A 144,179-nucleotide genomic window follows, 5' to 3' on the forward strand; every position below is an offset into this window, starting at 1 on the left:
GGGAGCAGGCACTGCTTCCAGAAGTTAGAAGGGCAGAAGTTTCCTTTGTTCTGTTTGTCTTACAGGAAAAAGACATGAGGAAATAGGTTTAAGGATTCTGGATAAAGAAAAGGGAATGACCTCTTTATTTCCACAGTAGCGCAGCCCATTCAGCAGTGACAGTTATTAAAGACAATTTTAAGCTTGTCTGTAGCTGAGGAAACAGTGACTGGTAGGGGTGGGGAATCTAGAGAGTTTAGTGCATGTTTGTCGGTTTGAAATAAGGGCAGCTTCAAGAACAAGTGACCAAGATCCCAAGCCAGTACTTTTGTGGTTTTACAATCACACTTTCAGAAATGTTTTCTCCTTCCTGTTGCTATGTGGAAGATTCACCAAAATAGCCCTGAAGATTGCCAACACACCGGGCAAAAGAAGAAAATATTTCTAATAGCATCTGTTTTGCAGTTTGTGTGACACACAACACCAGGAGACAAATAGGTTTGAAATGCTAGTGTGTTTTCTCTTGGTTTTAATTTGACAGTGACTCTTTCAGAACATGATAGTGACTCTTTAAGAACATAAGATTGCCTCCAGAGTTTATTTTGCAGTCCCCAGTAAGTAAGAGTTAGGCTTCCAGGCATGTCTACTTTGGGGTTTTTTCAGTTGTTTCTAAAATCATGGTCTAAAACCTCCTAAAATGCAGATGGAGATGTTGCATGTTTTTGGAAGGACTTGTTAATTGCGTCCCCTCAGTACTCCATACTTTGCTTTCCATATCTGTATTCAAAGAAATAATTTTCATAACTTTATTCTAATTAGAAAATATGAAGAACACTTTCCTTTTTTTTGGAATAACTATGACAGAAAAATAATGAGCTAAAGAGGGCATAAGTGGTGACTGATGAGCAACTGTTCATGCGGGTAGCATGCTACTTCAGATGGCTTTGGTCCATGCAGCTGGTGCTCTTCAGGCAATGCCCAGGCATAAGGCAGAAACCATTCCCAGTAGGGAGCACGGAGACTTGTTTCACAAGAGAAGGAGAGTGCTGCCACACAGACACAAGCTAGGCAGCATCACTGGCCCTTGGAGTCAGAGGACAGGCACTGAACCTGTTGAGGATGCTAATACAGACATAACCGAATGATTTATGAAGGAGGCAATTCTCCATTTTCAAGTGGAAGGCTGAGGAGCAGTGAGGTGAATCAGCTAGGGCAAGCAATAGGAGAGCTTGAGATACAACACAAATCTTCCTATAAGGTTTCAGGGCCATAAAATCACAATGTTGATGTTTCAGGTTTCTATAATCATGTAAGTAGTATGAAGCACTGCCACAAATCTCAGCTTCAGTGCTTAGCTGTCCTACCCTTTTCCTGTATAATGGTCCTGGTCCTTTGCATAATCTGTTAGGAGGGTCTCAGGCTGGTGGAACATGTAGGGTGCATGGAGTTGCTTGCCTGGTTTCTTTACAGAGTGAATTTAAGTAGCAAAATGTAGACTTCAGCTGCACCAGATATATCTGAGTAGCGTTCTTTTCATCAGGAAAATGCATGTTTCCTGTAGGATGTGAAATGTAAAGGGAGGAAGAAGCAGGATGATATCTGTGTTTTTTTCTCGTACAATAAGTCTGTAACCTCTGGCAGTAAGTGTTGTGTCACCTGGGTGTGTTTATGCCTAGGACATTACTGCTAAGCATTTGTCTGTGAGAAACCAGCATGAGTTTGAAGAAGAGAGGCACAAGGAACCTATTTCCTTCAGCACACTGCTTCAGCTTTCCAAACACTAAACTTAGGGATACAGCAGCAGTAAAACAACAAAATAAATTCCATCTTACCCTCTCCTCCCTCCCCAAACTCCCAGGGTTCTCCCTAAATATCTGTGGTCACCTATTTAGGTTACTTACAAAATTTCCACTTACCACAGTAATTTTGTAGGAATGAGTGTGTTCCTTCAGTGCTAGAGAATATGGCTTTGTGATAATAAGGGAAGAAATAGGGAATGGAAAAAAGATCAAAGGAAAGTAGAGGCTTTGCCTAGTACTGTCCTTTTACCAAATAGCCTGAGTAGGGAATGGGGGAAAGGCCAGGCAGTTCTTCATCCTGAGTTCTTGTGTCAGTGAAGACTGAAAGCAAGTTGTGACAGTTTCACAGGGTTAAGACCATGTTTTGGGTTGGTTGATGTTTGTTCAGGCAGGAAGGCTGCCTATGCACGTAACTCTAAGCACTTTTATTTTGTCTGACTCATAGGTTGTCACACCTGAAAAAAGGGAAGTCCAGCTAAGCTTGGAAACAGAACAAGGGAACCCACGTGTACCTAAAAACTGCCTTTGTTAAAAACAAAACAACAAATGTAAGTCCTCACTTCTCAAGCAGATTTTTCTCCTCTCTCCTCCTGTTACACTGTATGAATATACCTGAGGAGTTTAAGACATAGACTCACTGGAGTGCCTTGCTGACTTGGAGCTTCATCAGAGCAATACCCTTATACCCTGAAATAGCAGTCTGCAGAAGAGCAAGTGGGTTATGAAGTTGATGAGCCTTTAAAATCAGGTGACAAGCTCACCTGCTACATACTTTAAGACAGTTTTTTTTGCAACATAGGAAAGACATATGTTAAGGAAAAGGTTATACACATGCATATAATAGAGGAGGGGAGCTATTTCCAGCAGAAAGTTAGATGTGTGTGGGATCAGGATGTGCTGATCCAGACTTCTGCAGGTAACATGCTGAATTCATACAATCCTCTGGTTTATGAGTTTGAAATTTCCCAAGGTGCCTTTGGGATTTAGGCATCCAATCTCTAGTGGTACCAGGGTGCTTAAATGCAGTAATTGTAAGTACAAACTTACTGTGAAGACACGAAGAGCGAAGTGACTGAGTAATCATTTTTTCACTCAAAGTGATGGCAGTGTGTACTCCCAGCTCCCATGAAGCAGCTATAGGTGTGCACCATTTCAGTGAGAGTATCATCCTTGAACAACTCCAACCATTCCACTTTTGTAAATTGGCTTTAAAAGGTTCTAGATTTTCCTGATCAGTATGGAGGAGGAGAAGCCTCTTTTGAAATGCCTATTGATCCTACTTCCTACCTTATAGGAGGGGCATCATGGCCTGACCCGAAGAAGTCCACAGTGTTTCTGAAATGAGCTGTGACTGCTTTTGCATCACTCTTAAGTGTAAGGCTTTCTGTACTTGAGGTTGTAAGTGTTGAAAGTCTCTGACCTACACAGGTCTACAGCTACACAACTGTATTTACTTTTTTATTTCAGTCTTTGTCCAAAACTGTGGAGAACAGAAAAAAAGGTTACATTTCCCCAAACAATTCCACTAATTAAATAGGAGAACAGTATAAAAATCTTTATGTAAACTTAAATCTCATGGCACAAGAGGTTCCACTTAAACCTGAGAAGAAACTTCTTCTCAGTGAGGGTGACGGAACACTGGAACAGGCTGCCCAGGGAGGTTGTGGAATCTCCTTGTTTGGAGACATTCAAAACCCGCCTGGACACGTTCCTGGACCTTATCTAGGTGTTCCTGCTCTGGCAGGGGGATTGGACTAGATGATCTTTTGAGGTCCCTTCCAATCTCTAACATACTGTGATACTGTGACACCCCCTTGTTGTGCAGAAAGAGCTCATGTGCCCTTGTGAGGTTGGGAGCTATGCTGGTGGTGGCACATGCCTCTGGTAGGGTCTCCCATGCCCGACAGGTCTCAACTGAAGGGTCAGACAAAGTGTGTCCATGGGCAGGATCGGCTCACTAGCCTTTGGGAAACCATTCTAGGAGAAAGACAACTCTAACTTCAAATCCAGGCAGATGGAGCTAATTTAGCAAAATCTTACAGAAAATTCAAGTGGATTTTCATATAGCGTATTTGTAAAGCCAATAAATAGCTAAAAATGCACTTCACCCTTGGAATTTCAAATGAAAACCACTTCTAAAGGGAAACATCCCTGTTCCTCTTTTCCCTTAGTTCCTGGGGTACTTGCCACTGCTTGTATTGTGTGTGGTGAAATTAGTGTACTAGGCACTGAACTGAAAGAAGCAAAATGATAGAACTTGTCCTTCATCGCTTGCTTCTTGCCTTCCAGGCCTGAGTTGATGCCTTCTGTCCTTTACAGAAGTAAGACTCCTTAACATTACATGCACATGCCACCACCCCATTGGAACAGCCCACACTTCAGACAGTAGTACCCTCCCCCATCCCACTTTTAAAAGGCTGGTGAGCTAAACTTGTCAGACTCTTTCTGTGGGCTTCTGTGACATTTAAAGGGGAGAAGCAAGAAGAGAAGACATGAACATGGTAAAGGGATGAACTGCAGTGCACAACAATGTAGATAATAGGTAATGGCTAAGGGAATACAGAAAGGCTTAAAAATTTCTTTTAAAAAATTTTAAGATACTTTTGGCAAAACACTTTTGTGTTTATTATGGTGCTGTGCTTTGTGGCAGTGCTTTACACATTGATAAGCCAGACCTTTAAAAAGTCTTGGCCTCCACCCCACTCATTTGTTGCCAACTAAGCCAAACATTTCACTGGCTTTCCCTCCTTTCTGCCCCCCTCCTTGGGAAGTTCCTCTTCTCCCTCCCTTTTTTCCCCACACAAAGTGCTCATTAGCTGTCCACTACTTTCTAGCCCTTTTCCCTTCCATGCTACAGACTGTCTGATCACATCTGTCAGGTAACTTTAAGGTACTTTAGAAAATACCACATTAATATTCCTCCAGTTTTGAAGCCTCTCTTGTTACAGTTCCCTCAACTGTACATTGGTAGATCAAAGAAGCAGAAATCATTGCCAGCTTGAGATAAAAATGTCTCCACTCAGTGTAAGCACAGCTCTGTGATGAGCACAGACTGTCTTGTCTTTTGTCTACTCTTTTCCAGTGGCTGCTGTCCCTACTCCCCCATTTTCAATTTTCTACCTCAGCTTGTACCAAAAGTAGGATCCAGCTATCAAGGTGTAATGAAGTGCACTTAGAAGGGCTCAGAAGTTCATCTTTACAGCAGGACAACAATCATCAGCCTTTCAAAAAGTAGGATCAACAGAAGGGTGCCTCCTATTTTGCCTCCCTAAAGCAAACAGAGAATTGCACAAAGCTGTGAATTATACTCACATGGATGGCACAAATAATGGAATAGAAGTGTTTTCAGAGTAATAACAACAAACAAGATAGGTACCTTGGACACCTAACCCAAATCCTGTACAAGTCACTGATCAAATACTTTGTTTTTCTAGGAAAAAAATTATTAACTTGTTGATAGCTGCATTTTCCTAAAAAAGTGTTTTAGATCAAGTTTAAAAAAAAAACTATAAAGCAATATATTTAACAATCATCCTCTTATTTACAGACCTCAATACAGACTAAGAGCACCAAGACTCAACTCTTCAAAGTTCTGGTCAGGAAAGAAAGTGATCAAATGTTTACTGAACATGACTATAATCAACTGGATTAATCGCTAATATTATTTTCCTAGATAGAAATGTCTCTTCCAACTTGATTCCTCCCTAATGTTGATCTTCCCCTCCAGTAACCAACTTCTTGCTGTCTGCAGCACAACAGAAGACCAGTTCTCTTGTGAAAGAAGGAAATCAGCACAGCCACAAGCTCTGCCTCAGCTCAGAATAAAGCTGAAGCCTCAGAAGAAAGGCTGAGGTTGGGGAACACCATTGAGCAGTTCCAAGAAGCCAGTTTAATTTGACGGCAAGGAAGCATTACCATGAATTGAAGCAGAAGTCCTTGGTGCAGCTTTAACAATATAAACTCAGTACTTTCATCTTCCGTCGCAAGTCATTAGGAATATCAGTTCCTGTTTAGACAGCCTTACTGTGGATTGTACCTCAGTTGGAGGTACTGCTTTTCTAATTTACTGTCTTTGTGTATGCTTTAAGGCTGCTGCACCAAATTTCCTGGTGACACCTGCAGTTATGACCCCTGCAATGAGAATTCAGAAACTCTTCCAGTCTGTCTGGATGAAGAGCTATGGCAACCAAGTGTTTCCTTTGAAGTCCATGTGCACCCTTCTCCCCTGTAGCCTTTGTATCTGTGCTCTTCTGTTTGAAGTCAGCAGGTGAACAATACGCACTGCAGTCTCTTTTCTGAACTGAGGAACTGCAGTTGCCAGCACACTCTCCCCTTCCCTTGGAATTAACATGGAGTAACAGGAAGGGGTTACGGCCCTATGCTCTGGCCAGCTTCCACTTGGGATAATTACATCCTGCTTGTGTCTATCCCCTTTGCAGATTAAACGAGGCACAGGGCACAGTTCACTTCCCACCAGATCTTGCCATGTGGTTTGCTGGGTGGTTGAGATACAGTTCAGCAAGAAGATGGTGAACAGCCTTTGTGTACCTGAAATGTTCTGTAGTCATTCTGGATGAAACACAGGCTGTGGGCCTCTGACAGAAAACAGCATCTGAACAGACTGAATGTAGCCTCGAGCATTTAGGCTATGAAAAAAGAAAAACCGTTACGTATGCTACTGAAACCTGATTCCAGATGAAACATGCATCACACAGACTCAATATCACACCTTAAGATCAGAAGAAAAAACATCAAAATCTGAGACAGACCTCAGTATCTAGTGATTAATTTCTCTCCCCTTATAATGGGGGACACCTCACTCAAAGAGTTGGACTCCAGCTTAGCCTAGCAGAGAGGCCACTAAAGGATTTCATTGCACACCGCAGCTCTGGGCTTCCGACAGCAGAAGACTACCTATAGAGTTCTGACACCCCAGAGAATCTGAGCTGCCACAACAGCCTGTGAGAACCCTTCTGCTTTGCACTGCTAAGACAGGGAAGGCTGAATGGAGAACCCAGAGCACACCTCTCATGGAAGCAACATCAGAAGTTACCCCTATCTCCTCTCTGTCAATGTCAGATGTATCACCACACCAGACAAAGAGTACATTTATACACATATTTCATCAGTGATCTACATATTCTAACTCCAGCCCCAGAATTGTGTGTTGTGAGCTACCAGGTAGATCACGCATCGCACCTCTTACCAGCCTACTAAAAGAACTGCTACCACGATTAAATCAGCAGCAATACTTACATTATTTGTCTCCTAAAGCCTAGGAAATCAGAACACTGTAACCCAGCAAAACTAATCCAAGGGACTCCAGTATTTGCTTATTTTCTTTCATCAAAGCCATCATAAGAAACTTGAATTACTAAGGCAAACGATCTTTGAAGTCTCTGAGCTGATCATTCAGCCCTATGAGTCAATTCATGTCAGCTGTGCCCATCCACACCCCCTAAGGGGGCAGCTGCCCTTTGGAAGTCTTAAAGGGCCTCCACAGTCCCCTGCATGTAATACTCTCCAACACTTAGTAGCTGTTTGTTGGCTTGTTGATGGTAATGTTCTGTGAACTCTTATCAGATGTATTTATTGCCATGGTTGTTCATGTTCTGGGAAGGCACAGCCTGGCTTGAGTTCAAAGGAGGACCACAAGAATGGAAAATATGCCCTGAAGGTGCTTACTTCAGGAGCCTGACTAATGCACCTTACTGAAGAGGAGGTTGAAAAAGGCAACGTGATGAGTGGGTGTTGATGCTCACAGCTGCAAAAGGTGTTTTGGCATGGGGCTTTTCAGTTCCGCTAGTGAGATCCAGTTTCTTGCTCCTGATCTATCAAGCAAAGTATTTTTTCGGGCAGGGGAATGTAATTAATCACCAGGGCATGAGGCATGAATAAACTCACCGTTTTTTGAGATTTTAAAAGGAGAAATAGAAGGCAGTACTGCATCATCTGAGTAGAGTACAGCATGTGAAGGATGTGAGTAGCAAGATCTTGAGGACCTTTTTTAACTCAATAACATGTGGAAATCCTTTGTGTTTCTGCAGTCCTGCCTGTGAAGGTGGCAGTGGAAAGACGATCAAGGTCATGTTGTGATCTGAGAATACTAGAAAATGAAGTGCTGCATCTTGCTTTATTACTAGTGAATTTATTTGAATGCAGAGCAGCATAAGAAACAGCCATGCTCCCATTTAATTCAGAGAGATAATGCTGCATGTGCAAGAGCTTAAGGCAAAAACATCTAAATACATTTTGCCATTCTCATCTCTGTAGATCCTTTGTTCAGCTCTTATTAGTACTAAACTCACGTGAGGGAAAACAAAATGAAAGCACTTGTTGCTCTTTAAAAATCTCAGCTAGCTCTCATCTTCACAAGGTAGGTGGTAGGGAAGACAGCATGGTGGTGGTGATGATAGATACAAGGTTGTAACTGTGGATGTGGAAGTCAAGGAATTACAGAAAATGAATCGGAGGGGGAACTGATACTCTGGAGGACATGAAGACCAGATCCTCTTTACAGCCAAGGAGAATAAAAGCTTGATTTTTCTGGAAGATATATTGCTTTGTGAAAGATTTGTGTAGGCCAGGATAGAAGTTACAACTCAGGTGCTCTCCTTCCTCCTTTCTATGGCTCCTTTCAATGGTTCTTTTTTTGCTGAGCTATCAGGGTGCTTATTGTAGCTGTTTGGTGGGAATTCAGCCTGTGTGAGCAATGTAAGGAATAAATTTTCCATTATGTTCTATGTTTCTGTGTTCCTTATAAAAGCATAAGGTTTAATTAACAATATCCACACTACAAACTGCTTAAATATTATGTGGTGTTTGGTATTTTTTTGACACTCCTTATAGCATTCACAAATACACTTAACTACCTCACACCATCCAAACATTGTTCCTTCAGTGTTCCCTTTGAAGAAGAATGAAGATGAGACTTTCTGGCCAGCCCAGGTCAGTGTGTTTCATACACTCAAAAGGGTGCAGTGTAGCTAAAAAAGTGTGACAGCCCTAAAACCAGTGAGGAGAGGAAACAGAATAGGACTTTACCTGATCTCGCCTGGTGTCAGCCCTGTGTGAGAATGGTTGCCCCTGAGCAGGGAGCTGCCCTCCGCAGAGGGATGGATAGGGCCAGGCTGCTGGGCAGCTCTTCTTTGCCTCCTGTTTCCCACCAAAGAAGGAAGCACTGACTTTTCCTTTGGAGAAGGAGTGCCTTCCCTATGGACTTTCTGACAGACTCTGCCCTGTTCCTTGTCATCTCTGAGCTCTTCTCTGGGACGTCAGCTCCCAGCCTTCTTCATCCCTGCCAGTCCTGGTGTCAAACGAGTTTGCAGGGACATGGGACAGGGCAAGCTGTGGTCTCAGGGCAGGCTGGTAGGAGGGAGGGAAAAGCAGGAGATGGTGCTTGTTTTGTGTTTTGGGGTTTTATTTTCAATAAATAGAAGAGAAAGAATCAACGGTCTGCCAGTAATAGGTTTGTCTCTTCCAGCTGAACTCAGTTTAGCCTCTCAGTGAAGGGCATAATTAGGTGTCCCTTTCTGTAGTTGTTCTTTTATTGTATACAATTATAACTGTAATTTAAGTGCAAAAATAAAACAAAGATGCTAGGAGCTTTCCATTTGCAATATTTTTATTGGGAGCTGAAGCTACCCTAACTGAGGTAAGCAGAAAAGTTTTTGTGAAGGACACGCAACTTTGCCTAGACTATACTGGGGACGCAATGGCGAAATCAGGTTGAAAAAAAGTATGGTTTTACATATATATGCAGCAGTCACACAATCAGTCATATGGCAAGGGGGCATGTACTGCACTGGATCAAAGGGGAAGAGCCTAGCATGAGATTAAAGGGGGGATAATTGCAAGCAACCAGAAAGTTTTATAATAGAGGTGATAATAATATACAGCAGGGGAAGGAAGCTGCAAGGAATAGAAATGAGGATAAAATGCAAATACAAAGATCCTTTGATCCTTCTGCATTTCTGTCTATATAACAGAACTATTTTATCACCCACTTACCTAATTTCCCTTCCACTTTCATCTTGCTTTCCTCTGACAGCTTTCTAGTTCCCCTGTCCTGACACTGTATTGTGTCTGCCTCCCTCCACATGTCTTGGAGCAGTGCAGAATGCATCTTTATCAAGTGCCAATTCTAAATATGAAACATCTTCAATGAGAAACTGTACTTCTCATTTAGCTGCCGACTCTGGGAAGCAGCAGAGCTGGCAGAGGGAGGAGCTCTGAGAACCACCCCCATAGTGAGCCACGTGGTGTAAGTTCAGCCTAAAATGCCAGGACTGAGCATTTCTGGGATGAAATGTAAACCTTTAAAGGAAAGAGAACGCAAGGAAGCAGCAGTCTGGGAGTGGAATTTTGTAGATAGTTTTGGAAATTCCTTATTTTTACCAAAGCTGCAGAAGTAAAAAAAAATTTCCTTCCTTCCTTCCCTTACTCTGTATCCTGTTTGGTTTCACAGGTCAAGAGGTCTGTGACCAGAAGGAAGGAAACAGCCCTTTCTAAAGAGGACATTATGTGAGTCCCCTAACAGAAACCCCTGCACTACAGCACTTCAGAGGGCCTGGCCAATCCTAGCTAAAAGCTCAGGCTACACTTGCTTATGTGAGTCACCACTTTACTTACTTCATACCTCAGGCACGATGGGAAGTAACGGTGGTGATACTAGTATACATGAAAGCAAGAAAACTCCAAGGAATATAAAAGGGAAAAAATAGAGGCAGTTTCTGCTCTAAGATGGCTAGAAGGTGTGTTGACGGCCTAAAAAGGACTGAAAAGCATGTCTGGTGGTGATTTCTGGGGGTGGCTGCTCTCAGCTCACTCTGAGGGGGTGGGACTTCAAAGCCCAGGAGCTTCAGCTAGAAGGATGCCGGTGTTTGTGTTTGAGTAGCAGTTCCAGCTGTGTGGGAAGATGAAGGCATCCTCACTGTGCTTCCATTTCTGAGGGTGCACGAGGAAGGCCTGCTTTGTGAATAGTGCTTTTTCCCATGACGCTAAAAGGGCAAAGCTGCAGGAATGAAATTGTTCTCTCTTCTGAGGTAAGACTCCAAGTGTCCTTTATATTAAATGCTTGTACATGAATGTTAGTGAAAGCCTTGCTGCTCTCAGGGTAGGGGGGCTGCCCCATATCGGCTGGACAGTGATGACCAGGTCTAGTGGGACGGTGTAAGCGCAACAGTACAAAAGGGTGCCTCCTGCAGGCAGCTGGCCTTCAGAGTGCTGTAAGAAAATGGTTAATCCTGACCTTCAGGTCAGATTTGAAGGGAGTGTGTGTGTGGGGGGGCGCTCTTTGGGGTGAGCTGTTTTGTGTTCTCCGGGTTCCCAGCCTGGGTCTGATGGGTATACCAGTTTATAGGTATTTCTCCTACCTCGTCCTGCTGTTGACTTTTGCTACCGATTTTTAGCCACTGCAGATTCATTGCGTACCACAAGAGGTCAGCACTGGATAAGTTTGCGCCTCCAGCGACTGACTGGTCTGAATTTTTTTTTCAGATCCCGAGAACGTGCAGTTCTTGTTTCAGTGAAACTGTTGGGCACCGAGTTCCTTTCAGTAACACTTATAAGTAATGCAGTTTTATTTTGCACCCATTTTTTATCTTGTCTCCTAAAAAGGATGATTTTCTAGTTATTTTCCCTTTTGCTGCATGTTCTTATTTTGAAAATCAACTGTGTGAAAACAGTCTCGAAAGCACGTACACAGACACATTATTATACCTGTATTATATATATTTTATATATATATGGAAAATGCTGCTTGTAGTATTATGAAGGAAAGCTAAAAAGCCTGCAAAGCTAACAGTCTGGGCAGGGGGGGTAAGTCAGCTGCTTCTAGCCAAAAGGAAATGTTCACGTATTACTGAAAAATACTGAAGTTACTGTTTGGTGGGCTTAAGCCATGACAACCTGTGATCTGTAGAGCCAGGTTAAGACACTTGGAGCTATGCCATAAGGCTGGGTAAAAACAAGCTTCCTTGTTTAAGCCCGTCCTTGGTAACAGTGCATCCCTTTCTCCCCATCCATAAGTTTTGTTTTGTTTTTACAAGTTGGCAAAAAATTGTAAGAATCATAGAACCATAGGTTTGGCTTGGAAAGGACCTTAAGATCATCTACTTCCAACCCCCATGCCATGGGCAGGGACACCTCACACTGGACCATGTCCCCCAAGGCAATGAAATCTTGTTTCAGAGCAAGCTGCTGTGCTAAGGTGACCACGAAGACCACAAAGATGAGAAAAGGAGTAAGGAGAAATTTGCTTGTCATTTGCCTTTCTGGGCTTCAATCATGACACTTGCATTGAAACAACAGTGTTTGAAAACTCTGCTCCTTCCCACGAAATTGTAGAGAAATAAACCCTGCATCTGTTTGTGGTGGTATCATCTGTGCGTAAAGCAGGAAAATATAATTCAGGAAGGTACAAGTTCTTTCTCTCTCTTCTCCAAAGCTAAAATTAGAACACAAATCTTAGCAAAATGTTTGCTTTGTATTTTGTTAGCCAAAAAGAGAACTGTAGCACAGTCTTCAAACCAGCATGGCAATTTTTATAACCTAAATATTTGTCTTGGCACAATAAAGAGTGGGTGGGAGAGAAAAAAATTGGCAGTTTAAGCAAATAAACTAGAAAATAATGTGTTCAATTCAAGGCACCAATATAATGCTGTTGTTCTCTAAAGGGTATTTTCATTACTAAAAAGTTGCTTTTGGTGTCCCAGGTTTCCACTAAGACCTAACAGAAGAAGTAAGATTGTAACAAAATGATTTTTTAACCCCACACTTGGAGAGCAGCTTTCGAAGGTGGTGGCATAAACCAAGACAATGGCAGCATCTGAAGTAAAAAATGCACAAGACATTTCAACAAAATGTGTTTTCTTGCAGCTAAGGGTATTTGAAACCCAAATTTGAATTTAGTGAATTTTTTAGATAAAAGAAATGAGGTAGAGGAAGTTACTGATGCAGGCAGGGAGGGAATCACTCTGTCCCAACATTTTCTGATGGAAGGATGTGAAGGTGACAAATGTTTCTAAACCAAATGTGTCTAAGGTGGTCACTCTTAAAACTGTTTAGAACTGGCTCAGGAAGACAAAGCCTGGAGAGTGGAGTGTAGGGGTTGAATGTTGAGGTAAAATGAAGTCTCTTTTCTGGAATGTACAAAAGTAGAAAACATGTTTGCATGAAGGGAACTTTAATGGCCTGTCTGCTTGTCTTCAGAAAGATCAACTACAACAGAGATTACTGTCTCTGGAAGTGGCATTTCAGTAGTGGAATTTAATCCGAAATACCACAAAACACTTCCCTGCTAATTATATGAGTTTGGATTGCTTCCTTTTTAGATCTGGAGGAACTGGCCATAAGATTACCTAATCTAATGATGCAGGTCATCAGCCATTGGAATAATCTGCCCAGGGAAGTGGTGGGTTCCCCAGCACCGGACACTTTTAAGACTCGCTGGGTAGGGAGCTGGGACATCTAGTCTAGGCCATGCTTTGCCTAGAATGGTTTCACCAGATGATTCTTGAGGTCCCTTTTAACCTTGTACTCTATCATTCTATGAAGCCAGACAGCTCTGGGAACCTGCCTAGCAGGAGTGGAGCTATGAAGACAACAAACTCCTCTAAGAGAAGCTACGAGGAGCGTTGCCCACTCCAGCAGCACCTGGGGTCTGCTGCATCCAATGCATGTTCAGGAAGGGGCTGTTTGGACAAGCCTGGCTGTTGGTGACAATACATGTTGTGGGCAGGAGGGCAGGGTCTTTGCCTGAGCTGTTTTGCCTCTGGTTTAGAGAACAGATTAGTTTAGAGATCTTCCTTACCAGAGAAGGAGACAGAGTATGCATGTGTGTGGTGAGGAGGTGTTGCCTGAAGGGAGGAAAATGCAAACAGAAGAGTGATTAAACCACTCATTAAATTTAATAGCCTTGCTATTTATATTGGAGTTGGTTTTGCAGCAGTGGGTAGGAACACATTAACCAAAAGAAACTCTAAATATGACCTAACAAAGCTAGAGAGTTGAGAACTTGGATAGAAATGGTAGTAGTTTATACTTTTTATTCTTTTTTTTTAAGAAACTACTCCATCTTTCAGGAATGTCTCTCCCACTTGCAAGTTTAAAGCAGTAGCTTTATTAGCTACCCATACCATGAGAAAGGTATATGCAGTTCAAATGAAGCTTTGCTTATCAGGAGTGTTCCTTGTTGTGCACAGGAAGGCAGCTGTTCCTCCACTGCCAGGCAGGAGCAGGACAGGAAAAGTGTTGTTAGCTTGATGCATCAGAAGATGTAGTTCTATAGCATGAACCTGGGAGTGGGAAACCACAGTCAGTAGCTAAAGGCTGCACTTCACATTCACAGGGCCAAAACTTAAAATAAGGGCCAAGTTCCTGCCTTGTGTGTCTCAGCTCATGCTATGGTGTCTGTGCCTTAGGAAAAGAGCTCCGTGTTGTCTGTAATGAAGTCGATGCAAAGGCTAACACTGACTGGAGCTGGTCCTTGGTTGATGCACTGGCATTTGTGGTTATAGAAGAACTAAAGTTCACATAAACAAGTAAGAAAAGCTATACACAAGGGTTTTATTACAGGAATAATTTGACATACTCTGCAGTAGTCGGAAACAAGTGTATTTAATTAATGTTTTGTGGACATCATAACAGTCGGAGTATTTCAGCTGAACAGTCAGTATTTGGCTGAATTCAAGCCAGTGCAAATTATGACATAACCATAAACAGGAAGTTACAGGTCTACAATGAGGTTAGGCTAGATAGCAACAGCATATTTATTGTCACATCAAAGCATTACAAAGTATGAAAGCCCAGTATTTCAACTATCATCTCTAAAATGGTATTTGTACAAACCTGTCATAGATACCTAAATGTAAGGATTCAGCGCATCAGTAATGGATCATGACTTTATTTTGGGGAGTTAGTTATTTCAATAACCAAAACTATCTGGGGTAACAAGAAGAAATGTAAACACGTCATGGTACTTTGAAAGTCCCTTCTGAGAAAATACAATGTGTGCCACAGGAAAAGTGCATTCTAACTGGTGTGTCTGCTATGGCCAGTTTGACTCAAATTCACATAGCACCAGGTATTTATCCATTTCTGCAGTAAAAAGTTAGAAAATCTTTGTATTAACTCAGAAAAGAGAAAACAAAGTCAAAAGGTTTTCTTCTTTCTTTAGAGGAACAAGAATTAAATAAAAAAAACAACCCACCCAACATTTAAACAGTTATCTCTTATGTACAAAGGAACCAACAGCTAGCAAAGCGCATAGCCACTGAACAGTCTTTATCTTTTTTCTTCAGGTTCATGTATCTGAATATGTGAGTTTATTTACATGTGGACAGGTATCCACAGAAGTAATAATCAGAATACTTCTATTTGGCTAAAAGTTGTATAAAAAAAGACAAAATGCTTTTTTTCAAATACTTTCCAAATATATATATATATTAAAAGTATTCAGTATTTCCATCAGTGCCAGAGTTGGAAGCTCCTTCTTATTTTAGGAAGTTAACTTTGTGATAGGAAGGGACAGCAGAGGACTGGCAGTTGCAGTCCAAGCTTTGATTTGAGGGACTGCAGCTGGAGCTACACCGAGCACACTGGCTGTTGCAGAGAAATGCAAAGTGTCTTTCTGTTGCTGTTATTTGTTATATTGTTTCTGGTGCATCCTGGTACCAGAGATGTGTCAGCTCCAGAGAGCCTCCTGGACCAATCTGAGCATCCCTACAGCCACCTCTGCCCAACCCTCCTGGGCAGGGCCCCCACTGACAGAAGTGGTCATGTCTGTGGGAGATGCAGAAGCTGACAACCCCAAAGCTCTGCCCTCAAGCATTGTTTTCAAGTCACTGAGTTCTTGGATGGTGTGGTCAGGGTCCTGCAAGGAGTATATTTTTTTACTGAGCAACATACAAAAAGCACTGCATTCTTTGAAAAGGACAGTGTTAAAAAAAACAAACAAACCAACCCAAACCCCTCTGAAATAGTAGAAATATTCTTTACACAAATGAACATCTAGCATGGGCAGGTAGCTCAGTAAAGGGAAATATGTGATTTCCATACAAATTCCTGTAAAGAATATAACGTGGAAGCCTTAGCCTATCAAATACAGATACATAATGCAAAAATATTTTTCAATTAAACATGACCTAGAACAGTGCACATCTCTGGATAGATAAGCATAGTACTGCCTTCAGACTAGTATCAAATGTTTAAACAATTTGCATATAAACAGAATCTTTCTTTGTTGTTCTCTCCAGGCTTGCTTTACTCTAAAGCAAGGATATTCTTAATACTTCTACTTTTAATTTTCTTTCTTGCCATAGGATAAGCTGTAAGAAACACACTTCATTAACTGACCAGGCTGGGTTGATGTACAGTACAGCAACAACCCAAAGTTCAAGTAAGAATGTGCCATGCAATACCTTTTTCATTAATTTAATTGCACAGACTACAAGAACAAGATACCTATTTTCCATCTTTCCTATTCCCTTCCAACAGATGTTACACTAAAAACAAGGTCTGATCCTTTGTCTCTTACACATCCCAGCCCTGGAGTCCAGTCAATGATTAGGATGAAGGATTGGGTGTTTTGAGTATAGTATCATCTGGAGCAGCAGGTCTCAGCTGTGAGTCTACAACCCCTAAGGAGTCATCCACACATCCTAAGTGGTGTGCTGCAGAGCACTGTGGAGAAGTGGTGGCAAGAACAAACCTGGGCTGGTAGGGTGGCTGAAAAGGCTCTTTTGAGGGGGAGGATCATGGCTGCAAGCCCTGTTTGCAGTGGACACCTCCTTGGCATAGCTTGCTCTAGTGTTGCTGCAGACTCCTACTGACCCTGTGTGAGAGAGCAGCTCCTGGTCCCGCACTTCTGCCCAAGCACGCGAGATGCTGAGCAGAAGTGCAAGAGATGCTGGTGCTGAATAAGTACAGGTACCCCATCCCTCTGCTTGGATATGCTGGGCCTGGGATTCCAGACTGGTTCCCCAGAGCATGCCAGACCCCTGCTTGGCCACAAGCCCCCGGGCACTCTGCTCCTGATGAGCTGTAGCTCAGCACACCTCTGTCCTGCACCTCAGGCTTTTGGAGAGCAGAAGCAAGACAGGAGACAAACATTTGCTAAAAGAGATAGGCGCACCTTCAGCTCCTGAAGCTCGGTGATTGCTAACCTAGGGGAAGAGGTTGGAATTGAACTGATTCAAGGTACAGCATGCACCTGTATGAAAATGCATAGTTCGCATGTATACATTCATTTACAAAGATCAAAGGAAGGTTCTTTGCTATGCAGTTTTATCAGCATTTGCTTTCAACAAAAACGCAACCTGAAAAAGCTACAGGAGACCAGTTAAGCACACAGCCTAGAAGTTAATGGCAGCTGAATGGCATTTCCCAAATAAAGCATTAGCTTTTCTTCTTGCTTTTTTTTTGAGATAATTTTAAGTAGTTTTTCATTCAAAGACTGTTGTTTCTGTAATAATGTGTAATAGATTTGGGGATTTTGAGAGATTCCAATTTAACTGTGGTCATATTGAGGTATTGGCATACCCTGTTCTGAGGTTTATTATCAAGCACAAGCCCTGTAAGACAAACAAGCAAACCAACAGAAATCTGCTTTTAACTATGGTGTGTGAGCTACATTAAAGCACAATTCTAAAATGCTGAATTCTTGTTCAGAGGTGAGGAGTGATTTTTGGCATTTTTTGGCAATCGCTGTGCTAGAAAATCCTATGAGTTTGCTCACTTTTTCTTTCAGTTAACACTTTGGAACCTAGCTGCTTCCCTTGAGGAATGTCTATTGTCCTGAGCATCCCTGAATGTACAACAGTAACATACCAGGCAGGATGGGCTTAAAGACAAGGGGAAAACCTTGGTTTAAACAATCTACCTTAATCTTGTTTTCCATTTGTGTTTTTTTCTGAAGAAACCTGCTTTCTCACTTGCTATATTTACTAAAACACAGTGGTTTGCTCCTAAACGTAACTTCCACAAAGATCACGGTTTTTATTAATCAAGATGTTCTATAAATATTTAATTCAGCAATGAACTGACTTTGTTCATGATACTTCATGTTTCTTCATGTTCTTTTACGTAGGGAAAAAAGTGGTTAAAACACTAAAGATTCTTTCTTGCAATTGTTTTTCAACCATATCTATGAAAATTGCACAAAACCATTTTTGAAGCTAGAAAAATAATCAGATAATCAGGAATTGCACGGAGGAGTAAATTCATCAAAGCCTATTTTGCAATCTACGTGAAGAAACATTGCCTGTAGCTAGTGACATGGTCATTCACTGGGAAATGAAACAGCAGAAAAGATTCTTTCCATACAAGCAATGGAGATTAGAAGTGCAAGAGAACAAGATTTGCTCATTCTAAAACCCAGTAACCAAACTATTTATTACCTAACTGAATGAGCTTGGATGACACGGTCTAGTGTGATGCGTCCCTGCCCATGCCAGGGGGTTGGAACTAGATGATCATAAGGTCCTTTCCAACCCTAACTATTCTATGAGTCTATGAATAACTTGAATAACTCAAGGAAAAAAACGTTCCTTTTCTGTTCTTATAAGTAACTCTGTCCAAAGCTGGTTTAGTGCATTAATCAAACTCAGGAGCAAGTGCTTAGCAAATTAGTAATTCAGTAGCCTATCTTTAACATCTCAAGTGCAAGCACATTCTTCTCAGTATTTTCACTCAATTCTTTTCATAGACTTCTAGGCATTAACATTCACATTGCTAATTTCGCAAATGTTTTTAAGAAAAACATTCAGAATGTTTGGAGCATCATGACTTGTACTGGGAATCACTCCCTACACGGCTGAAGTCTGTTGGAAGTGCTTTTGGTTCAGCAGGCAGAACTGACTGGGATGCAGACATAAAGATTTTAACACCATTTTCATATAAAGGAACAGCAACAGGGAATTTTGGAGAGCCCAAGTCTCTATGTTCTTGATCTAGCACAAGAACATTTTCAGTAGCAATAGATTGCGGAGGCTTTTTGATGAGTTATGGCCATGGTTCTCTGAACTTTAGAGTTCTCCCCAGCTGCAGGTGCTACAGGGAGACAGTGAGAGTTTAACAAAAGGCTGCAGAATGGCATTTTTATTGTGGTTTGTTATCTTAAGAAAAAGAAAAGAAAAAGCACCTGCTTCTAAGAAACATTTTTTTTTGCTATGTGCAAGTCACCGGCAGCGGAAGTACCTCACCTAAATCTGCTGCGCTGACCCACAGATGCCCCCAGAGGGCAGAATCAAATCAGACTGTGACCATGTAGAAGTCGTCTTTTTTAAGCTTTCCTTCAAACATACATGAAAATAGGGAAACTAGGTGGGCAACAGATCTATTATTTGTGCTGCCTGATGGGTTGCCACCTTGGAGGAGGCCTGTCACTGCTCTTGCTCCTCAGCCAAACTCAAACTGAGTATTCAGAGACACTGTGCTTAGGGCAAAGCTTTTAAGCTTAGTTTTTCCACACTTAAGAAAACCTGAGCAGTGTTGTGCAGCACTCATCTCTGTGGTAGGTTGTAGAGGTGTCATTAACCTACAATTTCTCTTCAGCACAGGTATCCCAGTGCCCAATAATGCCAAGCATGAAGCTTGCATGCCACTGGCAGTGCACTTGCCATGTTCCAGAGTCTCCTGTTACTCCCTAAAAGGACACCACAGCTTTACAACATTCAGAAATACCCGGATCTTGCCCATTTTTGTAGGCAAAACAGCAGGATGATCTACTTGCAGCTCAGGGTGAGACAGTAATCATGCTACTGGAGCAGAGGTTAGCTTTTAGTTTTACGCAGAAATGTAAAAAGCAGGATGTCTGAAAGCCTCTTTAAAAGGATGTGGGAGGTGGCTGACAAAGCGCTTTTGAAGGGGTTTCACATCATGGTGTCGTGTGGTCTGTGCACACACACACACATCAGCCTGGGAGAAGGAAGCCCCGGAAGAAAGTGAGAATGTCACCATCTCTCTCTCTCTCTCTCTCTCTCTCTCTCTCTCTCTGGTCTTCCACTACAGTATGCTTTGTTTTTCAGTCACTGCAGACTTCCATCTTTCCAGGTATGATTTGGAATAAAGAGTTTGGACAAAGTAAAAGAGGTCTTTATTTTTCAGTATACTCCACAAGATTTGAAGGGATTTTGTGCTGCGGTAGAATAGCTGTTCTTTGTTTAAATACGTTCAACTGGCATCTAAAAATTCTTAAGCTAAACTACATCCAGTTGTATTTGGGCTGCAAGTTTAACACCAAAACCAGAGGGAAGGTAAGTAAGCTCTTCATTAGCTCATTTAGGAACAAGAAGATTTTCTTTAGGACACTGGCTCCCATAATTAGAGGGGATGAAGGCAGGAGAAAAACAAATGGAAGTACTATTGTCACCCTGGAAATGCATCTGTAATCACAAGAGTTTGGAGACCTACTGCTTATAGCAGGGAAATACATACTCCCATTCGACTTCAGGTAGCGTCTTGTATGAATTCAGCCCTTCCAGGGACAAGGAGCTTATCAGACTGCTCACTAGACAGCTCTGCATTAGCCTGGTAGAAAATATTATTTCTTCAGCAATTAGGTTAAACCAATTGCAACTTCTCTGTAACCTATTTTCATTTGAACCTGGCTTATTAAACAGTTTTATAATTCTTTAACCCAGATTAGACTAATTTTGTTAAGACCCGTATCAGTTAAACTAATGCACATAAGCAGATCCAATGTCTAGAACCTTGTCTTCTGCTTACTTACATTCCATTTTAAACCATACTATCCATTAACGTATTAAATTCGCCAAATAGTAAATAATTACGGAAGCTATAGTATTTCAACATAGCATTAAAAACATCTCTGACCTAAATAGTTTATTTGCTGTATTTTATGGAACTTGCATGTTTATAAAAACATCTTAGTTTCATGGTTAATTTCTAGTTAAAACTAGATTAACAAAAGCCGAACAAGTGAAAAAAATACATAAAGTGCAATGCAGAGCAAATAAAAGTACAGTAATTTTACACTGAGCGAAAGAGAAATGCTCTGGTTCCAAAAATAATAATTCAGAAAAAAAAAAATAATAATAAAAAAACTTACATTTACTTTATGTTATCTAAAACCATATTTGATAGGAAATGAAGAACAATGTATGTGGGCAGTTATTTCCCTTTTGTGGCTGAAGTGAGATGGAAGGGTGCATGGCTCTAAGTACTGCAATCTTAGTCTGTAGTGCTTAGTCTTACTTGCACTTTGCAAGCAGAGTGTATTAGAAATCCTATATTCATAAAAACTGGGAAACTGGGCTTTTGATTTCCTGCAGCTGCTTAACTGGTGCTAAATTCACCCCCTTCTGTGATGGAAATACTTTTTTTATATGAAATAGTATGACTAGCAGAGGAGAAGAAAACATACTTTACTTTCTTCACAGAGTTTAACAAAACATAGTGCAACTGATGCTGGCAGTTACCTTCCTTCAGTTAACTGATGAGCCTTTACCTTTTCCCAGCAGTCCCATCACCATTACACTGATCTTATAATAAAGAGAGTCTGGAAAACTGCGCTAGCAAAGCAGCTGAGGATCTTTCCTACTTGCCATCATGTCTCGGTAAGAAGTACACCCTGATTTTCTGTGGCCCAGAGATCTTGCACAGTGATCACATTCCCCAGTAAACCTTGCATGGCCTGAGACTACCCTGAATAACATCAGGTTGGCTCCAGGACACCCCTGGACCAGGGAGGAACATGGCCCAGTAAGATTGCTTTTCATGTCCCTTAACTCTTCCAGTATCTGCTTAGCAAAACCATGGTACAGTTAATGGTCTTAAGACTCACTGCATGTAGGATTATTGATCTAACTCTCTTCCCCGTCCCCCCCCCCCAAGACTCCATATCAAAATCAATGCTGTTTTCATGGTATTCTATTAGTGCTAAGCAACCATGTGTTAGTGGAGCTCTCCTGAGCTAGCTACTGGAGGAGTATGCGCAAGTCCAGGCTGTTAATGAGACTCCGGCCGAGACAGAGTGGGATAAAGGCAGTATTATCATGCCTGCCTCATGAACAGCAGAGGTACCAACTCAACAAGCCATATCCTGATGTAGCCTTTAGGCATTTTATATAGACCTACACTTTTAGGAGTGGTTCAAGCTAGCATATCCCAGGATATTTCTCTCTAGAAATGTCTCTGCCAGGGGTAGAACAGCTCTTTCAACAGTAGCACAACCTTATATCAACTTAATCTGCTGTGGAACTACAGTTGTTAGGTGAAATGTAGAGATAAAATCTAAAATAATATGGCCTAAACTCCACATCTAACAAAGATGATGTCTGGTTCCTTGCAAATGCAGGGGTTGCTGCTGCTGTGTTAGCAATGCCATTGGGAAGTCATGGGGCAATGCCCCCTTTACAAAAGTCTACTAATAAAACACTTTAGGAAGTGGAAGAGTTGGGAGAAAGCTGGAAATAGCTTCCTTTAGCTGAGGGTCAAACTCATTGGCCTGGTGTAGGGCTCTACAGGGTTCCAGTAAATCTTGGGGAAAAAGACAGCCAAGGTTATGAGGGTCTGAAGAGCCCAGATGGGAGCATGCTCCCACCAGCTGGTCAGGGAGCTGCAGCATGGCTCTGGAAGGAGGGAAACCACCACTTCTGGTTTCAGCTCTGGCAATACTGTAAGTTTTTCAGTGACCTTCTATAACATAAAAGTCCTCCAAAAGTTTTATTTTAAGCTCTGAAAGAGTATTCTTCAAAAGAGCATTCTGCACTGTGGGTCACGAATGAACGCAGATAACTACTTCCTTCAGGCTGGACACAACACATGCAGCACTTGCTCCAGCTGACAGCAAAAAGGACCATGGTGGTGACTCCCTTCACAACAGGTTTGATATACTGGATCCCATCCCAGCATATGGGTCTGCTATCAGTAGGGTGGATTACAGGCTGAATACCATGTGCTTAACAGCTCTTAAATCTGTCACAAAGTGACACATCCAAAATACTGCTACTTTGGTATTGCTAGAAAGTGGGCCAACATCTTCCAGTCACAACACCAATGTGCCTGGGTGCCTATCCATCCCTCTCACAAAGTCTTAACAGCAAAATCATCTTCTCAAGCACTCACACTCTCAATTACAGTAGAAATAGTCACATGGAGGAAAAGCCACGTGCTTTTGTTCTACACCCCTTAGCAGCATGGGCAGTCCAGTCAGTGCAACTGACTGCTTAAGACTAGTTTCCTCCTACTGGGATCTGATTCTGAGCAGTTCTGTTTCAGGTCTTACCTGACCGGCTCAAGCCTCTTTCAACTGATGTCTCCGACTTCGAGCCTGTCCTTTCAGCCTTTGCTATAAGTCAGTCAAACAGGGAAACAACCAAAGAACTTTTGTCTAACAGAAGAGATTATTTCTGCCTTTTAGTTAATTCTGGACTTTAAGACAGAACAATAAGAGCAATGGAAAAATGGCATGTTTGTCATTATTTAACAGCAAAAAAAAAGGCGTATGATAGCAAGACACACCATACTTCGCAACCTGTATTCTGCTGATCCCATGGTGCAGATGGAGAGAAAAAATGTAAGTGGAGCTTTTAGTCTGATTGTTGAAACCCTTTTCATAACTGAAACACAAACCTTTAATGTAATCTTTTCCTATATAACCTCCTTGATGTTACATACTTCTATGTAGGTATATAAGCTATATTAACTTGCATGAACTCTCCATATAAGATGGAGACAATCATGTTGTATGATCCCATTCAGACTGTATACTGTGATGAAGGAATCTCTCTATTTTAAAAGTTATTTTCAAAAGAATACAATTTTAAGCCAAGCAATCCCAAATCCTGTTTCATGGTGTATAAAATGGTTATAAAATTATACCAACATTATAATTTCAGAGAGGTAATAAGATCCCAGTGCTATAAAAGTCAGTTTTAAAAGAGTGCACATTTTGCAGTGCTGTACACACACGACTTGTTTCCATAATTTAGCCCTTTGTAAGTATTGCACCTTGTTAATAAGGCTACCATCTATTTCCTTTTAACACTACAAATTACACAGACAACATCATCTGTGGCTTAAAAGCACAGCATTCCTAAAGCTTTTAGGGAAACTTACTTCTGTATTTCCTTGTACACTCAGAGCTCCGATGACTCCAGTTGCCTGGAGGTGTGTTGATTGTACAGGGAATACAGATGGAACTACATACATTTATGTAATGTGACCTGCTTGTCATGCGCTGTTTTTTCTGACATGCTCAACATGCTCAAATTAGTTCCTTTGAACTTGATGGCAAATAGACACCATTTACAAACCTAGGCAATGCTTTCACATGCTCAAGTGTATGGTTAAACCTGTCTTCATTCTCACTTTCCCTCTGCAATGCAAGAAATAATAAAAAATTCTCTGAATTTGCCTGGTCTCTAAATACAAGATAAATTGCATAAAAGCAGAGAAAGATAGATTGTCTCACAAAGTGCATATTTCAAACAAAGCTATAAGAGTATGTGCTCTTGCCAAAAGCCTGGTTTCAGAAGAGCATAAAAATGTGTGCCCAACTTTAGAAACACAAGTAGTCTCATCAACAAAGAACTCATACACAGAGTTCAACCCCTACTTGAGTGCTCTGATCTATGTGAGCCTACATTTTACTGCTGGAGTACCAGTAGCTCTACGTCTGCACAGCCAAACCTGCTGGTTTATAGGTTAGGTGCTTCCCTTCCCTAAAAGATGTGCTGGCTTCGCTGCAAGAATTAATTACTACAGCTAAAATACTGATACTACAAATTCTGATGCCAGGTGCTATTTACCCTTTTAGGTCCTAATATTGAAGATCCTCATTTTCATTCACTTCAGTATAAATAATCTGGGAATTTAGGGAATGGAGTCCCTGGATACAGGAGAAAGAGTTCACAGGAAAAATTATTATGGACCCAAAGTAATTTCTTTGCATACAAATAAAGAAAAAAAATGAGAATTTGCATATGTATTCCTTCAAAGTACCAGTTATTCAATAAAATCCTGGGTTTCCTGAAGCTGATACCTTTGCAGATATGATAAAAACCTACCAAACCCATGGTGCCACATTTTTTTAAATTCCATGTAGGATGAGCACTTTGCAAAGTGGGTACTCAACACCTGCAGAATATCATGCTAAAGTAGTATTTTTTTGCTTGCTGAAGTAATTTGGTAAGAAGTATACAGTTATATAGATACAATTATAGACAAAGTATCCTTTGACCAAGCAGCTATATGAACAAGAAGCCTTCATATTTACAGTAGATTTCCTAAAAGATTTATACAAATGTATAGATTTATACTATAATTACATTATGGTTCAAGCTAATTTTCTGTATTTTTATATCATCAAACATGTTTTCTTTTCCCAATTTGGAACATCATACGCTGTAGCATTAAGACCTTGTTCAGTAATTACTGCTTCCTTCTAATTTCAGTAATTCAAGTAGGGACATATTGCTCTTTAATTCTGCCTAGGAAAAAATGAATTTCTTAGCCATCTTCCATTCAAATAAAGCCACACCCTGCCTTTACATCCTTCTTATGTTCCCTGAGGAAATCTGCATTGACTCTTTCTTTTCCTGTCTTCCAAAGGCAGTTTTTACAAGCATTTTAGTAACATCATTTATCTGAGCATTACACATCATACACTAACTGCTGAGATAAAGACTCCAAAGTAAAACCGGATTTCTTCAAGAGGACTGGCAAATGGCAAACACTTTGTGGTGTCATTGGAAAGAGACTGATTTTCAGGGTTGTTCTGGATTCTCCTCTCACATGCAGACAAGGCCTGCTCGTATCTAGCAGATGCAGAATGTATTTAAACCCTCAGCCTGATTAATTTTTCTTGTGGCTTACTTTCTAGCTATTTTGCTAAAGGTGCCATAAAACTCTCCTGAACTTATACTAGAACAAAATCTAAGCTAGAATGCTTTGCAACAGCCTACAGTTATCATTGAGAAAACCCCTGACGAATGCAGATTAAATCCCATACTCCATACAGGTCTCAGTTCCAGTGCTGCAACTGAGTGCTACCACCTTACACGAAGATTGAATAAAGTATAAATATAAAACCAAGATGACACTTTACAAATGTTTCCTTATCAAAATATTTCTATGAAAAGGAGCAGCACAACTTTCTCCAACAGATGACTGGTGTTTGAACCAACAGAAACAAGCTTCACTTGTAACCTTTGAAGTCTCTATACATAGCTAGCAAGATTCTGATTTCATGTCCTATTTCTGAGGTGGTGTTTCAACATACTTACAGGCAGTGGAAGAAGAAACTACTTTGTATTGCCACAGTTAGAGTGATTGTCCTGAATTCCTGGCAGGGTCATTCTCACTGGTCCCAGACCATAGCAAGACAGAGAAAACCATCCTGCCTCACTGGGTCAGAATGACTGAAAAATAACAAGTGAGTGACAAGAACATCTGGGATATTGCATGAAGCTGGAATTGTTCTTACATGCAGTTCTACAATAACTTCTGGCCAAAGCTTTGCCTCCTGTAGTGTTGCCCACCTGGTCATTACCTTACAAAAGTGAAGGGGAGAAGGAATGAACAAACTGATGGCGGGGATAGTGAACGGGTGCAAGGAATCTGGGATCATTTGACAGATGATGCTCATACCAGGCTAGTGATTTGGAAAAAGCAATTCAACAGACAGGCATTCTGCTCAGCTTATTCACACTGGCAGGGCATACAGGTTTGGTTTACACAACAACAGATACCCACCAGGTGACAAGTGGCATTGGTTAAAAGTCAGTGTAAACCTGTTAACTGGAACAGAAGAGCTCTTGCTCCCTTTGCATCATGTTATATTTGTGCAAGGCACTAGAGAATCAGGCACATTGTTTTGGGTGGAAACTGTTTTATGACTGCGATGATCGGAGTTTGTAACATCCAATACCTTCACACAGGAACGGTTGGAGCACAGTGACATTTTAAAAATTGCCATTAAAAGTTCTCACTTGTAAAATTATCTTTTTTTCTGTATCGTTTGGGGGATGGGGTAGAGGGGGAAGTGGGAAACAGCTTTGTTAAGCAAGACAACGTCTAAAGAAAAGTATTAGGGATCTATACAGCTTATCTCCACTGATACTGATGTTGGCGATTTCTCTTACCAGCATCAATACTAGTAAGTGGTTAAAGCCAACAAAATAGATCCTTCCATTTCTTGTATTTCAGGGGGAAGCTCTGGCTCTTGACATGAAAAAACCCACATCCAAATCCCTGCAAGCACACAGAGGCTGTGTGATGCATTCGGGTCACTTCTCTGGGAGTTCAGAGACAATCACCTACCTCCTGCAGAGAAACTGCAATAGGGGAAATGGCATGTACTGATGATGACATATGCAAACAGCATTCAGGCTAGCCCTTTCTTGGGAAAACAGAAAAATCTGACTCTTCCAGAGAGGCTGGTGCAGAAGTGTGGGATGAAAGGACATTAGAAGGACAGCGACGCAGCTCAGAGCAACACAGAAGCAACAGACTGAAAACCAGAATAGCTTATTCCAGATAATGCTGGTACTGGCAGCACAGGAAAGGCTTTGCTGACGTTTCTGTTCCCTGCTGGGTGTGAAGGGAGGGCGAAGGGGATCCTGGTAGGAGCCGCAGTGCTCGTGCGACATGAAGTAATCTGAGTTCAAGGCACGAAGCGACTGGTGAGAGCTTCATGTGGGTCCAGGTGGCCACGCTGCCTCTCTACCGCTATCCATGGTAACTGGAGAAGTGCCTGCTTTTGAATCAAAATGCCACAGCCATAAGATGCAAAACTGATTTAATATAAACTGCTGATTAAACGTTGTGTAAGAACACTGGTAACTGAGCTTTGTCCTGGCAGGATTTACCAAGTATCTTCTGTCCTCTGTTTCGTTAACACCAACTTTCTATCGCGCTTTGACGATTTGTGGCTTTTGTGCCTCTGTGTAACCCGTATCAAATCTGTACCAGAGGGCAGTCTGGTCTGGCAACAAAACCATTCTTCCATGCAGAAATCCATAAAGAATAATCTTATTACAATAATTTGTACAGTGCCCTCGGGAAGGTGCTCACGATGCCATGACATTACAGAAACAATATACAATCTGATACATTATTTTCCAATAAAATCCTCCAAAGCAAAAAGGGAAAATATAAAAGGAGGGGAACAACAAATATAGAGGCAAATACTGTCAGTCTAACGATAGTAAAATTAATTATGGAACACTTCATAATTAGTCTCAGAGTGCTTGTAAAAATTGAAGCGGGGGGAAGCTGGCAGAAGTATCTTGGAAAGATCCCGCATTTTCTAAGTTCTACCAAAGCAGAACCATCAGCAAGCTCAATGTTTGAAGATGAAATGACTATGAATTACTATGAGGTATTTTACTAAGGAAATTGAAAAAAATACAACATCCAAAGAAATACCATGACCCACATTTTACTAAGATTAAAGAAGATAATACAGTGGCTATGCATACCCACTGACCTTTAGTGTCTTGGGTTTCATATTTATAAAGAAAACAATCTTTCTCCTCCCTGCTGATCCCAGATTTATATATATATATATATATATATGTAACTACATAACATCTAGTTTCATATAGATATATATAGTCATACACACATATGTGTATATATTTCAAGGTCTTACTAGATTTCAGAGTCTTATTTTTCTTTCTTTAATGACTTAAGAGAACACATTGGGAAAAAAATCAAGTAATTGGGTGCATGCAAGTGTGTCTTGCCACTTGTGCATGTAAATCACACCATTTGTAAATAACTGCAGCAATAGCGTGCTCAAATGAGGCATTTGATTGCCCAATTAACTTGTTCAAAGAAAATCAGATGATAACCTTCAGTAGCTCCTATTATAGATTTTACTTCTCAGTACTACTTTACCGAATTCATAGTGTATATTCCAAATGACTGCATTGTTGTTCTGTGCTTTTACATAGGCATAAGCAGCAATGCACACTTCATAAAGCTATCAAGTCAACTCTGGACTAGATTTTAGAGAGCTGTTTAGGTACTTTGAGTCCCCTTAGAGACATCTTAGACAATGCTTCACAGACAGAGAAACTGAAGTACCCAAATCTATCCAAGCACTGCAAGTACAGAAACTCGTTAATTAGTGTATCAAGATTAGTTAAGAAATGGACTTTTACCATAGATACATCGATCCTTTGCTGCTGAACTTCTATTTCTGAGATGATGTTGTGGAAAGGGGGCATTTTCTTTTCTCTACCAACTTTTTTCATCAAATAAACCTTAGAAACTATAATAAGGTAAAAAAAAAAAAAAAGCTGAGCAAACCTTATCTTAACAACAATCTCTCAAATAAGAGAAAAAGAAGCAAAGAGCAGAACTGCTGGGCTGGATCATGTCCCTGAATAGGTATTACATATAATCTTAGTGGCTGCATTTACCAGTTCTTTATAGGCCTCCTGCAGCAACAGGCGCGCTGGTCCAACTCTTCATCCTCCCTCAGGAACAGGGGAGCGGCAAGACAAGGTACTGGACCCCCATTTTATTCTTACAGGTTTGAAGCAAGCATCCCTGGATTTCTTCTCTCAACTTCTTGTTGTGACAGTATCTGCTGGTGACTTTCCATTGCTGCTTTTCTTCCTCTAGAGTATCAAAATCCAATTTGGTACTTAAATAACTCTGTTCCACTCCACTGATCTGTGCCTGGTTTAAGAATCTTGCAGGAGCACTGCTTGTCCTTCTTGCGAATTCAGACTTTGCTTGGCTCCCATAAACAAGCAAATGAAAATCCCAACTCCTCCCCACATGCCCTTTCCAAAAATAGAATATAATCATGATCATTTGTATCAGGAAAATTATTTAGCAGTCTCCAGTCTTAGTACAGCTTTTGCTGAGAAAACTGTAGCTTATAGGACTCTGAAGTGTTTATTAGAAAGCTTTCAAAAAGAGATCTTTGTTTCAGGAAAAGAAAAAGTGTTCAGTTTAGCAAATACAGACGTTCATGGCACAGAGACTGAAATGGTTAAAAATGATCTTAGGGAGCAAGTAGCTCATAGAGTTAGCAAAAAATTAACTTTTTCCTTTCTTTTACAGAAAAACACTAATAGCTGCTCTGGTTTCCATACTTAGACAGATTTCTGCTGTATGCTCTTCGTTTTGCTTGCCTTGTGTTTTTTCTCTATTGCTCCACACAGGTTTTGATTAGTGCTTTTCCTTGGCTACAAGTGCTTCACTTTGAAATACAAAGCTCTTAAAAAAAAAAAACAACACCCCAAAAAACAAAACCCCCAACACCACATCACTGGAGGGAAAAGGGAAGTGACACAGTGCAGCTGAGCAATCTGGTTCTGCTGTTGTCCTCCCCCATCCCAAAATCCTCGGCACAATTTCAATCTTTAGTCGATGAACCTTTGGCAGGCCTTCTTCCATCGGCAGGCAGTACACCACATATCTCTGTTCTCCATCCCATAGACCTTCCGACACTTTTTCCCCTCCCCTCTAGGCTTCCTGTCAGAGAGAAAGGGAAGCTTGTTAATGACATGCTTTTGTAGCTTTGCTTTATCACTGTAAGATCAGGACAACAATCTCAAAGGAGTGCAGTAGGCAGAGAACCCCTCAGCTCTTCAAAGGAATTTGGGTTTACTTTGAGTCAGCTGGGAGCTGAGGAAGCAGACAGACATACAGCCGTGACTTCACAGCTCTGAGGGAGCAGTCCTTCTCCTCACCTGGCTTCTACAGCCTCTGAGCCTGCTCCTCTGCACCAGGGATGACCCCAGGAATGTACAGCCCTGACTTTAGCCAGAGATTAAACCCAGTCTGCATAAATGGTACTTTATCCAGGCTAAGTGCCCAGCTGTAACGGGCAGACACAGCTATCCTACAGTACATCCTGGCCATGTCAGGCAGAAGTCACCTCTGCTGTATGGCTGTGTTACCAGTCTTCTGCATAGTTCTGAGCAGCAAACCTTGACTACCAGGAGGTAGCAGCTATGCAGAAGAGGGGAAAAAGCTACGAGCTCCTAAGCTTGCCTGTTCTTCCTGCATTGTTTGCTCTGAGCTCACTGACTAAAAACCAACAAAGCGATCAAGAACTAGGTTTAACCCTTGCCCTCCTTAGCAGCACATTCACATGTGCTCCTTCTCTGTTGTCTCTAATGTCAGCAAGGCAGACAGTAGGCGCTTTTAGAGCTGTAATAAATTGTCATGTTTTCCATCTTAAAATTGCACTCAAAAGTTCACAGGTTTAGAAAATGATCAAAGTAACTGTTAAAATGGAACCTATTTTTACTCAGCACTTAGCAAGACAGCAAACCTGAGGAGTGATGCTACAGCAAGTACACCAGCAGTGCCACTGGTCCTGGTGTCTTCAAAAAGTAACTGCACAGACAGAATTGTTTTACACCCATATCACATGCGACATGGCACACATGGGAATTGCCTGGTGATTCCTCTCTTGCATACCTACACATTTTTTGAATACTGAACATTCGTTAATAGGTACAATCCATGAATTAGGAAGATCCTAAGTTTGGTTTGTAGCATATGCAATGGTCTGAGAGTGATGAAGAAAACAGAAAGCATTAAATCTTACTTTTATTTTGTTTTAGAGTACAGTCACCTCCAAAACTGTGAGAAATAGTTTCTTTACTGTAAGAAATTCAGTGTCACGGTTTGATTTTCTTAATATGACTTTTTGAATGCTTTTAAAGCAGACTCCACTCATCAGTTAGCTTTAATGGAAGTGAATGTAGCTTATGTCTAGGAAGACAAGGTATAAGAGGCTCCGCTTTGATCTGATTTACTATAAGATATGATTTCTTATAATTCAACTGAAGCCAAATACCAGACTGACTGAATGGTGATGAATACATGACAGCCTAGCCTTTCAGGAGAAAAAAGGAAAGCCACATAATGCAACCCAGGATGCTTCAGTTGGAGCAGTGAAGCTGGGCAGCATTTCTTTGCAGGGCAATTTAGATCTGCAACTGAACTCCAGACATGCTGGCATAAGGCCTGCAGTTGTGCTCCACAGTCTGCCTCTTTCATTTCGCAACAACTCATTTTTCCCCTGAACTTTACCTCTGATGGTAATGAAAAGCAAAACAGGTCCAGAACGCTTAACTCTGAAGTGTTCTAGTAATGAACTGCCCAACAACTGCAATCACAGTTGGTGGTGAGGTTTTCTGTTTCTTTGGCCATTGACATCTTATTTACTAAATGCCTTTCGGGTTCTGAGGCTGCTGGTCTGTCAGCAGGAGCTAATGGTGCCATACCTCAAGCCAAATGCTACTCTAGGCGGCGATGAAAGAACTGTGTGGGACTGTTTCTGCTCTCCACTCCCTGCAGGACGATTATGAGTTGGTGAGACCTGTCAATACAAACGAAGAAGCTCTTACGAAGAACGTAAACGTATGAATGCAGTATCAACACTTTTCCCAGGAAAGGCAATTCATGATGCATAGTGGCAAGGATACCCAGGAGAGGTCATTATATAACATACACACATAACTTCTTGTAGGCCTATTGAGAAAGATGTTCATTTAGCACTAGGTACATTATATTAGCTCCATTTTGTTTTCCTGTTCTACCAGTCATCCTAGCAGAGCAAACCAGAATATACATCAGCATCACTGCAGGTCTTGTCAATATGGAAAATAATATATTAATTCTTATTTAAGAACTCCAAACAGCTCTTACGAAAACTTGCTCCAATTTAAGCCGAGAAAATAAATGGAAGAATAAACTCCACCCTGTGCTGAGATCAATACCAATAACCCCTTGTGACATAAGGGGATTTCACGTGTTTCTCCTGTCTGTGAATTGTCGCTCTTTGTGCAGACAGCCTTGGGGAAGAGGATTTGCTGCAGGGCAGTTACAATGTGGCCCTCAAGGTTTTAATGGGAGCACAAGGCAGCCCTTCTGATCAAGCCTGCTAGCAACACGTACTGCATTATTTCCTTTACTGTGCACTGTGAACCTCCTCAGCAGGTATCTGTCCTCCTTTGTCAATGCTCCTGAGCAAAGGGCGTAGCTTGGTCCTCTGAGACTTTCCAAATAAGCCTCCTGCATGAGCCTGGGGGTTGGCAGCATTATTCGAGTAATCACATAGCATAAAACTTGACCTTAAATAATTCCCGAATTATTTACTGCCAGGGTCTTATTTTGCTCCTGGGTAAAGGCCACATCTAAAGCACCAGAAAAATTTATGAACACTCATTTTTTGTTGTGTACAGAACAAAAAGCTTCATTTGGGCATCTGGTGCGTGGAGTCACTGCCTCCTGCAGCCACAGCTGCAGATACTGTCAAGAGTTCCCTGCATTGCTGTGACTTCACTCCTGCCCTTTTGAAGTCTCACAGTAGCTGGAAGAATGAGAACTGACCTGACTTCAAGAGAGTTACTGAATGTGCTTTGATCCTTGATGTAAAGCCTATTTTATAGCTGCTCCACAGCAGCAAAAAGCTAGTACTCCTAACGGAGGGTGGACACTCTTTCAACTTTTACTCTTGGCTGGTAACTACAGAAATTTCTGCTGCAACTCCATGTGCAGCTCACACTGAACTAGTTTAGACCATTACTGATATATGAAATATATCTCCAAAACTTGAAAGAAATGTACTTTCTGCCTCTGCCTGCTTACCATCAGTCATGTTTTGTACATGCAGAGACCACACCAGCTCCTTCTGTCCTATCACTCCAAAATGTTGAGGGCAGCTTGTTGTCTACTGCTTTTTTCCTCTACCTTTTATCAACTTCTTCTCTTGTTTTACTGAAGAACGACTGAAATACTGAAGACAAAATGCAAAGCAATTACACTTTTCTAGTCTTCGCCATTTACCATACCGTGCGGTTTTCTAGTCATTACCAGCAACCAGAGACATTCAGTCAATTCTTCCAGGTTTTTTATATATCTACCACTACTAACCGATACTCAGTATATTCCTTGGTTATCACTGAAGAAAAAAGTAATCTGATGGCCTCCTATGTTATAACCAATTACCCTGAAAGCCTCCAAACACAGAACAGGATTGAGCAGTAATCGTAGCATGCACACTGTGCCTCCTCTCTCATGCTCCAGAGAGGGTTTCTGCACAATGGTTTGCACAGATTGGCATGCCAAGGCAGCTAAACTGCACTGAAGTTGAGCTGTAGTGCATTCTGATATACTCTGCAGCAGGTCTAAACATTACCAGGCAGTTGTACTCCTTTATAGGTGACAGCAGAGCAGATTAAGAGGAGGGTGTGAGAAGACAACCTTTGCCCTCGGAGGCTTTTCACATTTGAAGTGTTGTCTAACACAGAGAATTAATGTGGAATGAAAGTGTCTGTTTGAAGCAAGGACCTGGAGTTTCCAGTTACATCTCCTCGGGGAAACTGTGCTTACAGAGAAGACTTGTGATCTATAAACATCAGATTATCAAACTTAAAGATCTCTCCTGTTCTACCTTTTTGGGTCTTATGGGCATGTAAAACAGTATCACACAGCAGAGATCACACTGGCATTCAAGACAACTTCCATCCTACATGACATAAAAGTGGAACTATATGGTGGTTAACTCCTCCAGTACCAAGAGATACAGAATCCACTGCCGCTCATCCCACTCACATCATTTAATTCACCCTTCTTGTATATCTCCATGCTGTGCTGTATTTTTTCTTCTAGTTCAGTCTCAAGTGATACAGTAAACATGAACTTGTCCTTACTGCTTCAGAGAAGTACACCCAACAACAACTCAGCTGTGCCAACGTTCAACCTTCTCTTGCACCTTCAAAGTTATCTTGGGAAAATGGTAAGAAAAAGGGTGTTTTCCATTTGCCTTGGGAATCTAACTTATGCATGATTCAGAGCACAAAGCTTAAGGACTTTGGAGGCTCCCCTTATTCTCCTCCTTTATGACTACAAGACTTCTAGATAAATGCCTATGGCGAGAGTGGTTAGTGTCATTGAAATGAATGGGAAGACACCTACGGTAGGTGTGAAAAAACTCCAATCACAAAAGAAGACCATTTTGTCTCTCTTGTGGACTCAGCTTCTGACACAGAGGTCTAGAAAGAAGCCTGTTCAAAACCAGGAAGCAACAGCCTTCTCAGGAATCAAGGACAGAATGGCCCCATTCCTGTATCATCAGTAACATCAAGAAATGTGTAGACCTATGCACTTTTGCAAATCTGTAACTAATCCGTTACTCCTCAGTGGTTTGTCCAGGCCAAAAAAGTGTCCCAAAGGCATTGTAGGAAACTGCTTGAATAAATATTAAGGGTCAGGCAAAAAGTAACAGTTTAGACTTACTCTCTGAAGTTCCTTTGGGTGCTACAGACGTGCATCTAATCTCAGGGACAACATACGTACATAACTGCATGAGTTTATAGTATGCTGGCTCTTTCACATGGTCTAGGCTTAAATGAACCTCGTAAGAGAAGGAAGAAGTCCTCTGAACTATAGCTTTCCTAAAGTAGTAAGGGTGGGAATTGAGAGAGCCCTTTTTTTTATAAAGCAATATAAAATCTACTCTGAAACAAGAAAAACAAAACTTTCAGTTAATGTACAGTTATTTAACATCACCTTGCATTTGCACCTTCACATACTGCACGTGATTCTTCACTGCAGGCAAGTTTTAGTAATCATAAATAATCTCACTGATGACAGAAGAGTCAAGTGTGTGCCAACCTAGAAGGCTTTTTTCTTCTTCCCCTTTTTTTTGCTAAACAGCCTATAAATGTTGTTACACAAGAGATATAAAGGCAGTTCATAGGTTCCTTGAGTGGTTTATAATGCTGCCATCACCACTGCTTCCCCAGGCTTTTGTACTGGGATTATTCTGAAATTGTACTTAAATCATTGGCATCTCCATACAGTTCTCAGAGAGTGATTTGGCATTTCTTGAATTCTTTTGAAAACTCTCAACTCTACAGCCACAGACCAAAGTTGTTGCTTGAACAAGTAAACTGAACACGTAATTGTCTAATCCTGTCCTCTTAAGAGTCTGATTTACAATGTGGCTAATTGCGTTTTTAGATTCTCAACACTCCTGGTACCAATTTCTGCTACTCCACAGAAGGAGCCAGCTTCGTAATTGCTCTGTATCAACCCCACTGTTGTGAAATCAAATTCTCAAGGAACTTTATGGATAGCACGCTCTGTCAAGGCACCCTTGCTGAAATTGCTGCCAGCGTGATGTCTTTCAGTGTTAGTTGCTCCTTGATGGAATTGAATAAATATTCATTGGCAGAGTGCAATGTAATTGATTCAGCCACTGTCATTTTTTATCAGCCCTGCAGGGTGCCACAGCCTCTGCAGAAAATCTCCAAGGTTTGCCAAAAGCTGACAGTAAGAAGCTTTGGAGATTTACTTGGTGAAGAGAAGGGAGGGAAATAGCATCTCCTATCGTCATGCCTAATAGTCACTGTCAGGATTAAAAAAGCTATATGGTTCTCTAGATGAGCAATGTGCTTTATATATCACACTTTAGAAATTCAGAAATTCATGAAGTGTAATAGTAAATGAGATGTTACGATAGCAAAAAAGTTTTTGATTACAGAGTATCAATTTATACTGAAAAATGCTTTCCAATAAGAATTAGGATACATTACATTAATATTTATTTCTACTCATTATACAGAAGATCTTCCACTACTCATAGTGATTTACATTTACTTTCAGTATTCACATGCTAGGCACTAGAAGGCCCAATCCCTTTGAACTCTCCATAAAGGTTTCTAACTCCCCCTACAGTATACACACCTATATTGCATTATGTTTGGGACAAGCAAACGTATTTCTGCAGTCCCAGTTATGAAATGAGGCTTTGTACACCAACTTTTTTGAATTTAAAAAAGGGTCAGAGCTGACTTTACCTCTAATACATGCATCTAATACATCTGCATTAGGAAGCTGTCAAACTGCAATACATATTAATATAAAAATGCAGTATGAACTGAACCTATATTCTGTACAAAACAATAATTTTCTGCTATCAATAGGGTCTATATATATGTAGCTTCCTAGAATCAGACTTTGTATTTCTTCTTATTCTTTCAGTTGCCTTTCAAATAAGCTTCATTGTCAAGAGTTCCTTGAGGTAACAGCTCTACTGCTTGAATACAGTTGGCCTGTTAACATAACCATCACTTTGCTGACTTTACATCTAGTTTTGTAAGGAAACTTAGTGGCACAAAAAGGAACACATAGTGCCAGGCTCTGCCCCTACCACAATGTTCTTTTGTCAACATATTGTTAAAAGAATAGATACCATATATCCAATTCTCTGTTTGCAGACACCCAAATATATTTAATTGGTTTCTTTTTCGTATCTGCTATGTCAAGTTTACTTTTATCATGAGGCACTGTGAAACAAAACAAAGTTAAAAAACTTATTCTTTTTAATTTCTTTCTTTTTCTGTCATTCACTTACTGGAATGCCGGTGAAGGTAACTGGAGGCGACTGCCAAGAGATGCTAAAGCTACTGCCATTGGGAGTGAATTTTGCTGACCCTGGAATGTTCACTGGAGGAGTTGCCTGTGTGGAAAGAGAATATTATTCCAGTAAGAAGAACCGTTCCTCTCCCAAAGCATTTCAAGGGGTCTTTTGCTCCTTGAACCTGTAAATCTACAAGAGACTTTTCAAGGCAGAAAAAACCTGCATGGCAACAAGCATTTTACCCTTCTGAGGGAAAATCATGGACAAGCCAGTAAGGAAAGGACATAATTACATCTTAAAACTTTTTGTACAGAAACACGATAGCTCTCAGAAGAACCCACGCACAACCCTTTAAAGCCTGATCTGATGAAAACCCTTTCAAAATCAAACATCATATACAAATAACTTAAAATAATGCCCTGTAGCAGCAATAAACAAGGCAGGGTTTAAACTGATGGCAGCTGGTTTAAACGGAAGGCTGGATAGTGAGGCTTTCTGGACAACAGGGGTAATGATCGTTTAAGTGCTCGTTTATCAGATAAATGCTATTAAGAATCATCTCAATTAAAACAGTCTTTCCTATTAGAAACAGAGAGCTAAAAATCACCCTTGGGATTCAGAAAACAGCTCTTACACAACTAAGCTAAAGTAAATATTTGACGGATGCCTGGGCCCCTTGAACAATTATGTCCTTCCCATCTGGGGTGCTCAGACCGCTGAGCATCTTTCATCTTGGGCCTTCCCTCTGGTTTTCTCACTGGGCTGTGAGCCCTCAGGAATTCTTCCCTACCTATTTCTGAATCCCATTTAATCTACAGAGTCAGAAAATTAATACCTTTGCAGTTACCCTGGGTAGGGGCAGCAGTAGCATGAGCAGCCACCATAAACACTGCCTCCCTTTGACTCTTGAATTTCAAGCTGTCACCACAGAAAAGGCTCCTTGCTTTAAACTTCCAAAGAACCCACTATTAAAAATGAGTTTTACTTCTGCCTTCAGGTTGCCTGTGCTTGAAAATAATGCAATGCACTTAAGAAGTGTTTGTGTTTGGGGCTGCTGAAATTATCTCACCACTTCAGGGAAGAGTGCTTCCCTGAGCCACCACCAGGCAGCGAGGAGTGATGACAAACTACAGCCTCCTAGTGCCCATTAAAGATAATCTTCAGAGTAAACAAGTGCTGAGGCAGAGAAAACCAAGACCACTGGATGGTCTATGGCAGTGATGCTGCAGGCTGCTGAGCCAGCTGGCATCTCCAAAAGAATCCACACAGACACGTGGAACAAACATCAACTGAGCTCCATAATACATAAAAACCCTGCTGAAAGGCATCAAGAAAAATCTGGCAACTCCAAATGGTACCAGTAGCGCATCAGCACTGCATCACAACCTTGATCAAATGGGAAGGAGTGACTGACCACAGCGCTCCCACCAGAAAAAACTGGAGGGTGCTTGGTGGACAGCGAGGTGGCACTGCCTCTGCTCAGCATCCTATGGGATGTCAGCTCAAAGCTGTGATCAGCAAAGTGACTCCCTCACCTATCTGAATAAGACCTGCAAGGGAAACTCTAGATGCTGGAAGAGCCCAGCTGTAGTTCCTCTGTAGCAAAATTCAACATGTACGGGAACTAGTTTCATAATGACACGTCAAGAAGTTCAAAACTGTCATCATTTGTTTCCTAAAATGCCATGGTGCTCAAACCTTTTGATCTGTGCTTAAATATCTACCTCAGACATGATCAGATTTGGACAGTCAGTCACCATCTTCATTTGTTTCCCAGATGCACGTCCTTGGTCACCAAGCAGAGTCATGTTTTTCAAGCTAACAACTTTGAACAATCTCTTTTAAAAGGTAAGCAGCCATAACATTACAATGGACTGAAGAGTTTCTACATCATGATCTCTCTTTGCTTAGAGACCTCAGTTTGATTTCCTATCAAAATATATTCATAGATAATTTATATTTATTTGTGCCAGCACTGCTCTTATATCTGAAATAGCACATGCTCCTCCCCTTCCCTCTCATGTTTAACCTCCCACTTTCTTCCCAGGCAGCAATCCCCTCCTGTCCTCCCCGCTTCTGTTCCTGAACTGTCAGTCCCAGGGATGGAGAAGTGCTCTGTGTCCTCCCTGACCTCATCTTCACTCCGATCACCTTTCTTCTACCTCTTGTAATAGGAACCTATCAGCCTTCAGCTTGATTGACCAGCACTCTACTCAAGATCTCAGCTGAAGTTATCTCAGGGGTCTTGTACAACAATATTAAAATTCCCTGTCTCTCCCACGTATTTCTAACCCAAGAAAGCTGGCAACTTTTTTTTTTTCTCTGCCATAGCTCTATTGTTGTGGGCTCATGGTCATTCTGTGCTTGATTAATGAACATCAGTTTCCTCCTCACATCATTTTCTAACCACCACAGTTTATAGCAGAAAATCTCATTATCACAGAATCATAGAACAGCTTAGGTTGGAAGGGACCTTAAAAATCATCTAGTTCCAACACTCCAGCCATGGGCAGTGACACCTTCCACCAGAGCAGGTTGCTCAAAGCTTCATCCAACTTGGCCAACAACTTTCAGAGATGGGGCAGTTACAATTCCAGTGCCCCACCACCCTCACAGTAAAGAATTTCTTCCTTGTATCTGATCTAGACCTACACTCTTCCAGTTTAAAGCCATTCCCCCTTGTCCTATCACTATACACCATTGTAAAAAGTCCCCCTCCAGATTTTCTGTAGACCTCATTCAGGTACTGGAAGGCAGCTGTAAGGTCTCTCCAGAGCCTTTTCTTCTCCAAGCTGAACAAGCACAACTCTGTCAGTGGCCACAGCAGAGGTGCTAGAGCTCTCCGATCATCTTCATGGCCTCCTCTGGACCTTCTTTGACAGGTCCACATCCTTCTTCTACTGGGGGCCCCAGAGCTGAAAGCAGTACTCCAGGTGGGGTTTCATGTTCTGCCATTAAATTGCATCAAAACCCTAATGTTAAGATCACCCAGTCATGTAAGCATAATATATACATATCTTTGTACTGTTGATGTCTCAGAAGTTGATTTAATGAAAATGAGATCAGGCACCAAAACAGCTTTTTATTCAGCTCCACTAATAACATTCAATAGCTCCTTCAAAATAACTCACTGCTGTTCTCCCTGACTCCCCAGCTGTTTCCCCAACACTACATTTAATCTCTACCCTAAAAAATACTGCTTAGATGTTGTAAGATAAAATGCTCTCCTCAAATCCACAGGGATTTGTTCTTCTGTACTGCCTCATTGTTTACAAAGCTACCTTGTTCAAAGAAGATGTTACTGTTCTCGCATAATCTTTCTTTGGGGTTCCTCCATTGCAGTTCACCTCATTTGCTGTACTTTCCACATTTTCTTCATTAATCCTTCCTCCTCCATAGAAGTGGGTCAGAGAAGAGAGTCAGGACATGCCTGCTCGCTTTCCCTTTATACTTCTTACTAGAGATAGGACATTCTCATGTCGTACAGCAAACAGCAGTTAACAGATCTGGTTTGGATGCTTGTGACCCAGCTTCAGGTTCTGCATTTTTTTTTTCCCCTTTTTTAACAGGAATACTGGGATTCCTGTTAACATTATTCAGCCTCCTTTATTTGAGTTCATTGAGCTGTGAATTTTGCCTTTTCACTCCCAATGAAGTAATCGCCACTTTCATGCTCTCATTCCCATGAGATGTGACCTTCACCACTACATTCCCATTTGATATTTTCAGGTTTGATACGGATAATACAAGAAGTAAAAAAAAGTTTTGAAATTCTGCACATGGTTCACCCCAGCAAGCAAACTGCGGGAAATGTGGTGGTATGAAAGACGCTGTTATCACCTTCTCTTCTAGTCCATTAAGTCCTATTTGAACTACAATTTCCTTACACAAGTGCTTTACTCAAAGGGTGCTTATAAAAAAGAATCAAGTGAGCCTCCAAGTTGCAGGGGAGACTGTTGCTACTGCACATCCCAAATAAAGTAAGACTCTTCTCAGCAGCTTAGACTTGCAGGGCTTAAGGCAGACTTAAAGTCTTTCTCCTAGCTGGCTTGATCAGTCCCCAGGTTGATGTGATACCTCATGTAGCTCCCACCTGAGATGCCAAGCTTCTACCCATGCTTTCTGCCATGCAAGAGAGCCTGAAACAACCCTGAGTGTTCTGTGTGGTTCCCTCTCTGTGGTGCCTTTTTTAGTGAGTCTGCTTCAGACACACAACAAAAAGGTTTCAACTGTACAATGCTGTATATAAAGAATTAGTCCTTCTGATATATTTAACAGAGTCCAGTTCTCCAGTGCATACACAGGTCACAGACCCCACTACTTCAAAGCCTTTATTTGTCTTTTCTCATATGGTATCCAGATGAAAACATGTCAGGTTTTAGTGCACTTTTAAAATTAATGTTTTCTGTCTGAACTTGGAAGTTTTGGGAATAACAGGTTTTGAATCTGATTGGATTTTTGCCATTTGCAAAGCATTAGCTCTAAGAGTAGGAGGATACCATATATGCCTTTTCATTCATCCTGCCCTGCTTCACATATGAAAACTGACATTTCACACTGTACAAATAAAGGAAACTAATTTCCTGGCATCACTTGGGTACTTGCCAACAGTACAAGCAGAGCTGAAATGAAGACTCAGGGAGGGATTCAGCTGACTGAGACATTTTACAATGCAGGACACCACATCTGAGCACGTCACCTTGGGCTCTCCTTATCGTCAGTGAAGAATTAACTGAGGTACGCAATGACATACACAGAGCAGCTCTTCTCAGCCTTAAGTATGCATCTGAGTGTGGCTGGATAAATAGCACCCCCATACCCACTGGCTATGGTGGGAGCACAAACAACTAGCTCAGAAGCAGACATCTAAATTTAAATGAGACAAACCTCTTGAACTGCCCCAAAAACCTTTCAACCTTTCAAATTTTTGACCTAAAACTAGACTTGGCTTTTTAAATTCCAAACACTGTGATCTGACATTTCTTCATGCATTAATGGCATTAGTGTAATCAGCTGAGTTCGTTCTCACTGCCATTACCTGGTAAGCATGGTCCGTGTGTACGAGGTAGAGGTTGGTAGGAGCTGAGCGGCTCAGAGGTGTCATCAATTTAGTCTCGGTTTTGGCACAGGAAGTTTCGGGACGGATTGCATCTTGGGTGGGAAAGGCAGGAGGAGATGCTAAAGATGGAGAGACTGGGGAAAGACTGCTTAAGCCATCAGCTACTGAGTCTGTATTGAGCCTGATTTCTGTGTAGTAAAAATCCTCCTCTCCATCACTGTAGTCAGACTCTCCTACACGTCTGTATCAAGACAAAGAATGAAAGACTGATTAAATGAAAGCAAGAACCAAAGGGTAAATTTTAAGATCTAGATACATGAGCAAATATATTCATACTGGCAATAAATTACTATTCCCAGTTTCAACACTACCTACTTTATCAGCAATCTGACTGCAGGAAAGGGGAAGAGGAGGAGAAAATCATCTCGTCTGAAGGGAAAGAAGAATTAGATTTTTTCCCCTCTGTGTTCTTCATGACTAACTTTTTGACCTTGAAGCAGATGTTTAACTTCTAAGCTTCAGCTTGAGTATCAGCTTCTCATTCCTAACTATCGAAGTTAACAAGAATCTCAGTGTACTTTGACTTCAGAAAGACCAAGCAGTCACAGAAGGACAGGAAAAGATAAAAAACATGGACAAGATATATTTCACTAATGTTATAGCAAACAGTATGTAACCTTATCATAGGTTACTTAATTAAACCACATATAGTCATGGCTGTGGTTCACCATAACCTTCCTGGCATAACAGAAGAAGCTGCTAGCAGTCTCACCATGCAACTCCTTCAGACACAGGCAGAAAAGGGACATATATCGGTTTACTTGCCAGCGCAAGACTTTCTGGTCCTGCTCTCCAGAAGCAGAATTACTGACGGAGGAAATGCAAAAGGTTTAATTGCCCCTGCATCCCTGGCACTATCTGCTGTGTATTTGAGTGCAAGTGCTAGAAGCAATAGCTCCCAGTAGGCTACATGTAAATTTTGAAGTTCAAAACAAACCACTCTCCTAGCACATTAATAATCCACCGGCTATACAGAGGTAACTCACAGCTCATACATCTGTATTTTCTCCTGAATCTTCCATATGGGAAATCTGAGAGCCCTAAAAATCCTCCAAGCTGCATGTCCATATCATGGCTAAACACTGGGCCTCTCCTTTTCCAGGCATGCACCACAAAATCAGCGCCTAACCATTTGTTCAGCCTGCTTACTCCGATACCTCTGTCTGTGGTCCTCTCACCACCTTACCCAGCAGAACTTGTTGAGAGAGCACGTGTTCACCAATTTGAAAGCCTCAACCAGAAGTACCATACATCAAACTGCAGTCACATTCACCAAAACTCCTCTTTCAGGCAGTTACAAACTAAATTCCAGAGAAGTTCTGCTGTTTACTTCTCCATATTCTGTGCCCAAAAAAGGCTCTCCCCATAATACACAGGACAAAGCAACACCCATAACGCCATTTTGAGAGACATTTTGTGTTTTTAATTACTTCACTCTTCAGATCACATCAGCAATTACTATGCCCTTTGCAAGACTCTCCTGAGCTCTGCACCAGACTACTTCCTCATGGTCACTTTAAGTTGTAAGCACTGTGTAACAGACTACACAACAGAGATGCATTTACACATACCTAACAGCTGAAGACCATGAATCCCCACTGTAAATATAGATGAGACAGCTAGGTCACTCAGCAAACTGCACTGGAGATTTCAGTTGCAAACTAAAGCTCTGAAACAAGCTTGTGTCATATAAGAGTTGTCTGCTTTTGTGCCTAGTACAAGTAACACACACAGAGAATAGCAATTCAGTTTCTTTTCCTTGTGTTTCTTAGGTGGCTTGGTTGGAGGTTTTTTTCAGTATTTGACCCAGAACTAGCTCAAGCACCTGATCTGATGTGAAACAAGACTGGAAAGTATTAGTGCAAGACCCTGAAACTTGCTGTTTTTCACACCACATCAGCCTGGACATGACGTGCAGAGAGGTGCACTTGATACACAGTAAATGCCACTGAGTTGTGCGGCCATTATTAAGGCAGTGCAGTGACTTAGAGCTGTATGTGATCTAGCAAAGGCCACAAAAGTTCAGGAAAGAAAGTGCCTCGCTTTAGAATAAGCTCTTGCTCACCGTGATGCACTACTCCACAATTTCCTCAGGAACCTAGGGATCTGAGACAGAATAGCCAAGGGCAGTCTAGATCATCTCCCCAGCCAAGTGCGACTTCTCCCCTTCTGTATCAAATCTTTCTGAAGAGACTGCTTTCTTACCCAAGGTGAATGGTCCGTATGTGTTTCTGAATCCCTGCAGCTGTGCTCAGTACCTTCCCGCAGTTTTTCCACAGGCATTTGAACATCACCTTCATGGAGTTCTGAAAATTACGAGTAAAGCAACGTTAGTTGTATGGAATATAGAACAGAACCCAAACCCACCCCAAACGGATACACAGTTACAAAACACTGTGAAGGTTCAGAGTCCCTAATTCCAAATCTGTAATGATGTAAGAGTCTCTGTTCATCCTACTGAACTCAGCAGAATCCCAGTGAAAAGCTGCAGGAGCAGCTTGTGAGAAAACTTCAGCTCTCTCTACTCTTTGGCACAGCGTTTTGATTTGCAAGTTCCAGTTTCTGTCTTCCCACTAAAGGAGGCAGATGATATAAAAACTTCCAACACTTCCTTGGAGCCTTTCAAAGAACAGCTGATGAGGACGTCTCACTTCATGCAAAGCATCTTCTTAAATTAAGACCTTCCTAAAGCAAACTCTTATGAATATTTCTGCTTGTGAATTTTGCAAGACGTAAAAAATACTGTGCCAGGAAACTGTAGCTTCTGCTGTGACAATATTCACCCATGAGTTGGCAAAACCTGCTCTGATATCATTCAGAAGCTGCTGTGACCTTTACTTGGACAAGAGAATGAGAAGCCATCTGGCAGTGTTCAACATTTTAAACAGAATACATGTATAATGTAATTTTAATATTCTTCTCATATTATTTAATATAACTTCATTGGCCTAAACCGAGTTATCACTGATTCAGAGCACAGCCAACAAGGATGTAAGCAGCCCCATCTCCAATATTTTGAGGACTCTAGAGAAAACCAGTCTCAATTTAAAGCCCAGTATGTGGTAACAAACAACAGAGATGTTGCAGAACTGTACAGATTTTTTTTAAAGCTACTTCTACCACAAAATCAAACCTACTTTATGAATTTTAAGAAAATATATAATAATTTTTACTCCTCAAAAATAATTTTCTCTATTATTACAGAACACATTATTAAAGAAAAAAGAGGAAGAGCTTCAAAATATTGTATTACTGTCTTATACTTTTAGTTACATGTAAGATTAAATGAACATTTTCATATAATGCTCAATTGAGAAAAACAAGGAGAGAACAAGCACATCCTGAAGAGTTAAATACATGGCTTCACTGTGTCTTGAACAAAAGTTTTTCAGTTTGGATACTTTGGACCATTGGAACCGCACGGTAGTTTCAGCATTTGCTAGAAAGATGATGGTAAGAAAATAATTCTAACAAATCTCAGCTGATGGACTTTAAGCTGACTGTAGCAGCATGTTCTCATTGTTTCCTGGCAGTCTAACATCTCTTTGGAAGTACGGACGCTAAAGGCTTTAAGATTTGAGGCACCTGATCATACTGTTTGTATGAAAACCTTCTACTCTGGAGTAAGTTACACGTAAATCCCCTCTGTAATTTTTTAATCTAACAATACAAGTGTCATTCAAATAGATACAGGACTCTTTTTTTTTTTTCCTAAATATAATATATCCAGCAATCTTCATAAATACATTTCTTACTTTTATAATATGATACTAAATACTATCATCATCTCAAAACCTTACAATGAACCACCAGCCACAGGGACAAGATGAAGACTATGCTTATCATTTACATCTTGAGAATTCCCATATCACTTTGTGAACACCATGTGCATCTTTATGAACACAGAACAGCTTAACATCCATCTCCAGTTTGAAGGCAAAGCCTGTCTCCTAGCTGCACTGTGTTTCTGGTTTTACTGTCAGTGCTACGAGTCTGCAAAACCCCATGTATTTTAATGTAACCAAACGAAATCTCACTCAGTAGAAATACAGAACATAAACCATGCTTTCATTTCTGACTAGTCCAAAAATTGCCTAAACCGGCTTAAGGTTTTATTTAAGAAAACACTGGAACACAAATGCTTTGGTGAGGAACAACTACATTAGTGGAAACTTCCAAGCAAACGAATTTCTTCACGGGAAGTGCCTGCAAACACAACATTTTCCAAACATGAAATGGAAGAAACTTTAATGAGGAAAAGTGAGGTTATCAATTGCTCTATTTCCAGTTTTACTCCTGATGATTTTTGCAGCCCTGAAGAAGAAATAACCTGAACATTTTTATTTCAGCTTCTAAAGGTGCAAAGCTGTACTCAGATGAAGTACCATGCTGGGGCCAGAATAAAAAAACCTGCAGGAAACACAGTTCATTTATAAAACAAAGTTTGGCAGGTAATGTCATTATTTATCTAATTCAAACTTTTGCACACAGAGCAAAATCCCTGCCAACCAGAACAGATAGTGTAAAAGATCTGTGGTGGCGACATAAATAGAAATATTATAAGACAACTTAGAAAACAATAAAGATGGCAGCTGCAAACCCATCTGTCTCATCACAGCTGAGCAGTAAGTGATGCTAGCAAGCTGAACTTTTAACTGAGAAGTATGAGGCAAACCGGCACACTTCTGCATTCCTACTCCTCCTGTCTCAACACCCCCCAGAATCATCTCTTTAGTTTAACAATCAGCTCTAACTTATAATTAATTATAAGAAAATGTCCTCCAAAAGAGTTTTTTTTCCTCTTTAGCAAGGAATACAAACATTTCCCACCCCTCTTCCACAGACAAGGGCAGAACACTGTGGGTCAGCAAACAAGCAACTTCTGGAGCAGAAGGATGAATCCGAACAGGTTTAAACAATCACTAAAACTTCTTCCTGTTGGTGATGAAGCAATTAACTGCCTCAGACTGAGCCAAAAACAGTCACTAAGGAGAATAAATTCTCTGCTTTATCTCCTTACAAAAAGCCCTTTTGCATCTTGCTATGTAAAATCTGTCCTGTTGTGTTGGGAGGGAAGGAAACTTGGACTAGTGCCATCTTTTTGTTTTCTTTTTCTTTGAGAGAAGCTTGCTTGCTAGCAGAACAGTTCTTTTTGGGGTTAGTTTTGGCCTTTTTTTATGCTGTGGTTTATTTAGTCTGCTTTTGCACTCCTACCAAGGATAAACTTGACCAGTATCAAAAGCCGTCAGGTTTGACCTCTTTCCTTTTTCCACTCCATACATTTGTGCAGAGGAAGCTTCACAGTATTAAGGTATCTGACATGCTATCAGACAAACAGCACGTCCAGGGAACAAGAAATATTAAGGCCATATCCCGTTTTTGTGATAACATTAACATGTAAAGGCTGCCTGTTGCATCCTGCATACAAAGAATTTGCCAAAACAGGACAGAAATCCCTTGGATGGCCAGAGGCAATACCTGGAAATCACTCTAGTGTTTTCTGAACAGGAGGATCCATCTGTACAACCTCACCATCTGCCAGCAAGTATGTGGTATTGATGGCACCATGTGTGCAGAAGGTGACAAGGCTGAATAAGATGGAGTGACTAAATCAAGTATCTACACTAACTGGATGCCATGAGGGACACAAATACAGAGTTGTTAGGGTGACTGGTTCCCTTCTCACAGCAAAATAAGTCTGCCAACACCCTACCTGCCCATGGGTATGGAATTTAATATGAGGCTTACCTTTCTCTTCCTAGGAATGGGTTCATCAAAGAGAAGGTTGCTTGTTTCGGCTTCGTCAATACCATCATCTGTCTGGGAAGGTGTCCGAAAAGCTTTGAAGCTATCAGCTGACAGAGGTGGAGATGGGGTGGATGGGTTGGACTGGTCACTGGGAGCATTCCAGCTCCAGTATCCACTGCTGCTGGTACTAGAAGGCACAAATCCTCCTTCCTTCCAAGATCCATTTAGGGATTCTGTCAAGGACAACAACAGCCATCATTAGAACAGTATGTGTTAGGGCTAAGAAACTCTTAACTTACGCTTAGATGCCATATTGGTAATTAACTGTATATTCAATAAAGAAAAGCAAAAGTGTTGGAAGTAGAGAGGAGAACCACATCTGTTCTACTTCATATAAATTATATATTCCACACTTGATCTTTCATAAGAAGTGAAACAACAAAACTAAAACCAAGCAACATTCTCCCCAAAAGAAATGCTGGGTTTGGAAAAATAGCCTGTTCTGGAGCATAAACTGCACTAAGGAGTCAGATAATGCATGCACCATCAAGGAAAAACATTCAAATACATCCTCAACTTTCAACAGAAACTTAGGGCTCTGGTGGGGCATCAGAGCAAGCTCTAAGCCACTGCATGGACAACAGGAGATCCCCTGGGAAGGGGACATACAATCTGAGCCTGAGGGCACTAAGTAGATCTGCAAAAACATGATACAACACCCCAGTAGACACCAAAGAAAACCATAATTAACACTCTGTTATCTCATAATCGCCCATTGCACACACCTCTGTATAACTTGAATGTCTAAATGAGGTGGAAGGTATCCTTTCATGGATACCCCTTTGCCTTCATACAGGTGCATCATTAAGAAAGTGGTTTCAGAAGTAGGAGGCACAGATGCTGGATCACCTCCACACCTACTTGCTGGAGGAACCCCCTTCTCCACGCAGTCATTCCCCTGACATTAGGTGGCAAGCAGACTCTTCAACTAACATGCTACTCTACAACATGGTGGGTGACAGTAACATTTGCATGTCACTCCTCCCAATCTCTAAAGGGGTTTTGCCAGGAAAGGATTATGTAGATCATCAGCTCAGAAAGGCATGGCTTGAACATGTCCAGAAGTGCAACCACAGGTGGCTCTGCCTGAAGCTTTGGGTTCTTACAGGGCTCGGGCACATGTGGCAAGGATGGTTTAGGTGCAGCTTCTCCCCAACTCAGGCATTGGAAACTTTTCCCAATGACACCATATTGTGCAATACCTGACTTTGGAGTTGGCAGGCAAATATCATCTCTTTGTGAAACATTATTGAAGTGTGAGACAGGAGTCTTCAAGCCAGCACCTGCCTTGAAGAGTTCTGCAGAAGTCACTCCTTCATTCCTTCTCAGTTTCTTACAGACAAATTTAACTCATGACATCAGCAAGAAAGTAATTTCTACCACCTGCTACTAAACACTTAACCCAAAACCAATGATTTTTTTTTTCTTTCTCTTAATTCAGTTGATTTTGGATTAAACCCTTAATCATTAACATCAGCTGCTCACAAAACAGAACACAGTGCTCCATCACTTAAACACATGCATAAAAATGGCCCCATACTTACACAGAGCATAAATACGCTCTTCTCCTGCCCTCCCAAATTCCACTTTGGAAAAGGACATAAATATTTCTGGTACCTACTGAGTTAACACATGAAAATGTCATGCTTTGTTTCATGATTACAGCATTCATGTGACTGTAATGGAGGTGGGTTTTGTTTTTGTAAGTATTTGTACTCGAGTCTTGTGCCAAAGCCAAGCAGTACATCTGGTATCAACTTGTGACCTTAGCCTAGGTTAAAAGGTCCATTTCTTCAGAAAAGCAAAGGAAACAGCACTCCTTCAACTACTACCTTCTGACATATTTATGGTGATATTTCATACTCTCAGGGTTTACAGCTCCTCCTCAACTTACTGAGAAAGAGATGTAAATCAAGAATATGTTTAAAGTAGTACAACAAAAGACTGAATACGGCTGACAACAGGAAAAAACAAACACTGGTTCTTATTAATACTAACAAATCTGTCAATGTAAATAAATTTAAAATATAAAGAAATGTAACTTACTCTTATTTGGGGGCTCTTTTCACTTTGCTGGAGTTGCGTGAAAGAGAACCAGACCAAATATTACTCAGCTGCAGGGAAACAAGGGCCAAACTCTGATACAGTTTACATGGGTGATCATCCCCAGTAATTCCAGCACAGATCAGACTTTAATACTATACGCTAATGTTATCTCTTTATACTTTCAGGCAAAATTCCATTTGTTTAAACAAATAATTCCTTTAATTTCACTGCTACTTACTGCCCCTTTTTAGAAAAGGACGTAGACAGAATTAATCATTAGTGCATTTGTAGCTCATATTACTAAGATCAGAGCCTACCCTTGCAACACCACATGAGCTTTAAATTATCAAATCTTTACACTTTAAGTATTTTATTAAGTCTTCACTCAGGATATTTAGGGAGAATGTGCCCAGAAACAGCTTCAAAATCTTGCCTGCAACTACTGAAAACACATGTATTACTTTTTCAGGCTAGTCTTCCCAGATTCAGAGAAACAGACAAGCTGTGTGAAGACATATCAAAGAGCACTCAGACTGCATGAAGAAGTATCAAAGGCAGTTAACAGCTATCATTTACCTATTACCAATTCAAAAGGACTTGTTTGGAACATCTTTCCAACCAACAGCTGCTAGCTAATGTGCACTGCTGCTCCTGACAAGTGTCGTCTGCTCAAACTGTCTACAGTGGCAGATACTGCCTTGCCCCACAGCAGAGCAGCTCCCTCTGAACAAAGACGCAACATGGGACATGTGCATGCCTCTGTCACTCCAGATCCCTGCCTGGCACATCAGCACAGATCCACCTTTATCTATCTGTGGCTCTGGCTATGGGCAGAGCAGCTGGAGAACAGGTTTGTTTTACCCTTCCACTGGCCTTCCCACTGGGCTGGCAACCTCCAACCCTGAGGCAGGATGGTCACTGGGGATGTCACTGCTGGAAGCTTCCCAGGGCTCCTCCGAGCAGTGGCACTCCTTAAATACTTCTTGTTTTCAGCACTGGAAAGCACACAAACAGGAGCCGTGGGTGTTCATGGCTATAATTCAAGCTAAATGTTTTGTGGAAATGGAAAAACCACACAATTTGTTTAAAAATCTTTAAAACTGGGACATTTGGTATGAATACCTTGTAAGAACACTACTCACTGGATTGCCCCTGCTTCCATGAAGAACTGTAAACACTACTTCCCTATTAACTTGTATCTGTAAGTATTCCTTAAAGTCCTCTGATTATTTACAGTTGGAGGGCATATAGTGTCTACTTAAGAGTTACATGTGAGTAAGAAAAGCAAGAGTCACACAATACTGAGACACACTAACAAGGACATCCTAATTTAAACTATTCCTTAAAATATTCTATGATTCTATTCTATGATTATATATAACGCTTTTAAACATTTTTTGTAACTCCAGCCAGGCTTGCACAGATTTGTTATATTTGATTACCAACCACATTATTACCACTAACTTTTTAGATTTATTTTTGTGTATCTTCTGCTATACCATGAGTAGTCCTTTAAGAAATTATGGATGTGATCCATAATTGACCTTGTGCTCACCAACAGGGAAGGGCTCATTGGAAATGTGACGCTCCAGGGCACCCTTGGATGCAGTGATCACGAGATGGTCGAGATTGAGATCCTCAGGACAGTGAGAAGAGCGTGCAGCAAGCTCACTGCCCTAGGCTTCAAGAGAGCAGACTCTGGCCTCTTCAGGAACCTGCTTACTAAGGTTCCATGGGATATAGCCCTAGAGGGCAGGGGGGCCCAAGACTCTTGGCTGATATTCAAGGGTTACCTGCTACAGGCTCAGGAGTGTTGCGTCCTGATTACAAGGAAGTGCAGCAGGAGGGCCAGGAGACCGCCTTGGATGGATAAGGAGCTGCTGAGGAAAATTTGAAGGAAAAATAGGCTTATAAAAGGTGGAAGCAAGAACAGGTGGCCTGGGAAGAGTACAGGGATACTGTCTGGGAAGCTAGGGACCAGGTTAGGAAAGCTAAGGCCCAGTTAGAATTAAACTTGGCTAGGGATGTGAAAGATAACAGGAAGGGATTTTATAGGTACATTGTGAATAAAAGACAGACTAGGGACAACGTAGGCGCCCTCCGGAAGCTATCAGAAGAACTGGCTACCCCGGATTTGAAGAAGGCTGAGGGTCTTAATGACATCTTTGCTTCGGTTTTCACTGGCAAAGGCTCTGACCGCACCACCCAAGTCTTGGAAGGCAGATGCAGGGACTGTGAGAATGAAGACCTTGGCCCCACTGTAGGAGAGGATCTGGTTCAAGACCATATTAAAAACCTGAACGTGCACAAGTCCATGGGACCTGATGAAATCCATCCGTGGGTCCTGAAGGAGCTGGCAAATGAAGTTGCTAAGCCACTCTCCATCGTATTTGAAAAATCACTGCAGTCAGGTGAAGTTCCCAACCACTGGAAAAAGGGAAATATAACCCCCATTTTCAAGAAGGGGAAAATGGATGACCCAGGGAATTCCAGACCAGTTAGTCTCATCTCTGTGCCTGGCAAAATCTTGGAGCAGATTCTCCTGGAAGGCATGCTAAGGCACATGAAAATCAACAAGGTGCTTGGTGACAGCCAGCATGGCTTCACTAAGGGGAAATCCTGCTTGACCAATTTGGTGGCCTTCTATGATGGGGCTATGGAACTGATGGACAGGGGTAGAGCAGCTGATGTCATCTACCTGGACTTGTGCAAAGCGTTCGACACTGTCCCACACAAGATCCTTGTCTCTAAATTGGAGAGACATCAATTTGATGGATGGACCACTCGGTGGATGAAGAACTGGCTGGATGGCCGCACACAAAGAGTTGTGGTCAATGGCTCAATGTCCAGCTGGAGACCAGTAACGAGTGGTGTCCCCCAGGGATCAGTGTTGGGACTGGTCTTGTTTAACATCTTCATCGCTGACATGGACAGTGGGATTGAGTGCGCCCTCAGCAAGTTTGCCAATGACACCAAGCTGTGCGGTTTGGTTGATACGCTGGAGGGAAGGAATGCCATCCAGAAGGACCTTGACACGCTTGTGAGGTGGGCTGATGCCAACCTCATGAAGTTTAACCATGCCAAGTGGAAGGTCCTACACCTGGGTTGGAGTAATCCCAGGCACAGCTACAGGATGGGCAGAGAAGAGATTCAGAGCAGCCCTGTGGAGAAGGACTTGGGGGTGCTGGTCAATGAGAAACTGAACATGAGCCGGCAGTGTGCGCTTGCAGCCCAGAAAGCCAACCGTATCCTGGGCTGTATCAAAAGGAGTGTGACCAGCAGGTCGAAGGAGGTGATCCTGCCCCTCTACTCTGCTCTTGTGAGACCTCACTTGGAGTATTGTGTGCAGTTCTGGTGTCCTCAACATAAAAAGGACATGGAACTGTTGGAACAAGTCCAGAGGAGGGCCACAGGGATGATCAGGAGCACCTCCCATATGAAGATCGGCTGAGAAAGTTGGGGCTGTTCAGCCTGGAGAAGAGAAGGCTGCGTGGAGACCTCATAGCAGCCTTCCAGTATCTGAATGGGGGGCTATAAGGATGCTGGGGAGGGACTCTTCATTAGGGACTACAGTGATAGGACAAGGGGTAAGGGGTTAAAATTTAAACAGGGAAAGTTTAGATTGGATATAAGGAAGAAGTTCTTTACTGTGAGGGTGGTGAGGCACTGGAACAGGTTGCCCAAAGAAGCTGTGGATGACCCATCCCTGGTAGTATTCAAGGCCAGGCTGATGGGGCCTTGATCAACCTGGTCTAGTGGAAGGTGCTTCTGGCCACGGCAGGAGGTTGGAACTGGATGATCTTTAAGGTCCCTTCCAACCATGCTATGATTCTATGATTTTCTATGTGCAATTGCAAATAAACTGTTGGAAAAATTAGCACTTCAGATTGTTCAGGAGACTTTCTGCAGCACTCGTCTCTCACTTATGAAATGGGGCATCTACCATTTCATAAACTAGAGCGGCTCTATAGTTACAGAAAAGGCTTCTTCTTATTTCTTCTAATGCTGCACCGAAGACCTTGACTAGGTTGGAGCACAGCTCAGTATGGGCCTCAGCATACATGGGGATTGCCAGAAGACAGCCACTCACCCTCTGGCCTCCACCACAGCTAAAGCTGCTGGGAACAAGCCCCCACTACAGAGCCCTGGCACCCTCCCTGCAGCCCCTGCTCTGCCCAGCTCTGCAGGCTTACCGTTGGGTCGGACAGGAGGGCTGCGGACCAAGGGGCTGGTGGATAAACTGGTGAGTACCATGGCTGCTGTTACTTTATCCATGTCCAGTTCTTCAGATGATTTTCTGAAACACAGTGAATGGGGCGCAGGAAACACATTAGCAAATATTTAACTTTTTCTAAGTGGTGATTGTTTTTTCTTTTTAACACCAGCCCAAACCCTAAGCCAGAACAGTACAGTAGCAAAAGTAAGCCACCAAGCAGAGTTCTCAAAGGTTTTGTCTTCTGGCAACCTGAGCATAGCAAGTGGCTACTTTAAGCAAACTAGCTCAAGGTAAATAGGAAAAGCAGTGCTAAAGAGAATACATCTCCCTATAAGGTCAACTCTGCTCCCCCCCCCTTTTTTTTTTTACTTCGGAATTCCAGCTATTCACATCCTTAGAGCTAAGTGTGTAATTCAGGGTTGTTTTTCAATTACTGGATGAAGACATAAAGATGCAAAACCAGGTAAGATTACTAGTAGAATTAACAGCATACACTACACTGTGGTGAGGAAGAACTATGAACTGGAGCTAAGGGATGCAATTTTTATTTTGTTGCTTCTGCTTAACACTAATAACCTTCTCGTACTCTCTGAAAGGCTGATCCTAATTTTCCCTGGTCAGATTATAAACCAATTATTTAAAATAACTATCAAAGTGGCAGAAAACCCACACAGGGGAATTAAAATAAATAGAGACAGAGAGAAGGGTTTTTTTGCAGGTGTAATGGGCACCTCAGCTAGCAGGATGGTGGAAAGAGAGGAACCCATCGCTGCCCTAGCTTGGTCTTGCTGGGACCCAGCTCTAAGTCAGAGAAGAAGGCATAGGGAGTGTACAATTTCTGAAGAGGGAACATACCAAAATAAAACTACTAAATCCACTAGTTTCAGCAAACTTTTGCTCTCTACCCTTGTGGAACACTGGAATCAAAGTAGATAGCTTCTTACAAACGTTTGCTTTCAGACATATGACTGATTATCCAAGACCATCTTCTCTTTACTAGAGATCAAACTAAATTTGTTCTTACAAAAGAATGCTTTCCCTCCCTCTATTCTGCATTGAGGGGTTTCTAAAATTTCCTCTGTGGCTTTCCAGGAGTTCTATTTAACCTATCAGGTTCTGTCTATATAGCCCAATATGAGAAGTGTTCAGCTACCTGATGTCTTCTATCGGCTGTTGATCGATAAGTCACCAAGAGGATTAGGACGTGCTGGCTGTAGTCCCCTTTCCAGAATCCCATTTCACCCACCTGATGGAAAGCTCATTAACTGCAAACTTCAACAGTCAAAGCCTCTTGATATTTTAGCAAACAAACCTTGAATTTGTCCATGAAATGGTTCACAGCTGCTATCTGGCTGCTGCAAGGACCCATGCAGATACAATGAATATTCCATGCTGCACAACAGCTTAGCTCTCATGACTGTCTTCTGCAACACATCAGTGCCTGGAACTGAAACACTGATGATGGTTCCTGCTGCATTCTAATTATATCCATAGAAACCCTCCTTTCCTTCAGCCAAGTGTTTTGCAAAAAAGCACAGCAGCCATATGGTCATCATCAAGTACTGGAAAGGTCTTGGGTATCTGCTGTAATCAGCTAATACCTGAATGTGTCACCTATCAGGTCCTGTCACCTGCAGAGTATTTCTCTCAGAATGCTAAATTCCTCTGGGCTCAGAAGACCTTTCCTCAGGGATGACACAGAGATGCTGCATTTCTTAGAGATCAACGCTGCCAGATCATTTTCCAATTACCTAATATCCCGTATGAAAATCCACTGTGAGAAGGATTCAGCTGCTCTGTAGCGCACTCCTGCAAGACTACACCAACTGTTCCTTCTCCCTTATCCAGCTGTGGATGAGGCACTAATATCTGCTCTTCTGCAACGTATGGGGACAAAATGACCACAGGTTCCTGATGTGCTGGAGAAGCTGATTCCTAGGGTTTGCAATCATCTTTCCAAGAAAGCTCTTATGTGTGTGTGGCAACAGGACCAACACCCTCCTGGCCAGGGCTCTGTGGAGCTGCAAAATCACACTACAGCAGTTGTAAGCATTTGCGAAGTTAGTGTCAAGACGTCAGAGTACAGACCTAGAGCTAATTCCAAAGTTCCTCCAAGGAGTCTGTAATTTTACCTTCTTCTAGCTCTTCTGTACTGATGGTTTTTCCCCCTCTACCATGACTCAAGACTGCTGCTCTGAAAAACTAAACTTTGCTCCAAATAGTTTTGTCAATAATACCCCATAACTGCAGCACTGGCACCCGCTCCCAAAATGAAAGTCTTCACAGGCTGGCAAAGGACAGGAAGAATCATGACAATCCCTGCCATTTCTAGCCGTGCTAAAGCACACTCTTGCAGTTACTGGAACGCTTTTTTCTACTTGATCCAACTTAACAGATTTTTAATATGGAAAAGCCAAGTAAATAAAGCTTTGGGCTTTTCCTCTGCCCATTTTGAATCACAGTAACTTTTACTACTTGCTGCTCCTCAGCTGCATCCAGCAAATAATGAATGCTCTGCTCGTACTTCCCAGCCACAAGAATTTCAGCAGCTACAAGAGCTGGCTTAGGCAACTGCTCCCAAACACATTTTTACAGTTCGGCTCATAAATATGTGACATATGAAATATGTATGTTTACATACTTCATGTATCACTCAGCCAGCACCACTGCAGCACCAGCAGCGTTCAAGGCAGAGGCAAAGCATAAAACTAAAGACAGGAGCCACTTAAGCCATCTGCATTTAGTCAGCATCACATGAAAGTTGATGCCTTAAGACTGCTCCAGTCTTTTCCAGCCTTCTTTGCTGGAAAGCTGAACCTGTACACAGCTGTTCAACAGTACTTGCACTCAGAGGGGAGAACAACTTGTTTGTTACACATCCTGGAAGTGTTCACAAACCATGCAGATGGGCCCTTAGTGACATGGTTTAGTGGTGGACTTGGCAGTCCTGGGGTAACGGCTGGACTTTAAGTTAAAGGTCTTTTCCAACCTACTTGATTCTGACTATTCACAAACCATCTGATCCACCATTGCTAAGGGGACTTCCTGCAGACTGAAGTTGCTTATACTGTTACAAGGTGTAATGAAATCTAAATCACTTGTAAGATCATCTACTACATCAGCTATGAAGATTATTATCTCCTCTGTTCCATACCCCAGGCTCAAAATGCCATCTCCCAACTCCCAGACAGATATATTTGTGTCAGCCCAGTCTGCATGTGAGACCAAGCACGTCTGGATCCTTTATTTCCAAGTCTTTGTAAATCCAAACCCAAGCCAATAGCTGAATTGTAACAAAATAGCTGAGGCATAAGCAGCAGAAGTTAGCGAACCCTGGAGACAGATCACCTACCACCACTCCATGTCTCTCAACTTCATGTCTCCCTGCTTCCTCAGCAGGGAGAATGGTTTTGCTTGATCCCTGCAACACCCTAACCTAGCTAGCCTGGCATTTAAAATTGTCATTTGCTTTAACAGCCAAGCTCTAATTAAACTTGGTTACTACCTTCACTCTGCCCCAATCCCTTCCTTGGTTTGACTGATGAATTAACTGTTTTTTTTATAATCGTTTAAGAAACTAGCCCATCTTTCTCAGTCTGAGCTCTCTGTGAAGAAAAGCTGGGTTTAAGCTTCAAAAGATGAGCAGAAGAGGATCCAAGATGACTCTAAGGCCATGCACCTCCAAACCAACACAACGTCCAGTCTCCCACTGTCCTGTTTCCTCAGCCAGCACACTCACTCTAGAACCTGTGTTTCCTTATGGGACTGAATCCATGGTTAAAGCTCTTGATGCAATTCCTCCCTCCTAGCAACCTCCTGGTGAGTGGATGTCTTCCTGTCCTCCCTTTGGGAAAGAAGCACAGGTCCTCCTCTGGCCACCGTCACCTTCAGACTCCCTTCTAAGTATTATTCCCACCTGGACACACCCATACCACACTTCTGATTTTATTCTATTAGCCACGCCATCATCTATGGTTGTAACTTTTTTTTTAAACTGTTTCTCAAAAAATCCTTAGAAATACATAGTTTTCTTTCCTAGTTCTGAAGTCTTTAGTCTATTTTTTATTATTTGCCTGCCTTAGATCAGAAAGCCTGCAGGTCTTCTTACTGGAAAGACTTAGGTCAGTACTTTACTGAGGCATATTTTAAGGCATCTAGAGAATATTCTTAGAGCAGAAACACTCATAGTGGTAGCAGGTGCTTTTGATAAAACTGACCTTATTCAAAAGGACAACTAAGTCTATTTTAAGCAAATTAAAATGCAGACAAATGTATTTTCCCTGCCAGCAACTCAAAAGCTTTCAGTTTACCTGCTGACCAGAAGCCTCTAACTCAAAGCACTGAGGTTCATCCTATAGAAAGTGCTCTCCTATGCTCCCGAGCTGCCCTAACACAGCGTGAGTGTGGACAAGGCAGAACAGAGCTGCTCCAAGTGGTATTGAGGAAACCATTACTATTTACACATCTAAAGAGAGAACTGAGCTACAATGATACAATGCACTAATTAGAAGCTAGGGATTTCTGCCTTTGCTCATTGCAGTGAAACAGAAAATTAACATTTTCCACACTTTGTGGTATTTGCAGACTAATTCACATACAGAATAACTGACCTTTCTTTGTCGGTCTCTGCTGTCCTTGTTATACACAAGCAATTTTTTTGGATACCAACAGTTGCTAGAAATTAATTGTGATCAAAATCCTTATTACACAAATACAGGAAATTTTCTTCTAAAAACCACATATACCTGAACTAAAGAAGAACTAAACTTGAACTATAAAGGAAAAATGCATCAAAGGCCACCTCGAAGCTCTCCACCTCCTCCTGGCCAAGACAACAGATTTTGCAATTTGCTCATTCAAAGGACCTTTGGAAGTCTGGCTGGTGCATTAGAGCCCAAGGAGAGACCATAGAGTCATCAGTGATGCAGGTACTGACTTCAGATCTGGACCATAATGGTTTAAAGACAATAAAAAATCTCTGCAAATTAGTCGTATCAGCTGAGACTATGGGAGACATTCACAGAGTGGTTCTCAGCATCCTGGAGCAGAAAATACTTCTAACAGAACTGAAGAGAAAGGGATGTGTAATACAAGTGTGATTCTCTAAGTCTATTATTTTAATTTGCATCAGTCCACGCATTACTTTTCACTGCTCCACAAAAAGAGGACTCTGTAAAAACAGGTATTTCTCCAGCCATTATCACTAAAAGCACTAAAACTTGATGGATAATAATAAATTCATTTTCACAACCATTTTATAGATTTAGAAAACCAAGAAAACGTAGTACTTAGATTCTAAAGGCTGGCTGATGTGCTCTCCCATACAGGGCTGTAGCCTGTCTCTCCCTCTGCCATCCCTGCCTCCTCCTCAAACCCCTGGACAGATGGCTTCCTAAGCCAGCACCCTTTCCCAGTGCCCCTCTCCTCCCTATGGGTTACAATCTAGTGATGTCCCTGGCTGCTCTGTAGGCTGCTACAACCACACCAGACCTCTCCTTCAGGGAGTGTTGGCAGAGCTGCACCAGCAACAAGCTGAATGCCAAATGACTGTGATTTCTGTGGTCTGGTGTAAACACAACTCATGGACGTGCTCTGCTGCTGCTGTCCTCTCTGCAGCCCAATGGCTGCAATAGCTTCTTTGCCCTCCAAGACTCCCAGAAAAGTTTAAGGCAAAGCCTGCAAAACAGATGGAAAATGCCTTTTTCATAGCAGCTTTTTCATCACTGCTTCTTAAGCAACTCATCTGACTTCCTTAACAGCAATTGAAATTTCAAACCTACCCAAATGGGAACAGGACTGAACTCAAGGTCTTGCTCTGTGATGTAAAACCAGAGGATACAGGGTACAGTGTGTGGGGGATGAGCAGGACAAGGATGGGTAAGTAAAACACTGCTCTCATTACTGGCTGGCGATACAATCTATAGTTTTCAAATGCTCTGCATAATAGGAACAGTTAAGCGAGCCGAATTGAACACTGGAAGATAAGCTGCAGAACAATTTATTCTATATATTAAAAACGTTGATTCAATGAATAATTTTTACTTTTCAAACAGCTGTGACGTATCAGGAGAACTGATCTGGCAAAGAGCCCTCGAGGCAACCACAGAGGCTGAAGTAGGATATGACACAGAAATCGCCTGCTTCAAACACAGCAATCAAATAAATGGTAATCACTTGACAGATTATGAGTGCAAGGCAAAAATTAAATTCAGAAAGGAGTTACAGAACCTTGCAGAGAATGGTTATCCCTTATGGTCACCCACAAACCTTGAAGACTTTATGAGAGTATATTCTCTTCCATCTCCTCTACTTTAAAGGCCACTTGCTGATGCAGTAAATAATTCAGTCTCTTCAAACCAGGTCTCAATAGCACCCTGAAGCAACAGACATTCCAAACATTATCCAAAATATTACTGTTATCCCCTTCCTGCCTTTGCCTGATGGTATTGTTCTAGCCTGTTCACAGGCATATTCCCTCTCATAAATGGGATTGCTTTGATGGGGTACTGTCTGCAGGAGAAAATTTCACAATTCCAATGCCATCCTCAGAGAAAAGGGCTGGACCACTTGCTACACTGCCCAAAGAGGTCCTGTGCAGCCCAGTGCAACACAAGTTGTCATGTTGAAAATGGCTGAAGGTGGAAAAGTAAAAAAACACCCAACCAACTAAACCCAAAGGTCCAAGCTCATCAAATGTAACAAGAAGCTCTGTCATGTGCTAAGAGGACAGCTGATGCCTCCTGATGCTACCTTGCCTCCAGGTAGCTGGCGTTCCTGCTACAAAGCCTGCTGCCAAAGAGCAGCACGTTTTGCCACCCTCACCCAACCTGCAGTCAGAGCCACCCAAACACTTCTATGTCTTAATATCCCTTTTTCAGAATGCTCTCACTGAGCCTTTTACAGAACTGTTTTATTTGTAAATCTTCCTTAACTTTTGAGAAGAATTAAAACATACCAGTGATTGGGTGAAAATATCCTTTTAGCAGGTATGTTTTTTCCAAAGTAAAATACTAAATACAAGTAAAATACTAAATACAGTGTTTGCTCTTCATTCCTCTTTCCTCTTATCCATTGCAAACAGTGTGATTCCCACCTTGTATGAATTTAATTCTAACATTCCCAAACTATGTTTTATAATATCAATACCTATATACAGTCCTAACACATCTACATGGGTAACTTGTTTAGCACAATTTACCTCTAAAAAGATGCTGTAAGTCTACTTCAAAACAATATGTAACTATTGATATTTATATTATTTTTTTCTAATAAAGTATACATTGATGAACCTCTTGAAAAAGCCTACGAGTTTTCCTCTCACCAAATCAAAGAGCCACAAGCATGGCGTCCTCTTGCTATGTACAACTACTAATGTGAACAAAATGGTGAGCACTTTGCTGAAATCAACTCAGTCTCAAAACTGACCCTCAGGGTTAGTTTCTGTTTATTGTTACTATTTATATGTCAGTCTTTCTGAGCTTTCCAGTTCCTCTGAGATTACCCTCTGCTTCCCACCAAGGTGAGATACTATATCCCAAAAAGTGGAATTTCAAAAAATTAAACTGTTGTTGCTACTGCATACATAGGCAATAGGTCACAGCACTGTAAAGTATCTTCCAGGTCACCCTTGCTATTGTAGCATACCAGGAGACTCGCACTTCGGTGCACCTCACAACTGGTTGAGTTTTTGTCCTTCTCAATCCATTAGAAACCTGCTTCAGAACACAGAAGGCACAGAGCTAGGCCATCTTCTTCTCTCCACTCCTGCCTCCCCTACATCTTCATCTTCTTGGACTAGTTCTGCAGGGTTACATTGACAACAGTGCCTGGGATAGCTAGCTCACAGTTATTTTGCCTGTTCACACATGTTCCATGGAGAACACCCAAGTACAACTCTTCAGATGGGTTTTTTTTTCCATCTCCATGATCATCCTGCAATCTGTGTTCATCTCTTGTGGATCTGAAGGGGGTCTATAGGGATGCTGGGGATGGACTCTTCATTAGGGACTGTAGTGATAGGACAAGTGGTAATGGGTTAAAACTGAAACAGGGGAAGTTTAGATTGGATATAAGGAGGAAATTCTTTCCTGTTAGGGTGGTGAGGCACTGGAATAGGTTGTCCAGGGAGGTTGTGAATGCTTCATCCCTGGCACTGTTCACGGCCAGGTTGGATGAGGCCTTGAGTAATATGGTTTAGAGCGAGGTGTCCCTGCCCATGGCAGGGGGGTTGGAGCTTGATGGTCTTGAGGTCCTTTCCAACCCTAACTATTCTATGATTCTATGATATGATCTTATCCATGTCTGTAAGGGCAGTGTTGTTTCCCTGTTCCTGCTGAAATCTCTGATTTGGCTCACAAGGATAGCTCAGTTACCTGCAATGAACAATATGAGCCCACTGCCATTCTCTTCATCACTTGTTTACAGCTAACAAAAATGGACTAGGAAGTCCTATGAAACTTGTTTGGGTTTTTGATAAAACACTGTAAACATACAAGATGGTCAATTTAGATGGATTAAAACTGAAGGGAGGTATCAGGAATATTTAAAAGTAGTCCTGATCTAAATATTTTTCCAAGATGCTTTTAACATTAAACATTCATTGTGCTCTATAGTAAGCCTGCTCTGTGAGTCCATGGGTGTTTTTTTCATTTGTTTTTAATTACTTGAATGCTTTCCATTTAAAAGAATGAAACAACTGATGTAATATGTGGTAGCAGAAAAACGCATCTGGCTTAAACCTACTGTCAGCTTTAGTGTTGTCTTAAATTCAACCTTTTTCATTAGAAGATACAACCTTAACTGTGGTATCAAAGGGAAATTGAGCATACACTGCCAGCCTCTGGCTAGTGCTAGGTCCATCTTCTTCTCCAGTTTTTTCTGTTCTTGGTAATACATATATTTGTGTTTGTTTTCTTAGCCCCTCTGCCTTGTGATGCTCTGCCCCAGTTTTCCTATACTCCCTTTTCTTGATGCTGGACTTCCCCTAGCGTATCTGCCTTTTCCTACATCCATCCTCCTTGCTGCTCTCCTGGGAGGTCCCAAGTATGTTAGCTACTTCAGACAAAAGAGATGTGGCTTTCACAGAGAATGAGCTACTTATCCATGAGTCTCCATCTGAAAGCATAATGCACCTCACAGCAGCTTTTAATATGATACTTTTTAATATGATTTTAATATGAACATGACCACTTCCAGAGGCAGGTTATATTACTATCCTGTAGATATACTAAGTTTTCTGCAAACTCAAGCACTGCAACTAAACACTATCTCTGCAGGACACTACTGGGTTTTGGAAATTTACCATTTTTATTTAAGGAGTAAGTTGTATCTGTAATTTCTGATTATTTTTTTCTTCCTCCAGAAAAAGTAAAAGGACTGAATTAATTCTATCTCCTTTGCACATCTCAGAACAGACATAAAATAATGCAATGTAGCTGCAAGTCCCCAGTGGAGCTGAGAGCACAGCCTAACTGCAGCCCCTTCTCTTTTGGTTTTTCAGAATAGATAGATCATATTATTTCTCTCTTACTTCCCATCAACAGTCTCTTCTTGCACACATACAACATTGACTCTCTTCCCCTCACCAATTTCCCCGGCTTGCTTAGCGTAACCTTTACCTTATTTCACCTCCAGGCAAGTCTGTATATAACTCGACATTAAGGAAAAGGTGTAGGTAGGAAAGTTCTCCTGGATGCACTACTCATCCCATCTCCTCCTACCTTTAAAACCCCCCTTTCTCCCTTCCAACCCCCAATCCCACCAGTAGTGTCCTGATGATGATGGCAAAAGTTTTGTAAATTATCCAAACCTCTCTTTTTTTTTTTTTCAGGGAAAGAAGATGATATTCCTACAGCCCAGATCATTGCAGTTGCAGTCGTAGGTTCAAGTCACCCACTGGATTGCATTATCAGAAAGTTACCGATCACTGACAACAGAGAGACTTCCCAAAAAGTACCAGTGTGCTTCAGGTTATTACTCCATAGGGAAGGGAAAGAGAGGCGGGGGGGGGAAGAAAAGGACCCTGAACTGTTTGACTTGGGACTTTATGAACTGTGGGGCTCAAAACTTGGTCAACTGAATAGGTTAACATTCATTACAAACAGTTTGGACAGGAAAGTGAAACTTCTGTGCTTCAGGGATGACTGCTAATGGTGAAGAAATACAGGACAGAGCCTGTCACAGAGCGTGCATTAACTGCAATGCCTGGAAATTTTACACATGTTTTGACAACGTACATAATTAAACTGCAGTAAATGGGGAGAGAGAGAAAGAGCATGTATGCATGCACACAGAATATGAGAAAAACATAATTCAAAATTACTCTTTTGTTCTACATCTCATCTTTCACACTCCTGCATAGGACCTTATAGTTAAAAGAACCACACACCAGATGCATATTTGTCCATCACTTTAACGGACTACCTTAGAAAGAGATTCATTAACTTATAAAAAAAATCACAAGTCACACACTTGTGTATGAGATTGAAAATTGGGATTTGCTAACAAAAGGTATTCAGCTATAAACAGCAATATGCAGAGCATGATAAAACACTTCGAAGCAGGCACCTGTAGTGCCATAACCTCCAAAAGACATTTCACAAGCAAAATACTATGAAAACACATGCTTTAGGAGGGAGTTTCTGAAGGGCAGATTCAGACTGACGGTTTCCATAGCCCCGCTCTGCCCCCTGCCCTGCCTGCTCTGTGGCACACTGAAGGGATGCTCTGTCACAAGGGATGCATGAACCTTGACCAGCAAGGCTGTTACACAACGTGTCCATCTGTGGCTCCTCCGCCAACTCTGACTGCTTTCCTTAGGAGAGCCAAGTGCGTCAGCACCCTTGCTTCGTATTTAAAAAGGCTCTCCTTTTTCTTTAAATAACTCTAAGGACGACGTTTGTGTGACTCCTCACTGCTGTTCCTAGCTCACAAAGAGCAGCACATGGAGCGCTGGCAGTACAACACTGGCCTTTGGAACTGCAACACCAAGAACTGGCAAAATCCCACCTTTCCGCAGCAGAAATCCAGCAAAAAGTCCCCAACCCAACAAAACAAAGTGGGAGGTGAAAAAGCAATGGCTTCAACCTTAACCATTTTATTTTGCCTAACTCTCCATGCAGGCTCACATCTGATGACCAAGTATTTTTGTGGTTGAGCTGAAGCAAAGACCCCAGCCCAGGAGGGGAAAAGGAAAGCTGCTCCCTCCTGCTCCCACTGGTCCATCAGCATCCTGAGTACCTTGGTACTGGGATGTACAAGTCTCTCACTGGTTTGAACTGGACCGGTTTCTGTGCTTCTGCCTGGATAATGATACTGTTAGTAACTGCAAAGGTCTGCCCCCAGTTTAATGGTGTTTAGATAAACACACACCTAAGTAACCTTAGTCAAAAATGAGTAGCTAGAGAACACAGATTTTCAATTGGATAGTGCTGGGTACAAGCACACCGTCAAATACACTGGGGGGAGGTGGGGAGAAAGAAGGAAGGAAAGAAGCTTTGGCCAGCTTCTGTAACTCACACCTTCCTTCAGCATACCTCACTCCCAAGCAACAAATTTAAACATTTATCTATTGATGTGAGAACAGACAATTGTATCTACAGACAGTAAGGCTAAATGTATAAAGTCTGTTTAAACGCATTCATGTGCTGTAAACTCCAGGAGACAGATGTTATTTGGTACCCAGATTCAGAGCAGCACACTGAGCCACCTTAATCACTTAATGTTGGAACACCTGTCAGAAATATCATCTTCCCAAACATTTCATGAAAATCTAAACCAAAATAAAACCATGCTGCTGCATGTGTGTTCAGGTCATGCTTTTTCTGGAATAACCAGTAACTCGGGGCACACCACCTGGCAACTGGTAAGGGCCAGTTTTTCAGAAAGTGTTAAGGTGGCAACTTTCCAAAAAGAAAAAGTAAAAAAAGAAGTTGATTACAATCAGTTGTTGCAATCGGACAACGTGATCAACCCAGCCTCATGCACCGCTCTTGAATCAGAGATGTGCAGAAGTAAAACTGATTTTGCATTTTAGCCTAGAGGGCAGCTGAGTTATACAGGGAAGCCCCAACATCTACTGCAACTTTGCTGCAATATTACTATAGTGAACAGTCAGGATTTGGATAACCAAAAAAGTAACTGCAGGTTTCATTTTTTGATTCATCTTTTCTTTTTTTATTCCTCAAGAATAAGCAGGTTTTTTCTCAGTTGATTTTTTCATCAACTAAAGAATTCAGAGCAGGCTCACCAGAGTCAAAGAAATCTGTGATGTTTTAAAAGCTGCTTCACAGAAATTTTCACGAGTAACTCCAGTTAGAATATAATCCAGCAAGCCAGGGCTGTTTTCTCAACCAAATACAACATGGAACAATACTTCTATAGTATATGCAATATGTTCTCTAACACTGTAGAATTTTTGCAACTGTAATATCCAGTTTTTCTGGGCTGTTAGGAGTGGGCTGTGGGTTTTTACAATGTCAGTTCTGAAAAGGGATATTTGCTTCAAAAACTGAGAAGAGAGGCAGCTATGAGAGAGACTTTAATGAATGCCGGCAGCGATCTGACTAAGGCCGGTTCCCAAAACTAAATCACAGGAACAAAACCTGAGGGGTAAATATTTATCTTTGTTAACTTAAACCTCACTTCAGCTTCAATTTCTATGAATAGAAGTCTGTAAAAACCAAACACTTAGAGAAGCTTTTTTTGCAGCCAGAATTTGAACTACACTCTTAAATCAAGCTTTAGAGTATCCATTTTCCACTATTTTTCCATTTTACTACCTTCTCAGATGAAAATCATGCATCCTCAAGCCATGCCTTAGAATATGACATAGCAAAGCTGTATGTATAGACCAGAGGATTTCAGCACACTTACAGACTGCATTTTCCCAATGTTAGACTGCTGCCAGAACTCATTAGCTGAAATTTTGTTTCAGTAGCCCACAGTCCTTTGTACTTACCAAAAAGCAGACATAATAAAAGGGGTACCCTTCCCCCCCCCTATATTTTAACTCCAGAAATATTTCATGAAGTTAAATGCTGCCTTTTTCTTCTCTTAGTTAAGATGCAATTTGATGAGAGAAGTTTAACAGATTGAACCACAGCTTGTTAATGTGCAATAGCAATTGATCATGTAATGCTTTTAAAAAATCATCTGTAGTGGTGACAAGAATGTATTTATTGGTGGAAAGAGGAAGTAAATAGGCGCTCTGCTCAATCAGCTGACAGCCCTGGTGAGTTGCTACTTGATTTAATTTCCATTAATTTTCCACCGGAGAAACTCGCAGCAGGGAACAAACACAAAAGACTCAACAAGAAGTTTCTGAAAAATACTTGTCTCCTTTAGCCAAGTGATCCTTTTCCCTTTGCTGTTGTTACGCTGAAAGTGCTAAAATCAATGTTTTTATGCATGAATGGCTATTCCGAACCTTGTGGAAACAACCAGAAAGCAGAGGACCACCAGCGCATTGCATGAAATGCTTGGAGAACTCAGATTAGAAAAATCGAATGAGCAACTAATGAGAGCTATATATTTTTTCCAAATAATTTACTTTTTATTGTATTTGCCATAAATATCAAGGATCTAATCTTGTAAAATTCAGTTCATGCCAAAGACCTTACCAAACCTCACAGTTGTTCAGTTGTTTTGTTCTGCTTTTCTCTCTAAAATAGAACCTCCATCCACCCAGAAAATGCCTGTTGGGCATTTATTACAGGACTTAAATGCATCTGCATTATGACTTTAGCCTTATAAAAGGGAATGTGATGAATTACTTCAGTTTTATTTATTTATTTAGGAATATGAAATGCAGGATTAAGCAGTAGCTAAGTGGATAAATTGCTTTACATTTCTAAACCAAGCAAAACATTTCCAAAACAGGAAAAAGCATTCACTTAAAACTCAGTTCTGGAAACTGCATACTAGAAAAGGCCACACAAAAATGTATGTGTCAGGTCACTTGTAAATAATCGTCTTCAATATGAGAGCTCCTGAAATTCTCAGTAACTAAACAGGAGTACAACTTAAAATACATTGGTACAGCACAGCGCAAGAAGGTTACATGACATATATATGCATTTATATAGTCTATGTATATAAATGTGGGCATAAATATATAAAATATGTTTACATATACAAAATAGAGATATGGATAAAAATATACATATAAAGAAATATAAATAATATAAATATAAATAAATATATACACACAATGGCACTGCTGCTCATTGTTAGTGTGACAGCTCAGGATTAGGTCCAGGCAATGGATGACCAGGCATGACGCCAGCTAAGGAAGTTCAAACCTGCATCCCCCCCATCTCCCAGGCAAAGCTCTTACACCTGCAGGAACCTGGAAATCTCAGCTGCACCCCAGGAAATAACAAAACAGCCCTGAATTTAAAACCCATATTCTATCGAGTTTGTTAATATATGAAACCAAGAGGTGGTTTCTCTCCTTTCACTCAGATCCATCTCCTCCCACCACACCTACAGGCAGCAGTATCTTAAACAATACAGCAAAAAAACAAAAAAATATTCAGAAGGCTTTGGTAACAAATCTAGGACACCCATGCCTTTATTTAAGCTTTTAAATGTAGTAAAATATTGCCTCCAGCTACATTAATTCAGTTTCCTGGGAACAAAAAGGGTATAGTTGATAGCACTGATTATTCTCACTCTCCCACAAGCCACATGCAATATGCTTCTGTAACTACCGTAACAGAGGGATACTTTTTGGTTGCAGCTCTGAAACCCATTTTTTACCCTTACCAGGGCTAGCAGGTAAGCAGCACTACATGTCCTTACCAGTCCCCTTGCTCAAAAACCTACATAACCTCAATGCATAGAACTGTGTGCTCATCAGTGCAACACCCAGCGCTACTCCATCTGCAGGACCTACAAAGGGAAGTACAGGTTCCTCTCACGAAGCACTTCTCTCACAGAAGCCTTTTGCATTTTAAAACAAATTGTCTTTAAAGTATCAGTAAGTTTTACAAATCACTGGCATAAGCAAGAAATGTGTTTTTAAAACACTCCTTTTGAGGAGTTTTAAAACAAAAATTTGGGATACCCAACACTGAGCTTCAGTTAGAGAACATGTTAGACATATATGCAAAGCTGGCTGACACAGGGTGGAATTTACCTCCAGTTCAGCACATTTATACTTGAGTGCACAAGTGGACTACATGTCCATGCTCCCACCACTGTAAACAGAAATCCGGTCTACAGAACAATCATTAGCTGAGCACAGAGAATAGCCATTACCGGCACGGTTAAGGTTGGGCTTGTGTAAACTTAGGCATCCATCATCTCTGAGATGCCCTAGCACATACCCCTGGCACTTAGCTGCTGCTCCCAGAGCAAGGTCTCTGGCACTTCACAGTCACATCCAGACCCCTTTACAGGCATGTCAAATATCTGATGGCATGTAACATGGCATTGGATGCTTCTGTCCAGACAACTCCATCTCCCACTCGGTGCTTCCATCAGAGTAACATAAATTGAAATCTGAGTTAACTGGCTTCTGTATTGAGGAGACATCCAAACCACAATGAAAGCTTACATGAGATACCTACATTCCACCATATCAAATTCCTCACTGTGAAATTCCACAGTCTGAAATTCCCATTCATGGGAAAATCTCATTCTTACTAAATAAAAATAAGAAATCTCTTGTATTTAATCAACAACTTCTACCAAGCAAGGTACCTGCTGTTGATTGACAGGCTTAATCATAACTATATTCCTAAAATTAAGACATACCCTACTACCCTGCAGTATTTAGCTCTTTACAGGAAACCCCCAGAAGTACAATAGTATAGTCCTAATTTTACATATAGAAAGGTCAAAGAGGGAAGGAGTTTGCCCAGCATCTCAAATACATCATCACTATCAGCTAGTGCTACCAATTCAGCAGTGAACCCCAGACTAGATTCCCCTCTTGTCATTACTCCTGGAACCAGCAGCATCCCCAGAAACACTTTAAGGCAACTTTCTAAAACAACCAATTGAGTTTTACTTCAAGAAAACCAAGGTGTGGGTTTGCCTCAAGACCTCTGAATTTAGGTACCAGGCTTATTTTTGCTTTTGTCTCTGCAAAACTGCTTGCCATCTTGAAGATTAAGCTCATCCTTGAGCAGAGCTGTACTTAAAGCGCTGTAAAATACTGGAAACTAAATGGTGTTTATTCAACATGCATTTTGTTCCATGGGACACACCGAGTTGTTAAATGCTGAAGGTATTTTGAGTTCACCTCTGAGTAAGCATATTTTGGCACCACTCCCATTCCTGGTGTGAAATTAAATGACTACTACTTTGAAACTAGCACGGTATGCAATTTGCCTGTTGCAGATAAAGCTGATTACAAGGAAGTAGGCGTTAAAACTGCAAGTCTATGTGCTTTACTCCAGACTTTCCTAATGCTCTGGGAGAAGGACAGGGAGCATTAGCAGGCTCCCAGCTGAAGCATTTCATAGGCGCTCAAGAGCTGTTACCTGCTGCCCACACTTTTACAATATTTTAATGAAGATAAACCCCTATTTCTTCATCTGTCTGAATTATAGAGACTACAAGAATTACACTAAGTCCTTCTACATCTTAGGTAACAGTATTAAAAACCTTCTTCTTTTTTCCCTGAGAGGACAGTTAGTGCAGAATTTCCATCCTCTAACTGGCTGCAGTGATTTTTAGACAATGATTTTCTTACTGGGCCACATTTTTGTGAATTTACTGATTAAACCAGCTTGATCTCTGGGTTGAGACACTTCTGCCAGCAACAAGACTTTTTGAGTTTTACTTCTCAGCAAAATATTCATCTGTTTGCTCACTTCTGGGGTATTTAGCCACTCTCCTCCAAACCCAAATCTGAAAGGGGGACACAGTGACAGTAGAGTAACTGAGTGTCGTAACTCAAACCCCACATCCACTTAATTGCAAATTTCCCTGTATTTATATCTCTTGCTGTACTATGATTACCATAGATGCATTTAAAGGAACTGGTTAAAGTACTTTACATGAGGAGTGAATAATGCTATTAAGCTGTTACAGATAGTAGCGATAATTAGGGTTTCAGAAACTGAGAAATTCTCCTTATTCTCGTCTGAGGAGGTAAGTGATGCACTGAAGGGGAAGGTACCTGTTACCTATAATGATGAACATTTATCCTGTATTATGCTTTTTAGAGAGGTCCCAAAGTATTTTCCAGAGGCTAGGCACAATTCTGCTCTCACCATTTCCACCCAACAACTCACCCGAGTACCCTAACCTTTGGGAAAATCTGTCAAGTGCCTTTCTGGGCAGAATTTCACTGAATGTAAGTATACAAATCCACTAACACCTCTAGCCTGTGGCAACGCAGGAGGCAGAATCCAGCAGTACCAGTTCCCACATCCTTCCAAAAACCGCAAAGCAAACCAAAACCAAAAGCCAAGAATGGATCTTTGGGTGTTTTAGGAGGCTAACATCCTTCACAGCAGAAGGAGAACTTAAAATTTGTGTAGGGAAAATCCTATCTATCTTACATTAAATGCAGTCAAACCCCTGAAACCAGGGAAAACCTATTTAATATTCAGATATTTTCTCATGGATTATTTAAAAAAAAAATCAGTAATAAGTCTAAATGTGGCCTCTAGAGATACAAATATTTGCCAGTTTTTTTCCTAACAGTCCAAGTTTTATATTCAAATTCCTATTAGAAATGAAACCCCAGTTTTAGAATGGCAAAGTACAGCCTTGTCAATGCTACACTGCTACCTAAACAACAAACATATAGATAGATAGGTATTAGGTGTACATACCCACCTTCCACAAAAAGGCAACTCAGACTGTAATTGAAAACTAACAGCACAAAAAGGTTAAGGAGCAGGAATGGAGGGAGAAAAAAACCCAAACCTAACTATCCTTTTGGGGATGGCAGACATGCCATTTTCTAACACCGTGGAAGCAAACTAGAGTGCACTCTGTTTTCTTTTATGCTGATGCTTGTTTTTATTTAGTAGCGGCTCTCACAGGTCTTTAAATAATTCATAAAGCAGCGCCTGTTGTTTAGTTCAAGGAGGGAGCTGGGAGAATGTTAATCAAACCAGAGATGAATTGGCACAGCTGTAATGTGCAAGACCCCTCCCAGATGAGCTCATCCCCTAGCAGTGCAGATTAGAATGACATCATGCTTGCCAAGCTGTGCGCTCACACTTACTCCCTGTCTCCCCCTCCCCACACAGGGGTTCTGCTACATTTTTTGCATAGCTTTTTTCCAAAAAATACTGTTACATACAGATACACCTGGGCAGCAGCAACAGAATCTGGAGGACCTGCCATTAAAACCATGTGGTTTGCCCTGCTGGATCTGTCACAGCTCCAGCACGGACACAAAAGACACAGCTTTCTATTTGGAAAAGAATGAAACTGCACTATCAGTCCAGATCAAAAAAACACCTAAAAAAAGCATTAAAGATGTGGTTTTGAATAGGACCCACAAGTACTTTTCAAAGGGCTGGTCAATGTTTTTACTTGATCATCACCAAGCATGCAGCTTCACAATCTTTAGCTCGCAAAACCAGGGCTCAAACAGATGTGTTTGGAAAAGAAAATCTTTATATAGCCATGCTAAAGGAAGGTTGAAACCTTTAATTTCTTTACAGGTGTCCCAGTTACAAAAATATGCAACATAGGTCAACAGTCAGAACCTATTAATAATAGGTAACTTAACAGATAAACTAAACAGTTCATAAAAAGTCATAATGTATGGGAGTGAAATGCTCCAAGAAGAATTCTGATACTAACCTCCAAAATCCAAGGTGTTTTGCTAATTCTCCATGAACAGAAAGGGCAGCTGCATCTGTTTACTGTTATGAATATGCTCACTCAGGTCCATAACAAGCTCCATAACTTCAGTTAAGTACAGTAAGTATTAACAAGGTCATTCAAGTCTATTTCATACTCTTCAGTAACTAAAGTTATCATTTTACTGAAGAAGTTCATAAAATTCCTGACTGTAGCAGAAAGCAGAGCTCAGTTGCCCAATGCAGTCAGCATGCCACTCAAAGAAACAAAATTGGAAACACCTCTCAGCCTCATAGCATCTATGGGTCTGGTAAACAGCCCACACAAAGATCAGGTTTCGTTCTTCATATTGAACAACAGCATACTATATAAACCCCCATATGAGAATGTAATGGGGAAGAAATATAATCTAAAAAAAGTTTTAAATTGTGTCACTATGTACTGCTCATAAAACAAAATAAATGCTTTCTCCAACTTTGACATTTTAGATACTTTTTTTTTCCTGTCCACTTGTAAATGCCTTTATATATAAACAACCTATGTTAACATATCCAAAGCTAAGTAATGCAGTTTTAATGTGCAGTGTCACCTCTTTGTGGTTCAGACCAAAACCAAGGGACGAGGTTTCTACTCCAGGTGAGAGTGGCAGAATACAGCCACAGGTGTTTATGGAGCTGCCAGTCATAATTCCAAACTGCTGGATTAAAAACTGCCTGGCTTCCTGTTGCCTGTTGAACTGTGCTATCTAAAATGTACAGTTTGGAGCAAAAATAGGCACACAGTGAGTTCTTGGTAGTGGCTGAAGACCTCTGCAGACAGCAACATACAGGACTCTGAAGAAAATTATTATAGCTTTTTAGATGCACAGTAAAAATAGAAACTAAGAAGAAACCACAGACAAGACACAGAAGCAGTGCCCTTGACAGCGATGAAGGATGTGGGACAGCAGGATGACTTCAGAAGTCAGCACCGTGTGGCCTAAGCCAAGATAAAATGCGCCCACAGCAAGAGGGGTTAGCAAGAGGGGTTAGCAAGAGGGGTTTTACAGCTGCCAAGAAGGCATGGCTGATCACCTCAGAGGGGAACACAACCAGGGTGGTTTGAAAGCATTAGAAATGTCTGGGGAGCACTTACAAACACCACCAAAAGAAAGCAATTGGTAGGAGGACACAAGTAGAGGGGTTGCAGAGGGGCAAAGGATCACTACAGCTGACATGACCTGCCCAGAGTGACAGCAGAGGAAGAAGCCATACTCTTAGGTCAAAGGATCTTTTTAGGTTTGAGGACTTTAGGACAATGACTTTGAATAGCATTTTTAGTATCTAGTGGTGTCATCCCTTGACTAGGACCTTTTTCAGACAATCACAGTAGTTGCCCACTGAACCGTGAAGTAACTTTTAAATGAACAAGCACAAAGCCTCATTATTACAAACTAATACAAGTCCCAAATACATTTTCAGGTATGAAATTTTTAAAAAATATAAAAATACATATGCCCAGAAAAGAATAAATGTATCAACAAAGCCACACTTTAGGCATAGCGTTGTATAAGCAAAGCTATGACAAAACACCCAAGACCAAAGCAAAGGACTGCAGGCATTCTATGAGTCTATGATATCCCACTGGGGTGAAACAGTTCAAAGTCCTTCTGGTGAGCAGCAAATGTAACAGCAGAGGCTCATATCACAGGAAGGCACAGCAAGGCAAGGCCTGAACCCCTCAGACAGGGAATTTCTGTGTCACCTTGGGATCTGTATGAACACAATACAGTAAAGCAACGCCTGCACAAATGCTCTGCCTCTTCCTTGAACCTCCTCCCACTCTGAGGAATCCTGCCTACCTTTCCTATGCAAACGATTGCACATTGATATGCTCAAGATTTCAGAAAATAAGACTGCAGCAGAGGAAAACAAACAAAAGCATCCCTCCTGATCCAAATGCAGAATTTGAATCTTGTAAACAGACTTTGTATGATGAAGAAGTCTCCCATCTTAGCTTCAAAGAGTTTGGAAATTAGCCCCCAGATCCAAATTCTGTAGCTTCATTCTACCAGTTTGAAGGTACATACTTATCCTTCAATATTTACTCTTCTTATAATATCAAACAACTTGAACCTCTCCCTTCTCCCACCCAAAATGAGATGCTTTGAAATCATCTGGACAGAGGCTAAGCAAAAAGAAAAAGTTCAGATGAAGTAACAGATTGTTTCATTTCTCTGCACTATTACTGTGCCCCAGAAGATGCTAACAAAACACGTCAGTAATGCTTCTGCTTAAAAAAGTAATTTTAGATTAGTAATTTAGAAAAATTATTTTATCTAAGCTCTTCCCCATCTTCTTCCCATCTGCACACAGCAGAAGATTTAATGTAATTTAGTGACTAATGGCACATAATCTTAGACTTTAGTGTTTGATAAGCCTCTCCAAGCAGAAAATATGTAAATGGAAATAATGGAAAAACACTACTGACATAGAAGACTTGAATTTCTGCTGCTTTCAAAAGATGCAAAAAATGATTCTCACTTGGATAGTCAAAGTGTTTGGCTCACTTTGGTTACTTATTATTAATGCTCTTTTTAAACAATTCTGTAGAAGTTACTCTGAAAATCTATGGAATACAAACCATGTATTTTCTGGAGATCATTTCAATGATACTACTATAGACATATAGACTGCAAGCATAACTTACTTTCAACTTTTTAAAGGATGATTTAAAAAAACCTCAAAGAAGTACCATAACTGCACGCAAGAACTGCTTATGTGGCTTTTTCATAATGGTATGTATTAATTTACATTTATTTGATCTGCATAACAGAAGATTGGAACCAAGGACCTCTGCCAGTTTCTTGCAGGCAGAGATCTAAACCATAAGCACTGCCTCCAGCTACAAAAGAAAGTGGATGCCCCAAAACAGACAGAGGTGATCGATCTGTTGTATAACTAGGAAGAAGGGGCACTTAAAGGTGTATCTGAAGACACGTGGAGCAAATCAGGTTGTGGAAGCCACACAAAACACGCAGCTGGGAAAGTATACAGAGAATAAGCAATAAAGGGACTTTTGGATGAAATAACTAGAAAGGTTCAAAAGCTAAGATGGTCAGAAATAAAAGGAGTTGGGCAATGCAAAAGGATAACTGGCAAGGAGAGGACTATGTACCAGGTGAGAAGTTAAATCACAGCAGACAACACAGACTTCATCACTGACATAGGTACCAGTGGAACAGAAAACACACCCAGAGGTGAAAATGAGACAGAACAGATCCCCAGGGAACAAAACAGGCAATCTGTTGGACAAAGCTCAGTGATGTGGAGGTATCAGCAGAGGTGCTGAAATGCCAGTGGGAAAAGTGGAAAAGCTCCCTGTTAGCGAAGGATTCTGGAAACCAGCAGAAAAGACAAAATCACTCTTCCTCACCATCTACTTGATTTCTCCACTCATATGGTTCCTCTTTGGTGTTCCAGTGAGGCATTATAAAATATTGCTAATAAAAGAGGAAAGAGAAAATTAGCTCAGGTCTTGTGCTGGCCTGGTTAGAGAGGAAAAACCATCAATTCAGGTGACATGGTTTAGTGTGAGGTGTTCCTGCCCATGGCAGGGCGGTTGGAACTTGATGATCTTAAGGTCCTTTCCAACTTAAACCATTCTATGAGTCTATGGTTCTACAAACTCAGCAAAGCACAGCTCTAATCAATATTAAAAAAAAAAAAAAGGCTTTAAAGTCAAGTCAACTCAAGTTACTGTCTCTTCTAAAAATGCTTATTCTCCAGTTAAAGATAAATAGCACTGGCATGATCAGGAGAATGCTAACTCTGCTCTTCAAAGCTCCACCTGTCCCTAACATCTGCTGCAAAAAGGTTTACGTAGGTTACAAACAGGTTTTCCGGTTTCAGCAAGATAAGGTAACCCTGTATTTTGGGGAGCTTCATTATTCCAAACTTCAACTAATATGATGCAACAAGAACTGCAGGGCACCGATGCACTACTTCAGATCCTCACATTAGTCATTAAACACAATGTTTTCTTCAGCTGAACCATGCACTTAAATAACCATTTCTTTAGCTTTGCTTCCCTCCACTAACAGCAGACTGACACATTTCAAATACAATTTTGTTTCTCTGGACTCAAGAGGTTTCCACTGTATGGAACAAGAAAAAGGACTTTATCAGAATGAGATCAGTCTTGTAAGCATCTCCACACGATTCTATCCTTGTGACAGGGTGCTTAGTTTGGAGAGCCCTGCTGACCAAAAGTGAAGCCCTGCGAGAGACTGGTAACGTAAGGTGTGGGAACCACTGACACTGTACAGAGCCACTTTACTACTGTGACTGTGATTGACATGTATTATCTGTAGTATTGTTTAATTTATTTATATGTACGTATAAAACATGCACACATACTTTATAGCCATTTTTAAGTCTCCCAGAAGGTTTTGGGTTATTTTTCAGCAAAATAACGTAAAAAAAATTATCTACCAAAGCATTCTCGTTGGTGCTTCTTTGGTGGACATTTAAAGCATGACCAAATCTGCAGCTGTATCACAAATGGAGGAAGGAAGATCTGAATAAGCTGAAAGATGGGAAATTTAAAACAAGAGTTTGAATATTACACAGCTGAGAAATGGCCTGCTCTGCAAAAATTCATATTGCCCATATAGATATGAGAAGAACTTCTTCACCCTCTAAGGGTGAACAGTAAGAGAAAAATTACATGTGATGGAGTGGATCTCAATTATCAAGCCCTTCATCCAGTTTCAACTCCCCAACCACCCCAGACCTCCAGTGCACTCATGCACCTCATGACTGGGCTGGCAGGGCAGAGCGACCCACACAGAGCTGCACAGCAAGTCCTTGCAACCACCTTCCAAGAGCACTTCCAAACCAATTTTTTGCTTCCGAACCAGTTACACTGATTTTTAAATAAGATCTGGGGGGTGTGGGGTTAGTAACTCCGCACCTTTCGGCCTTCTGCCCAGCGGGACATAAAAGCTGCATGACTAATGACCAAACCAGACCACTCGCTGCAGGCACTGCCTCCTCCTCCTTCTCCCTGCCCATGTATTACCCATCCCTCAGTGACAACACTCCTAGAAACACAATTTACTTAATAGATGATTTGTAACAATTATTTGTGAAACACAAACTCATCTCAAAGTTTAACAGGTCCCCTGCCTTTTTAAGAGGAGCTTAAAAACCCTCTCAAATTCACTGCACCCTTAACATAGAATCACAGAACGATTTGGGTTGCAAGGGACCTTAAAGATCACCTAGTTCCAACCGCCCTGCCACAAGCAGGGACACCTTCTACTAGACCAGGTTGCTAAAGGCTCATCCAACCTGGCCTTGAACACTGCCACTTCTGTGAGTTTGCATTCGAACCAGAGGGACACGCAGGTTATTTATCTGGAACATTTTATCTAAATCTGTTCAGCAGTTTCAGCTCTTCATCTATAAAAACAAACCTTTTTTTGCCTTATGCTATACTAAAAAAAAATTACACGCATGTAAAATCCGCAGTGAGTAAATATAACTTACTCTGCCTTAAAGATATCATTGAGAATAAATGTGTTTGAAAGGAACTTGTGAAGTCTGAGCTCCCACCTTCCTCCTAGGAGCACGCAATAAGCATTTTCAAAGGCTGTGGACTGTCTGCTGTAGGAAGTGGCCAGCCTCTCGTGCTCCTCGGAGGTGACCCCATGCATGTCCCCCCAGCAGACTGCCTGCACTTCACTTCTGTTGCATGCTTGTCACAATATGCAGTGCTAACATAGCTGAAGTAGGCTCTGGTAGCTGTAACCTCTTCCACAAACACCCTCAGACTTCAAAGGCTATCAATGACCACAGGTGTTTCCTTTGTTATTTGTTATTTAATTGAAAGCAAAGAAACTAAATGTAATAAATCACTGCAGCTAACAGATTATGTGGAATCTGCTCCCTTGAGGTTTTCCTCAGGAGCTAGAGTGACTTGGGAGCCTAAATCCCGTTTTTAGTAATTCTTCATGAAACTGAGGCTGATAAGGGTGTAACTGCTGAAAGCACCATACAGGTGCTTTGAACCACCAGCATCTAGTGTCAAAGAAGTCATCCAGCTCATTCCTATGGCCTGAGCTGTACGGAACATCAAACATATGAACATGTGTTTTCTTACCCCAGAATTGTACCCTTCTACTATCCACTTTTATATTTGGGGTAAGCAAGGTGTTGTGAGTTAAGGTTAGTTAGCTGAACTGCTTTAACTGAGTTCTTGTGACTGGGTGGTTTTGCTTAGCATCAGTAGCCTCTTAGCATGGGAAGCTGAAGTTGCTGGAGGCTTAGGCCTCAAGCAGCTAACTACCACCTAGATAAAGCTGACCTTAATTTACAACCTGTACTTAGTTATGTAAATGAAGGCCTTGAGACCAATGCAAACTGGAAGATAATGGGGGATGTATCCCTTAACAAGGAGCAACATCCGGAGGGATAAGAAATTTACCATCCCACGGGAACCCAATGATGGACGACAAGACCCCAGACCAAAATTCATCACTGGATGAAGAGGTATGTGCAAGGTGCATGAACAGTGCTGTTTAACAGCTCATCTGAACTGATCAGACTGGCAATGAACTAAAACGTCTATGTACAGAGGGACAGAAAGTCAGAATCCACTACTAAGGCTAACAACTCCATTGTGTCCATCTAGAAGGTTCACTTGTCCCAACATTTTCATAAGTTTGACAAAATCATGCCCAGGTCTCACCACAAACCATCTTGGACAACTGCAAATCTGGGCACTCAGCACCTTTAAAAGCCACACTTTACATAAGTTAACCACCCAAAGGTAAAAGGTTTTAAATAAATAAATGACATTTTAAGAATGTATACTTCTGACCATCCTTTGAATCCAAATATGAAAAAAGAAAAAGCGTTGTAACACCTAAGAGAAATCATGCCTTTTTTTTAATTTATTTTTTTTTTTTTAGGTCATCAGGCATACAAGGCAGGGATGACAGATTTTTTTTTATGAGTGATGTAAGCTTCTCTATGGAATGGAAGGAATTTTGTGTTTGGATCAGAGGTTTCTCCCTATTTTTTAACTCAACTTTGAGGCGCTATTTTGAATGGGAAAACTTAGATGGTAAGTATAAAAGGGGCATGAAAGTCAGAAACAGGAGCTGGCTGATGGGAGTCCAAAGAAGGAAGGCAGGGCTGGCAGGAAGTCAACACTTCTAATCCTGGTACAGCTCCTGCCTTGCTGGGAGGCCACTTCCTCCTGCTCAATCACTTCTTGAACATCTTTAAAGTGGTTTTGCTTACTGCTCTCTGTTATTTTAGAACATTAGTGCCTGTATAGCACTGAATCATAAAAGTGCTATACTAAGCATTATTATTTTTATTGTCAGCACAGTTGCTATCCTGCACAGATTGAAGCAGACTTGATACTTTTTGAAGTTACATCACCATTTGAGTAGTTCTTTATTTTTTCCCCCAAAAATAAATTGTCATCTTCCTGTGCATGCATGAAGCTCAGTCAAAAAGCAGAAAGCATCTTCTCTTCTACATTATACAGCAAACTAGTAAGAAGTGCTACAGTGCAACAGTACATAACAGTGCACACACATGGACAAAGGAATGTACATGGGAAAACATTTGCATCAAATGTAGTTGGCAAAGCAGCTCTTCTCAGAGTTACTAAGTTTTTGGACACCACACGTTTCAACTGGATGATGTACCAGAAAACACTCAGTAGGAAACGGTCGTTCACTTTCAGCAGAAGGTCATCTGTTCAACTATTCTCAGGTCTAACTTCAATCCAGTTCCCACAGAAAACGAAGTATCCTTGGGAGGGGAAAGGAAAATAGAAATGACCACTGAGACTCATCTAAACCACAGACTTTTGGAATTCATGTTCACAAGACTCTACAGATATGCATACATATTTTATATATACTGTATGTATATATACGTACACTCATGCAAAATAAATGCTCCATCACCACTGTTTCGCAATCTGGAGTTTGTCAAAACCTATCTAGAGCATCACTATTCAAATGAATAGTGATCAATTTCCAGAGCTGCACAGATGGATGGTTGCCAACCCTCCCCCTTCTTTAGAGAATAAAACGATGCATCTGCTTTATACCCGCTGTAAACAAGCCACTTTCGAAGCACTGAATCCTCAAACCAAGCTTCCCTACCTCCAGCGGCACTCTGCTGTTGGGAACCTATGTATATTTTGGGGGTCACAGAGGGAAGGAGTGAGCAGAAGGAGCAGCTGAAGTAGACGTCTCAGTTTAAAATGCAGAGCTAACAGCAGTGATAAGACTATTGCTTTTACAAGTGAACAACAGACACGCCTACTCTAAACTAGTTTTAGTGCCATCCTTCTGTGGACAAAAGTGGCATTTCTGGGCTTTCAGCCATGCATGAGCTACAGCAGATTGGGTCAGGTCCAACACTGAGCACATACAATGCATGAATGTGGAAAATGTTATGCTCCCTTTCCCAGAAAACAAATTCTGGATTTGGTTTTCGTAACCTGTTACTGCTATTACCATGTGAAAATGCCAGCAGTCTCACCCAGTTAGTCTACACACTAACCTTACAGAGGTAATTCAACTTGACCAGCTATGGAGCTCCTCTCATCTTCCTCACCACTAGTTTACCTTCTGTGCTAAAATCAGAGAACAGAGGCAGAAGGGGAAAAAATAATAAAGCCACAGAAAATGCTGATGCTTAAAGGGCATGACCACAAATTCCTTATGAGCAACACAGAAGCCACAGGCATCTTTGGTTCCTGCTTGCGATGTGCTCAAGGGTTTCTGCCACTGTGCATCTCCGCTTACTTGCCTGAGTCCTGTCCCCTTCTATTCCCTTCTCCAACCTGACCACCCAGTTACCTAGAGGGTGCCTCAATCCCTTGCCCTTGGCAAAAGGCCACACCTTCAATATTTGTACCACCATGAAATGGGATATTCACCCATAGAATATTAATTTTCAACTTGATTCACGCAACCTGAATTAAACAGCAAGTGGGTAAAAGGAGTTGCTTCCATTCACCAGAAAGAGATTGGTTTGCACTATGTAAAATGATGGGGGGGCAAATTAAAAAAAAAAAAAAAAGAAAAAAAAGGGTCTGTATTGTTCTCCATGCCCACTGGGGATGGGGAAGAAGCAATGGATGCAAAAATTAGTGAGGGGGGATTTATCTGCATCTGGGAAAAAATCTAGCAGTAAAAACATTTAAGCCCTGGAACCAACTGATGATATTCTGAACAATGACCTCTCAACAGGTATCGATTGTTAAGAACAGATGAGACAAACAGTTACCAAAAGGGATACACACCACTGATCTTGCTGAGGGCAAGTGAAGAACTGCATGACCTGTGGAGGACTTTCTACCTGTATTTTTGTTGTTCCAGTGTTATAAATCAAAATATGCCAACATCCATCATATCTTCTGAACACACCTCAACAGTATTTAGGCTACCAGTATAACAAGTGAGTATTTGGCATAGATGATACAGGAAATCTGGCAATACACCAGAAATAAAACACGCAGTCATGCATCTCCTAAAAGACAGAGTTTGGGAAAGTATTCAGCACATTTTTAAACGGAACACTGTATGAGTTTAAGGTTGTTAAAATCTGCTCAAATATTATCCATTAAAACTGCAACAATTCTCTCTATCAACAGGACAAGGCCCCGAGGTAATGACATTATATCCAGTTTTCCCATTAAGAAAGTCTCTAACATAAAATAAGAATTTACTCTATGTACATACATACACAGATGCTTTGAGGAAATAAATCTTTACTAATCACCATGTAGCTTTCTGTAATGCCTTTTATAAATCCCAGAAATTTTTCTGTGCATGCTGGATACTGCAGATGATGGTCAGACCTTGTTTTCATTGAAATCAATTAGGGAAGATGTATGGTAGCAGAGCCAATTTGCTCCAGCGGAGCTACACTATTTGCAAGAGCAGCCCACTGCATGTGCAACTTGGCATTGCTCACTCCACCTCCAGTTCTTGTCCTCTAGAGGTATCAGCCCCCACTGAGTTATGAACAAAGCTTTCTGACAGCCTAAAGAGGGCCTAGCTTTGTACACAGGGAGGAACCAAGGTACTCTTAAAACTCCATAAAACATGATTTCCATAACAGGCACTCACTGTGCAGAACTGACAGAACGGGGTTCCCATATTGCTATGAAAGGGCTCCTGTAATGGTTAAAGGATAACTACGCACATTTTGGCCTCATGTATAGTGCAAACAGAAACTCACTCATTAAACTTAGTAATATGTAGTGACAAAATTGATTTAGGAACAGAGGAAATCAGCCATCTGCTAGTAATGGCTGTTCTCCTGGCTTTTTGTTGTCTACCTTTCAATTGGCTGGTGGGTTTTTGGTTTGGTTGAGTTGGTTTTTAGGGTTTTTTTCCTGTTCTGTTTGACTTTGCTCTTTATACTAGAAAGAGAAGTTTATCAAAGTCTAGTGTTTTCTTTAGGTTGTACTGTTTATAGAAATTGGTAACAACTTGTCTGTCACTGCTTATATAAAGAAAATAATACACATGCTGTTTGTGGTCTCACCACAGGTATTACTCAGCAAATTTTAACTATCTTGTTGGTGATTTAGTGTTGTACAGAAACATATCCCAGCATGTATACACATCTGCCCTTGCTTATGAAAGTTTGTTACTGTTGGCTGGATCACAGAAATGAAGATACTTGCCACCAAATAAAGCAGATTTGAACTTCAGACCCTTGTTCACTGCTCCCCCACAAACAAAAATTGGATATAATCAGATATAATTGGATATAAATGCTGATAACTTCACAAAGATAGTAGCAAAAAAATATCAATTGGGTTCATGCATTTAATTAGCCAGATTTGCTTTCTCCCAGCTACCTCCTTTCCTTTGTGAGCTTGCACAGGTCTCAGGAGCCTTTCTTCCCAGTGCAATAGGGCAGGCAGAGGTCATCTGGATATTTTCCAGGCACACACATACACTCAGTGCATAATATGTAAACAGGAGCTTTTAACTATGTAAATCCTCAGTTCAGTACAATACAATTTATCCCAAACATTATTTATGAAGCACATCATAGAAGCATGAAGACAGAGTCATTCCAGAGGATCTGGAAACACATCTTTTGGAGGGGATGAAAAAACCATTCCTCATTGGAACTGAAGGGAAGGTTTCAGTAGTCCAACTGTGAAAATGTGAAGTATTTGAAAGAAGGTGAGGTTTGGAGAGTTGTGGGTGATTTTCTCACAGAAGGAACAGCATGGGGAGAACAAGTGGGAGGAAGAGAATACGCAGCAATAGGTGGGAGGCTGTATCACACAGTGAGTCAATAGATTTTACAAAGCAGGAGGGCAGTCTAGGCCAGATGCTTTGTAGTTCCCATGGCATCAAGGGATACGTGTAGCTCAGACGAGGTGTAATTTAAAAAAGTAGGTAAGGAAGGCAGAAACACATAGAGTGGTTGAATATTTGCTCCTCGATGTAGGGATGGACAGGCAGACAGGTTATTCTGTTTTGAAGTCTGATTAAAGATTTTATCTTCCGTATTTCCTGTTTCTGATATAGTTGATAGCAGGTACATAAGCCACACTTCTAGGATCACAGAGAGGCAAACACTGATAGAGCCAAAAGTACTTTAAAAGACAGATGGCATTGAAGGACTGTGATGAATCTGAGATTCTTTATGAGGGCTGCATTTTACCAATACATACAATAAAAACTCCCTGCTAGCCAGGGTCTCCTTAGCGGTACCCAAGCAGTCTCCTCCATCTCAGGGGGATCTCACGGGTGAAAAGAGGACAGCAATGATTGCTGTGGAAGTTCAGTTGCAACCATCACACTGAGGGGCAACAGTTCTGCTGTGACCTCAATCCCTGTCCCACAGAAGGAAGCCTCAGTCATGCTGGACAGTGCTGGCACCTACTGACCGACCCCTCGTGGCTTCCTTCACAGCAATTACATTTTTCTCTGGCATGTAAATGCAACTCCCTACTGCAGATATGTTGCCTTTCCAATTCCTCTGCTGTAATAATGACAGGGAAACTTAATTAATACTGTGAACAGTTTGGATGTCTGCACAAGAAGGTTGCCAGAAAAAAACAAGTCCCAAGAAAAAAACCCCAAAGATAACTAAGAACATTTGCTGCATAATGAAATCCAAAGCTTCTATCTGTAGGATCAATACAAGCTCAGTTTATTAATGTTACACATTATGTCTTAAGATGTGAAAGCTAGGTTTTGCACTGGTTTAATGTTAATGATTTATTATAAGTGTAGCATATTCCAATTTATTTGGTAAGACCTGTATTATACATTCAATGTAGATATTCACCCCAAGCTTCTTCATCAGATCAAAACATAATGACAAAATTGCTGCATTCCCCTGAAGATACTTACTTCAGAGATTAGCAAGAGATTGTAATGCATCTTCCTCTGCAATACTTTGAATTTCTGTCAACATAATCAGAAAACATATACCACAAAATACAAATAAGTGTAACCACAAGCCTTTTAATGTGACATATTTTAAAGGGCTTTCAACATCAGTTAGATTTTTACTGTTGCTGTTGTTATTCCTGTGATCTAAAAGTACTAAAAGATCCAGCTAGGTACTAAGAGTAGAAACACTAGTTTAGAAAGGTTAAATAATCAGCAAGATATTTCTCAGGATATTAGAGATGAGGGCACAAGTATGTCACACAAACACATGCTTACCCTCGGACTATATCTGTATGTATATATATAAATAAAAATCAATATTTAATAGCTAGTCAGAGCTTACTATGAGAATTACACATCTGTATTCTTGGTGCCAAATGCCCTACGAACCCTATAAAAGCAACCACCACTATATAAAATAAACTAGGCAACACTGATAAGCAAGAGATAGCATGAGCATGTCCCATATTAATAGCCCTGCTACTGCCAGTTCAGAGAGGAGAGAAGAGAGAAGGCAAGTAACCAATTTAGAGAGAAGAGAGAAGGCAAGTAATTTCATTCAAGAAGACATTAATGAAACAAACGTCCATGACTTCTCAAGAGTTAACAAGTGCTGAAAAAGCAGCCGAAACATTCTTTCTAAACCATCGGCACAGACTTATCAGGAAGTGGCATCAAACCTTTTTTTACAGGCACTTTTCATTAGAAGGAAATACCAAAATAGGCCCAGCACATCCTCTTCATCATCTTTGCCTTCCTCATTCAGCCAGGTGAGGAATCTCCTCACACCAAGGACACAGTGCTTTCTGCTCCATGCTGCCACGTGTGGCACTGTGTGTGTTTATGGAAAAGTCCTAAACGCCTTTTTTTTTTTAAACCTTCCTTCACTACCTGCCTCGGCTTCATGGGAGGAACTGAATGGACCTTCACAGTGAAAACAGAACAGATGATCCAAGTTAAGGAGAAAAGCAGAAAACAAGGAGCTCAAGTTTGGGAACACAGTATAGCATGAAGAATGCAGCTGCCTCTAATACAGTATGACAGCGTTGATGCTGCAGAGGACAGCTGTTTCCATAGGACAACACAGCTGGGGTGTCCAGCACCATGTGAGCTTCTGACGTGCTCCTGGAGAGAAGGAAGCACAACTCTCAGATACCTAGAAGTTAGTATAATGTATAATTTATAAAACAGAAGCACCCTGCTACTCTATTCTGGTAGTTATTCTATACTTCTTCCGTCAGCTCTCCAAGGAGGCTATATTGAAGATACGGTTATCCAGCGAACCATTTCACATACACAGCCACTAACAGTGAATGTTTTATCCCAAATTGAGAACAAAGTTGTTTCTAAATGTTGGTTCTATGCAAAGTGTAAACATACATTTGCTTAGGAATTTTAAATCGTTTTTAGCAAAATGTCTCACTTCATCTTTACTGTATGGATGGAAGAGCAAAGTACTTTGGGATGTACCTTCTCTGCTAGGGCCACTAACAGCAGAAGTTCCTTTTGCATGCACAGCTTCCTTGTGGTCCACTGAAGATGCAACTACCACTGTTCTGTTCACTGGATACCAAGCACAGATGGCCCAAGGGTCACTTGTCAGACACAGTATCAGATCACCTGCAGGTATTCCTGCAGCAGAATTTAAAATATAGAGCAGTACAAAATCACAAAACTCCTTACGTAGTGAGCTTAACGAGCATACTTGCAGAACAAAACTGCTGGCTCAAGAAAACTGTGAACTAGTCATTCAGTATGTGTTATAAATATATCGAACACAACAGCTTAACTCTTAGAAGCTTCCAAAAAGTGCCCTTTCAGGTATGGAACCAGGCTTTCCACAGGGAACAAAAGCCACACTGCAGGGCATGTGCAGCACATGTGCAATGCAACACACTGCCATCAAGCGCTGCTCCAGTAAAAAAGTCAAAGGATATTTTATTTGGAAAGACTAACAATTTGTAAAAAATCATAGTTCCTTCATGCAGACCTTGCATATATAGCAACACTTCTGTTCCACCATTTTCCCAAAATGATCAGGGAGTAAAAATGGAAGGCTTGGAACTTACATTAAAGCATGCAGATTACAAAAACCACAAGGAGATGCAGTTCTGCCTCAAATAAAAATAACCCGTTAGAAAAAACCTAATTTACAAACATATCCTAATCTAGACATTGACATTTGAAAGTGATGAAGTGTGCCATCCTTTGACAATTCTCCCCTTGTCACAAAAATTGAAGCCGTAACAGGCAAAGTGGGTTTTTGATGCATATAAACTACCATATAACAGAGATCAGAAAATCTTTCTTACAGAAATTAATAAAAGGCACCTTAAAAATAGCCTTTCATCTATACAAACCGATTACACATTCTACATACCACATAAAAAATAGGGTTAGCTGATTTTCATTGTAGTGTAGTTGTCTTAGGGATACAAACAAAACACTGAAAAATTCTTGTGCATATAACACAAGCATATTACCATAAATAGAGAAAAGTCACGCTTTCTACCTCCACTTTTTTAAATGTAAAAAATGAAAGTTTTCACGGAGATGATACTTAAGGAGTTAAGATGGAAATCTCTAAAATATTTTACAAGTAACAATCAATGATGCAACTTCTCCCAGAGAGGCAAGTTTCACCTCTTTGCTGACATCAACAATGCAACATTGAATACCGCTACGTAAACTAGAATATTTTCGCTCCATAGCATCTAAATAAAACAGCTACAATGTATGTAATCTATGTAACCATACACACAGTAGCCCATGCTTGCGCATTTCAGATACACAAGTTATAAACCATGTACCCATTGACTTTTTTTCTTTTCTCAGCACAGATGGCATTTCAAGAGGATTTTTTTTTTTTTGGTGCCACAGTTAACACAAACCACAAAGAAATTACTCTTATTGAATACTGCCTGCTGTTGGAAGAGTGTTTTGAAATTACACTCCATTTTTTAAGGGAACTGAAGAGCTGAGAACAAGCCATGCATTCACAGCAATGGCTAACAGATAAAACAGCAATGCTGACTGAATGCAGCTCTTCAAGAACCAGCGCCTAATGGTCGCTGCAGATTAAGGACACATTTTTCCTCTGTGCTACATTAGAGGAATTCATTGAAATTTGCTTGGAAATGAGATCACTGTCCATTGGCAACTCCCATCACACAGATAAAATTATTTAGCCTTCTGTGCTGGCCACCAGTGGAAGAAGATTTTAAAGAGGAGCATCTTCTATAGATGAAGACAAGTATTTCTCAGCAGTGCTCTGAATATGAATACTTAATTCTATGTATATATATATATATATATACGTATGTTTGTGCATATATATGTATACATGCACAAGCAAAATCTTCTTTTGAAAATAGTAATTACCTAAAATAATACAGACTGCAATGTCAGGCAGTAGGAAAACTACAACTATTTATTACACAATTAAATTTTCACTCTTTGTTTTCACTGGAATTTCATTTCCTGGAAATGCCATTACAAGTCCACAGTTAAAAAACTGGACAAAAACACTGGCCAAAATCCAGATGCCTGAAGTCACCAGCTGGTGTTTGAAGTTCCCTCTCCTAATATTAATCATTGCATCAACTAGGTTGGAAAAGACCTTTTAAATCCAACCATTACTCCAGGACTGCTAATGTCACTAAGGGCCTCATCTACACAGTTTGTGAACACTTCCAGGGATGGTGATTCCACTTCCCTGGGCAGCCTGTTCCAACACTTGACAACCCTTTTGGTGAAGAAATTTTTCCTAATACCCAGTCTAACCCTCACGCCCCTGGCACAGCTTGAGGCCATTTCCTCTTGTGTTATCACTTGTTACTTTGGAGAAGAGATCAGCCCCCTCCACCAGTAATACTACTGCACACATCAGAAGGCAAAAGTCCACTGGAAAAAAAAAATATATTATGCACGCTTTCAGAGTAAATTTTTCTACAGCTGGGTGTGTTACCCCTTTTCCAACAAATGAACCAATCCAAGATATCACTGTGGCTCTCTGGCAGTGCAGACTTCTGAATATTAACGCCCAAGTTTGTACCACCAGCCATGAAATCCAATCTTACAACAAGCTCAGCCATCCCTATGGTCAGGATGCTTTAAATGGGACAATCCCACTGAGTGTGCCCCCTGTTCCCCAGAACTTGAGACCTGATCCATCTCACCACTTGAGAAGTGAGTTTCCAACAGTATGCAAGCTGTCATCTGTCTCAGCATCATGAGAAGCTGCTTCAGCTATCATGGCAGTAATCACTACGCATACCCAGCCAAGTAATGTGGAAGATGACAGTCCAGTTAAATGAATAAGGTGACTTGGAGTTCTAGTTTGGTTCTGCGCTAGCTACCTGCAAAGCTTTTAATCTGCAATTTAATCTACATTTTCCAAATAAGCTTCTGCTACAGCACTTTTGCATGCTGCAGGCAGATGGAAGGCATCTCAAGTTTAAAGCACATATAGAGTCCTTCTAGATGACAAAGAAAATTTAGTATTAGAAAACAGCATCAAGAAATATAGTTTTTTTACTTCAAAATGTGTTAACAGATTCTCTCGCTGCTCTTCAGGGAAGCCTCTTTTTCCCATGAACAGTCAGACCCCAGAAGGCACCATACCTTTTTGCAGCAGGCCATGATGAACAACATGAAACATAATGAAGCTGTAATGAGTGCTTGGATGAAATCCAATCAAGCTGCACACATATTTATCTAAAGTTTAGCATAACAAAGCAACAATTTACTACTTCAATAATTAGCTGGTGTGGATATTTGGAGAAGCTGCTTTTTGATGCATGATACTGCCAATCACCAACATTTCTACAGAAGCCATGAAATACAGAATGACCCTGGAAGTAATTCTCATTACACGATAAACATCTGTTTTCAAAGTTTCTAACTATCTCCGATGCACAGAAAATGAAATGTAAGAAACAGGAGCACTCAACCTATAGGATGGTGAAAAAATTTGGAGAAAATCTCACACCCCAATTAAGTACATTTGGGCTAGAAGGAAAAGCTGGAGAGCTCAGAAGCTTGCAGAGCTACAGTCACTAAATGTGAAGCACAGCCTGGTTTCTCAGCATTTTTTTTGCATCCAGTTTGACTGAAAAGCCTCAGCAGCCAACAAATAGTTGATGTCTTCTAAAGCTGCCCCATCAATCCTCTCTGCCAAAATCTGAGAGACACAGAAGAGGAGCTCTCCCAAGGAGAACTGATGAGGCTTCTAAAACAGATGGAGAAGAATAACAGAATACGATCTCTGAATAAACACCACCTCTGGATAAACAGAAATGCACAACTTGATGATCAGGTCCTTCCCTCTACAAGCAGATAGGGAAGTCATAGTGAGGGTATCACAGTCAAGCAGATACTGCTTCTGATCTTGGAGTCAGGCTTCTGGAGAGTTTTGCCTATGAAAATAGGCAAATGTTTCCACTGAAATGCACAGCGCATAATCAATCATGCCCAGCAGGCCTTACAGATCAACAAACCACTCTCTAATCAGAAGGCTGGCCAGAGTTGTATTCCTGGAGAGATTAGGCAGGAAAATCATTTCGGGCTGAAAATGCAGCACTGCCTACACTGTTTCCTTATAATGATGGTCAGACAACACGGCTGCAATTAATTTTGCCCCTGTTATTGGTAACTGTTGTAGAAGGACCTAAAGAGGCAACGGGGGAGAGAATTCCCAGAGATGTTTCATTTGCTCTAGTTCAATTACTTCACATACTCCTTCATTAAATTATATATAAATAGGTAAAGTATAGGTAAGTGAATAAAAATTAATTTCACCATAACAAGCAACTTTCTGTATATATAGAAGAAACAGAAGACAGCAATATCCAATACATTACTGCCATGGTAAATGTCACAGCTTAACAGCAGTGAACCAGAAGAGCACAGGAACTAGAAGGTTTTATTGCACAACAGCCGCTTTCACCCTATAGGAAGTGCTTAAGCAGCTCAGGTTTAGCTTTGGCTTGTCCTTTAAGAACAAAAACTGAATGCAGAAAAAGGCGGTAAGTTTGTATTTCTTTTTCAGAGGAGGTTTTTTTTTTAGAGGAGATAGGGCACAGGAGGACTGGGGGAAAGGAAAATGATGTGGCAAGGGGATAATAAAAAATTCACAGTATTTTGAGGTAATCTAGCAAAAACTTAACAAAAGCACAACTGTTCAAATACTTCCACCCATCAGAGAGGTAGAAGTGATGCCTGCCCAGCTCCTTCTTTAATTCTCATAACCTTTCAGGTGTTTACAGTCCCAGAAAGGACAACACATCTGATACTAATGCATAAAAGTTTGAAGAGTGGTCGAAACACTTCTGTCTAAAAGGACGTTTAACCCATCACCATTTCCTGACAATTATCCTCATATTTTACTAAAAAAAAAAAAAAAAAAGGAAATTTCATCCCTTGCTCTCCATCTCCCACCCTTACAACCTCATCCTCCAAGAGGCAGAAGTCATTCCCTGCATTCATGTCTCACACCTCACACCCACCACATCAGCAGCCCAGACTTTTCCCCAGTTTCTTGCTGACTTGCTTTGGGAGCAAGTGCGTGGTATGGTAAGTAACTGATGAAAATACAAATGAGCAAACAGCTCTGTGAACTCCACGCCACTGCCTACTGGGAACATAATATTTGGCTACCTCTGACCTCTACAGATGTAGCTGCCCAGAACACCGGTAAACGTGTGCTTGCTTCTGCCCACAAGACAAGGCGGTTAGTCCCTGAGGGATACCACTCTCATTTTAGTAAATGACATTTCCCTACTCAGATCCTAGGGACCTGGGCTGCGCTTGATCGCTCATGTTTGAACTGGAGGTCAGTCTAAAGCTTACTCTCCTCTGTTGTACAGATAACATCTCAACTCTCAAGAGAGAATTGTAGTTTATAGTCGAGTGGTCAGACCCCATTCTCCAAGACAGCAGTCCTTCATGCACCAAAACTACCAACAGATTAAAAATTTAGAAGGGAAGTAAGCAATTCAAATTTTCTTATGATATTAAATAGTTTGTCTACTCAAGCTGAACAGTTTCATTTATGCTTATCTGAGTTTCAGAAGTAGGAAAGCTATTGAACTCATATAAATTTTGTTCAAAATGCCCAAATGAAGAAATCTGAAAAGGAAAAGACTTAATGCTGTTAATCTCTCATTTCATTTTTGCATTCCAAAACATAAAAATCAGTAAAAAAAAAAGTCAAGGTCTCCAATTTTACTCCAAAAGACACTTCCAGTACAGCACATAATGCAGATAGAAAGGTCTGCAATACTTTCTCCAAATTAAATAGAAAATGTAAACAATGAACTTTAAAAAGCAATTTAATTTTGGTGTTAAAATTCTCCTGCATGCAATAAAATATTTATTTCAGGTCTGCCACATTTAGCCTGACACTATAAAGAGCTGCCCTATGAAGCACCTTGAATACATCAGGACTTTGACAGTTAAGATACCTCCTCTGAACACCAGAGACCCCTGTTCAGATCCTTGCTCCAAATGCAACAACAGAAGAACCTGAACGCACACCACACCCCAGGCATGCATGTTAACTGCTGGGCTATTACCGAGTATGGACCTACACCTTCTCTCCAGATATCACTGACACGCATTTTAAACTGTCCATGCTCCCGTTAGTGTCCTCTTCTCCTCCATGAAAACACAAGAGGGCCACCAGTCTGTCCCTGCTCTACAGTTCCACCTACTGTAATTTCAGCACACCCGAAACACCAGGCACTTGGTTAAGGTATTTTCACATTTCTAAAATTTCAGAATTTGCAAGCAATAATGAAAGCCCTGTGGGTGAATGCTTCAGAAGAACATTCATTATGCTGGCGCTTTCTGAACTGTTAGTTATTTTGGATACAGTGCCTCACAATGATTTTCATTCTTATTCATTGAGATCCTTAAAAAACAGGTAAGGTATGATGGGCTTTGTCTCATTTTGTGGTCAATGAAGTATACTCATCCATGCTACCAAGTCTCTTGCAGCCAGTTTTTCAGAGGTCTGTAGAGATACTCATATGCCCTTGATAAGAAGGATTCTGCAGTATGATAACCTTCTGTCTCAAAATCACATATTGTCCTGGGTTTAGCAGGATATTGCAGAACTTAATGCTACCCTTTAGTTTGGCATATGAAGAGAAGTGGGTAACCTGAGCTCCACTAAGGATTTAAAACAATAAATAGCGAGCTGCATTTCCACAGCATTTTTCTACTTCATTAACAATAGCTGGGAGGGTTGTTTTTTTTTATAAAAAGGGCGGATGCAGCAGTAAGAAACTGAAGGTCATATTAAACCCCTTATTCCTTCCATGTTTTTGTAAACATCATCTAATTAATTCAAGATGACCTTCCACAATTGGATATGACAAATCTGAGAAGGCGTATGGGTGTTCTCATCAGAGCAGAGGACAGCCGACCCAACAAGTCCTGCCAGGAGGCGAAGGGAGAAGGAATTCACCTCTAGGGAACACATAACTCCATCAAAACAGTCCTAGACAGAAGACTGGAAGCGGCGTCTAAGGAAGCAGGAGAACATCAAATGTACTGAATGTGTGGACAAATGGCCCAATATCTCACCTCAGATTAAAAGTGAAACTTAAATTTGTCTGCATAACTGTAGCAAGAGTGACAGAAATGTTTATCATGCTATTCAATCTAGACTACAGGTTTGTTCTCTACTTCATTTTCTAATTCTGCTAATGTAGCAACTCAACCTGTATGCCTGAAAATATGCAGCAACATAATATGTTCACTTTTCTGTTCCAAACAAAATACGGAAACAAAGAACCATTTTAGAAGACAACTTTACATGTGAAATTAAGTTATTTCCTAAAATCTTAAGCATCCTGTGCTCACAACTGGTGTCACAATTATGCCTTAAAGAGGCATTAAAGATGTTTATTCATCCTATTTTTCAACTTGTTTGGGAAAAAATATCCATCCCTCCAAGGATGGATATTTTACAGTTACAGGAAAGGGGAGATCACCACTTCTTGAAGTGGATTATCTGCATGAAGCGACACAAAAAGGCACTTAAATCCCGTACTTCAGCTGCCTGAATTGTAAAATGGAAATTCTAATATGCAGTTTGAGCAGGAAGTTGGACTAGGAGATTTCCTGAGGTCCCTGCTAACCTGAATTTTCTGATGTTCCTACTTGCTTAGAAACACATAAGGATAACTGTGAAAGGCACTCAGCCATTACAGGGTTAATTACTGGTGAAAATCTCAAGGAAGTATCCTAATATTTTCAAGTTTTTAATGCACAGAAATACAGGGGGCAAAAATGGTGTCAAAATGCTCATGAACTCTGGTTTTCACAAGTGTCATCTATGAGAGCAAAAGGAAAACGATGGTCATCCAGTTCTGGGTAATGTGGCAGAAGCTGCTGGTTTATCTTGGTTTTTAGATAGCAAGCAAACAAAAAACCAAAAAAGCAACAAAGCATCCAGTATTTTTTAAGTGACAATATAAACTCAGAAGGTGTTTCGCTGAATACTATGTGCAAGTCAATTTAACAGGCAGGCTAACAAAAAAAATTCTCTTCAGATAGACTGATGGCAACACCAAATCATGAACAACAAAAAGAAACAGCACTTGTCATCTTGCAACATAAAATACCCGATTTGTTGTCATTTTCCCCACCGTGAATAGAAGTGAGTCTGTTAAGCATTACTGGATATGGGTTATTTTATATTAATGTTCAGCATTTCCTAGAGGAGTCATTCCTTTTCTTTCTCAAAGCAGTGAAGTCCTTGCCCAAAATGCAAGATTCTTTAGATTACTGAGGTTCTCAAGATTATGACCCAGCTGTATGCCTATACCAGGATGTAATGGAACTTAAGATACTACATTCCCTCTATGCAGTGTAAGTCACATCCATGACTATAAAGTGGTTGCAGGTATGATACTAAAAAATAATAATTAAAAAAATGGTATCAGGTAGGATGATTCTGTGTCTAATTTAGAAGATTACATCTTGGGGTGAATCTGGGTCAACAATCTCTTTCTGTTAAGACATGTCCTCTTCTGAGAGTAACTCAGCTGCATCACATTCTAAAGCCAAAAACATCGCAAAAGCAATACAAAGTCCTACACTGCAGATGGCCTCAGTTTCTGCTACTACTGCTTTCAATTTCCTAGCTGATCTCTCAAATAGTGGAGCTGTGATTGATTTTGGACTGCTTAGGCACAAATACTTGTCATATCATTTCACAGTACTGCTTACCAAACTTACCTCTTACCATCCCATTAAAAATAAAACATTAAACTGGCAAGCAGAAAAAAAAAAAAGATTAAACAAAACACAAAAAAACCCCAACTGTCCTTACCTTGCTGGAGGCACATCAATATTTGAAGAAACAACCTTGCGCTTCTGTTCCAGAAGACAAACAGAACGAGTGTTTTCCTTCTCATACTCATGAGCTCTGTTTGGTTTTTTGGTCTCTGCTGTTTTTAAATCTTCCTCCTTTGTGGTGAACAGGAGAAACTGTTGGTCTGGCAGTTTTTGACTGATGTCATATTTTACATCCTCCTGTTGAAATGCAGGAAAGCTCATTTCACGCTTGATGCTGGCTGCCTGTAAAATTGAAAGCAATTATTAAATTTTCCTCTAATTCTCCCAAAATGTGAGGGGGGGACGGGATGGGATGGATGACACACCGACGGACACAACACATGACTCAATACCCAAAGGCATTTACTTCTAATTAGTTCTTTGAATCAGAGAATACCATTTCTTTGCCCTTCATAAAGTCTAAACCTGCCATTAATTTCTCAAAGGTGTTGAAGACTATGCAGAAAAATAAGCAATTATTTTCCATTTGATAAAGCAAGCAGTTACCTCTTATTGTTAAATCAAAAAGGTATTTGAAGTATCAGAAACCACAGAATATATACATTAAATGTATACACATCTGTGCTGCATAACTACACAAAATAAATGCCAGCTGCCCTCTTCCTAAAATTCCAGGAAAAAAGTCAGAATCCAGATAAAAGGCAATAAAGAAAGCAAAGCTCTTCTGCCAGTCACTTACTGGATTCTTTAACAGCTGCATTTATAAATATGGGTTTCTCCAGGAGCAGAAGAATTATTCACTATGATGCAACTTAGGTGCCAGAAGGTAAAGGGGAGAAAGTTACACTGGCTGGACCTCCATGAGGAGCCCATCCAGCAATGAGGAGCACAGACACAGACAAGAGCAGTGTCAGGTTGTCTCTTTGGCTGCTAGCACTTCCCAGATCTTCAGGTCTGCTGCTTCCCATAAGCAGAGACTTCCTTAGCAAACAGGTATCTTAACAAATACACTACCTCTCTGGAATACAATGCATTGGTGTTTATAAACTAAACTCTTGCAAGATTGCAGTGAAGAGCATGGAAAACCAACAGAACCAAGCCACTCCGTCTTCCCAGAAAGCAAAACAAAGCCCAGGACCTAAACTCTTCTCTGGAATGCCATTCCCTGGCCAACTATGCTGAGAGAGGTCACAGGGCCAGACTATCTTGCAGACTGTCACGAGTGTCTCATTCTGCTGTACAGCAACCAAACTCCTCCAGACCCTCAGCTTGCTAGCTTCCTCATGTCCCTGCCTGCCAGAAACACCCGTTAACAGAGTTATTTCTAGATATCTGTGCTTTTAAGATCAGGAGTTTAAACTGCTACCTTGCAGTAAGTCCAAGAGATGCACAAGGGAGGCAACCCGAACAGCCACACAAAATACGACCCAACAAAATAGATGCTTGTCCCACCATGAGCAGAGGTACTTCGATGCCACATGCACCATCTTGGAGAAGTCCAGACACCTAGGACTGGCAAACTGGATTTGTAGATGCCTGTAAATTATTGCTGATCTTTACAGTGGAGAGATCGAGGACGTGTTGCCCTCAGAAAGTACCCCCACCAATAAGCTGAAATTCCCTGTGTAAACTCTTCCCCGTACTCCCTTTCATCATCCAAAAAGTTTATCAATATATGCATATATGTTTACACATAAAGATATATAAAAATATAGTCCTCTCTCCACATACCTCCCTGTTTATAGCTTTCAGACCTTGGCAGGTATTTAAAAACAGCACAAGCAGTTTTCACAGGAAAGACAATCTTGCCAAGGTAATTTTGTTTTGTAACATATAAATACTTCAGACCAACTGTCTTATTCTAGTGCTTCCACAGAAGGGCTTTTAGACACTGCTTAAAGAGCAAAACTAGAACTGTTCCTTTATGAATGTAAATAGTAGAAAGAATTAGTCATTTTACACATCTTCACACACAAATAGATGACACATTACCAAGAAAATCTGCCTGGAAGACAAAACAGTCAGCATGTGATCACACAGAATTAGGAGAAGACGTATAAACAACATAAATTTAATTCTCATTTAAGGATTATTTTATAAAAAAAACCTTCGGTTTACAGTGAGCCCGTTTTTTAGGGTCTGAGAATCTTAGCAGATGCTGAGTTCCCTTCAATTTTCAACAGAATTGACTTAGAAGTGATGCACTAAAGCAAAAAACACCCCCCAAAACCTGAAAATAGCCACATTATGATATCAAGCCCCTAGAAACTATATAATGCAAATGAAGGTACATACAAGACTCGAATTCTATCCATTCCATTGCCATATGGCCTTGCATTGCATAACCATGCATCATTTCCTCCCTCCCTAGGGTTTCCACCTTATCCAGTGCAGAGGATGGTGCTGAGCAGGGCATGAGCAGCTACATGTGCTGTGCATGGCAGGGTGCTGGTGTGCACATGTATGAGGAAGCACCCAGCAGTTTCCTCCTTGCTCTGCACAGCCCATAGTGGAGAAAGCCCTGAGAGCACAGGGGCAGCCTCCCTTATTCCCTACTCTCCAATGCCAGACTGAACACAGTATTCATCAGGATGATTTTTTTTTTTTAACCCAATGAATCCATGATTTTACCAAAGGAAAAAAAAAAAAAAAAGCCATGAAAAAAGCCACAACAAAACAACCAAAACTTCCTCAATTTATGGAACTATAGTATTTTATTCAGTTTCAGCAAACATACTGTACCATACACTATCAAGTTTTTCTTTACAGACCTAAACAGTGATGACAAAAGGTTGCAGGCTCAGACTGCAGCTGTACAAATAAAACCTAACCGCAAAGAGCAGAATACTTGCACTGTGATACCAGGTAACCTATTCATAGATATCAAAACTATTCACATACATTTCAAATACAGTCAAATAACAGCTTTGTTTTCATATGTCAGTATGCCATAATTAACAGCCAGCCCCATGCAAACGTATGGAAGTGAGAAATTACTAAAACCACAGAAGCAAGTGCTTAGGTTGTCAAACAGTCCCAGGTCCACTAGCTAAAATGGCCAGAAATAGCAGAAAACCAAATCCAATGCTTAGACTATCTTCCACTCCTTCAGTTTTCAACATATGTCTGGAAATATTAACCTCCTTCTAAACTTTCCCTGGAGAGCAACCACAGACAAAAGAATCTTTTCTGCTTCACAAGCAGGTGATCACGAGAGAAAGCCACGAGCTTCCCTTGGGGGCCACTCTCCTGTGGCACCCTCCTGCTCTACAGGCATTTTTTCTGTTATAATTCATCCGTGTCTACAGGAGTCATTTCCACTTGAGACACCTGCCCTAAATTGAAGAATACAGGGTCTTTTGCTGGAAACCCAATCACCTACACAAGCAGACACTGATGTGCAGAGTGCCAAAGGCCACAGACTCATCACTTCTTGGCAAACACACTGATTAACCATCAGGACCCTGCTGCTTTCAAGCTCTGCTTCAACATCACTCACAGTTCTGAAAAACATGGACAATTCCAGTATATTTTTCCCAATAACTGTTCTACGATAACCAATCAGGAATTCTTATTTTTCCCGACAGATCTTTCACATTCTTTTAACCACTTTGAGGCTTGTGGTCGTCTTCTAAGTCCACAGCATGTTTCATTAGAAATTTTGTGGAAGGTCTAGTCCAAAGAGAAGCAGCCTGTCTTGCAGCCAGCCAGATGTTAACACTGTAACTTCAATTTATTTCAGCTTACTTCAAATACTTCACATTTCTCTCCGTTGTTGTTCTCAAACTCCATTTTTATGCTGTTCCCCTTCTGGTCTGGCTTTTATTACATCTCTGTATTTGCCACCTTACTGCCTTCAGCATCAACTGCTGATAAAAACACATCCAGTTTTTTCCATACACTTAGACTGTCACTCATATAAACCATTCTGTAATAGGCTAACAGTTTTTCTATGCAATTCATTGCATATTTTCACCCTTAAGCCATCAGCAACCTTCAACTTACTTTTCAACCAAGTCATTTGCAACCTGGCCTCAGGCAACTGACATCACTTGGAAGTTCAGTCACATACACAGGAATTACAAACCACATCCAAATTTTAAAAACTAGCTTTGTTTCTGTTTGCAGATACCCTCATCTGCCTTTGACAACTAACTTCCTTCCATAACCACCTGGGCAAGGGAAACTTTTGATTATGTCTCTGCTTGGAAACAACAGCTCAGTATTACCTGCACCTTCCCTGCTGGAGCTCTGCTCTGGCACTGCTCCACACTTGGGGGCTGATCTGGCTTTACTTGTTCCACTGCTTTTCAGCCACCACTGGCCTTCCCACCCACTCTCCTCTGACTTTTCAAAACCTAATAGTGCAACCATGTCAAAAACTTCTTCAAAGGCACAAGCTGGGTCACAGAGTGGAGAGCCATGAAGATGATGAGAGGGCTGGAGCACGTCTCCTGTGAAGACAGGATGAGAGAGTTGGGCCTGCTCAGCCTGGATAAGAGGCTCAGGGAAGACCCTGTAAGCATCCTTCCAGTACCTAAAGAGGCCTACAAGAAAGGTGGAGAGGGACTTTTTACAAGGGCATGTAGTGATAGGACAAGGGGGAATGTCTTTAAACTGACAGAGGGGAGATTCAGATTAGATATTAGGAAGAAATTCTTCACTGTGAGCGTCGTGAGGCATTGGAACAGGTCGCCCAGAGAAGCCGTGGCAATTTTCAAGGAGAGGTTGGACAGGGCTTGGAGCAACCTGGTCTAGTGGAAGGTGTCCCTTCCCATGGCAAGGGGGTCAGAACCAGATGATTTTAAGGTCACTTGCAGCCCAAACCATTCTATGAATTGAGTCCTCGGCCTATGTACAATATTAACATCATGTAACTGTTAAAAAAGACAGGATGAGGATTTATGATTTCCATCTGATTTACTATGTAACCAGTTGGTCTAATTCTATCCAAAAAACCTCTTTGGATTAAACACCAATTAAAAAACACCAATAGCTACATGCCAGTTTAGCACCAGCCAATGTGCTGGATAACTGTTGGTTTGTATAAACAATTTTTTCGTTCTGACTTTGTGACCAACTCTTTCCGTTTTCTGAAATAGATGTAAGCATGCTAAATGTTAGGGACTGCCAATAAACCTTCCATCTGTTAAGAAAACAAAAGTCACAGGATTTTATTTTTTTCTTTCTAAACAAGGCTTTTGCAATATTTTTATCCACTACAGAACAAACATGCAGCTAAAAAAAAAGTAAAAGAAGGAACCAATATATTCCAGCCTAGTGTATTAATGTAAAACAATCATTAAATGTGGATATTTAACATGATACACATTTTAAATGTTCAGCCAAAACAAGAGCTTAATAATTGCAAGGCTCTTTTCAGGCCAGCCTGAACAGCTAGGCTATGCTCTAGGGACAGAGATAAGCCACGTTTCTGAACAAGAAAGAAATCAGGAGTAAAGTTCACAGCAAAATATAACAAGCAACAATGAGAAAGACTGAACTTATTACCAAGATAACATCGCACAAGTAAAAAATATTTAAATTAAATCCACAGATGGACAAATGTTTTTATTTATTCTTACTACTTTGTACAGTATTTCCAGTTCAAGTTCCCGTAACAGAGCTTTTTCCTGTAAAAAGGCTCTAATTTTTGCCATCCCAAAACAGCGTCCTCACTGGAAGGAAAGAATGCACTAAATTTCCATTTTGCCAGAAATCTCTATTCATACTGGAATACAAAGAGATAAGACAGATTCTCATAATGATGCTTGCAAATAATCTGCCCTGAATTTCAATGTATTATTACATTTTCGAGTATACTTTGCATTTAATTACTTGCTTCACCGGCAGTTGCTTATTACACATAAACCATGTCAATCTAATCACTCTAAGCATTTGTAAGCTGCTGCTCTCTAACAATATGGAAGATAATGCATTTTAAGGTCACTGTAAGACTTCTTTATAATGTATAGTATGCACTATTGTATAGTAATGTAGCATTTATTTTCAACCAGGCTAGGACAAAGTCCCTATCTTCACCATTTGACTGAGTACACAAAACTACCCATAGAATATATTTCCTAGTTATTAAAATACAAATTTAAACATTTATGTTGCCTGGATCAAAAATACTGTGTAAGGCACCAAGAACTGGAATCACCTAGAATCATAGAATACTTAGGGTTGGAAAGGACCTTAAGATTATCTAGTTTCAACCCCCTGCCATGGGCAGGGACATCTCACACTAAACCATGTCACCCAAGGTTTTGTCCAACCTGGCTTTGAACACTGCCAGGGATGGAGCATTCAAAACTTCCCTGGGCAACCTATTCCAGTGCCTCACCACCCTTCCAGGAAAGAATGTCCTCCTTATATCCAATATAAACTTCCCCTGTTTAAGTTTTAACCCATTACCCATTGTCCTATCACTACAGTACCTAATGAATAGTCCCTTCTCAGCATCCCTATAGGCCCCCTTCAGATACTGGAAGGTTGCTATGAGGTCTCGACACAGCCTTCTCTTCTCCAGGCTGAACAGCCCCAACTTTCTCAGCCGATCTTCATATGGGAGGTGCTCCAGCCCCAGTCATCCTCGTGGCCGTCCTCTGGACTTGTTCCAACAGTTCCATGTCCTTGCTATGTTGAGGACACCAGAACTGCACACAATACTCCAAGTGAGGTCTCACGAGAGCAGAGTAGAGGGGCAGGATCACCTCCTTTGACCTGCTGGTCACACTCCTTTTGATGAAGCCCAGGATATGGTTGGTTTTCTGGGCTGTGAGCACACACTGCCAGCTCATGTTCATTTTCTCATCGACCAGCACCCACAAGTCCTTCTCCACAGGGCTGCTCTGAATCTCATTACTGTCCAACTTGTAGCTGTGCCTGGGATCGCTCTGACCCAGGTGTAGGACCTTGCACTTGTCATGGGTAAACTTCATGAGGTTGGCATCAGCTCACTTCACAAGCATGTCAAGGTCCCTCTGGATGGCATTCCTTCCCTCCAGCGTATCAACCGAACCACACAGTTTGGTGTCATTGGCAAACTTGCTGAGGGTGCACTCAATCCCACTGTCCATGTCAGCAACAAAGATGTTGAACAAAAAACTTCAACCCTTTTCATCATCAGGTGTATGTCAGTGTTTATGCAGCTAAATACAACTTATCTCCAAAAACTGTGTGCCCCAGTACCAGCCTAAGGTGCTACTGAAATATACAGCATCTCTCCAGATAAATGACAGAAACTTTCAGTCCCACACATGAAATTCAGTACCCATAGAGATACCTGTTGAATGCCAAATAAAACAACTACCAACTTGTGACATCTGAAATTCTGCACTAACTGGCACAAGAAGCATATGTGTTATTAAAACTGGACAGAGAGGTATTACTGAGATTACAGGGGGAGACAGTGAGGAACGCTGGGAAGCTACAGTCCTTCCCACAAACTGTTGTCGCGTCTAAACAAAAATGATTCAGAAATATTTGAGCCTTTCTCTCTCTACAACATGAACATGAAGGGATAAAGATGTGAAAGTATGGCAACTTCCTTTTTCATCCCATATACACTGATAGCAAGTTCCTTGCAGAAAAGTACATGACATGACTTCTAAGATAATCAGACACCAATTAGTAGCAATTAAAAATATTAATGTTACTTATTGAATGTGTTCATCTTCAAAATTTGCTTGCAATGTTTAAATCTCACAGAAATAATTCCTTGTTCTGTGTTCTGTATATGCTGCACATGCAAGTGGATAACTTGCAGTCACTGCTCGGCGAAATCTGCTAGCTGGTTCAACTGGACAACAGCCCACGGTCATAGCATCTCTGTAAGGATCTCAGCAGAAGTCCTTCAGCTGTTTTCCTTTTCTTAAATAAAACAAGCTCCTGAGAAACACACTGCCTAGAAACATAAAAATCAAGAAACTGTCTTGGAGAGCCTTAAACAGAAGAAAAGTGGAGGTTCATAGCTGCAAAAAACTGGGTTCATTTTTCATTTAGCAGTCCTGTTGCTGCACTTCAAGGTTTTCTAAACACACTCACCATCAAGAACTCAGGTACTCTACCAGGCTAAAAAGGGCTTTGCTGGCCAGGAATGGGCACCCGTAATTGCATTCCCAACTACTGGTTTCACAAACAGTGTGTTTAGAATGAACTAAACCAATTATCACCTTTTCTTGCAGTGACCTACGTGCCTGGCTGTGCAAATGGGAAGGGAACCGCCAGGCAGGTGGCTCCCCTCACCTCTCCTGCAGCAAAAGCAGTGTGAAGGTTGCCCAGTGCCACTGAGGGTAGCTGCGGCCATGCACAGGACATGAGAGGGACTGGAAATGTGCCCTGGGCTGGACAAGCAGCACTGAACGCCAGAAGAGGAAGATACACCTGGAGATTGCCGGCCACCTCTGGGAAAACTTAAAAAACATGGAATTGGAAATAAAAACAGGCATGCTAATGCATGTAGCAGGGGAAGTTTAAACAAACGTTTTTGTTCTTATTTCTATTACATTACTGGTTGTAATTACAAGGTGTAGTTAGTAAGTGCCATCAAATCAGGTGTTCTAGTCTACTGTCCTTGTGTATGGACTATCTCACGGACATATCAAACAAATAGAAATATCAATCTGGTCTTTATTTACCAAATCTCATGTGCAAATAAAATATCTTTAATTTCTACTATTTTGAGTTCATTGCTGAAGATATATTTGCTTCTCTTTTCATTTGCTCAGGGGGTTGGGAACAGTAAGGACAGCAGCAGCTCAAAGCAGAATGGAGAAATACCATCACTTCTAACATCTTATTCAGGATCAAGCAGAGTTCCCAAAAAAACAGACCATGCAAGAGGCAGTGGGGAACTTCCCACACTTTGAATAAGATTTTGGAAATGCTGACTCACTGTTCCTCAGTAAGAAACACTTGATCAGTTCATCTTCATTTAAAAGCCCTCCTTCTCTGCCTAGACAGAGATATATAGTGAAGTATGTCTAGTGAAAAGAAAAACAAATTAGCTTTACTTTCAAGACTTCTTGCAAATAAGGTACAGATGGGTGTGAGATTTCTAAGGTCAGAAGCAATTGTCTGACTTTGGAAGCAGAGAGCTGAGATGAGATGCTGCACATCCTACATCTCTTAAAAGGTTATTGAAATGTAAACCTTAACATCCTGGGAATAAAGAGACTTTGCTCTTTGTCATTTGTTTTTGTCTTCTTTTTCATGATTGGATTTCAGTGAAATTGTGTCAAGGTAGTTCACAGACATATGCGACTGTTGTAACTTTGGAATTAAATAAGCACTGTGAATGACAGCTTAAAGGGGCAGTGCTGATCCCTGAAGCTGAGAGCCTGGAGGAACTATTACAAGATCAGAATCAAGTACACATGCTTATCTCCTCTAATTGATTCCAAGCCTGGAAGTAGAAAGCATGGTCCTTCAGAGGAGATGAACAGGCAAGGAGCGTTGCACTCAGACAAGAGATTCTCCCAAGTCTATGTTTGGCTCCAGACAAAAACATTTAGCAGTTTTCCTGTTCAGAGTGGGAGAGATGCCAAAAAGAGAGTTTATTTTGGGATCTGACTAAGCAGAGTAATACCACAGTTTCATCTCCTTATCCCCTGGAAGCAATGGAGTAACACTAGCAGAAACCTGCAGAAGCCAAACATGATCTCTTCCTCCTCAGCCACTCCAGAAACCAGCCCTCTATTAAACTATTAGAGGGATGCAACCACATTGCATAGCAGAGGGGCCTTCACAAAGAACCCGAACAACCAAATGGCTGCTGTCCTCCAAATGAGGAAGGCTTGCTCCTTTTCTCACCTTCCTTTTCCTCTCTATGCCTACCTTAGCTGTGATATCCCATCTTTTCCTCTGCACGATTAAGATGATTGACAAGCCCTTCCTTGAGTCACCTTATTGAAGTTGCACGTTCTAAAGACTCTTTGCTGCAAGTGTTTCCCACTGTTTCCCACTTTTCTGCTTTTTCTATACAGCTCTGTAAGCCAGAGGAACACTACAACTTCAGCTGGGCCAGGATTTCATAGAAATCTGATTTTTTATGTTTTGCAAAAGCATAAAAAAACCTCACAAATAATCTGTATTTTTATGCAAAGTTCAGGCAACACAAGTTGTTCAGTTTCCTGTCTTCGTTAGTTTTGTTGTCAAACAACAAATACCACCCACACATGTACTTTTCAATACAATGAGACAAATGTCAATGCAATCATCATTTTTGAAAGTTTGGCAAGGTGCCAGAGCAGTGAAAGTGATCCCATCACAGACTGTTCAGTAACAGCAATAATATTAAATTCCTACATGCTCTGTTCAGCAACATACTACAGTGAAAAACAGCAGCACAAGTTCATGAAATTGAAGCTGGTCACCACAGGAGCTCTTTTTACTCACTCTGTATTTCCTGTTCAATTTCAGCAAATAAACAAAAACACTAATAAGAGTTTCTCTCTTAGCCTACCACCCTTCTGTAGTCTTTGGGCTGGCCTCAAGCAGCAGGAATGGTCAAGCTGCTTGTCATTTTTAGAAATAAGCAATTCAGTAAGTCGCTTGGAAGTATTATAAAGCCAACTATAAACCACTCTCATTCTGAGGGAAAAATAAATAATATAAAAAAGCATCATTGCTCAATCTACAGCAGTGTTTACAGAGCAGACATCAACAAGTATCAGTGCATGCCCAAGCAGCAAAGCTCCCACCTTTGAGATGGCCAAGTGGCACAGCTTGAGGCACAGATTTATCTCACAGTCTGCCAAGATCTCTTTGGTGCTCTCATACCACTGGGAAAACACAGAGTAGGACTCAAGTGTTCAAAGCTGATCTAAAGGACTGTTAGGCTTCTCTGTAACCTTGGGTCAAAAATGAGGTTGGAAGAGCACAGGGTCAGAAAAGGCACATATGACCAGTTTGTCCACACTTGTCATAAGACACATTACAAATGTTAACTAGCAGACCATGAAAAGCACTTTCTCAATACTTAGTTTTCAGATGCAAAACAATGTCACTTCTATCTTCAAGAAGGAGGACCCAGGGATCTACAGGCTGGTCAGTCTTACCTTGACTCCCAGGAACATGACAATGCTGCTAATCCAACACACCACTTCCAGGCGTATGAAGGACAAGAAAGGTATCGTGAGTAGTCAGCATGGCTTCACCAAGGGGAACTCATGCTTGGCCAGCCTGACGAACTTCTAGGACAAAATGAATGGCCTGGTAGATGAAGGGAGAGCAGTGGATATTTTCTATCTAGACTTCAGGAAGGCTTTTGATGCCATCTCCCAAAACATTTTTATATATCAGGTGTTGATGTACAGACTGAATAAGCAGGCAGTGAAATGGGTTGGAACCTGGCTGAACGGACAGGCCAAGAGGGTGCTGATCAGCAGCACAAGCGGTAAATGGTAAATGGTGTTATACCCCAAGAGTCAAAACCGCATTCGGTCCTGTTCAAAATCTTTGTTACTGATCTGGATGATGAGGAAGAGCGCATCCTCAAGTTTGCAGACGACACAAAACTGGGAGGAGTGACTGATACACCAGACAGTCACACTGCCATCAAGAGAAGCTTTAACAGGTAAAAGAGCCAACATGAACCTCATAAAGTTCAAAAAATAGAAATGTAAAGTCCTGTACCTGGGGAGGAACAATCCTAGGCACCAGTATATGCTAGGGACCACCCAGCTGGAAAGCAGTTTTGCAGAAAAGGTCCTGAGGTCCTAGCAGACACCAAGTTGAACTTGGGCCAGCAATTTGCACTTGTAGCAAGAAGGTGAATGGCTGCACCACAAACAGCTTCTGACAGGAAGTAGAGGGAGGTGATTCTGCTCAGCACTAGTGAGGCCACATCTGGAGTGCTGTATCCAGTACTGAGATCGCAACACAGGAGAGACAGAAACATACTGGAGAGAGGCCAGTAAAGGGCCACCAGGATGCTGAAACGTCAGTCCTATGAGGAGAGGCTGAGTAGCTGGGACTGTTCAGCCTGGAGAAAAGGCGGCTCAAGGGGATCTTACAAATGTCTATAAATACCTGAAGGAAGAGTACAAAGAAGACTGGACTGGGTTCTTCTCAATGGTGCCCAGTGACAGGACCAGAGGCAATGGACACACAATGAAACACAGGAGGTTCCCTCTGAACATCAGGAAACACTTCCTCACTGTGAGGGTGAGCAAGAACTGTCTCAGGCTGTGGAGTCTCCATCCTTGGAAATATTCCAAAACCAAGCGGACATGTTCCTGTGCAACTGGCTCTTGGTGGTCCTGCTTTAGCAGGAGGGCTAGACTAGGTAACCCCCAGAGGTCCCTTCTCACCTCAACCATTCTGTGATAAAGACTGAACAGCACATCTCCACCCACCAGCACAGACTGCACATCTGAAGGCAGCCAACTGACCATTCTCAACTGAACTTATTCTAGACTGAAAACAGTCTAGCAAATAAGGATCAAAACTGTTCATGGATACACTGCACTGCTTTATTCTCACATAGTTACAGTTTTGCAATACAATTCCTTTTAAGGAAAAAGTGGTTATGCTTGCTCTAACAAACAACAACAAAAAATTACATCAAAGATCCTCAGCAAATTACTCCCATTCATTCTTTATTATGGGAAAGTTAAGAAAAAAAAATCTTGTAAGCCCAAGACCCTCGGCTCTACCCCCAGTAATCCACACTACATATCAACTTTTAAAAATTTTAGTAAGAAAAAAGAAATCCCAAGTCTAGTTGTGCAGTTTCCATAAGAACTCCACCAGCCAGGTTTTCACTCAAGGCCTATAAGAAACAAAATGAAGCCTGAAATTTAAAAATTAATTCAGTTTATCTACTTACAAAACCATGGCTAAACCGCTGGTATTCATCTACCTCTCTTGTCTCCCCCTTTAGTTGTTCCCCAGAGTCCACCAGTATCCATTTATTATCTCTTGTGCTACTCTTCAACTTTGCATAAGAGGGTAGAGCAAGATCATGCTTGCTGTGAGTTTGTATGCAGCCTAGACTAACAGGATCCAAGATGAGAACATGAGTGCTGGTGTTCTAATAACTAGCAGTATTTATAAAAATATACCATTATTAGTCTGAGGGGAAACATTTCAGTTTACTCTTAGGTTAGCATGCAAGATCCTAATGTGCCTTAGAGATCTCTCTAGCACTAAACAAATCTGGTACTTGAAGTTTGCATTTTGCAAGTTGCCTGTTAAAATGTATTTGCACACACACACACACACACACACACACACACACACACACAAGCTGAATTAAATAGCACTTTGATAATCAAGCAAAAACAAAAAAGTATGTTTTGCCCAAGATGAGTCTGCAGTCCATTCAAACAGTAAAGCTGAAGCTGAAAGTCTGATTGAAAGGACAACAATGAATTCACACCTGGCTTTAGAATGCAGAGAAAAGAGCAAAGGAGCAGAGTGAATTCAATCCAGCCAAAGAACTCAATGTAAGTAATAGGCAACTTATTTCTACCCTACAAACCCTGACGATTCTTCTACACCCTATATATTACACAGATGTCTCTATCTTAAAAAAAAAAAACTAATAAAAATAAATCCAACCCAAACCAAACCACAAAAATGACCAAAAGCATATTTTTTCCTGGATTAACCTAGACCCCTACCAGTACCTACCACCCCCTTCTGAAACCACTGGCACAGATTTGCACCTGCTCTGTACTTTGTACTTGTTGCAAATTCTTCTTAGCAAGGTGGGAAAAACAGAACCCAGTGTTCATGAAATTGACATCTTGCTTATGCATCTTGGGCTTTCATACTTCTCCTGCATCGCAGCACAGCTCTCTGGGCCTTCAGTTTTCAGACTCTTCATCTAATTTCCCATTATTCTGGGAGCTCCGTATCTGCAGGAACAAATCCATTTGCAGGAAATTCATCCTTCTGAACTACCAAGATGTGCTCACACACAAGACAATATCTAGAATAGGTAATTTCATGGGTGCACATGCTAAGGTAAGAGCAGAGACCGTGGCAACATAATGCCTGAGGAGCATGAGCAGTCCCCATAGTCAGCTAGGTTAGAAACATCCTGCATCCATACTCTGAAACTGCAGACAGCAACTGCACTGGACATAAAGTGACAGCTCACCTGGACTAAACAGAAGAAAGCACTAATTACTATTTATAATGGTAAAGAAAACACTGCAACATGCTGGCAAGTTATCACAAGCCCGTGCCATTACCAGCTCAAATCCTCAATCACAGCGCTCCAGTGGTTTACGGGCAAATTAGTGTAGTTCTGCTACTTGCACTGGGGTTTGCTTATAAGAACCAGATAAACCCAGCATCGCAGACCATTGATGGACCCTACTTCAAAACCTTCTCTCCATATCACCAAACCCAGCAGTTTCCATGGAATGAATTAACCTCAGCACGGTACTAATGTGACTGCTTATGGTATCTAAATCAAGCTCCATACAAAAGATGAAACAAACAGGACTGCAAATTAATCCACATTTCAAGACTAAGTACTGGTAATCAGGCTATTTACTCTTTTTCGTATAATTCCAAATGGCTGGAAATTTAGCTGTAGCTAAAGCAGCAATATGGGTTACACAGATAGAGTTTCATATGCAAAATAAGTCTGTATAATCAGCACGTTAGTGTTATTTGTTTCCCTATGCAGATGAATGAACTAGTATCTGACACAGTAAGAAATCCCAGCACATCTCAGCAAGGCTTTACAGGCTCTGAAAGACTCTCTGGCTATCTTCTGCCATTGCCCACCAGCTACACACAGCATGCTCATGCTTCTTCCAGCATCATGTTAGAATAGCAGGGGGAAGGAGAGCAACAAAAGTTTTCTCCAGTGTCCTCCACCTCGACATCTATATGTTTACAGCAATATAAAGAAGCAATTTTTGTATCTTTCCCATGACTAGGTCTCTCTTACCCACTTTCATGTTGTATCTGTTCTCTCCTTCCAAGACTTTAGATATTGGAGAAGTAAGATTTGTCTTTACAAAGTACTTCCTCTCTATCCCCATGCTTAAAAGTGAGGGTCAAAACCAGACTACCAGTGGTGCAACCAACAACATGGACTTCTTTCTGGTGGACACAACACAGCTGTGAACTGGTGGTGCTGGTACTTTCTTCATCTTAACTATTCTCAGGTACTTTAAAAACACATGAATTCCCTTGCAGGCCCTATGATGCATTTATCCACATATGGGCGCTTCATGGAAGGGACTTTGTGAGGAGCCCATGAAACCTCTATCTTTAAAATGCTATTCCACCCAAGGGCACAGACATTTAGCACATGTGGGCATCACCTGTATCAATACCACATCCCAAATCATTGCGTGCTGGTTTTTAATTGCATTATCTGGATAGCATATAGTGCAAAACCAGCACCCAGACCATGATGTTTTCAAGTGTGATTGAAGGACATCCTGAAGGATGTCTCTTGTTCTGAAGGTTACTGAATGCTGCAACCATGTATGCCCTCTCTCAGCAGTGGACACCCTGTTATTTCCCTTTGCACCCAGACCCCAACTTGGAAGGCCAGGCACAAGCATCAAACACTGCTAACTCCATGCCAGCTCTCCATTTGGCAGGAATCCTGTTTGACAAGCCACAGCCAGATCATGCTAGTCCTATTACTCTCCTGCAGCTCTGCAGGTGGACCTCTGTATTCATTTTATGCCAACTTCAATCAAGATTAATCTGCTGCTTTAAAATTACTTGGAAGAACCCTTAAACTTTATGTACTTCTACACTAACAACCCCTAGATAAACATACAGAAACCAAAGACAATTTCTTTAAAATATTAAATTTTAACAGTTTTCTTATTTTATAGTACTCAGAAGTATACACAGTGAAAACAAAACCCAAGAAGGTCATGATGATTAGAAATATTCACCTAAAGAGGGTAAATACCTGCACCTGTTAACCAAAGATGACTTGAGATTTCATTAGGTACAATAGAAGTATCTTAATATACATTACTCATCTATGAGGCAGATTCACTGTCCAGGGAAGTTAATATATGCAAGCACCATGTTCTTATATGTGCATATAGTCTTAAGTGCAAAGCAGAAATACCAGCAACCTTTAATATAAGTATTAACAGAGATCAAGGTTGGCCTAGTAGTACTGCTATGCTCCCATTGGGGTCTTCCCTGTCATCTCATAAAAGGGGAAAAAAACACAAAACTGAACAAAACAGAAACCAAACTACCAACAGAAAAATCCCTAAAGTAAAGCAGCAGTGAAAGTACAAGTTATCCCCATATTGCTTCAGAAAAAGTTTGTTATAGCAGTGGCAGGATATATATATACATATATATATATATACACAAAACTCTTCAGAGGCATGTTGAGGGCTGACAGAACAGTACACTCCGATAATCCATGTTAAATGCAGATTATACCAATGTAATCCAGTTGGTATTTCAGATTATTGTGCTTCATCTGATAATTTCATACTTTTTTCCTATTAGGTACACACGGGAAGTTTCTCTGAGCCTCCTTTACCACCTAGAGTTTCCACACAATGGGAAGACTGATGGAACGAGAAGCCCATTGTGGGGCCCTTCATCCTTAGGCTACCAGTAAAGTGTCAAAAGGTTTTGTAGCAACAGAATTGTCCCAGCCTGTCAGGCCTCAGCATGGACAGTTTGACACAGCCAGACCATAACCACATCTCATGGCCTTTGACAGACTTACTGAAGAGCTACATGCACAGGTTATGGCAACCCAACTGAGGCAGATTTATCCTGCCACTGCTATAACAAACTTGTTCTAAAGCAATAGGGGGTAACTTGTACTTTCATTGCTGCTTTAATTTAGGAATTTTTCTGTTGGTTGTTTGGTTTCAGTTTGTTTGTTTGTTTTTCTTTTTACAAGATAGCAGTACTACTAGGCCAACCCTGATCTCTTCATAGAACCAAAGAATCATAGAATACCACGTTGAAAGGGACCACAAGGATTATCTGGTTCAACCTGTCTAAGCAAAGCATGACCTAAACTCGATGTCCCAGTTCCCTATCCAGCCGAATCTTAAGAGTGTCCAGTGCTGGGGAATCCACCATGTCCCTGGGGAGATTATTCCAATGGCTGGTTGTTCTCAGTGTTAAAAATTTTCATCCTGTGCCCAGCCAGAATCTCGCCAGGAGTAACTTGTGCCCATTACCCATCTTTTCTATGTGACTCCTCATAAAAAAGGGGTCTCTATCTTCTTTAAAAAATGGGACATGTTGATAAGGTCTCCTCTGAGCCTTCTTTTCTCAAAGCTGAACAAACCTAGCTCTTATTAAGTAAGGATCATTATCTATCTTAAAAAAAAAAAAAAATAAATCCACATGGACACCCTTTAAACTTTCATGCACATTTATCTTCCATAATCCAGTGCACAACTATCACATAAATCCTCCACAGACCTACCTACACACAAATTTAACCCTACTATCCAGGTTACCCCAAGAGAAAAATAACTACAGAAAACCCATCATGATAAAGTAAGGCCAAGTCTGCAGGATCTCAGCCGGCGATTGTGCTCTGCAGGTTTCTCCAAAACGCACCGAACTCAGAGGACAGCCCCATCACCCTCGGGCCTCTGCACAGTGCTGCTGCATTCAGAAACTTCTCACCCGCCGCCCATCCATGTCTCCTCACCGCGGCCACCCTCCCCGTACACCCGGTAGGCACGACTCGAGTTTTGAAAACCTCCCCCATGGCAAACGGCCAGGTTGCACATCCTCCTCGCACTTTGCCCAGGAAAGTCTTTATGTCCGGTACTCAAAACTACTCCAGGCACCAGTGACTCCCTAGGCACGCCGCCTCTGAGCCGCGCAGCTGACCGCACCGCCCTCCCCCCCATCCCCCCCGGGCTCCGGAGCTCCCGCGCCGGCCGGACACCCGCTTCCCCTGGGACTTGTTGAACGCAGGCCTGTCCGCACCGGCGCCCCACAGCATCCAGCCGCGCCGGGGACCGCCTCGCCGACAGCCCGTTCACACCCCCTCAGAGCCCCGCGGACAGCCGCAAGCCACCCAGCCGCAGTGGGACAGAGACTGCCCGACGCCCGGCTCAGGGAACCGGCCTGCCCCGCCCCGCCAGGCCGGCACCCCTATCCGGACCCCTCTACCGGCACTAACATGAGCTGGGCCGGGCGGCTGCCGCTACCGCCCCACTCCCGCCTCACCCCCCCAGGGACGCACCTTGAGGCTCCCGCGGAGGGGACCCTTTCCGTGTCCGCTCACAGCTGGGGGGGGACTCCCCAGGCCGCCCTCTTCTTCTTCCTCCTCCTCCTCTACCTCCACCACCACATCCTCTTCTTCGTCCTCCTCCTCCAGCGCCGCAGCGGAGCCCTCCCGCCGGGGCGGCCTCCAGGCGCTCTCGGGCTTGGGGAGCCGGCCCGCGTCCGCCTGCGCGGCGACCGGCCCCGCGCACAGCCGCCGGCTGCCCATGCTGGAGCGCTTGGCCAAGCGCCTTGCCTGCATGGTGCCTCCTCCTCCGCCCGGCCCAGCCCGGCCCGGCCCGCCTCGCCCCCCGCCGCGCTCAGCCCCGGCTGCGGGTAGCGGCCCCGCCGCGGGCGCGCAGCGGCAGCGCCGAGCCCCAGGGGCGGCGGCGGCGCTCACCGGGGGACGGCGGTGGGTGTGTGCGGCGGGCGCGGCGAGGCCATGGGGGCCCGGGGGCGCGGCAAGGCGGGCCCGGTGGCGGCGCGGCCGCCCCGCCGCTCGCCCACCTGCTTCAGCCGCCCTCCTCTTCCTCCGCCGGCCTGCCCTCCCGGCTCAGTCCGGCTGTCGGGCGCGGTACGGGGTCTGCTCCCGCTCGCCCTTCCTAGCCGCCGCCGGTCCCCGGCACCAAAACCTGGACTGGATTCCCGCCGGCCGCGGCTACGCCAGGCGCTGTGCGGAGCGCTGGGCCCGCACTGCTTCCGCCCGCAGCAGCGGGCCGGTTTCCCTGCGGAGTGCCACCGGCTGCGCCGACCGCCGGCGTCGCCCCGGGTGGGAGCAGGGTGCAGGTCCGTACTCGCCGGCGCGTCCCCTACTGCACCCCGCCGCGTTTAGTCAACGCGAACTGCAGGAGGGCCGGGGAGCGGGACAGGGGACAGGTGTCCCGCGCCTGGGTGGCATGAAATGGTTTCACCTCTCCCCAGAAAACATGAATGGGAGAAACAGAACTTTTGGGGGGAAAAGCTGAGAAGGAGCTGGGGGGTTAGGGAGGTTCAATATGAAAAAGCAGAACAATTAACACTCTCTTGAGGGGAACAGTACCCGCAAGGGAAATAATTTCCCATTGAAGTTGTAGTACTTATGCACAATAAGCTTTAAAATACCTTTCTGAAAAGTGTTTTTAAATTAATATAGTTTCCAGAGTTTTAAGTTACTGCAGTCACTATTTAAATTTATTATCGGCTTCTATACCATTTATTAAAGCCTCCTGAGGCTGAGTTACCTGATAACTTCAGTTTGTCACGTTTTTCCTAACCTATTCCTCTACATATAAGCTTTAAGTCTGCATTTACATGTTATTTTTGAGCCATATATATTCTTTTCTATTTACCAGTGAATGACAGTAATTCCCTTTTCAGTGCTCATTGTTTTTCTCCACATACATTCTAGTTGAGAGAGGTGCCAACAGGCCAAATGTACACGTAACAGCATGGGGCCACGCTTTATCTCTAAAGCTGGGTTAACTTGTTCCTGTCAAAAAGTAATGGTATTTATTCATTTTTTAATATAGCATGCAGCATGTTCTATGTGAGAAATAATGGATAATACAGTACCCATTCTTAAAGAAATAATATTACTTTTCATGTCAACCCAGCCCCACAAACCAGTTGTTTTCATTTGTTCCTCCAGGATTTCCAATTTGACAGTGAAGTATGCTTAAGTTTTGCCTTAAACATGAATTCCGCCATGAATTTAAATGGTATTCTCAGTTCCCTCAGACTTGTACCTCAATGGTATAGAAACTGAATCATTCAGATACGTCCTAGTATTAAAATTATTTGAAATATTTCATGTCATTTGAATATCACTTCAACCCAATGGTGATCATCTGTAGAGGCCTGTGTTCACAGTTATCTGTGATATGTGATTATAATCCTGTTACTGAAGGTCCCACTCCTATCACCCACATACTGGGATGCGCATGAAGAGACTCCTTGACCTTCTCAAAGCTCTGCAAGTTTTAATTGCAGCAAAACCAGAACCAACCTTAGAAATTCTATGCACCTAATCACTGGATTGGATTATATTTTCTAGCATGAACACCACAAATGACACAATGGAGACCAAAGGATTTCTTGTGGAAAGTAGCGATGATAAAGAGTAGCTGGGCTTGCACAGACATGTCTGTTGACTTCCAGCACTGCTCATGTTTCAAACCTCTGTTTGAACTCCATATTCAGCCATTCCATCACGTTGGTTCCAGGAACCCTGTGTAAGATACAGCTGACTTGATGCCTCTTGCCCTGAGGTTTTGCTGGGTGAACATAAAAAACAGACTGTTAACCAATATCAGGCTTTCAGTTGTCAATTCAGCAACAATTGTTTCAAAAACTCCTAGCTGGGCTCTGTTTTGGGAGCATGGTGGCAGGAGGCAGAGAGGCTCAGGCAGGTTCTTAGGGACATGTAAAACATCCCAGTCCTGCCTGCTGGCCAGCAGGAGTCTGTCCCATCCTCAGGGATGCTGCCTCTTGTCCCCCCATAAGGCTCCAGCAGATCATGGCCCCTCAGCTCTCAAAGCAGAGCAGGGGAGTAGGTGAGCCCTGGAAAAGTTGGACAGCGTGGATGAGAAAGAGTGTATCTGAATTCTGGTGGAGGGAGAGGTGGCAAAAGAGTTTTGGGGGCAGGAGGGATAAGGAAAGGCAGTCCAGAGTTCACTAACAGGCAGGGCAATCCTGGGAAGGGGTTCAGAGAGGAATACTGTCTTTTGATCAGTAATCTGAGCTGCTAATGCTTTTTATTCCTTCTGGGTTATCAAATGCAATGAGAAGCCTGTGTTGACAACTCTACAACAGATTGGTTGAAGATTTCTAGCACTTCTCAGGCGAGCCAGATTGGAGCTGTAGTAAGAATAGCTTCTCTCACAATATTTGATACACTCAAGAGATAGAAATGACTTCGCTCCATTTCTTCCTGTCTGTCTGACTTGCAGTATGAATGGAGCTGAAACTGAACCCATTTCCCTCTCAGTGCTTCCCAGAGGAGTTAAGTTATGGAGGAATTTTTCTAAGGATGGTCAGGGAGTCCTAGATACAGTTCTCCTCAGTGTCTTTACATTCACAAATAGCGAAGAGACAAACACAACCCATAATCCACTCTCACCCGTCAACATTTTTTTCCCTGAGACTCAGTCTTAGCACTCTTGGGGTGAACTGCTGAACAGTTCTGGCCCACAGCCACATCCTGACATCAAGTAAACTTGTGTGATACAGGGGGTAATATGGTATCACTTCACTCAACAGAGATAGCTCCTGATTGTGCTACAGCGTAATATGCCTCTAATGAAAAGTACACACTCTGGCTGTAATAATAGCTGTTTACATGTCAATGATTTCCAAGCTTATTAAAAGTTAATGTGCACATTCACACTTCCTTCGTGTACACAGCTTTCCAACACAGCACAAGTGTTTCAGATGCTTCTTCACCTCTAACCTTAGCCATCAGTTCATATTTCCAAACAAGAAATATCTCTAAGACCTATGAGACAATTCTACTGATAATTGTGTGCAAGTATATATCCCTCTCCAGAAGTTCTTCTAGAACATTCTGTAAAGGTGAATTACAGTGACAGCTTTGCAGTTCATCTTGAATAATTATTGTCTAACTTCTTTCAGGAAACCTACTGGGAAGTTCCATGCCACTAGCCACTGAAAAAATACAACTTTCCCTGCCATTGACCCCTCCTGATTAAAATCTGGTAGAGTTTTCTTATGATACATACTTTCCCCAAACATTTTATACAGTCCATCTCTTAGTTAAGCATTCCTCTCATTTTAATGTAATTACTTACTGATCCATTTGATATTTTGTTCCATTCAGCTACTGCTCCTTTGTACTGTGATCATGACTGCAGGCACAGCTCGCCTGACACCACACTGGGGAGAGTTCCTTTCGCTGTGGAAAGCAGAGATTCTTCCATAACGTTCAGGCAGGCATTACTCCTAACCATCCTGCTTGCTGGTCCCACAGCTGCTTCCAGCAGTGATGACCTTATCTACGGACAGTGCAGCTGCCAGCAGCAACAAGCACTAGCCATGGCTACCAAGCACGAGTAGGGGTGTGCTCTAGTTTGCCTCACTCAAGCCTGCAGATACATAGCTGTGTGCAGTTTGCTGGACCACCCAGAATCCTGCCTTGGCTAGCCCTGCTTTTTCTTTCCACTTCTTTTTGTTTCTGATGTGTCTGCAAAAAAAGTAATACATTTCTTTATTTATTTTGTTTTGTCTCTGAATATTTTTTCCCCTTGTCCATGAATGCCAGCTTTTTATCACTAGAGGCAAGATGCCCTCTGCTCCTACCTCCTCCCAGACTGATGCTATGCTGCAGTTCCATGCCTTTAAAAAAAGTCTAGCAGCAAAAGGAAGCAAAGAAACCCTCAATTTTCTGCACATTCAATCACCACCTTTTTTTTAAACACAACCTGCTTGAGTAGCCCTTCACTTTTCACTTTTCAGAGCGCAACAAATGTATTTGTTTGAGCTTTAGTATTCAAACCAGCATGTGCACTAACTGTGTGTGTGTTCCACTTCTCTCATAATCCCAGGCATTTGAGTCCCTGCCAACTTCTTTATTTGGGGACCTGCCTTCTCCACACCCCCTTTGTAAACTTCGCATTTGTTTTGCTTTATAGTGATCACTGAAGTTCTCACTCCAGCTGGGAGGACAGCCAGGCACCTTCAAGAACAAGGGAATGATTGACAATATTAAGTAGAAAACTGTCTACCAGATGCTGTTCAAAAGGAGAGGTGGCAACCTCCTGACCCCTTCTCAGTGAGCAACATCATCTGTTCTGTGACATGCCTCTGCCCTGCTCATCAACCGAGCGGGGAGCACAAGGTCACTTCTGCGTCTGGCTGTTGTGCAGTGACATGCCACCCTGCAGATAAGGCTATATCTTCTGCTTGAAGGAAGCTCTAGTGCCAGCCATGCGATGGAATGAAGCATAAAAATTCATCAGCCATTATGTATTTTAGTGTGAGGTGTCCCTGCCCCATGACAGGAGGATTGGAACTAGATGGTCCTTTCCAACCCTAACTATTCTATGATTCTATGACTCTGACAAGTTACTGCTCCAAAGCATTGGCTAGTTCTGAATAATCTTACTGGTATAGAAAGGAGTTCTGGGTAGTCCATCCTTGGACTGTGGGAAAATGAACATCAATTGGAACTGCACAGCTTTTTTAAAGGCTCTCCCCAGATTTTCACTGTTGTCAATTACTAATTTCATGCATTTTACATGTGTATGCCTCTTAAAAAGCCTTGTTTCCTAGAAAAAAAGGCCAGTTCATTGGAGTTTCATGCTAGTACTGATATAGTGATTCCAGTTCCTTTTTATTCAAATTAACTAGTCTGAGGAAGATGAAGGGATGAATTTGAAAAAAGGAAGACTAGTATTTTACCCATGAAGAGCAAAAAGAGAAAGAAAACACTTTTTCTTAGCAAAAGCAGTGCAGAACAGAAAAAAAACCAAACAAACTACAAACCCAACCAGTTTACACTGTGGGCTGAATCACATAGGCCTCTGTAATGCAAATGCTTGAGCACATAATAGAAATAACTATATATATAGGTTTGGGTTTGCCTTTTTTTTTTTTTTTTACACAAAACCCCTATTTGGGGGAGTTTCAAAGCTGTTTGTACTCATTCATGTGTAGTAAAAGGAGTGTGAACAACAACACTAAAATGACACCCTACATTATTAAAGGAAGGTTATAGAAATGGAAGATGGTAAGTGAAATCCTATTTTAAGTAAGCGTATTCATTGTCTTAGGTGGACACTCCCATGTAAGTTAGATTGAACATATCTTAAGAAAACTACAAGACTGGCACGTCAACTTCTTCTTTCTCAGTGAAGTATCACTCTTCGATTCCTAGTGTCAAGGCTGAATTTGCAGAGGTAGCAATAATACATAAAATAACCATTCTTTCCAAAATGAACAAATTAGATCAGGCACTCAAAAACATAAACATTACAGGACCACATAAAACAGTACTTGCAGAATCACTCCTTAATGGAAACTCCACTGTAAATCTTGTGGAACCATGAAAAAAGACTGTACAGCTGTTGGTCAACACCAGCAATAGAAGTATTTATTCCACTAAGTTGAGCAGGAAGTACAATTTTATTTTGATCATCTTGCTGTCATATAGTTCAGTATAGTCTTATTTGCATAAATTCTTAACTCTGGAGAGGAACACTCTGCTTTGAAAAGGTCACCCACATATTTTTTTTTTTGGCTTGCTTACCACACTGACATTAACTCTGAATGCTCTTTAAGTAAACAGCACTGTAACCAATACGGAAGGGAAACACCAGATAACTTGAGAATCACCCATACCTCAAAGATTTCATTAAGCAGCTGAAAGCCTGTCACTAGCTTGAGATGGAAGAACCATTTTCTGTGTTGTACAAGTTCATAGCTTCTAGTGAATACAGAGAACTCATTACAGGTAACTTTCGGTTTTGTGGTGTGGGTTTTTTTTGTTGCCGTTTTGTTTTCTTGGGTTTATTTTTTTGCCTTTTTTCCCCAGGGAAGAGGTGCTCCTTCCCGTCAATTCCTCAAGAGTCTTCAGACAAAACCTGACAGTTTTGATAGTCCGGGATTTCCCTAACAAAAAAGGCTGAAAAAGCCAGCTCCAGACTGTTCGGCTTTTCTCCTCGGTCCTCATTCGGGAACGAGCTGCCCCGTTGTTCCTGGGAAAACCCGGTGGACCTTGCGCCTCTCCCACCCTGCTCTCCTCCATAAAAAATAACACATCCTCTTCCCCCCCCCCCCCCCAACACACCCCCACCCGGGAGCTGGAAGGGCACAAATAAAACGGACTCGCCCCCTCCAGCAGCATGCCTTTTACAGTCGCACCGAAGAGGAGCCGAGCCAGGCGCCCACAGAGACGCGTCGCGGCTCTACACCGCCGCTGGACGCGTGAGAGCCGGCAGAGCTCCCGCAGCCCTCGCTCCATGCTCCCGCCCGCGATCCTGTTCAGCTTTTGCCTCTGATTTCTCCTCCTGCCGGCAGAGTGCGGCCCGTAAACATGTGCGGCCCTGTCAGCGGGGTCCGCCATGCCCGCCCTCCTCTCCGCGGCCCAGCCGCCGCCGGGCGCGGGCCGCCCGTTGCGCAGCAGTGAGGCAGGGACAAGCGGGAGCGTAGCGGGCGCTCGCTGCGCTGAGGGGAATGGGAGGAGGCCGCGCTCCGCGGGCCCGCGGACCGGGCCGGCCCCGGTCTCGTTCCGTCACTGGGCAGAGGAGACGCGGAGGCGCAAGCACCCTCGGCGTACCGCACTCCTCCGCCTTTCCTACTCGATGGCGGAGGTGGGCGAATGGGCTGGGCACTGTCTGTGGCCCACCCCTCCCCCGCAAACCACAGTCGTTCAGCCTCCTAACGCTTGCCCTGTGAGGTGCGGGCTGTGTGGTAATCAGTGCTGCAGCTGGGTATAAATAAACATCTTAACTCCCCCCATTACTGAAATTGGAGGATTCTGCAAGACTTTCGGCTCCCCTTAAGCAAACAAAATCTTCGTAATCTTCTTCCGGGCAAAAAAATGTTTGGAAACTTGATACAAATAAACAGCTCAGAAATCAGCAAATACATAAAAATAACCCAAACTCGGCTCAGTCACACCTCATTATTGTTGAGCTAAAATGGAATAACTGGGAATTTATGACTTGAATTGTATGAGGACAATATGTACTCCAGCGGTTAATACATAATGCAAGTGTAAGCATCCAATATTAAACACATTGTGGGTTTTGGGTAGAATATGTTTAGTATAAAACCAGTCAAGGTCACAACTAATTGCTGTGGCAAGTTCAGTTCTTCAGCTGCGGCAACACCCCCCCCCCCGGAAATGGCAAAAGCTTTTACATTTCACATACTAAAGCTCATTTATTTCTCTGGCTGTGGTGGTTGGGCTTTGGTTTTGTTTTGGGAGGGAAGATCTTGTGAAACTGAAAAACTCAGTTTTGAAGTGGTGATGTTCTAAGCGTTTTCTTGTGGTTATTTTATCAAGTGCAATGTTTTGGCTTAAATTTCTGAGGCATTTTAATTAATTTTTGGTGTCTAAGTGGTTGGGGTTGGTTTAGACACACTAGAGCTATCCTGTTTTGCTGGCTTCCTTTGGTAGTGGTGTGTTGCATTTTAATCTATGATTTGTGTAAGCAAAAATGAAACCTTGCGGATACTGAAAGTGTTACTAAATTACAAATGGTTCTTTTCCAGTGTTTATGGAACAAACTTATTTGTGTATAAACATTCTGGGGTTTTTATTTTTTTTTTAATATGAACAAACTGCTATACCAGGCAGTTGTGGGAGGAGTGGAGCAGCAAGGAGGAGGGGAACACAAGGAGAAGCCAACCCGATTCCCCTTGGAGGCTTTCCCTCCTCTTGGTGTTGGAGATTCTTGATCACAATGCACGAGTTTGGTGTAGATGGCAAGACAATGAGTTTCACTTGAGCTATAGTTTAATGAAGCATCTACTGCCTTATCCAAGTTAGTGATTTGGAACATGTTACTTAGATACACAGTTTCAAAGCAGAAAACAAAAGGCAGAGTGAAGCATTTCAGGGAAGCGCAGCATAGAGAAGGAGCAACAGGAATGGCAGAGGATGTCTGTAGTCACAGAGGAAGGACAGCAAAAGAGGAGTGAGGGAGCAGGGGCATCAAGTAGTGGGAATGGGAGCGTAGTCCTGGGGTACTCATTGATAGCAGAGATGTTGATGAAACCAGTAACTGTGTTTCTAATATTTAGTTCCTTAGGGTTTTCCCTTGAACACAACTCTCCTTTACAGGCAGTTTATTGGGACAGAGGAGAAGTAGGTAATAAAACTGACATTATGCCCTTGTGAAAGATGCTTGGTATAATTATGCATGACACAGGTAAGTATCTGATGCAGCTCTTGTTAAAAATTTGGATCATTTTCTTTCTGTGTCTCAGTTTCTGAGGTCACATTGCCCCTCAATCTGCTCACAAGTTCAGCTGTCTGCAAAGCCCACATTTGGAAGACTTGGGACCTAGATTACCATTTCCCTACAATGGTAATTGTGGAGTTCTTACAGAACACTGATTTTAGATGAGAAATTAACCTCTTCGGCCACAGAGCATTAGGTGAGCAGCCTGTCACATGAGTTATTATTTTGAGCATTTTAATAACTAATGTGTAGCATAGTTCTTTCAAGAAGGAATTAGTTAACCATCACCGTCTATCCCTTATAGTTATCTGTAAGTAGATTAAAGAGAATGATACTGCTTTTGCACATGCATTTTGCAAACGTAGTCCTGGTTGTACTCTCTGTTTTGCAAATTGCAGACATTGAGATGAAGGGTCTATAATTTTCTAGCTTGCCTTTCTCTTGGAACACTGGAGCTGCACTGGCACACATCCACTTTGCTGTGACTTCATTTGAATACAGCAAATTCTTTATTATGATTAACAAAGGGTTGCTCTCTGGTCTGCTTTGAATCTCAGTCTGCTCATGGAGATTAGTGGGTTTTGAGCAATGCCAACTCACTAAATATCTCTGCTTCACTGATCTGACATTTGTGACAATGGATTTAGCAGTCATTTTCATACGTGTTTTCGCCTTTGAGTGGATAATACCTTAGTAGTTCTGCTTTCCATTGCTGTTTGATCCTCCATCTCATTGAAAAGGGTTTAAATTCAAAAATTCTCTTTCCTGATATGTTGCTTCTTTAAGATACATAAACACATCTGTGGTTTTAATCCTCAAGTACAACCCTCCACCTCTTTATTTTGGGTGAATACATTGCAAATGTCTATGTATTATCTTCTTCTTCACGGTAGAAACAAATCTTGCCTTTTCCAAGGCAACAGAACAACAGAAGTTGTTCTTCAAATGAGCAAGAAGAGGCCAGTAGTTTTAAAGTAGGGAGGTCCCAGTTACATGTCCTGATGTGGCCCTATGCCTCATTTGGCCACAAGGATTAAAGAGTGAGCAACAGTAAAACTTTAGGTGACATCAAACCAGCAGCCCTTTTATTTTTTCATGCCAGCGTCTCAACTAACTTCTTTGCCAGTTAGCAATCCCTAGTCTTCTCTAAGGACTTCAGACCACTAGAACATTTGGGGTTTAAAGCTCTTCTTGCCCCCAGTTTTAAGATGTATTTCTTTTCTGAAGTGAAGAAGTGCTCTTGTGTAGTCAAAGCTCAGTGGTTCTGAATAGATTCCATTTAAAATGAAACAACTATTAGCAAACTCGGCCCTGTGTTATGCTACTAACTGCAAAATGGTCACACAGGTAAGATTTTCTAATGTTTAATGATGGTATGGTGGTCCAAGTATGAAAAGATCTTCCATTTGCGTATTTCTCTTACTGCAGCTGGAGCAAGGCATTACCATTATCATTACCTAAAGCATGAAAATGTGTTCATTTAGATAAATCTCTCATGGAAACAGAGCTTTATGTTGCTCATTTATTTCAATGAATAGAACTAGGCAATAATAGAGAAGTAAGCCCAGGAGGTAAGTTTTTTTAAGAAGTATTTGCAGTTTGGCGTTTATTTTAGTTCATGTTAGTAAGATATATCATGTGGCTAAACAATATCTGATATTGATGTTTAGCACATTACTTCTGTTTAGTACATTGTTTCTGTTCATGTATTGAGCACAACCTTGTATAATAAAGTAGGATCCTGGAATGACAAATTTAAAATTATCTTAAAGAAAGGTGATCAGCCTCTCTCCTTCCCAAAAATTTCTGAAGTTAAGGAGTATTATTTTATCTTGATGTATGAGAGAAAATTATAAACCCTTAAAAACAGTAAGCTAAATTTCTGGAATCAAACAGACCCCAAGAACCTTGTATTGCTACCAGGTCAAACCATAGACTGCTCTTAATTGCCCCAGGAGCACAGCAGTTAATCTCCAAAGCTGTGTCTGGTTTCAGAAAATGGGTGAATGCAATGGATTCCTTATTAAACCAAATAAATTTACTAAATCAACTTTCTCAAAAGAACAAAAGAACAAGTGTTCAGAGCTCTTGGTTCACGGAGAGCCCAGATCTACCAGCACAAGCATAAAATAAGAGTAGAAAATATTGAGTAATACTGAAAAAAACTAAATAGGCCTTGGTAGTTTCTCTACAGGAAGTTGCTGCCAGTTCAGGATTTGGATGTCTTATTCCCAATCCATGTTCAGCAAAGGATATATTCGTAGTACTTGAGAGGTTTCTTCTAAACAAATATCTGAAGATCTGTCCTACTCAGTATCTACCTGTATTTTGAAGGTGTGTACTGTCCTCTTAGATACAGCTTCCCACTGATGAATCCAGTGGATCAGCCAGGGCCTTCACTTCTCTATGTAACACACACTCAGACATCAGCAGCACAAACCCAAAAGAGGTGGCATAACAACCTTGCAGGAAAGCTATGCTGTGCTATGCATACAGCAATAAGCCACAAACAACATGTTCACTGGCAGCAGCCTGCCTGGGAGGATTACTGTCACTTCTGTCTCGCTCCAAGTGCCAGATCAGCCTGAGCTGTGAACCACTGATCACTTCCACCTTGTGCTCATGATTTTGGGAGGGAAAGATACTGTAGTCTGGGCTGCTAAATCTGGGGCAAGGTTTCACTAAAGGCAGTGTCTGAACTGCCACTCAGCAATGCGAAGAAACCCCTGCCTTCATTCGCAGGGAGGTAGTAAATCTTGCTCAGTGGGTTTTATATTGTTATGAAGTGTTAAAAATATTGGGTTTTGCTTTTGTACTCAAATAGATATTTTCTTGCAGTGTAACCCCGGTCTTTGCTGCTCAGGTAGCCACCTCCAGATCCAGTGTTTCCTTAGACTTTTTCTGGGCTGTGCTTCACTGAGATCACATCATCTTTACAGATTTACATAGCTTCCACATCAAGTCACACTGTAGCTAAACCATCTTTCAGCTGTCAGCATTTCCATCCAAGGTAAAAAAATACAGACCACTACACCTTGAGTTCCAGTTATGCTCCAGCCACCTTGATTCTGGTGCACTGACCTGGCCTGAAGATACCAGCAATAACAAGAGATACTATTTTTTGGTGCATTTTTCTCCTCAAAGCATAATTGAGCCACAAGTTTTGCATGTAGGCATGTCCCAACGGGGTCTGAGCCTGCTGAAATTTTCCAGTTGATCAAACTTGAGTTCCATTCAGAGTTACAGTCAGGGAAGCAGCTTCCAATGCATGCATAGAACATTTGCTTGGTAATGAACAATTTAAAAGCCTGTCCATGAAATGTGGTAGCACTAGATGAAGCCAGAAGGATTGTTACTGAATCGGCCCAAAATTCCCACTGCTGAAAAAGAGCAAGATGTTTGAATAAAAAGCAAGGCTTCGAAGTTTGCCTGTCAGCAATTACAAAGAGTGAGAGATAATGAGGAAGAAAGCAATGGCATTATTTTGGAGCCAGAGCTAGAAAAAAGTACCCAGTGCATGGTTCATCACAGGGCTCATAATATATAGTAATGATGATTCTGTAATCAGAGACCTCATAGAGAGAAACATGCTGTAAATTAAATGATGGAACACTTCACAGATGGACTGGAATTGTAATGCAATGATCTAGAATTTACAGAGAAAGACTTTATGGCCCCTTTTTAAGAAGCTGAAACATTTCTAACAGGAATCATTAGGATTCTGACAATGAAGGATTGAGTTTGACAATAAAAAATAGCCTGTAATCTGTGTGTCACATGCAGCTTTCCACTGACACACAACCTCATGGTCTAGTGCACCAGCATTCACAGCAAATTAGTCTCATTTTTACAGTATTCTTTAACCACATCACGTGGTATTTGGAGAAATAAAGTCCTTTTACTATGTCACTGCTATTTAGGTAGCTCTTACAACTGAAAAATTGGAGACTAATTCAGTGATAGACTTAAAATCCATGTCTCGCTGTGGTTAGAATTTTCTTTTTTTAGACCTAGTAGTAAAGAAAAAAAAGGAGAAGGAGTTCTTTTCCCTTTCAAAATCCTCAGGTTAGCAAGCCAATGGACTTCCTCAAGCAATTCACTGCAATTCCTTTCTGGAAAGCTTCCTCCTCTCTAGAAGAAAACATCCCTCTTAGCTTTCCACAGAAGTGGAAAAGTGCATGTTGAAAGTAAATTATAGCATACATTTGAGGTGATGAGTAGCGTTCTGGTTAGGAAACTAGACTAACATGAGCAAACACGCACCAAAGAGTCCATGCTGATTTGAACTAAATGAAACATCTCTTATTTTGATCAAAGTCAGCTATATCCATCACATGGGCAGTTCAGCCATAGAGTATATGTAATGCCTCTGACACCTCTAGGAAACACAGGGTCTGTTGCAACCTTCCAGAAAATTTGAGATGTTCATGAAGTTTTGAGTTTACCTTTCCTGCATTCAATATAGGATATGTATATATTCTATTTGGGAAATGGCACTGATAGCAGCCAGAATTCTTTCTGACATTAGAAGTCACAGTACAGCTGACCTCTTTCTTGAGGCAATCTAAGATGCACTGAAACTGCCAGTTCTCAGACATTCTTGAAACAGTTTTTTATCAGCTCATTAGAAAATGGAACAGTTTTGTTAGCTATCTCAAGCAGCTGGTAAATAGAAGGGGATTTTCTTTTTTGTGGTGGCTCGTAGAATCATAGAATAGTTAGGGTTGGAAAGGACCTTAAGATCATCTAGTTCCAAGCCCCCTGCCATGGGCAGGGACATCTCACACTAAACCATGTCACCCAAAGCTCTGTCCAACCTGGCCTTGAACACCGCCAGGGAGGGAGCCTTCACAGCTTCCCTGGGTAACCCGTTCCAGGGCCTCACCACCCTCACAGTAAAGAACTTCCTTATAACCAATCTAAACTTCCCCTGTTTAAGTTTTAACCCATTACCCCTTGTCTTGTCACTACATTCCCTAATGGAGAGTCCCTCCCCAGCATCCCTATAGCCCCCCATTCAGATACTGGAAGGCTGCTATGAGATCTCCACGCAGCCTTCTGTAGGCTGAACAGCCCCAACTTTCTCAGCCGATCTTCATATGGGAGGTGCTTCAGCCCCAGTCATCCCTGTGGCCCTCCTCTGGACTTGTTCCAACAGTTCCATGTCCTTGTTATGTTGAGGACACCAGAACTGCACACAATACTCCAAGTGAGGTCTCCTGAGAGCAGAGTAGAGGGGCAGGATCACCTCCTTCGACCTGCTGGTCACACTCCTTTTGATGCAGCCCAGGATACGGTTGGCTTTCTGGCTGCAAGCACACACTGCCGGCCCATGTTCATTTTCTCATCGACCAACACCCCCAAGCCCTTCTCCGCAGGGCTGCTCTCAATCTCTTCTTTACCCAACCTGTAGCTGTGCCTGGGATTGCTCTGACCCAGTTGTAGGACCTTGTACTTGGCATGATTAAACTTCATAAGGTTGGCATCAGCCCACCTCACAAGTGTGTCAAGGTCCCTCTGGATGACATTCCTTCCCTCCAGCGTATCAACTGAACCACACAGCTTGGTGTCATCGGCAAACTTGCTGAGGGTGCACTCAATCCCACTGTCCATGTTACCAACAAAGGTGTTGAACAAGACAGGTCCCAACACTGATCCCTGAGGGAAACCACTCATTACTGGTCTCCAGCCGGACATTGAGCCATTGACCACAACTCTTTGTATGTGGCCATCCAGCCAGTTCTTTATCCACCCAGTGGACCATTCATCAAATTGATGTCTCTCCAATTTAGAGACAAGGGTGTCATGTGGTACAGTGTCGAACGCTTTACACAAATCCAGGTAGATGACATAAGCTGCTCTACCCCCGTCCATCAGTTCTGTAGCCCCATCATAGAAGGCCACCAAATTGGTCAGGCAGGATTTCCCCTTAGTGAAGCCATGCTGGCTGTCACCAAGCACCCTGTTGTTTTTCATGTGCCTTAGCATGCCTTCCAGGAGAATCTGCTCCAAGATTTTGCCAGGCACAGAGGTGAGACTGACTGGTCTGTAATTCCCTGGGTCATCCATTTTCACCTTCTTGAAAATGGATTTATATTTCCCTTTTTCCAGTCATAGGAAACTTCATGATTTTTCAAATATGATGGCCAGCGGCTTAGCAACTTCATTTGCCAGCTCCTTCAGGACCCGCAGATGGATTTCATTAGGTCCCATGGACTTGTGCACATTGAGATTCTTAAGATGGTCTCAAACCAGATCTTCTCCTACATTGAGCCTAAGGTCTTCATTCTCACAGTCCCTGCATCTGCCTTCCAAGACTTGGGTGGTGTGGTCAGAGCATTTGCCAGTGAAGACTGAGGCAAAGAAGTCATTCAGAACCTCAGCCTCCTCCAAATCCAGGGTAGCCAGTTCTCCTGATAGCTTTCGGAGAGGGGCCACATTTATACATTCTACCAAAACACCATTTCTGAGTAACTTAACCATTTTTGGGGCCAGTCTAATAATTTAAAATTCAGGGGTAGGTAATTCCAGCAAGGATTACTTCTGGGCATTCACAAACTGCTCCCAAAGAAGCGTATGTTCAAGTTGGTGTAGCTGTTATGTTGAGGACAGTGCCATCCATCCTGGTGAGAAATTTATAAACCTTGTTAATATCTTCCTTTGTCTTTTTGTTTTAATAATGATATGACAAATTTCTTAGTTCTTAAGTATGTGACCGTGTTCTTGTCCGTTTGTGGTGGCATATCCGAGCCAAATTTTTCTCTAATGCTGAGATGAAAGTGCACACATTAGCATGTGGAGGAGGTGAGACACCCATTCACAAGAGCTGCATTTCTTGGCTAACTTGTGCACCAGTGTGGTTATGACAACAAACGAAAATTTGTCTGTGCAGTAGCCATCAATGAGGATTTCAGTGGCTGTCCCAAGGTTGCAGGGATGAGCATGTGACAACACTTACTATGAAAAGGGGCACACAGGAGAATGACACAAGCTTTTGTCTGCTGCCCCCTGATTTTGATCGTGAAGCTAGTCGGGAGAATTTACAGAGTAATTGTGTGCTTCAGTGCTCTAAGGATTATTATTATTATTTTTAATATTCTTTTATGCAATATTTTTTCCTACATCTCCCTTGTGTTATACATATACACTTTCATGCACATATCAAATTTGCTGTTAAGATACCACTAGTTAACAAGAATTAGAGCTGTCACTGGTGAAGATAACACATCCATGGAATAGCAGCACTTTTCCTGTAGACTGGTTGAGATGTCTTCTAGACCACGCTCTTCTAACTTGAAGATATTCAGCAGTTCACATTTGGCCCTTTGGACCAATTTTTCTCTGCATGCTTATTTTTACCTTTTTAGTATTACACACACTCATCAAATAATAAGTATGTCAAAGAGGGAAATAAATGGCATTAATGTTCATGAAATAATCAGATGCTCTAATGATGGACAGGACAGAAGCACCCAACAAGGGTTCTAAATCATTAGCTTTTTATAGTAGGATTTGAGAAGCATGTGCTAAACAAAGGATGGGGCCACATGCTAGCTGCTTATTAAGTGAATGTTGTCCGTTCTGTGCACTGGGTCAAAGGGCTACTGGTTAAAGACAGCATGTGACTGTAAAGACTTTTAGATGACATAGGCACAAATTAACTTCAGGCTTTTCCTGACCCGCCAGTGTTCAGCTTACAATCGCTACAGTGCTCTTCCACTACAAGGTTGTGTATGATGCCCTTAGTACACATGGATCCCTCAGCAACACTCTAGGTGGAGTTTTCTGCTAGCATTACTAGTAAACTGCTTGGTTTCCTTTGCCTTGGATCTGTTTCTTTGCTCCAGTGGCTGAGTGGCTCACATGGTTGGAGGATTAGGCTACAAGCCATAGGCAGAAGTGGGTGGTAATGAGATAGGAATGGTATGTGTGCCCCAACACAGTATGTGCAAATGCATGTGACATGATGGGCAAACCCAGAGAGAAAACAGCAATGCTGGTGTCAGCTGCAAGTCACCCTTCCCTTGCAGCCTAGACAGTAAGTTTGTCCAGACATAGATTGGCCCTCTTAGGCACTGTATTTGGTACAGGGGTTGGCTGTGTTCATAACAGCACCTTCCAGGAGACATTTTATGCAGTGAAAAATGGCTAGCAAGGGATGGCCCTAGCAAAGGAATGGTGCTTGCTGGCAAATATTACAGTGGGGGGAGGGGGGAGTGGGAGCATTTATGTGTGCACATTGTAAACCACTTAGTGAACTGTCCTTGGTCTTATCTTGGTCTTTCTGAAGCAAGGAGATGGAGTTCTTCAGGGCAGCTTACAAAGTTAATAAGCACTGACTTCACTGTGGCTTGAAGCCCATATCCTGGCAGCACCTCAGAGCTAATGATGCAGAATCCACATGCCACCTGCAGAATATTCTCTAGAGCTGCAGTCAAGGAGCAGCTTAGAAAAAGCAGCTCAAGATCTACATAAACAGCCCTGTTCAGTTCTGGGGAAACACCTGTGGGATACATTGTGGGAGCTGGCCTAATACCACCACCAATAACTGATTTACTCATAGCCCAGAGAGATTCTTCTCTTCCAGTCCTGCATTGTCCCTGTCCCCACTCTTCTTTGGGGCTCAGAAACACTTTTTTCTCCTTTTAACCTTCAGACAATGGTTCTCAGATCTTCTTTTCCTCGCAGAAATGGTGTCTGATGAGGGGCCCACTGTGCAGAGCTGAGGTGGTGGAAGTGCACGATGTGCATGGTGGATTACATGGCTGGGGAGATGCTGTGCTGTAGCCACCTACCAAGCCATCTTTGAGTGAGGGAAATGATGTCAAGACTATTCCTCATTGTTTGACTCTTTGCTTGTTTCTCCACAGAACCCATATCACAGTGAGGTTTTGTATTGCCTAACCCTCTCCCAGAAAATTTTAATGAAAAACCCAGCAAACTACTGGGTTTGTACTATGACCAGGAGGGCACTCCCAGGTGTGCATCACTGGGCTAAGTAGGCCTTTTACAGAGAACATGAAATCACAATAGAAGTTACAAAGCACTTCTATCCCCTATTAGCTCTTAGATGTGTCCAGCTGGGCATGGCTACTCCACAAAAGCAGTTTCCAGCTACTGCAACCTAGAGTCTCATCCAGCACTGAAATTAGTGGTCTCAGTCATACAGATGGCAACTACAGCTGTGACTACAGTGAGCTCAGCAGAGCCAGAGTGAAATCTACATAACCACCAGCTATCTATCCTAAAGACACTGAAATTAGAGAAATCTTTTCAATTCCAGATTTGCACAAATAAAACAATCCTTTAACATTGAATCCAGATAGGTACCTACTGTGCTTTTGACTTGACTTTCATGCTTTTTATAATGGTTTTAGGGCTAGAGACAATTTTGAGGGGTGCTGAGCCAACACTTCTCACGCATATTCAGTTTATTTACACTGCAGCTTGTTTTGTATGTTGCCTACACAATTACACTTCATAGAAGAAAAGCCTGGCAACACAAGGGAAATTGTTGTAAACAACCAGAGTGAGCGCTCCATCCTGTGTACAATAGACATGCTAGAACTCAAAATAGCACTATAGGACAAAAAAGAAAAACCCAATTCCCAAACCAAGCCACCCTTAACAAACAGTAAGAACACTGTTTGTTTTTAAGAAACACTGAGCATTTTTTTCAGTTTCTACATTAAGCCCAACTGCCAAAAGCCTTTGTTGCTGACTAAGCCAAACTCAAGTTGGGAAGCATAGTTAATAATTATTTCACTTTCCAATGTACCACCAGAAACCATGGGGTGAGAATGCAAGAAGTGAACAGTTGTTCAAAACAAAGGGCTTCATCCTCTCCCTGTCCTTTTGTCTTTTTTTTTTTTCCAGGTGTAGGAGTAGCAGCTGTAATGAACAGCAACAGAGACAGTTTCTGAGAGAAACTTGAGTTTGAAACAGAGAGCTTTTGGCAGCAGTCCCTGTCCCGCTCCCCCTGGTTTTGACATGCTTAACACATGCCAAAGCTTTTCTCTTAACGCTTGCCAGGGCTATTGAGTGCTGAAGTCACTGTTTTGAACTTAAAACCTCCCAGAACTCCGAGACATCTGTATGGAGGGTGCTTTCTGCCCTGTGTATCTGCCAGAACTCAAGTTCTGGCAGATAATTTTAATTGTAGATTCAACTTCAGAATCTTAGAAATGAAAATTAATCCTGACCGAGTTCTGTCTCCTGTCCCTTTCCTTCCCTTCCCAGCTCTTCCACCCCATCAAGCAGAAACAATAGCTCCTTGTACCCTTCAGTACCCACCTTCTTCCCTTTAGGAACAGAAGACTGGCAACCTCCCTTGATGGCCATGCTGGTCCAAAACTGTCTTTAGGATGCATGCTTTCTTTTGGTCTCAGTGGAGTGAGGGCCACATCCCTTGCAGCACAAATATTGCTCACAATAAAATGAGCAGGACCAGAAGTTGTTCACTAATGCGTGTTATTACAAGCAGATATATGTTGTATGAATAGTAAATACATTAAAGCTGTCCAAGACCATGGACTCTGGGGATTGTCTCTCTTTTCATCCTTTTGCTACAGAATCCGTTTATCAGGTACAAAACCAGGTTAGGGAATAATTGGCAGCTTAATAGCAAGCTTTTTATTTCTGCCCCGACATGGAGTGTAGCTCTTGAATCAAACAGCCAAGGTACCTTTCTAATGCATGAGGAAAGCTATGTGAAGGCCCCAAACCCTACAGAACAAGGACAATAGGACCCTCAAGGCTGAACTGAGAAGAGTATTGGAAATCTATGACCCTGTGGAGACTGTTAATGGATCCAGAGCCAATCATGCCAAGGTGTTTCAGCTGTCTAGGAAAGACAGGACACTTTTGAGTGTGGTGAGGAAAGGCAAACATACAACAGCTGTTACTGGTTAGGCCTTCCGTGTCAAATCTACAAGCTGGATGCAGTAACATGGCCATGTTTTAACAGGAGAGGTAAAACAGTCCCTTATGTCAGGTAACAGTGGCTGGGGATCTTCTGGCGGCGGGGAGGTGGGTTTAAATACTTTTTACCTGGGAATAAAGCACACCTTCCCTAGCATTTAACCAAAAAGCATTCCACCTTCTCTGAATATGCCTGTGGCTGTTCCTATGCAAATTCCATGACAGAGTTGCACTAGGCGTGCTCAGATCATGGCTGCTGGACCAGTGCCCTCAGAATAGGAACATAATTAAATCAGACACCTAATTACTTAGAGTACTCCTGGGATGGTCCAGTTGGTGTACAAACAAGTACTCAGAGAACTTGCAGGTCATACAGGAGCATATGTACTGAATTTATGTATTTCTAAGGCTAACCAAGCAGCTGCTAAACAGCAGTAGCCTGGATTGCACTTCCAGATTTTGGGTGAGTTTTTGGTATGTAAATCATCCTTTGGTTCTAGCCGCCTGTCGTGCTTTAAGCCCAGCTGGTAACTCAGAACCATGCAGCCACTCGCTCACTCCCCTCTTCTTCCTCCTCTCCCTCCTGCAGGGATGGGGAGGAGAATCAAAAGAATGTAACTCCCATGGGTTGAGATAAGAACAGTCCAGTAACTAAGGTATAACACAAACCACTGCTGCTACCACCAATAATAATAACGATAAGGGAAATAACAAGGGAAGAGAATACAACTGCTCACCACCTGCCAACCGATACCCAGCCTGACCCAAGCAGTGATCTAACCCTTCCCAGTAACTCCCCCCAGTTTATATACTGGGCATGACGTGCTGTGGTATGGAATACCTCTTTAGTTAGTTTGGGTCAGGTGTCCTGTCTTTGCTTCCTCCCAGCTTCCCCTCCTCCCTGGCAGACCATGAGACTCAGAAAGTCCTTGGTCAGAGTGAACATTACTTAGCAACAACTAAAAACATCGTGTTATCACTGTTGTTCCCAAGCTGAAAGTCAAAACCACAGCACTGCACTAGCTACTGAGAAGGAGAAAAAATGACTGCTACTGCTGAACCCAATACAGTATCCACCCCTTATTCCATACCATTCACGTCATGCTCAGATAATAGAATCATAGGATCACAGAATGGTTTGGATTGGAAGGGACCTTAAAGGTCATCCTACACCTGGGTCGGAGCAATCCCAGGCACAGCTACAGGCTGGGCAGAGGAGAGATTCAGAGCAGCCCTGTGGAGAAGGACTTGGGGGTGCTGGTCGATGAGAAAATGAACATGAGCCGGCAGTGTGCGCTTGCAGCCAGAAAGCCAACCGTATCCTGGGCTGCATCAAAAGGAGTGTGACCAGCAGGTCAAAGGAGGTGATCCTGCCCCTTTATTCTGCTCTCATGAGACTTCACTTGGAGTACTGTGTGCAGTTCTGGTGTCCTCAACATAACAAGGACATGGAACTGTTGGAACAAGTCCAGAGGAGGGCCACGAGGATGATCAGGGGACTGGAGCACCTCCTGTATGAAGATAGGCTGAGAAAGTTGGGGCTGTTCAGCCTGGAGAAGAGAAGGCTGTGTTGAGACCTCATAGCAGCCTTCCAGTATCTGAAGGGGGGGCCTATAGGGATGCTGGGGATGGACTCTTCATTAGGGACTGTAGTGATAGGACAAGGGGTAATGGGTTAAAACTTAAACAGGGGAAGTTTATATTGGATATAAGGAGGAAATTCTTTCCTGTTAGGGTGGTGAGGCACTGGAATAGGTTGCCCAGGGAAGTTGTGAATGCTCCATCCCTGGCAGTGTTCAAGGCCAGGTTGGATGAGGCCTTGGGTGATAAGTTTTAGAGCGAGGTGTCCCTGCCCATGGCAGGGGGCTTGGAACTTGATGATCTTAAGGTCCTTTCCAACCCTAACTATTCTATGATTCTATGCTCAGATCCCACATTTTTCAATATATATCATCACTCTTGTCTCACACATATATATATATACACATATTCACTCACACATGAGAGATATCATTGCTTAGTCCATGGACCAATCCCTGTAAAGCTGCTGAGTTCATCTGGTCCATGATGTCAGGCTCCATCTCTTGTAACAGTCTTTCAGAACAGGACAGACTGTTTGCAGTGTTGGACTGTTGCCTGCTGATGACACTGTACAACTCATCTGGTCACTGCTGAGCTTGTCTGGTTTTGTCAAAGTTCATTCTTTGTTGGGATGATCATCAGATGAAAGTCAAGGCCAGTCACTGGTGACCTGAAGACATCTAGTTGGTGGGCTATAAAAGTGCCACATAGCCGGCAACAGCATACAATTGAGTTCATTGGCTGTTTTCCCCTAAAATCAAATCCCCTTGAGGTACACATCGGAATTCCCCATCTTCCCGCATTGCCCACCAAGTATATCCAGGTCCCTGAGCAAAAGCAATCTCACAAGTGGGCTTGCCTTTACCTGAAGCAGGAATAACCCAGACTGTCTTCCCCAGCAAATTCTTTATGTGCACCACAGGAACTTTGTTGCCTTCTACAGTATGTAAAAGTTCTGACTGGGCTGCGCCAGCCCTGTTGGCAGATCCTCTGGTGTTGACCAACCAGGTGGCCTTTGGTAAATGTGTATCCCAATGTTTGAAAGTCCCACCACCCATTGCTCTCAGTGTAGTTTTTAACAGCCCATTGTACTACATTGTGTTCGATTTTCCCAGAGGCTGGTGCATGGTAGGGGATGTGATATACCCACTCAATGCCATGCTCTTTGGCCCAAGTGTCTATAAGGTTATTCTGGAAATGAGTCCCATTGTCTGTCTCAGTTCTCTCTGGGGTGCCGTGTTGCCACAAGATTTGTTTCTCAATGCCCAGGACAGTGTTCTGGGCAGTGGTGTGGGGCACAGCGGATGTTTGCAGCCATGCAGTGGTTGCTTCCACCATGGTAAGCACATGGCGCTTGCCTTGGTGGGTTGGTGGGAGTGTGACATAATCAATCTGCCAGGCCTCCCCATATTTATACAGCCATCATCCTCCATACCAAAGAGGCTTTAACCGTTTAGCTTGCTTAATTGCAGCACATGTTCACACTCATGAATAACCTGGGCAATAGTGTCCATTGTTAAGTCTACCCCTCGATCACGGGCCCATCTATATGTTGCATCTCTGAAGTGTCATGGGCTCACCAGGCCAAAAATAATTCACCCTTATGTTGCCAATCTAAGTCCATCTGAGCCACTTCAATCTTAGCAGCTTCATCCACTTGTTGGTTGTTCTGGGGTTCCTCCTGACTCTTGGTAAATGAGCATCTACATGACATACCTTCACCACTAGGTTCTGCACCCGGGCAGCGGTATCTTGCCACAGTGCAGCAGCCCAGATGGGTTTACCTCTGTGTTGCCAGTTGCTCTGCTTCCATTGCTGCAACCACCCCCACAGGGCATTTGCCACCATCCATGAGTCAGTATAGAGATAAAGTACTAGCCACTTTTCTCGTTCAGCAATGTCCAGGGCCAGCTGGATGGCTTTCACCTCAGCAATCTGACTTGATTCACCCTCTCCTTCAGCAGTTTCTGCAACTTGTCATCGGGGACTCCATACAGCTGCCTTCCATCTCTGATGCTTTCCCACAATATGGCAGGACCCATCAGTAAACAAGGTATATTGCTTCTCACTTTCTGACAGTTGAAGAGGTGGGGCCTCTTCAGCATGCATCACCTCCTCCTCTGGTGACATTCCAAAATATTTGCCCTCTGGCCTTTCCATGATGACTTCTAGAATTCCTGGATGGCTGGGATTTCCTGTTCAAGCTCATTGTATTACAAGTCATTACCAGAAAGTATAGTGAAACAAGAAGCCTAAGCCCAGGTCCCCCAGCTGATGAACACTAAGACAGCAAATACTGGCTGTAAGTAAGGTACGACATGCTGAAACTCTGAGATCAAGAGTAACAACTTTGAGAGCCAACAAATCAGCATTGTGATAACTGACTATTAATCCAAAACAATGAATGCTTATCACAAATACGATTAGACACACTCCATTCAGATCTGTTGTTACCTCAACCTTCATGCCTCACGTTGGGCACCACAAACAACTGTCGTGGTTTAAGCCCAGCCGGCAACCCAGAGCCATGCAGCGGCTCGTTCACTCCTCTCCTTCTTCCTCCTCCAGGTTGAGATAAGAACAGTCCAGTAACTAAGGTATAACACAAACCACTGCTGCTACCACCAATAATAATAAGGGAAATAATAAGGGAAGAGAATACAACCGCTCACCACCTGCAATGGATATGCAGCCCGACCCAAGCAGCAATCTGGGCCTTCCCAGTAACTTCCCCCAGTTTATATAATGGGCATGATGTGCTGTGGTATGTAATACCTCTTCGGCTAGTTTGGGTCACGTGTCCTGTCTCTGCTTCCTCTCAGCTTCCCCTCCTCCCTGGCAGAGCATGAGACTCAGAAAGTCCTTGGTCAGAGTAAACATTACTGAGCAACAACTAAACACATCGTGTTATCAGTGTTATTCCCAGGCTGGAAGTCAAAACCACAGCACTGCACCAGCTACTAAGAAGGAGAAAACTGACTGCTACCACTGAACCCAGGACACTGCCACACTAACATGCCTGAAGTCTACCAAACTGGATATCTCAAGCCAACAACAGGAACTGCTGGGCTAGCAGTTCCCCTCAGCGAAGGTGTACTTTAAAAAAAAAGTAGATCAAGCAAATTTAGATGAAGTCTGACTCTGTCTGAAGAAAATTCCTGTGGTTCATTCATCTGGTTCAAACTGTCCTCTCCAGCCATAAGGAGTGTAGCAGTAGCAAGAACCTCTCATGATGTGATAGCATTCTTATTCATTTTCCTCTGTTGAAAATGTACTTTACAGAGGTACAGATGAATCAACTTCATCACGGATTAACTACAGTTCCAATGGCACTATTTGACTTGCCTTGCCTGTCAGTGCTGCAACTTTCTTCTTCCTGCAGTAGTAAAATTGCATGTGCATCACTGGAGACAAGTCCCTCAATTTGCAGTTTGTGTTGTTAGTTCTGAAACACTAGAGGAATATCTGAACTTCACTGAAATTTATGAGAGATATCCTGGCCTGACCAGATCTTAACCTCAGATGAGTTCAAGCACTTCTCTAAATCAATTCTGAATGCAGTCTTAACACTTTACATTTCCTAATGTACTGTAATGGAGATAATATGCGTTTTAAAGTGTTGGATTCATGCAGATTTGGCAGGAGAGCAAGGGTGCACAGATAGAGACATTTTTAACTGGAAGTACCTGTGCTCCCATAGGGATGCAGTCATGGTTGCTTAGTCTCTAAATGAGTTCTTACTCGCACTGCTCCAGAAGAGAATATGTGCTAAGTATTTATTCAGGCTAATTTTTTCATGCTACAAATAGTTGTCATCATCTCACCCCACATACAGGTTTCAAGACACAAGCCGTCAGAACAAACTGGAACAGTTTGTGTCTGTGAAAGGTGACTACCAGGAAGCATCTGCCTGTCTTAGGTTGGTCCCTGAAAGGGGCTGGAAAACCATTATTATTATTTTGCTCTGTTTGCCTTACTGACTACATCAAGCAGTTTTTTTTCAGTACATTGCCCGTTTGAGAGTTCTCTGATGGCACCTAATTCCATTAGTGGTAGAGGGGACCCAGGCACTCAACTTTTATTTTGTGTTAAGCATCTAGGACTGTAATATCCTCACAAGTATCCCCCATAAATATTAAAGTTTGGGTTGTTTTCTTTTTGCTTGATCAGTTCTTTGAGAGCAAATGGAAAGTTGCTCAGCTTGGGTCCTGAAAGGAATAATTTGTAGTTTGAAGATTTTTTTAGACTAACCTAAAATTACTTAATTTATTAAGAACATGCCTCTACAGCCACTTTAGGCACCCAGATAGTGATGTTCACTTTAATTTTAACATATATATGACTGAAAGTTACGTGATAGCAAACCTGTGATTCTCTGTCTTCTCTCCCTTGCCACACGTGCACACGCATAATTAAACAAATAAAATCACCTAATTACCTCCCTTAAGTGTGGCAATTACTAAGTTTGTGGCCAAACCACAGACATAGCATCTCCCTCTACACAGGCTTGCTTGGCTCCAGGGAGGCTCATTTGCTGGGACTTGGTGCTAGATCTGCAGGACCAAGGCTGGAGCTGTGCTGCAGCAGCTCAGAGGATGTTACACTGTGTGCCAGAGTAATATGCCAACTGTGTGTTCTGGTAACATGGGCTTCAAAAGCAGATTGTGTGTGAGCTAGGAGGCTGTAGACACCACATGTATTGGATAGCACTGTAGATGAACTCAGGAGGACTTAGCAGGGATTTGGAAGCCATGGAAAAAAAATTATCTCGCTGTCTAGGGTATCATAATGATCCTATTACAGTGAAGAAGGGAGAATGGACTTCACACTCACTCATCTCCCCAGCAGGTATTTTAGTTGCAAGTTACAAAGGACAGGATCCTTGTCATCTTATCTTTCCACTTAGCAGTCTTTATAGCATCACCTACAGATATTTCATAGGCATGTGGCCACCATCATCTTTCAATTATGTATTAAACCTTTAAGTGTTACCTAGGCTGCAAAATCTGGAGAGAAAAAAAAAGTTTTACATTTACAAATACCTTCAGATACTTTCTATAGTTTCTTGCTACTTTTATGCTTAAAACTGACTGAGAAAGTTTCTGTGGGAAAAAAAAACCAAACACAGAAACTGTCATAAAAACACATGATCAAGCAATTAAAGATGAAGTAATTGAAAATAAGATCACATTAATACTTTTCCACAAGAATTCCCTTATTTGGTGAATGAGGTGGCTGGATGGTCTTCCCTTAACAGAGTCCAATGGGATAAGGCCCTGGAGAGAAGAGGGGTCCAAGAAACCTGACTGACATGCAAGCCTCATCTCCTCCAAGGTCAGGAGCAATCCATCCTAAGGAGCAGGAAGTCAGGCAAAAATGCCAGGAGGCCTGCATGGGTGAACAAGAAGCTCCTGATAAAACACAGACAAGAAGCATAGAAAGGAATCATACAGAAAGTGGAAGCAGGGAAAGGTAACCTGTGAGGAATATAGCAACACGGTACAAGCATGCAGCCCTCTAACCCAGAAACAGTCCAAGGGTCATTCTACTGCTGACTTAAGTGATGATGGGATTTACATTCTATTTCAGTCACATCTGTAAATATGCAGATCTTGACTACTTTGGTCAATAAACTCTTTAGATGGGACTATTTCAGAAGTATCTATTACAGGTCTGATAGGCTTTCTAGCACAATGACACTTATGGGATCCCTGGTTTCTGCCTGAAATGGCAGTTCTTGCCTGTCTGTTCTTCCACAAAGGCTGCACAGAAATTCCAGTTGTGTGAATTATATGAAGGGTCAATCTTATTTATATAATAACTGGCTGAGAAGAAGTAGTGGTAAAGAAGCACTCAGCTAGAGTGCTAGGAAGAACAGCCCTTCATGAAAGATCATGTCACTGCAAAATTGGGCTTTTGAATCTAATCTGTCAGGTATTTTCTACCAAGTACTGTCAAGCCACTTTAGCTCCGACACTTTCTGGTTCAATATATTGTTATGTTCCATGAACACAGGGTGAACTCTGAGACTTTGAGTGAATGTGTACCCAATTGCAAGTAAATTGACAGTCACACTTCACAGAGAATAATTCTGTTTTAAACACCAGGTGTCACTGCAGTATACTCTCGATTGCATACCAAGCTCCCTTTAGGTTAAAGCTTTACTTTCAAGCGGTGTCAAAGATCAGTGGAGAACAAAGATGCCCGTACTTTCTATTCCCAAGTGTGTGCACGCAGCTACGTGATTAGCCAGGATATGGGCAAAGTGTCTAATACTTCAACCAGCCACATTACATTTATAGCTCTATGTGGTTGGCTTCAGACCTGAAGCCTAACCACTATAATAGAACTATTTTATGGCTGATACCAACTGTTTGGAATGAATAATGAAAAATAAATAAATAAATAGTGTCTGTGCCACAGTTCTCTTGATAATAATAATGCATTCATTTTGCAGAAGAACAGCCTGTACTGAGTAATACTCAGCAGTTACTTCATAAGAAAATTATACCAGATTACACGTTTTCTAGCTCCTTGATTCATAAGCAAACATTCAGTAAAAAGCAATCTTCCTTTAAACTATCAAATCCTGAATGATATTTCACATTTTTACTTTGGATTTATATGTTTCCCATTAGATCTATAACCTTTTATCTTTGAGTATTAAAATATACTCACCCAGACTAAAGAGCCATCACCTTCACAGTGAACAGATAGTGTTTGCCTAGTTGACTCATTTTTTTCAGCCTCTCAGCTCAGCATAACTAATCCATGGCTGCACTGTTAATTTTCCAGGAACCTGTTCATCAGTAACTACTCAGTATTAAAAGGATAAAGCTGCTCTTCTCTTATCTGTAATTAAAGATAATGAGGAGGAAGGTGCAGCTCATAGAGAGTGCAAGTCCCAGCAGGCTAGGTACTAATTCAGTCTCATGCTTTAATGTACAAAGAAGTCTTGCTCCACTGGCACTCTTACAAGGTGACATTTCCTTGTCTTAGACTTACATGCAGAATCTGTGTTACATACTCAGCTGTGGTCCTAACTCAGTGGCCTCTGAAATGCTTCAGGATGCACTCAAAATGTTTCTGCACAAATTAGTCTTGCCATTGACAGTGCAGCAAGTGGCTGGGGAACATTACCTGGAGAGCATCTTTAGCAAACTAAAAGGAATCAAATGCATGCCAATTTCAGAAGATACTCCATAAGGCTGGTAATTGCAGCCCTTTAAAAATGCTGAAAGCTGCACAACTTTCAAAGGTTTAAATCCAGTATACTTACCTGCATTAAAGAGCATAATGCCACTATTTTAGTGCCACTGTATTCAAGGAAGTTCCTGCTTTAGTCTAGAGACAATTTAAAATTGGTGCTGTTGTGTTCATGCTTGAGTCTTAATGGGATTGTGGCTTTGGAAGGAGTAAGATGCTATATAACGCAAAGAAGATTTAATAGTTCCTGTCAGGTAATGAAATCAGCAAAAAATGCATAGAACAAACCAGAATTCTATCAAATAATGCAGATTTAAAAACCTGTGGGAAGAAGTGACTACAAGGACTGGATAAAATATTTGTTAAGAAAACACCAAAAAAAGGCATGGGTTAAAAAAACTCCAAACACAACAAACCAAAAGACAAAGCTTATTTATTGTGTTTTATTGTGCCTGGCTATTGAATTTATATAGGGATTTCAATCCAATGAATTTTGCCAGGATTTTTGAATTTAACTCATTTCATTGCAATGCAATATCTTTCCCATTTGACAGAATTTACACGGACTTCCAGTAAGTTCAAAAGTTATTTGCAAATATATTAACCAGCGAAAATGGCAGAGCCCCTTTTAAAAGCTTTCAGAGAATACAGTACAGTTTCTTCAGGGTTTTTTTTTCTGTGTATAAACAAGTAAATATTAGGATACTACTGTACATAAATAAAACCAGTATTTTATATTACTGACCTATGTTCTTAGTTTTAGGTAACTGCCTCATATGTTTACGTAGCATTTTTCCCCCCAGAAATATTTACATAAAACTTATCTACATTTACAGTAAATAACCATAATTACCTACTGTGCTTTCAGCAGCCAAAAGCTGAATTGGCTAGAAACATCAGATGAAGATTCTTGGAATAACGGTATGACTAAATTACAGCAACTCGTGTATACTACTACAAAATGTTGAAAGGAATTGCATGGCATTTATCAATTTACAAAATGCAATTTAGTGTTGGATCTGAACTTCTCTAACAGTAGAATAAGCCCTGCAATTACAGTCAAGCTACAATTCAGGGAACATACATTCTGCAAAACTACAGTATTTCAGTGTCTGCAGCAGTGTTAATAAAACTATATTGATTTCAAACAGGTAGCAAGCCAAATAACCCATCATGTAGCAAGCAAGCCTCAGCTAGTGCCATCTCAGAAGTCTGCATGCACTGACTCCAGCTTTATATGGGCAGTCATTTTTTAAGGTACAGTCATTTCTGCGAACTACTCTCACCACCTACAGGTCTGAACTATACATAATATTTAACTGTATTCACACTTAAGATAGTCAGAGATAGTTCTAATCCTCTCATTTCAGAAGCTCATAGTGGTTTGAGGGTGTTTTGCAGGTCTGCATCAGTGACCAGAGAATCAAATGGATGTCGGCAAACACACTTTGTGCGAGAACATTATGTAAGAGGACACTGCTGAAAAACCAATCCACTAAT

At 41.8% G+C, this 144,179-nt stretch overlaps 1 protein-coding gene and 1 long non-coding RNA gene across 2 annotated transcripts; one reads left to right on the forward strand and one right to left on the reverse strand.

Moving 5' to 3' along the window:
• The first annotated feature begins 1,558 nt into the window (after positions 1 to 1,558).
• On the forward strand, positions 1,559 to 10,465 carry LOC133206691 (uncharacterized). Its single transcript, XR_009723836.1, has 3 exons — positions 1,559 to 2,326; positions 3,073 to 3,176; positions 10,246 to 10,465. It is a non-coding gene; the product is annotated as an uncharacterized LOC133206691 (long non-coding RNA).
• Positions 10,466 to 27,523: 17,058 nt separating this feature from the next.
• On the reverse strand, positions 27,524 to 114,408 carry ZNF704 (zinc finger protein 704). Its single transcript, XM_061342928.1, has 9 exons — positions 114,050 to 114,408; positions 95,900 to 96,147; positions 54,313 to 54,416; positions 48,014 to 48,246; positions 44,471 to 44,571; positions 42,185 to 42,446; positions 37,141 to 37,245; positions 32,003 to 32,097; positions 27,524 to 30,236 (listed from the first exon to the last, which is right to left on the reverse strand). The coding sequence occupies exons 1-9, from the start codon at positions 114,329 to 114,331 to the stop codon at positions 30,125 to 30,127; spliced, it is 1,542 nt and encodes a 513-aa protein (XP_061198912.1). The 5' UTR covers positions 114,332 to 114,408; the 3' UTR covers positions 27,524 to 30,124.
• Between the last annotated feature and the right edge of the window lie 29,771 nt (positions 114,409 to 144,179).

Source organism: Neopsephotus bourkii, unplaced genomic scaffold (assembly GCF_033783945.1).
Source record: "Neopsephotus bourkii isolate Nb327-2 ecotype Australia unplaced genomic scaffold, CSIRO-AGI_Nbou_v1 NB_1820, whole genome shotgun sequence".
Classification (NCBI taxonomy): Eukaryota; Metazoa; Chordata; class Aves; order Psittaciformes; family Psittacidae; genus Neopsephotus; species Neopsephotus bourkii.

Excerpts from the sequence above, each read along its gene's own strand:
- ZNF704 (XM_061342928.1), bottom strand. The coding sequence starts at position 114,331 with ATGCAGGCAAGGCGCTTGGCCAAGCGCTCCAGCATGGGCAGCCGGCGG. Across the intron at positions 48,247-54,312 it reads CCCTCCTGTCCGACCCAACG|AATCCCTAAATGGATCTTGG; the intron begins GTAAGCCTGCAG and ends TGTCCTTGACAG. Across the intron at positions 32,098-37,140 it reads TTACCTTCACCGGCATTCCA|GTCTCACCAACTCATAATCG; the intron begins GTAAGTGAATGA and ends TTGTATTGACAG.